We start from the raw sequence: 121896 nt of genomic DNA, 5'->3' as shown, positions 1-121896 counted from the left end.
AATAGTATCCGCAAAACACCCGTCTCAACATCAACAGTGAAGAGGCGACTCCAGGATGCTGTCCTTCTAGGCAGAGTTGCAAAGAAAAAGCCATATCTCAGACTGGCCAATAAAAATAAAATATTAAGTTGGGCAAAAGAACACAGACACTGGACATACCGGGGACCCCTCGATGTCCAGAGGGGGCTGAGGGACCTCCGGCACCTCACCTTCTTGTAGGGGACCAGCTACCACCGGCCTGAGGAGAGACACATGAAACAAGGGGTTAATATGATAGTAAGAGGGGAGTTGTAATCTGTAACATACCTCGTTTATCCTCCTCAGGACTTTAAATGGCCCCACACACTGCGGCCCCAGCTTCCGGCAGGGCAGGCGGAGGGGCAGGTTTCGGGTCGAGAGCCAGACCCTGTCCCCTGGTGCGAACACAGGGGCCTCACTGCGGTGGCGGTCAGCGCTCTTCTTCTGCCGTCCACCAGCCAGGGCTCCTTAGAGAGCTGCACCCACTCCTCCACCGCAGGAGCTTCGGTGTGACTCTGATGCCACGGAGCCAGGACCGGCTGGTAGCCCAGCACGCATTGGAATGGCGACATGTTCGTGGAGGAGGGACGGAGTGAGTTCTGTGCCACCTCTGCCCATGGGACTTACCTCGCCCATTCTCCTGGCCGGTCCTGGCAATACGACCGCAGAAACCTACCCACTTCCTGGTTCACTCTCTCCACCTGCCCATTACTCTCGGGGTGATAACCAGAGGTCAGGCTGACCGAGACCCCAGATGTTCCATAAACGCCCTCCAAACTCAGGACGTGAACTGGGGACTCCGATCAGATACAATGTCCTCCGGCACCCTGTAGTGCCGGAAGACGTGGGTAAATTGAGCCTCCGCAGTCTGTAGGGCCGTAGGGAGACCAGGCAATGGGAGGAGATGGCAGGACTTAGAGAACCGATCCACAACGACCAGAATTGTTACGGTTTTTTTGCGGTGAAGGAGGGGAGGACCAAAATGCAGGGTGGTAATTTTGATACATGTTTAATAAATGAATAAACACGAACAATACAAAACAAGAAACGTAATGTGAAAACAGCCTATCTTTAAAAAAAATTTTTTAATAAAAAATAATTTATTACCTTCAATACCATTCATTCTTTACACCTCATACTTTTCATACATACTCCAATAATGGTATTTTAATTTTAACAAAACAAAAACCCAAAACCTCACAAAACCTCAGGGGAGCATCTTCCCTCCCCATCACCCTACAAAATACCTTTCCCTATCTCCCTGTCCCTAATCTATCCCCTTACAAATCTAAATGACACCCAGCCCTAAACCCCCCTTCCACCTCTCCCAAGCAGCATGCTGCCCCCACTTTACATTTACATTTAAGTCATTTAGCAGACGCTCTTATCCAGAGCGACTTACAAATTGGTGAATTCACCTTCTGACATCCAGTGGAACAGCCACTTTACAATAGTTTATCTAAATCATTTAAGGGGGGGGGGTGAGAAGGATTACTTATCCTCTCCTAGGTATTCCTTGAAGAGGTGGGGTTTCAGGTGTCTCCGGAAGGTGGTGATTGACTCCGCTGTCCTGGCGTCGTGAGGGAGTTTGTTCCATCATTGGGGGGCCAGAGCAGCGAACAGTTTTGACTGGGCTGAGCGGGAACTGTACTTCCTCAGTGGTAGGGAGGCGAGCAGGCCAGAGGTGGATGAACGCAGTGCCCTTGTTTGGGTGTAGGGCCTGATCAGAGCCTGGAGGTACTGCGGTGCCGTTCCCCTCACAGCTCCGTAGGCAAGCACCATGGTCTTGTAGCGGATGCGAGCTTCAACTGGAAGCCAGTGGAGAGAGCGGAGGAGCGGGGTGACGTGAGAGAACTTGGGAAGGTTGAACACCAGACGGGCTGCGGCGTTCTGGATGAGTTGTAGGGGTTTAATGGCACAGGCAGGGAGCCCAGCCAACAGCGAGTTGCAGTAATCCAGACGGGAGATGACAAGTGCCTGGATTAGGACCTGCGCCGCTTCCTGTGTGAGGCAGGGTCGTACTCTGCGGATGTTGTAGAGCATGAACCTACAGGAACGGGCCACCGCCATGATGTTAGTTGAACGACAGGGTGTTGTCCAGGATCACGCCAAGGTTCTTAGCGCTCTGGGAGGAGGACACAATGGAGTTGTCAACCGTGATGGCGAGATCATGGAACGGGCAGTCCTTCCCCGGGAGGAAGAGCAGCTCCGTCTTGCCGAGGTTCAGCTTGAGGTGGTGATCCGTCATCCACACTGATATGTCTGCCAGACATGCAGAGATGCGATTCGCCACCTGGTCATCAGAAGGGGAAAGGAGAAGATTAATTGTGTGTCGTCTGCATAGCAATGATAGGAGAGACCATGTGAGGTTATGACAGAGCCAAGTGACTTGGTGTATAGCGAGAATAGGAGAGGGCCTAGAACAGAGCCCTGGGGGACCCCAGTGGTGAGAGCGCGTGGCGAGGAGACAGATTCTCGCCACGCCACCTGGTAGGAGCGACCTGTCAGGTAGGACGCAATCCAAGCGTGGGCCGCGCCGGAGATGCCCAACTCGGAGAGGGTGGAGAGGAGGATCTGATGGTTCACAGTATCGAAGGCAGCCGATAGGTCTAGAAGGATGAGAGCAGAGGAGAGAGAGTTAGCTTTAGCAGTGCGGAGCGCCTCCGTGATACAGAGAAGAGCAGTCTCAGTTGAATGACTAGTCTTGAAACCTGACTGATTTGGATCAAGAAGGTCATTCTGAGAGAGATAGCGGGAGAGCTGGCCAAGGACGGCACGTTCAAGAGTTTTGGAGAGAAAAGAAAGAAGGGATACTGGTCTGTAGTTGTTGACATCGGAGGGATCGAGTGTAGGTTTTTTCAGAAGGGGTGCAACTCTCGCTCTCTTGAAGACGGAAGGGACGTAGCCAGCGGTCAGGGATGAGTTGATGAGCGAGGTGAGGTAAGGGAGAAGGTCTCCGGAAATGGTCTGGAGAAGAGAGGAGGGGATAGGGTCAAGCGGGCAGGTTGTTGGGCGGCCGGCCGTCACAAGAAGCGAGATTTCATCTGGAGAGAGAGGGGAGAAAGAGGTCAGAGCACAGGGTAGGGCAGTGTGAGCAGAACCAGCGGTGTCGTTTGACTTAGCAAACGAGGATCGGATGTCGTCGACCTTCTTTTCAAAATGGTTGACGAAGTCATCTGCAGAGAGGGAGGAGGGGGGGGGGGGGAGGAGGATTCAGGAGGGAGGAGAAGGTGGCAAAGAGCTTCCTAGGGTTAGAGGCAGATGCTTGGAATTTAGAGTGGTAGAAAGTGGCTTTAGCAGCAGAGACAGATGAGGAAAATGTAGAGAGGAGGGAGTGAAAGGATGCCAGGTCCGCAGGGAGGCGAGTTTTCCTCCATTTCCGCTCGGCTGCCCGGAGCTCTCTGTTCTGTGAGCTCGTAATGAGTCGTCGAGCCACGGAGCGGGAGGGGAGGACCGAGCCGGCCTGGAGGATGGGGGACATAGAGAGTCAAAGGATGCAGAAAGGGAAGAGAGGAGGGATGAGGAGGCCGAATCAGGAGATAGGTTGGAGAAGGTATGAGCAGAGGGAAGAGATGATAGGATGGAAGAGGAGAGAGTAGCGGGGGAGAGAGAGTGAAGGTTGGGACGGCGCGATACCATCCGAGTAGGGGCAGTGTGGGAAGTGTTGGATGAGAGCGAGAGGAAAAAGGATACAAGGTAGTGGTCGGAGACTTGGAGGGGAGTTGCAATGAGGTTAGTGGAAGAACAGCATCTAGTAAAGATGAGGTCGAGCGTATTGCCTGCCTTGTGAGTAGGAGGGGAAGGTGAGAGGGTGAGGTCAAAAGAGGAGAGGAGTGGAAAGAAGGAGGCAGAGAGGAATGAGTCAAAGGTAGACGTGGGGAGGTTAAAGTCGCCCAGGACTGTGAGAGGTGAGCCGTCCTCAGGAAAGGAGCTTATCAAGGCATCAAGCTCATTGATGAACTCTCCGAGGGAACCTGGAGGGCGATAAATGATAAGGATGTTAAGCTTAAAAGGGCTGGTAACTGTGACAGCATGGAATTCAAAGGAGGCGATAGACAGATGGGTAAGGGGAGAAAGAGAGAATGACCACTTGGGAGAGATGAGGATCCCGGTGCCACCACCCCGCTGACCAGAAGCTCTCGGGGTGTGCGAGAACACGTGGGCGGACGAAGAGAGAGCAGTGGGAGTAGCAGTGTTATCTGTGGTGATCCATGTTTCCGTCAGTGCCAAGAAGTCGAGGGACTGGAGGGAGGCATAGGCTGAGATGAACTCTGCCTTGTTGGCCGCAGATCGGCAGTTCCAGAGGCTACCGGAGACCTGGAACTCCACGTGGGTCGTGCGCGCTGGGACCACCAGATTAGGGTGGCCGCGGCCACGCGGTGTGGAGCGTTTGTATGGTCTGTGCAGAGAGGAGAGAACAGGGATAGATAGACACATAGTTGACAGGCTACAGAAGAGGCTACGCTAATGCAAAGGAGATTGGAATGACAAGTGGACTACACGTCTCGAATGTTCAGAAAGTTAAGCTTACGTAGCAAGAATCTTATTGACTAAAATGATTGAAATGATACAGTACTGCTGGAGTAGGCTAGCTGGCAGTGGCTGCGTTGTTGACTTTGTAGGCTAGCTGGCAGTGGCTGCGTTGTTGACACTACACTAATCAAGTCGTTCCGTCGAGTGTAATAGTTTCTACAGTGCTGCTATTCGGGGGCTAGCTGGCTAGCTAGCAGTGTTGATTGCGTTACGTTACGTTAAAAGTACGACAATAGCTGGCTAGCTAACCTAGAAAATTGCTCTAGACTACACAATTGTCTTAGATACAAAGACGGCTATGTAGCTAGCTACGATCAAACAAATCAAACCGTTGTACTGTAATGAAGTGAAATGAAAATGTGATACTACCTGTGGAGCGAAGCGGAATGTTGACCGGGTAGTTGAAGTTCTATTCGGTAGAGGTTGGCTAGCTGTTGGCTAGCTAGCTAGCAGTATCTCCTACGTTAAGGACGACAAATAGCTGGCTAGCTAACCTCGGTAAATTAAGATAATCACTCTAAGTCTACACACTCTAAACTACACAATTATCTTGGATACGAAGACAGCAAAGACAACTATGTAGCTAGCTAACACTACACTAATCGAGTCGTTCAGTTGAGTGTAATAGTTTCTACAGTGCTGGTGGACGGTGGACGTCCCACTTCCTCTCCTCCCTCTTCATCCTGCCCCTCAAATCTCCTTCCACCCTCCTCACTATCCCTTCCACCCCCCAATCTATCCCTGTCTTCACCATGTTCTGCCTGGCTTCCCACAGCCCCCGTTTAAAGAGACTCATGAGAAGCCAGAGCAGAAACCTGTCCCTATCCGTCCCTCTCGCTCTCCCTACACCTCTCTAACCTGGCCCACGTCAATACAAAATCCCCCCTTACCAAACCTAACAACACCCATGCCCTAGCCCATACTACTCCGGCAAAGGCACAGTCCCAAAAGACATGGAGCACAGTCTCCTCCCTGCCACAAGAGGATCTTGGACAGGTGGGGGATTGCACCAAACTATATCAGTACATGATGGAACGTACCCGCAAGCACTTATGGAGGCTCAACCAATTCAGGTCCTTGAGCCTGTTGTCCAGACCCCGCGCCTGCACTCCCTCCCAGACCACTTCCGAGATGCCCACTACAGGCGCCGGACTCCCTGCCTTTCTGACCTCCTCGTACAAGTGCCTGTGATCTAAACCTACTCGGGCAACTTCAACCTCAGGGTGCGCACGCAGCCACTTGGCCGCATGACCAAAGTGCCACGGCAGCTGTTCCGCCCGAGGACCCGTGTTAGACCACACCATTACGCTTCTCACCTGATACGAGAAGAACACCCGCAGGAGGTAACCGGACGGGTGTATCACTGGACGAGCAAGCTCCGTTAACAAGAAAGTAACAAAAATTGCGTCCAACTTGAGGGGGAAATGTGGTACCCCCCTACCTCCCTCCCCGATGGGACAGAGCATGCGTGCCCTGGCGACCCACTCGCACATGCCACTCCACATGAACTGAAACACAAGCCTCACTAGAGGCCTCCTCAGACAAGCCGGCAATGGGTAGATGTACGCCAAATACAAAAGAGATGGCAACACATCCACCTTTAGGACCAGGACTTTGCCCATAAAAGACAAATACCTAGCCTTCCACATTGCTAGCTTCCTCTGTACCACTGCGATACGCATGTTCCAGTTTAGCGTCGCTGAGCCGGAGGTCTCAAAATGGACCCCGAGAATCCTCAGGGCCCCCTCACAGAGAGATAACCCCCCGGGCACATCCGTTCTACCGCGCCATCTTCCGAAAAACTTGACGGAAGACTTTGCATGGTTCAGAACCGCTCCCGACGCTCGGGTGAAATCCCCAAAGATGGCAAGGGACCTTGTCAGGCACGAGTCCTTGCACAGCAGCAAGGAAGTGTCGTCGGCGTACTGCGTCATCTTAACACGCAGCCCACCACTTCCAGGGATCAACAAGCCTTCCACCCCTGTGTCTGCCCTAATGGCAGCCCCCAGAGGCTCCATGTACAGAACGAAGAGGAGAGCCGAGAGTGGGCACCCCTGCCTGACCCCAGACGAGAGGTCAAAAACATCACCCAAGTGACTATTTACACTAACTCGGCACCCCGCTCCGACATATAATGTACGAATCCATCCTATGAACTTCTCCCCAAATCCTAATCGACCTAACACTCTGAATAAAAAGGATCTATTCACGCGATCAAAGGCTTTCGCCTGATCTAGCGCTGCTACCATTAAAGGCAGTCCTCTATCTTCAACCCAAGCGATGGAGTCCCTGATTAACTGTAGGTTCCATCTAATAGAGCGGCCCTCTACCCCGCACGTCTGATCCTCATGGACGACGTAGGGAAGGGCTGTGCGCACCGGTCTGCTAAAATCTTTGCAAGTAGCTTGTAATCTACACACAGCATGGTCAACGGCCGCCAGTTGCCAAGGTCTGTTACTTCCCCCTTCTTATATAAAAGTGACAGCACACCAACAGCCATTGATCCACCCGGGACCCCCGTCTCAAGGATGGCCTTCAAGACTTCGAGGACCACTGGTCCAAGTATACCCCAAAACTTGAGATAAAACTCAGCCGGCAGCCCATCCATCCCAGGCATCTTCCCTTTTCCCATCCTCCTAAGAGCGCTCTCAACCTCTTCTAGTGAGATCTGGGCCTCCATCACTTCTCTAATGTCCTCCGGCAACCGCCTGGACAAGTGTTCTAAAAACACATTTCTCTGCTCTAAATCTATTTCCCTTTCCTTAAATAAACCTTGGAAATGATCAGTTGTCACCCTGACCATATCCTCTTGTTCTCTAACTATACTACCATTTTCTTCCCTAACACCATGCATTACCTTCCTACTCTGTCTGGCCCTAACCGACTTAAAGAACATAGCAGAACAAGTCTCATTGTGTTCTAGAAAGCCACTATGCGCACGCTCCAGGAAAGCTCGAGCCTTCCGCTCCTGCAACTCCCTGAGCTGCGCCTTTAGGGTTGCGGATCCCTCCCAGTCAAACGACCCGCCGAGGTTGCCTGCCTCGTACTCAAGTTCAATTAACCTTTGGATATGATCCACCTCCCTCCTCTCCTCCCTTTTTTTCCTCTTGCAATACCCTATTATAAAAGCCCTAATCCTCACCTAAAAGAAACCAAAAAACCTGTCAACAAAAGCCTGCTCCTCCAGCACATCCCGATCTAACTTCCAGTACCCCCTACCAAAGAGGCAGACTGGCGACCCCACCTGCAGGAGCACCCCGTCGTAATCCGAAAAGAAAACAGGCAACAGCCGCCCAGACAACTTACCCAAAGACCTGGGTACAAAAATATAGTCGAGCCTCCGCGCAACCCCCCTGGAGTTGCGCCATGTAGGACCGGCCATTTTCGGAGTAGTGTGCAGGCCACCATCAACCAGACCATGGCAAGCCATTAGCCCGTTCATGGCGCCTGCACTGCTATCTGCCCATATTCATATCACTAATTTCCTATTTGTGACACACAGGGGCACCAGACAGTCCACCATCTCCCTCCTGTCTGCCACCACCTGTGGCCCATACACCACCACTAATCTAAATTTACAATCCCTTATCGCGACATCCACCCCTATAACCCTCCCCTGCATCAACACAAAAGAACCCTCCACTTTTACCTCCCTGTGTCCACACAAAATCCCTACCCCCGATGAGTGCACCCCGTCAATACCCCAAACCGACTCCCCCTTGTCCCACTCCCTCTTAAACCTACTAACATCCCCTCCATCCCTCAGGTGAACCTCCTGTAAAAAACTAAAATCAAACCCCACACCCTCCAGATAACTAAAAACCGCCCTCCTCTTAACAAAATCCCTTAAACCCCTTACATTTAAACTAACAAAAGTAAAATTAGACCCCATGAAAGAATAAAATAAAAACATGTAATACACTCAAATACTAAACCCAGACAGAAAAAAACAAAACCAGGAGACTCACCCGATGCTCCCCTGCTCCATATCTACCAGTGATAACACCATCCGTACTCCCGATGTCTCTTCCTGCATCTCGCCAACCCAGGATGCAGGAATAGTGTTTGGCTCCGGGGTGCCCTGGGTCTACTCCCACACTCCTCCCCCTCCCCAGCGCTGCAGCTAGTTTGGAAAAAAACAAAACAAAAAACTCCCCACCTCCTCCTGTACCCAGTCCTGGGTCTTGTTAGGTGTGTCCCCACCCAACAGAAGTTGAGGGTCTGGGGAAACCAGCAGCAACCCAGAGGTTTCTCCCACCCCCATCGCTCTCTTGGCCATCCCCTCTCTCTTACTGTCGGCCAATTGCACCCTCCTCTTCACTCTCTTCTTTGGTGATGGCGGCAGTGGAGAGATACCACCCTCCCCACCGCCAGCTCCTCCACCATACCCCTCATCTTTTCCACCAGGGCACTTTCCTCCCACTCCACTTGCTCTTCCACCATCTCCTTCTCCATCACCTCTCAATCGCTTTCTTCTCTCTCATGCTCCTCCACTCGGTTGCCTTCTTCCGCCGCTTTTCCTGGTTCTCCTACTCCCGTGCCTTCCGTTTCCTTCTCTCTTTCATCCTCCGCTTCTTGCTCCTCCTCCTTCCTTGCCGCCTTCATGTACTCTGGTCATGAGGCATGCTTCCTTCCCCTCCTCTTCTTCCCCCATCCCCCACTCCTGCTCCCCTCCCAGCCGCAGATGCGTATGACCTCTGACGAGCCGGGCACCCCTGCCACAGGTGTGCTGACGAGCCACACCCGTGGCACGTCTTAGGCTCATCACAATCCTTCGCCTCGTGCTCCCCAGATCCACAAAATCTGCATTTTCTTGTGCTGCACGAGGCGAAAATGTGGCCGTAGGCCATACAGCGCCTGCAAAATGGGGGCTGACGTGCATAAAACAACGTCCCCCTGTCAGCCCCTAGGGAGAACATAGCAGGAGGATGGAGGTAGCCACCATGTCCCTTTGGGTCCTCCCTGAGGAGGGCCTGGAAGCCTCTCCTCCCATTCCAAAACCCAAGGGAGTCTTTGAGGTGCCTTGCTGAGGAGACGTTATCCATGTATCTCCCCAGAAAGGCCCTCACCTCTTCGTCCTTAACGCATGGGTTGTACATGTTGACAGTTACAACCCTAAAGTTGTTCCTCGCCAGGCTTGTTACTTCATAATGGCTCATCGGCCTCTCACCTCCCACTGCTCTTGCTCTTCTCAGGATATCATCATGTTTCTCCTCTGTATTTAGTGCCACGTCGTATGCTCCCTCCAACGAGTTGCCTTGGAAACAAAACACGTCCTTCACCATCAGCTTTAGAATCCCCATCAAGATTGTCCTTCCAAAAGTTTCCCGTCCTAAAGGCTCCAACTCCTTCTCCTTCCAAGCAAACCGAATCATGTTGGCCAGCCCAATCCCAGGGACCGACAGTGTTGGTGGATTTTGCACCATCTCCGCAAGGAGAATGGTGCACCCGGCTCACGTTCTCTTCCAAAACCAGGAAAAAAGAAAATCCAAAGTGACTGCGCCTATCTGGTGCAAACAAACACAGAGACAGGAACAATCACCCACAAAACACTCAAAGAATATGGCTGCCTAAATATGGTTCCCAATCAGAGACAACGATAAACACCTTCCTCTGATTGAGAACCACTCCAGACAGCCATAGACTATTCTAGAATAACCCCACTATACCACAATCCCAATACCTACAAAAACCCCAAGACAAAACACAACACATAATAAACCCATGTCACACCCTGGCCTGACCAAAATAATAAAGAAAACACAAAATACTAAGACCAGGGGGTGACAAGAATGGAAGTGTTTCCCTGAGAGGGGGAAGATCGGTAAGGAAGTCCACCGACAGATGAGACCAGGGCTATTGTGGAACAGGGAGGGGCTGTAGCTTCTCTCTAGGCAGGTGCCTAGGAGCCTTACTCTGGGCGCACACCGAACAGGAGGAGACATAGAGCCTCACGTCCTTAGCTAAGGTGGGCCACCAGTATTTCCCCCTAAGACCCGCACTGTCCTCGCAATATCTGGATGTCCTGAAGAGGGTAGTGTGTGAGCCCACAGAATCAATTGATCACGGACACCAAGCGGCACGTACCTGAGACCGGTAGGATCATGTGAAGGCGCAGGTTCCAACCACAAATCCCGCTCGATATCTGCATCGACCTCCCATACCACCGGTGCCACCAGCCTAGAAGCTGGAAGGATGGGAGTAGGATCGATGGACCGGTCCTCAGTGTCATAGAGATGGGACAGCGCGTCGGCCTTAGTGTTGAGGGAACCTGGTCTATAAGAGATTGTGAATCTGAATCGGGTAAAGAACATGGCCCACCTAGCCTGACGAGGATTCAGTCTCCTTGCCGCCCGGATATACTACAGATTGCGGTGGTCAGTCCAGATGAGGAAAGGGTGCTTAGCCCCCTCAACCCAGTGTCTCCACACCTTCAGGGCTTTCACCACAGCTAACAACTCCCGGTCCCCCACATCATAGTTTTGCTCCGCCGGACCCAGCTTCTTCGAAAAGAAAGCGCAGGGGCGGAGCTTCGGCTCTCACATTCTGACCTTAGTTCCTTTGTTATGTCTTTGTTTTAGTTTGGTCAGGGCGTGAGTTGGAGTGGGTAGTCTATGTTCTTTTTTCTATGTTGTGGTTTTGTGTTTGGCCTGGTATGGTTCTGTCACGTTCTGACCTTAATTTCCTTTGTTTTGTCTTTATTTATTATGGTCAGGGCGTGAGTTGGGGTGGGCAGTCTATGTTTGTGTTTCTATCTTTTTTCTATTTCTGTGTTTGGCCCGATATGGCTCTCAATCAGAGGAGGCTGTTTATCGTTGTCCCTGATTGACAACCATATTTAGGTAGCCTGGGTTTCACTGTTGGTTTGTGGGTGTTTGTTTTACAATGACAGCCTACCCTGGCCAAACCCGAACGATGCTGGGCCAATTGTGTGCCGCCCTATAGGACTCTCAATCACAGCCGGATGTGATACAGCCTGGATTCAAACGAGGAACTGTAGATGCTGTGCCTTAGGCCACTGCGTCACTCGGGAACCCATAGGCTTCAGGAGCTAGCTGGTTATATATGATTCCACCACGGGCAACAACAACTGGCGACAAGTTCATTTTCAGACAAATATGTTCAACTCATAGTGTATCCACTGACCACCACATTTAGAAGGATAGCTAAATTACTAAAATGTTACTGGCAAACTAATTGTGATTTCATATTCTTTGATACATTTGGTTTAACTTGCTCATATCGAGTAACAGACAGTTTGTGGAAAGATAAAAATAACAATAAGTGGACTAGTATTATGAATCGGACAGGGAAACTAAAATAGATATGAAGCTAGCTGGTGAGGGTTTATTTTATTCTCCAGTTAATTAAGCTGAAGCTGGGTTTCCCGAGTTGTTCGGTACTTCTATATCTGCATTGCTTGCTGTTTGGGGTTTTAGGCTGGGTTGCTGTATAGCACTTTTTGACATTGGCTGATGTAAAAAAGGGCTTTATAAATACATTTGATTGATTGATTGACTTACTGCTCATGCTGGCAAGCAAGCTAAACAGACGGCTCTGCAGCGTATCTGTGTGATGTTTGTTAGCATCCCTATTTGTCAGACTTTTATGTAGGATTAATAACCTAGCCTACGTAATTCCAGTGGTGGAAAAGTACTCAATTGTTCAAGAAAAGATAGGAAAATGACTCAAGTAAAAGTGAAAGTCACCCAGTAAAATACTACTTGAACAAAAGTCTAAAAGTATGTGGTGGTGGAAAAGTACAATATTGTCATACTTCAGGTGAATTCAGAAAGAGCGGGACATCATATAAACTGGGACAGCTTAATCCTGACACGTTTATTTATTGGTCTGACATAAAACATCTTGTTGTTTCTAAACCACATGACCAACATTACATCCCTTCATTGGTGTGACATCATAGGGGGCCGGAAGCTCACCCGGCTCAGTGACAGCTGTTTTGATGTTAAGGTTATAAAACGGTAATAAATAATGCACTATCCCAAATTGTGATGTAAATGTGCATACTATGAACTGGTCAATCAAAACACATAAAAGAGTTGCCAATATTAGGTTTCAATTTTTTAATTCTGTTTTTTTTGTCATCCCACTTTACCATCCATAGTTAGCTAAGGTAAAAGAGCATGGAATAGCTAAAGTGGGACAGACTTACAGTATAAGCTTTTCCAGTTCACATTACATTACCCTGTACTTAGGTTAGATAGAACTTGAGTTCTTGTAGTACTATTCATGTATTTCTTGTACTGTTATTGTCACGGCTGGCTGAAGGACTGGACCGAGGTGCAGCACGGTAAGCGTACATTTGAACTTTATTTAAAAATGACCCCCCGACAAAACGAAGAACAAAAAAAACACCCGTGAAGCTTTGGGCTATGTGCCCTGAACAACTACAAAGTTAACTTCCCACAAAACAGGTGGGGGAAAAGGGTACCTAAGTATTGTTCTCAATTATAGACAACGATAGACAGCTGTCCCTGATTGAGAACCATACCAGGCCAAGACATAGAAATACAAAACATAGAAACAAGGACATAGAATGCCCACCCTAGTCACACCCTGGCCTAACCAAAATAGAGAATAAAAAGCCTCTCTATGGCCAGGGCGTGACAGTTATTTGAGTGAATTCAGAAAAAGTGGGACACTTTTTGCGTTTCTGTCTTTTGTAACTTCTTCCGACATCTAGCCAACATATTAGCCCAACACATGATAGATTTCTGAAATCGTCAGATGTTTCCTAATAACACACAATTGAATGGTCAAATCAAATCAAATTTTATTTCAAACCAGGAACTGTAGATGGTGTCCCAGTTGATCTAACCTGCTTGATCTAGTCTACCGAATGCAAACTGAAGATAGGATTTTGACTCAGTGTACACATGCCTCCTGTGAATATGATATCAACATTTACTTTGTGTGTGATTAGGAAACATCTCGAGGATTTCAGAAATGTATCACGTGTTGGGCTAATATGTTGTATAATGTCGAAGGAGGTTACAGAAGACTGAATTGCAAGAAGTGTCCCACTTATTCCGTATTTCCCCGACATTAAATTCTTTATATTAAGCAAACCAGATGGCACCATGTTATTATTTTTTAAATTACAGACAGCCAATGGCACATTCCAACACTCAGACATTATTTACAAAAGCAGTATTTGTGACTGCCAGATCAGAGGCAGTAGGAATGACAACGAGTTATATTGATACGTGTGAATTGGACCATATTACTGTCCTGCCTGAGCCTCCAGGTGTCAGGGAAAATGTATGGGAGTAAAAAGTTCATATTTTCCTAACCTCGTAGGCAAAATTGGCAAAATAGACATACCCAAAAGTAACTGCTATTCATGTGTAATTGCATGATTCTGACATGCCAAAACTTGGTATATTTGAAAAGAAGATATCTGGGAGATTATGAGAAGGTAGATATGAGTTACACAGTTCACACACAAGGTAACCGTTTTTTATTTTGAAAGTAATCTTTAATTGACAACCTATCAGTGAATTATTGATGCCCAGAGCTGGAAACACATCAGATGGCTTCCACAACATGTGAACACTATCAGGAAAGAATGGGATTGATAGAATTAACAACTAGAAATGGACAGTTGTTTTTCGTAAGTGGTGTCAGGTGTGGTCACAGGACGTTTCAAAGTGTCCCAAACCTCTCCAAATCAAATTGAATCAAATGTTATTGGTCACATACACGTATTTAAATCAAATCAAATCAAATGTATTTGTCACATACACAGGGTAAGCAGATGTTAATGCGAGTGTAGCGAAATGCTTGTGCTTCTAGTTCCGACAATGCAGTAATAACTAACGAGTAATCTGACTAACAATTCCAAAACTACGACCTTATACACACAAGTGTAAAGGGATAAAGAATATGTACATAAAGATATATGAATGAGTGATGGTACAGAGCAGCATAGGCAAGATGCAGTAGATGGTATTGAGTACAGTATATACATATGAGATGAGTATGTAAACAAAGTGGCATAGTTTAAAGTGGCTAGTGATACATTTATTACATAAAGATGCAGTAGATGATATAGAGTACAGTATATACGTATACATATGAGATTAATAATGTAGGGTATGTAAACATTATATTAAGTAGCATTGTTTAAAGTGGCTAGTGATATATTTTACATCAATTCCCATCAATTCCCATTATTAAAGTGGCTGGAGTTGAGTCAGTGTGTTGGCAGCAGCCACTCAATGTTAGTGGTGGCTGTTTAACAGTCTGATGGCTGTTAAATGTCTGATGGCTGGAAATGTTGTTATCTACCCTCACCACCTGGGGGCGGCCAGTCAGGAAGTCCAGTACCCAGTTGCACAGGGCGGGGTCGAGACCCAGGGTCTCGAGCTTGATGACGAGTTTGGAGGGTACTATGGTGTTAAATGCTGAGCTGTCGTCGATGAACAGCATTCTCACATAGGTATTCCTCTTGTCCAGATGGATTAGGGCAGTGTGCAGTGTGGTTGAGATTGCATCATCTGTGGACCTATTGGGGCGGTAAGCAAATTGAAGTGGGTCTAGGGTGTCGGGGTAGAATAGAGGTGATATGATCCTTGACTAGTCTCTCAAATCACTTCATGATGACAAAAGTGAGTGCTATGGGGCGATAGTCATTTGGTTCAGTTACCTTTGCTTTATTGGGTACAGGAATCCCCCTTATCTCAGCTCGCTGGTCACCATAGCATCACCCACCTGTAGCACACGCTCCAGCAGGTATATCTCTCTGGTCACCCCCAGGACCAATTATTTCTTTGGCCACCTCTCCTTCCAGTTCTCTGCTGCCAATGACTGGAACGAACTACAAAGATCTCTGAAACTGGAAACACTTATCTCCCTCACTAGCTTTAAGCACCAACTGTCAGAGCAGCTCACAGATTACTGCACCTGTACATAGCCCACCTACAATTTAGCCCAAACAACTACCTCTTTCCCTACTGTATTTAATTTATTTAGCTCCTTTGCACCCCATTATTTGTATTTCTACTTTGCACATTCTTCCATTGCAAATCTACCATTCCAGTGTTTTACTTGCTATATTGTATTTACTTTGCCACCATGGCCTTTTTTGCCTTTACCTCCCTTATCTCACCTCATTTGCTCACATCGTATATAGACTTGTTTATACTGTATTATTAACTGTATGTTTGTTTTACTCCATGTGTAACTCCGTGTCGTTGTATGTGTCGAACTGCTTTGCTTTATCTTGGCCAGGTCGCAATTGTAAATGAGAACTTGTTCTCAACATGCCTTTGAGGACTTCCACTATTGCTTTCACCATTTTAAAGTAGTCAAAGTAGGCCCAGTCAATTTGGTGGGGATTCCAATGGATTGTAGCCTAAATGGCACTGTGCCCATGCTGTCACAGACACTATAGATGGGTTAGCTGACAACGTCACAAAAAGGATGTGCACGCTTCAATGGGGAGTTGTTGTGATTCTGGATGGCCAGGTGGCTACCAACAATTACAAGAAACTGCCATGTGGGGAATCATAAGTGACTCGTTGGAGTTAGTTGTTCTTGATACCATGTCTTGTTTTGAGGTGTTTTGGCTGATTTCATGTCAATGCTAATATGTCTCAAATTCGCTAGCTAGTTAACCAACAACTGTAATGATGTATTTGAGAGATAAACGCTCATTGTGTACATGTATTTATGTTCTCAATAAACATTGGAGACAAAATATAATTTACATGTTGTCAACAATATATATATTTTTAAAGTATTTTTTTATTTAACCAGGTTGGCCAGTTTAGAACATGTTCTCATTTACAACTGCGACCTGGCCAAGATAAAGCAAAGCAGTGCAACACAAACAACAACACAGTTACACATGGAATAAACAAAGGTACAGTCAATAACATAATAATAATCTAAGCCAACTCTGTCTGTTTTTCCCCATAGTTGCTCACAAGTCGGTTGTGTTGCTAAACATCCAACCCGTATATAATAGAGAAATAGTAATGGCGTCTTTTTGTAGGCACTAACACCACTATGGTTCATTGAACAATCCCTATTGAGAAAATGAATGGCGTAGGGTTTTTGGATAAACACTGAAAATAAGGTCTGTGGTAGCCTAAACACTGGCTTATGAGATCTTATATGTTTTGTTCTATGAGATAATGTTAATCAGCTAACATCAGTTTTTGTTAATTTTGAAGAATGTATGTTATTTTAAAAAAAAGCACTAGGCTTCATAATTCATGGTCATGTAAACTGGCTACTATTATATCATAGAACAAAACGTATAAGATCTCCTAAGCCTGTGTTTAAATAAATACCTTATTTTCTGCGTTTATTGCAAAATCATATTCTTTCCCTATTGATTTTCCATATAGCGATAGCTGAAACAACCAGAGCTAACTATTTTCTGGGTTTTAGGACTACAAGTTGGCGAGCTCTATGGCACAGATATAAAGATGAGTCCTCTATCAATCTCTATTACGTTATCCTACTTTGTGATTGCCGTAAAGAGAAGACAAAGCCGTGAATACCAACCAGAAAAAAAGTGACGATAACAGAGAATTGAAATTCATTTAAGTCGTAAAACCCAACCCAAAGTGCGGCATTTGCAACTAACATAGCGACCGCATATATATATATGTATTGAGTTTACTTAAGAAGATATTTACATGATATCGTACTCACCATTTGCTTGAGTGAGTGAGGCGAGAAAGCAAGCGATAGCTAGACGAAGAATCGCGTTTAAGCAGTCACTGCGATGGCCTCCGATAGCATGGACAGAGAAATGATTCTTGCTGACTTTCAGGTGGGTTCGGACTTTCCTTAGGATACAAAACTATCTATCTTGTTAGTTTAATTAGGTTGAACCTTAACATTACACAATAGCCAGTGTTAACGTCAACAGCAATGTCTCGTCAGCTGACACGGCAAACACATTAGCTTACTAGCAAGCTAGCTAACACGATAGCTAGCGAACATTAGATTCGTTACTAATGAACGTTAACTAGCTAACGTTACGTCTAGACGCAGGAGCGAGTTTGCTACTAAATAATTGCATTGTTGCATAGCATTTCGTAAAGCTGTCTACCCCAAAAGTATCTGAAGTCAGCAATATAATATACCAGTATGTCTGGTAGCTATCTAACAGTACTGTTACGTCAATTTAGCGAACCAACGTTAGTTGTTAGCTAAAAAGCTAGCTAGTTAGTAAAATCTGGGATCATCGTAGCTAATTATAGAGGAATTTAAAAACGATATAGCTACCGTTAGCTTGCTTTGTCATTTCTCAGCGAAGATATATGCTGTATGAATTGTAAATGTTCTCAACTGAGTTGGTTAGCTAGCTAACTTGTGTTTGCTTAACTCTTAAACTAACGTTAGGTAGCTAACTACTTGCTTGGTCACTATTGAGTTTAGCTAGCTAGCCTACTATCAAGTGACATCACTGGCGTGCATTTCTTGTGCATGTTTCCAAGCTCTGTAAATTTAACGTTCGTGTTGAACGCTTGAGCTCTTCATCCTGACAATTTACAGGTCTTTGAATAAATAACAGGGCCACAAAAAACTGAAGAACACAGTTTTAAGCTGTCAGTGCTACATGCACTCCTTTTTAGCTCCTCGTTAATCACATTAGGCTACATGGAGGTAAATAGTAATTCTGGAAACTTTCTTTCAATGTAGCACTAATACTAGCTTGAGCATACTTGGTTGGTGCAATGTAAATACTTCTAGCCCACTGAAACATGTCGTTCTACTGATAATGACCAGTCAGTCAAACCACCCAGTGATATACTGAGTGGAGGACCAGATTAATTTGGGTGGTTGATACCAGGTAAATTACAGTATCATTCAGTGTTATGGTATTGATAATGGCAATTTATGTGAGCAGTGTACTTTCAGCTCACTGTCCATTAGGAACATTTGGAATGTGGAAGTTTTTGAAAGTCAGCTATAAACCCAATATCTTAATATCAATCAATCAAATGTATTTATAAAGCCCATTTTTACATCAGCAGATATCACAAAGTGCTATACAGAAACCAGCCTAAAACCCCAAACAGCAAGCAATGCAGATGTATGGTGGTTAGGAAAAACTCCCTAGAAAGGCAGGAACCTAGGAAGAAACCTAGAGGAACCAGGCTCTGAGGGGTGACCAGTCCTCTTCTGGCTGTGCCGGGTGGATATTATTAGAGTATATGGCCATTAAGGCCAGATTGTTCTTCAATATGTTCAAATATTCATAGATAACCAGCAGGGTCAAATAATAATCTGGTTGTAGAGGGTGCAACAGGTCAGTACCTCAGGAGAAAATGTCAGTTGGATTTTCATAGCCAAGCATTCAGAGGTCGAGACAGCAGGTGCGGTAGAAAGTTGAAAACAGCAGATAAGGTACAAGGTAGCGTGTCCGGTGGAACTGGAGAAGCAGCACGACCGGGTGGACTGGGGACAGCCAAGAGTCATCAGGCCAGGTAGTCCTGAGGCATGGTCCCAGGGGGAGAGCGAATTAGAGAGAGAATAATACAATTCACACAGGACACCAGATAAGACAGGAGAATTACACCAGATATAAGACTGACCCTAGCTCCCTGGCACATAGACTATTGCAGCATAGATACTGGAGGCTGAGACAGGGAGGTCGGGGGACATACCCCCAGACAGGACCAACCAGGCAGGATATAACCCCAACCACTTTTCCAAAGCACAGCCCCCACACCACTATAGGGATATCAACAAACCACCAACTTACTACCCTGAGACAAGACTGAGTATAGCCCACAAAGATCTCCTCCACCGCACGAGCCCAAGGGACATCAAACAAATCTGCTAAAACTCGTCAGTTTCTAAGAAGATGTCAAAGTTGGCCTTGGTTTATTTACCAGCTGCTTTTATCCAAAGTGACATAGGCTACAGAACAGGTCATAGTGACAGATTCAGTATATGTTGTAGGATGCAAGAATCCAATCTATAATGCTGGTATTTTTAGTCAGCATCATAAATGCTCAATTACACTTTCAATTGGTTCTTGTGTTTTATGTACATAACCTCTTCTGTTTTTCTCACAGGCTTGCACTGGCATTGACAACATTGCAGAGGCAATCACGCTCTTAGAACTCAATAATTGGGATTTAGTGGTAAGTTTACACATCAGTAGGTCATACGAACCTGACATTTTCTTCTTTTAAATTGAAAATATATTATATACTTATTTTGCTATTAGAATTGTTAAACAACCTGGCCACTGTAGTGACTATAGCCTTTAATTCATTGGTCCCCAATGATAGCCGTGGGCCTATTTTCTTTTTTCCCTTGAACAGATGATCGGGGGCCAGAACAGAAGCTAGTTTTCTATCCAATTGGCAAAGATTTCCATGCAAATATTCTGAAATCCGCATAAAAACAATGTTTTTTTCCAATCAGATGTTTCCTTCAAATGTACTTTTTGTGTAAAAAAGGCTGTGTGACGACACGGTGCACATAAAAATGTCTTTGGCAATTAAATTCTCATGTACCCAATTTAAAAATAAATAATAATTTTAATGTGTTTTCATTATGAACTCGGCACTAAAAGAAACATCCTCTCACTGTCAACTGCGTTTATTTTCAGAAAACTTAACGTGTAAATATTTGTATGAACATAAGAATCAACAACTGAGACATAAACTGAACACAGACATGTGACTAACAGGTGGGGGGGGGGGGGGTTCAAAAATAACATTCAGTGTCTGGTGTGGCCACCAGCTGCATTAAGTATTGCAGTGCATCTCCTCCTCATAGACTGCACCATATTTGCCAGTTCTTACTGTGAGATGTTATCCCACTCTTCCACCAAGGCACCTGCAAGTTCCCGGACGTTTCTGGGGGGGAATGGCCCTCACCCTCCAATCCAACAGGTCCCAGACGTGCTCAATGGGATTGAGATCCAGTCTCTTTGCTGGCCATGGCAGAACACTGACATTACTGTCTTGCAGGAAATCATGTACAGAAGGAGCAGTATAGCTGGTGGCATTTGTCATACTGGAGGGTCATGTCAGGATGAGCCTGCAGGAAGGGTACCACATGGAGGAGGAGGATGTCTTTGCTGTAACGCACAGCGTTGAGATTGCCTGCAATGACAACAAGCTCAGTCCGATGATGCTGTGACACACCGCGCCAGACCATGACGGACCCTCCACCTCCAAATCGATCCCGCTCCAGAGTACAGGCCTCGGTCTAACTCTCATTTCTTCAACGATAAATGGGAATTAGACCATAACCTTGGGTGAGACACAACCATGACTCATCAGTGAAGATTTTTTGCCAGTCCTGTCTGGTCCAGCGACAGTGGGTTTTTGACATTGTTGCCGGTGTCTGGTGGGGACCTGCCTTACAACAGGCCTACAAGCCCTCAGTCCAGCCTCTCTCAGCCTATTGCGGACAGTCTGAGCACCGATGGAGGGATTGTGCGTTCCTTGTGTATCTTGGGCAGTTGTTGTTGCCATCCTGTACCTGTTCTGCAGATGTGATGTTCGGATGTACCGATCCTGTGCAGGTGTTGTTACAGGTGGTCTGCCACTGCGAGGATGATCATCTGTCCGTCCTGCCTCCCTGTAGTGCTGTCTTAGGCATCTCACAGTACGGACATTGCAATTTATTGCCCTGGCCACATCTGCAGTCCTCATGCCTCCTTGCAGCATGCCTAAGGCACGTTCACACGCAGATGGCATGTGGGCTGGAGCCAACAGCTCGCAGATGCGGTGTGGGCATTGCCTACATTATGAGATTATGGTCAAAAGAGCAGGATTATTTTTATTTGTCAAACTGTAGCCAAGCATCAATCATCATGTCACCAGAGTAAGACCCTCAATTTATTGGAAAGGAGCATCAAGTGATTCACCACCCTGTGAAGTTTATCATAATTCATTTAATCTGTAACCAAATTACTGCATGCTTTCCCGAATTGTTGTTGTTTTTGGAGGACCACACAACATATCATCGCGAGACTCCAAGTTTACTATGATTTGATGGTTATTACAGTGCATTCGGAAAGTATTCAGACCCCTTGACATTTTCCACATTTTAAGTTACAACCTTATTCTAAAATTGATTTAATAAAAGAAAATCCTCATCAATCTATGCGCAATACTCATTATGACAAAGTGAAAACAGTTTGAATTTTTGCACCTTTTTATATAAAAAAACACCTTTATTTACATAAGTATTTAGATCCTTTTGCTATTGGACTCGAAATGGAGCTCAGGTGCATCCTGCTTCCATTGATCATCTTTAAGGTGCTTCTTCAACTTGATTGGAGTCCATCTGTGGTAAATTCTATTGATTGGACATGATTTGGAAAGGCACACACCTGTCTATATAAGGTCCCACAGTTGACAGTGCATGTCATCGCAAAAACCAAGCCATGAGGTCAAAGGTATTATCCTTAGAGCTCCGAGACATGATTGTGTCGCGGCACAGATCTGGGGAAGAGGAGTACCAAAACAATTCTGCAGCATTGAAGGTCCCAAAGAACACCGTGGCCTGCATCATTCTTAAATGGAAGAAGTTTAGAACCACCAAGACTCTTCCTGGATTTGGCTGCCCGGCCAAACTGAGCAATCGGGGGAGAAGGGCCTTGGTCAGGGAGGTGACCAAGAATCCGATGGTCACTGACAGAGCTTCAGAGTTCCTCTGTGGAGATGGGAGAACCTTGCAGAAATGGTTGTCCTTCTGGTACACTCCACAATCAGGCCTTTATGGTATAGTTGCCAGATAGAAGCCACTTCTCAGTAAAAGGCTTGGAGCTTGCCAAAAGGCACACAAAGGACTCTCAGACCATGAGAAACAACATTCTCTGGTGTGATGAAACCAAGATTGAACTCTTTTACCTGAGAGACGCTTGGCATATCTGGAGGAAACTTTGCACCAGCTCTATGGTGAAGTGTGGTGATGGCAGCATCATGCTGTGGGGATGTTTTTCAGCTGCAGGGACTGGGAGACTAGTCAGGATCGAGGGAAAGATGAATCCCGCAAAGTACAGAGAGATCATTGATGAACACCCCAGTCTGAGGTCCTGAGCAGGTTAAGGTTCACCTTCCAACAGGACAATGACCCTGAGCACATAGCCACTCCTGCATTGAGTTGGCTTCGGGACAAGTCTCAATGTCCTTGAGTGGCCCAGCCAGAGCCTGGACTTGAACCCTGGAGAAAATGGCTGTGCAGCTATCTCCCCATCTAACTTGGCAGAGCTTGAGAGGATCTGCAGAGAAGAATGGGAGGAACTCTCAATATACAGGTGTTCGAAGCTTGTAGTGTCATATCCAAGAAGACAAGAGGCTGTAATCGCTGCCGAAGGTGCTTCAACAAAGTACTGAGTAAAGGGTCTGAATACTTATGTAAATGTCTTTCTTTTATTAGACATTTTCGCCGCCATTTCTCGCATAATGAATGTTTGACCCCTAAAGATCCCACGTTGTCTAGTCTGTTTTTTGTTGTTGCCATTTGCAAAGTTTACAGATAAATTTGCTATTTCCATTAGGCCTGTCGTGATATTTTTGTACTTTACTCGCATAAATTGGTTGTGTGGAAAGCTAGTTAGAGTTCTAAATAAATTGTACACTGCAAATTTAATTGCAACCGTCCCAAATGGATATAATATTTGACAAAAACAGAATCAGACCTTGACTACATTGGAATACGATCACGTATGCCTCTTTATGCGTTTGAATACTTGAACAGATTTCCTAAATCAAAATCACTGAGTAGATTTCCTGGTGATATTAGTCTTATGTCCAACAACAAAAATTATACGAAACAAATTATATATTAAAATATATTTTGCTCAACTTGGGGTGCCGGACCACCCTTTACATTGTTGCACGTACTCTTGTGTAATGTGAGTTATAGATTTCCGTATGTGCTCTACGTTGAAAGTACTAAAGTTGTCGTTTCTAGAATATTATGCCTAACCATTTTTTTAGCATGTATTGTCTATTGATACTCCAATTACTGTATTCTGAGATACATTTATCAAACAAAGACCCATTTATATAAATTCAAGGCCATGGGCAGGCTGAATTCACAACTCTCTACTCCTGTCATCCACCAAGGCTTAGTCTACATGGTGAACCTGACCGAATCATACTACAGTACAACTGTGAGCACTGGTGCTTGCTAGTTACTTGAACTTGTAAGCCAATTCAAATGACCAATTAAGCAAAAAGCATAGCTGCTAAAAGCACACAGTATGTGAATTCATTACCTATTTCAGTTTGCTTCCTATTTGAACTAAAATGCTACACTTATTACTGAAATGTATCGTCACCTTGATTGTGACATTTCAATCAATAATGCACCATCATTGCCATGTGTCTCCGTTTATCAGTGAGACATCATTTGGGCTACCAACCACCCCTCTTTAATGGGCGTATAAAGAAAGTCTTGTGTCAGCTTTGATTTCAAGTTTGAGATTCAAAGGCGCGGTATGAAACGGTTTTACTTTATTTATACAATGTAACCCTTTATCATAGTGTGTGTTGGATGGGGTGGGCTATATTTAGCCGTGAGCTGTTCTTGTGCTGGCAGCTTTTCAAAGCAAGCAAGTAGAGCCTAAGCAGTGGTTAAACGCACCTGTAAATGTGATGACTTGCAGTTCCTTTTCGGTGCTGTTAGGTTGAGCAAAATGTACAAAAGAAACCTGTGTGTTGGGACAGGATAGCGAACAAAAGAAATCTGTGTTGGGACAGGACAGCGAACAAAAGAAACCTGTGTGTTGGGACAGGACAGCGAACAAAAGAAACCTGTGTGTTGGACAGGACAGCGAACAAGTGTTAAATACTCAGTGGCCCTTTCTCATGGATTTGTGGCTTCACTAGTAGACCTACATACAAACTTTTCTTAATACTTGCCAAGTTTTCACAATTACAATTTTTCTCTGGTATTTTTGCCAATTTTAAAATATTTTCTGTTCATGTACTTTTTAGTTAATGGTACATTTTGCAATGTTTGGAAACACTGCTGGACATTTTCCAGTGTTATAGAGCACTCATCTCAATAGGTCTCCTAACAATGGGCCAAAAATAAACTCATTGTGAGTATTATCCTCTCGCTGCTCTGTGTACTCAACAGTTCCCCTAAATCAGTTTCACTGTTTAAAAAACTGAGGGCAACTACGTACTTCAACCTCCTTTCTCATCAATGATCTGTTCTCGTATGAATGTCATATCATCGTTTGGGCACCAGTGCCCGCTCATTTTCTTGTATTGCGTTCCCTTTGCGTTGAGTCCAAATATTCTAAAAATTGAATTGTTTTAACAGAAGAGTAGCCCATCAATGCATGCCTATACCTAATGTGTCTGACTATCATCCTAGCTTAGTACACTAACATTTATTTCAGAATTCTAGTTGCTGTAGAGCGACTCACAGCCACTCGTATGGCTACCAAAAGTTGCCTTTGAAATTCAAATGACTAGTTCTATTGGCAGGAACTGGCAGTAGATAGTTATGGGAACGTTTACTGTTGATTATCAGTGTTTGAACATGCATGCTCTCAAGAGTGTAATACTTTGCGACACATTTTATTCCATGGTCTTTTCTCTTTTTACAGGCAGCCATCAATGGTGTGATGCCACAAGAGAATGGGATCTTGCAAAGGTAATATCCCTGAAATAACTGGTGCATCTTCAGAAGTTAATCAAGTGTTCACTGTGCATTTTCTAAACATCCCCTCAAACTAAGGTTTTGACCATATTGCAAAAATTAATGTTAACCAAAATAGAAAGCACAACTTGTACACAGGAGGTAAGCATAAGGGACAGGAAAGGGGAATACCTAGTCAGTTGTACAACTGGATGCATTCAACTGAAATGTGTCTTCCGCATTTAACCCAACCCCTCTGAATCATATGGCATAGTGTCATATGCAAAAACGCGTCACCGTCAATGTGACGTTCTACCTGCTACACTAAAACAAACCAAAATCAACTTTATTTGTCATTTCAATTCACAAGCTAGAATACAAAACTACCATAGCACATGCCCACACCTGTGCTTACATGAAGAGCAAGGCCAATAACCTTGTTTTGTTGACCTGAATATCAATAAAATGTATTTATAAAGCCCTTCTTACATCAGCTGATGTCACAAAGTGCTGTTCAGAAACACAGCCTAAAACCCCAAACGGCAAGCAATGCAGGTGTAGAAGCAGTACATCATTTTGTATGAATTTCTGCTAGAGGTTATAGAAATGTACTGTCTAGAACTCTCAGTGAAAGCACATTTTGGAGCAATGGTGGTTACTTGTTCATGCAAAATCATTTTTATTATTTTCTAAAGTGCAGCTGTGGTCTTGTCTGTGTAGACCTAGATGTTAAGAGCTAGGTTTTGTTATGTTTTAAAACGGCAATATTTTTATTTATTTTTTATTTAACCTGGAAGGGCTCATTGAGATTAAAATCTCTTTTTCAAGAGTGCCCTGGCCAATCGAATTGTAACCTTGTGGCCTGATGACGATTGCGGATTTCAGAAGATTTAGGAGACATGTAGTAATCAATGGCTACATCAGTCACTTGACCTCTTGAATATGTAGCTCTCGTTTTTGTACAAAGCCTATTGAGTAGGCACAAACTGACATGATGGAAAAAATCGTGATCATCAGTGCAGGAAATTGAGGCTTTGGATCTCATTTCCATCACAAAGCTCGGTGTCATGTAGTTATTCAGTCAAGATTTGAACACCAAATTAGGCGGAAATCAAACAACCAGATTTGTAGCCCATAGCTGGGCAATATCAAGTGAAATACTGTGGGGGTGGTTATAGTTTGAAGTGATATTCAAAGTTGTAGGTTTGATATGGCTTTGAATTACTGCATTTCAGTGGTAGGCAGAAAAATAGAACTCTGATAGTATTTGGTATGCTCTTTGTGTAGAGTATCAACAGAAACAGAAGTGTTATGTGAAAGAACATGGAGAGGAATATCTTCCCAAAACCTGGAATTAAAAGGGCTACTGAGAAAAACGCCTCTGAGGCATTGTGGCTCACGTTTTTTCTCAACGGTCAGTCCGAACTCCATGAATACACTGGGCTGAAGAACAAATGCATTGACTGGGCACATTCTGTTAAACGGTTTATTTTGCGAGTTTCTGAAGACTTTGGGCATGAGAAGATGGTTTCTTAAGGGCACACATAATTATGAATGGAGCCTGGCGGTTTGACTTGCAGTCAGCCCGTATACTGGCTGGCACCAGGCTGCTCTCGTAGGATGGCACTCCTCCTCAGTAAACGGCTCCATTGAGGTGACCGGAGCCAGCTGGAGGCCTGCTCTTAGCCCAAGCCTGCCTACTGACTAGGTGGAGAGCGACATCTAGATGTATGCCATGGAACAACCATTTGTATTATTTTTAACACTCATAATAGTCAATGATCCTCTGTATTAATGTGCCAAGTTTCAAATTGTAGCTTAGAATGCTTACAAAAACCTTCCATCACGTTGCAAGGGAAATGTATAGCCTACCGTCTAGGGTGAATTATGACTTTGCTGCTTTCATCCTGTTTAAGAAATTGTGTAGCATGTCCTCATTGTTAGACCATGTTATGGTTTCTTTGGTTGTCTACACCCCCGATGAGAGTACAACTCAAACACACCAACATCTTCTATGATGGATATGAATGACAATCAACTGTGTATAACAGTTTTGCACCAAGATACTGAAACTGAAATATCAGTGCACTCTAGTTTTCTAATTTGTGTAGGTACAGGAAGTGTTTATTTGCGGTATTGTCTGTTATTTCACTCACTGAATTTACTAGCTAATGGTGAGTTACCTCAAACTGTCAGTTTGTTTTCTGTGTATATGTAAATGCTTACTGCATAGCTGATTATGACTTGATCTAATTTTCCTAACGTCCATGCTTGTAGACTTCTTATTCTGTGGTTCATAAGAGGTCATTATGCACCTGTGCAGATCTCTGTAGGACAGGTGTTTTGTCCATGCAGACTTAGACGGTTAGACCTTTTGTATATGTCCAACAACAAGCCTCTGCTCTCCCTGAAACGTCATTTCCACCTGCCTATGACGGTAGGCCTAATTCTTGGCTGTGGGTGAATCCAAGCCTCACAAGTGGTCTCTGTGTACGGTATGTTGTTTTTATGCCATTATCATGGAACATTGATCTCTAATGATTTCCTACGTGCCCTCAGAACCCCCAACGTCTTTAACCTTTTTGGTATTGTAATCAGGTTGGATAAATGCAGCCTTTGTGCAAGACCCTGCTCTCCCTCCCAGCACGATATGTGCTGACCCACGAGGAAAAGAGAAGCGTCTTTGTCCGGGTTGGGAGAGAGAAAATATTGCCGTGTGGGACAGAGCCTCGAGGGAATTCAGGCCTTAGACATGGAGAGAGGCTGAGAAAAAAATATGTTTTGTGTCTCTTGCCTCTGCAGCAAAATAAGACTGAATTTGCTCTGTGGCAGACCATTCAGCATCTGCCCATATTATCCACTAAAGCCTGTTTACACTGACTCTGAAACTGTTTGTATTGCTGCTGAGAGGCTCTTGTTGCTGCCTCAGAAGGGAGCTGTGGGTATTTTGTGGATTTTGAATATTTCTTTTCAGTGTTGCTTGTACCATTTGTGATAGGGAAGAAGCAAAAAGCATAAAATTATTTTTTTTAAATCATTTAAGCTATTTCAAAAGTTTAGCCCAGGGTTTTCAATGAGGTTCGGAGGGCTGGGCTGAATGTGTTTATATAGTCTTCTTTTACCTAAAACGAAACCAATTTTTTTCGATGCTCTCTCACTGTCTAGCTTTCATTTCTGTGATTATTAGTTTGCTGGACACAGTCAAGAAACCTTATGAATGTAGGTCCTTTATCACTTCTGCACAGTTTCTATTTGGTTTTTAGTTTTAAAGTATGAGTTATTTTTTTGCTCAAACTACCCGTGGGCTAGATTGAACCCCTGGTTTGACACCCCTGCTTTAGCCTATTTAAGTGGACAATACTTTTTTTCCTGCAGTGGACAAAGTATTCAGAAACCCAGTAAAATCTAAATAGGCTAAATGTTTGAGTTTATTGAAATATTTTGCTTTGTTTTTGCATTTCAATGGTGTTGAGTAAAATTCCACATGTAGGGTTTAGTCTGAGAATTACATTATTTTGGTGGTAGACTTTCTACTTTTATAGACACTTAACTCTGTATACAATTCAATATGATATTGAACTGCACAACATGATGCTCCCTGTGTTGGTGTTTTCTGAACCTCTGCTTACTGTCTGAACCCACAAAAACTTCCCCAGCGAGGTGTCTCAGGCCAACATCTATGGGCCTCACAGCCAAGCAGCAACAGCAGAGGCAGCAGTGGCCCCACCAGCCACCTCATCGTCTTCCTCCTCTCCGCCATCCTCCTCCTCAGCCTTCTGCCCTGTCCTCCCCTCTCGACACATTGTGGAACGGCAGCCGCGCATGCTCAACTTCCGGGTGGAGTACCGCCAGCGCACTGTGGAAGTGGTCGTAGAGGAGGGCAGCGCAGTTGGTGAGGAGATGCGCTCACCATACACTACTCTTCATACTATGGTTCCTACACTAATATTCCACAATGGGCCTACTCATCATTAATATGTTGTAGAAATCTGTTGTGAATGTCTTGTAATTAAAAAGGGGTGGCAGGGTAGCCTAGTGGTTAGAGCATTGGATTAGAAACAAATCTGTCGTTCTGCCTCTGAACAGGCAGTTAACCCACTGTTCCTAGGCCGTCATTGAAAATAAGAATTTGTTCTTAACTGACTTGCCTAGTTAAATAAAGGTTAAAAAAAATCAAAATGTATTACTGCCTTGATTTTGCTGGACCCCAGGAAGAGTAGCTGCTGCCTTGGCAGGAACTAATGGGGATCTGCTATAAATACAATACATCACACACCCTTACTGCTTACTCAGAGAAAATGTGGGTGTTACAGATGTGGTGTTACTGAGAATCCAAAATATTGTGTGTTTCTGGTAAAAGGAGCGATGTTGGTCAATACAACACCTTGGTATAGTGCTTTCGTTTTTAGACTTTGAACCCTTTCTCAGAATCTACACACTTGTACACAGTGTTGAAACTATTTATGTTGTGAAGATAAGGTAGTGGAAGTGTGTATTACAAATGTTTTACTCAAATGTAAATTGCTTGTAAAGGTGTAAACTTTCATTAATACACAATGAATTTTGTACTTTGCTTTGAAAACACGTTTTCTCATCTATTACTGCCATCTTATGGTGGGGATATGTCCAACTGCCAGTTCATAATTCTACAACTTGTTTCTTCCTTTTCTTGTTTGTAGGGGAAATCAAACATATTCTTGAGACAGAGCTTCAGGTCCCCATATCACAAATGCAGTTAAAGGGTTGGAAAAGTGGAGACGTATCTGACGTTGTGAGTATTTCTCTTAAAACAAATGTTTTGGTTAATGTAATACCTCTTGAAATGAGCATGTTTAAAGCATCTCTTTGCCACCTTTTTTAGTTTTATCTTTTATTTTTCACATCGGATGAGGTTTCTCACAAATGTTACTCACACCCATCTAGTGGGGATGGATAAAGTACCACTTAGTATTATTTATTGGTCTGTCCCTGTGTCCTCAGACGGTTCTGCGAAGTTTACACTTGCCCAAGAACAACAGCCTGTATGTGCTCACCCCAGATATCGCCCCCACTGCCAGCACCAGCCAAAACAGGTACCCAACTTGATTCCTCTTTTGTTTCCTGTTTTGAGTCACATTATCTTCAGCAAACAATTCCCAGCAGGTAACTGACACTGTTTACCCAATACCCTCCAGGACCTCAATATGCAGCTGCATTGATTGTTACACTGATTGTTACCCACATCAAAAGGACTGGTAAATCAACAGGACTGCACCACTTTGCCAACAAAGCCATTTTCATATGGGTTCAACACTAGGTGGCACTGTACACCTAGTAATTTAAAAAATAGTTTATGGAATATATGCCATGAATATTGTACAATAGCTTCCAATTTGAATATTTACAAAGATATTTGACCCTTGTGCACAGAAGTTATTTTGACATTTGAAGTGAAATCCTACTGAAATATTCTTTGTATAATGTAAATGATGCTCTTTATTGCTGTATTTGTTGCTATTTCCAGTCTTTATTTTGTTGCTGAAAATATTATCTTCCTCTACAAATAGTAGAGCAGCCTTTTCACTTCTGTAATTTTGAGAGAAATTTGAAATTCAATGAGGAGGATCCATTAAGCCACTCTAGAAGGTCATTATACCAAGCTTTATGAATCCAATGAGGCTTTAGCCACTTCTCCTTCTAAAATGTCATAATATTCATCATTGAGCTATAATCCTGTCACGAAGGCTGGTTTTGTCACTGATCTGATATTTCATCTGTATCAGCCAGGTAAAGTTCATACTAATAAGGAAATCCCACTCACTGTAATAATTCTCTCTGGTGCATCTGCTCACCAGCATGGCAACACACCAATAAGACTTGTCAATATTTGGTACGCTGTACACATGTTCAATCTTTATCTGAGCATACTTTAGCAACATCCTTTTCAGATTTCCCTGAATGTAGAGCGAGAACGGTGTAAACGGCACTAAGGCATTGCTCCTGTAATTGTTGATGAGCTGAAGTGCTGTTGGAGTGTGTCTGTTGTCGGTTGTAACAGGAGGGGATGTGTCTGTGTAATTATCTGTGTTGATTAGGGAGGCTGTCGGGCCCAGAGGGGTTGCTGAGGAGAGACACGTGGCACTGCCATGCATTATGAAGAGTCACTCCGGTTCTACAGCAGGCGTTGTGTGTCGGACAGGAGGACAACAGTCAATACAGCTGGTCTCGTGTTTCTTCCCCCGTGTTCATCTCAGAACCCATTGAATCAAACACAGAGAAACGGACAGATACCGGCATGGGTCAAATATTGCAATGCCTTGTATGGTTAGGGTTCGATAATATGTAGGGTGTTGATTTCCAAAAAAAGAGAACGCTGCTGCTGCCGTTGGCTGTGCTGCTTTGACAACCAGTAAGTAGAGGTTTGACTGTGTGTAGCAGGCAGCTAATGGCTATTTTCTGGCTAACTATGGCCACTGCAGTGTCTCTTAGTGGTACAATTCTCTTAGTGCTACAGCTATCATTTTCAGTGTTAGGCGCTCATTATCCTCCATAAACTATTTTGGTACGGGTGTGTGGCGACCCTGTTGTGATCTTTGCTGCTGGAAGAGGGTGACAGATCACACCGCTCAGAGGAGCAGGCCTCCTACAGGGAGGGCAGGCAAGCTGTTAGCACAGCGGCATTAAAAATAACCGTTGCAGTGCATTCACAGAGCGGGAAGTCTGCTGCTGTCAGAGAGCTGCCATCCCACCGTTCTGACAAACCCTGTACTAATACCTGCTGAAACAGGGCACTACTAGCAGGGCTAGCTTGGGTACCACCTTTTTAAATCCCAGGGAACAACCAAGATGTACAGTAGCACTTCTGAGTTGTACTGAAGAGGGTGCATTCAAGCCTGCTTAACTCTAATTGAAATTAAACTTTGTAGTAGGCAGCAAGCTGAGAAGACAATGAAATCAAGTACAAGTTGGAAATAATACATAGGCCTAAATCGTAGGCCATATATGATTAGTATATGTCATTAACACTTTTTACTATTTATCTATTGCCTTCAGTTATGGAAGGCCATTATGTTTGGTGTCAATTTATTTATTCCAAAATAATCATATTGACTGCTTAATGGAATAGACCTTCAGTATTTAGTACTTCACTAGGATGTTTGTGTGTATCACTATGCAAGGAGTACTTGTGTCCATATGTAATATACTCATTTGACCTCTGCTTTAGTTCCTATTCCTTTGTAATAATTGGGAGAAGTTTCTGAACATGGGACATAACTTAACAAATAAAAGCCACAGTAGGCAATTACTTCAAAAGCACATCTCTGCACACCTAAACCAAACAGACTAATCAAATAGTTATCCATATCACCAGGCCCACTCAGTCAATCCTCTGTTTGATTTGAAATAAATTGGGAGGCTTTGGAGATTTCAGACAAGCGCTCCCTCCTCAAAAGTAGTTACCGAGATCCACTCCTGAGCCAAACAAACGTTTCCCGGTGTCTGTGTTGACTGACGGTTAATACAGGAGGGTATCTAGATGGAGCTAATCTCTTGCATAAATAATGTAGGGTGATTTTTATATTTTAATGCGACTCATCTATTTCTGTTGCTTCCAGGAAGTGTTTTATTGAAGATTTTTAACATTTGAACTCAATGTGAAATACAAATGGATTATTAGACGTTTGGTATTAATTTGCAGCGTCCCTCCCTCCCCAGTTTGGTATCCCCTCAGATACTGATGCCTCATGCTGGCTGGCAAAAGAATCTGTGGAAATTATTAACAATTAGTATGCTGATTGGTCTTGAGACAAAATTGCAGACCAAGACATACCAGATCATGGGAGATTGCGTATTTGCCTATTATGTTGCTGGTCCAGAATGTGGAGGTAGGATGGTTATGCATGTCTGCCTGTAGTTTGGCCTCTTTAGATCATACATCACAGATTAGATAGTCAATGTGTGTGGTGTTCTAACGTAAAGGGAAAAGTGTGTGTGTGTGTGTGTGTGTCTCTCTGGCAGGGCTATTTTAATAAAGTCTGTGTCTGCTCTGTGCCTGGGGACCCTCAGAGGCTTATCTCAGAATGAAACCAATCTGTCCAGACTGCTCCTCCCCTGCAAAACGTTTTTTTTGTCTATAAAGTTAATGGACATTTTACTCAGAACACCTCATGCCGTGTCAAGTACTCCTGAGAGGTCACACACGGTGCCTCCATGTATAGAGGTCGCTGGCGCAAACGCTCAGACGCAGGACAGCCTGATGGGAGTGTAGAGAGAACGTCATGAGAGGAACTGAAAGCACTTTGAGTATATAGTAGGACCCCGGAAGCAAAGATATTAATTCTCCTCTATATTTGCTTAGGTCTTTTATCTCAATACGACCAACTTGCTGGAAGCCAAATCGCTAAGTAACAGAGGAGACAAATGCCTCACAGTATGGGCCACATAGTCCGCTCACGTTCAGTCTTTACTGTGTAAAGCCATAAGTCCCCATATTATTATTATTATTATTATTATTATTATTATTGCTGTCTTCACAATGGCTTATGGTAATGCTACAACACAGCTACCCACTTTTCCCCTATGCTCTTTCGTCTGCCAGAATCAGACGGGACTGTGTCTAAAGAAATCATGCTGATATTAGCTGGCTCCCCTATGTGACTCCCCATTCCCTCTCCCCTGCCTGCATCTCCCTGCTCAACCCATTATATATGCATCCAGTCCTTCCACACCACACATTTTCAATCTTCCCGGTTAGCTACAACAAACATTACATTTACATATTGATTTCGTAGTTTTAGTCAATGTAAATATGCTGTCATTACAGTAAATTTGAGCTTCTGTTAACATAAGCTCGTCCAGATCTGCGCAGATTAAGGCGCTGATTGCATAATTAATGTGTGCTACATATTAATTCCGACTATCCTTTTCCTCCTCGCTTCGAATTGAGCTCTGATTAACTGCCTGGCTTGGACTAAGCTTCCGATTCATATTCACGAACACAGACTGAGCGTTTGCTCAAACCGCTACTTAACCTCAACGTTTATTATAAGTGAAGCGTCCAAAACTTTAATCTCTCTGTGAAGCACACAGTGTCTTCCTGTACTGTACACATCCTCAGTCATTGCTTATAGCTGCAAACTTGGGCCTAGAACTCTCCACTTGTTTGCCCTTAAAAACCACTCTGGCCCAATGTATAGGAGCAACTTTGAGAAAAATCAGTCTGACAAATCAATACATTGACTTGTCTGCCAGCCGGGCAATGTTGAGGGGTCTGTGAACAGGTTGTGTAAGTGTGTGTGATGTCACTGCTGTGGCCCTGTGTCCTGACCACCCCATGTGGTCTCAGGGAGCAGGCTAGCAGGCTGCTGAGCAGAAGAGGGCCCCGGCACCAGGCCTGTCTGGACAGAGACGGAGGAGTGGGCACGAGCCCCAGGGGAGACACAGGGAGCCATCTCACTGCAGGGATAAGTGTCTGACTAGTCTCAGCTTGTTCTCCACTTGACTCTGTTTTATTTGTTCCTCCTTCTCCAGTGTTCTTCAGGAGTCATTAAATCAGAACTTCCTGCTTGTCATCAGCCACCGTGAAGCCCAGAGAGACTACAACCTCAACTTCCCTGGCAGCAGAACCATACAGGAGGTGGGTCTCCCTCTCTCTTCACATAATGTCCTGTCAGTGCTGAAAGTTCTTCAAGATATGGCCTACTTCCAGTAGGATAGTTGTAAAGTTTGCTTACATTTACATTTAAGTCATTTAGCAGACGCTCTTATCCAGAGCGACTTACAAATTGGTGAATTCACCTTCTGACATCCAGTGGAACAGCCATATTACAGTTCTTATAAAACATAACTGCCATCACTGAGTAGGAACATTTTTAATATTTGAATTGACTATACAACTCTAATAACCGCTAACTGCAATCAAAGTTTTGCTCAGCCATGTTGCTACAATAGGAATTAATATCAATATTCTACATGAATGCTCAAATTTACACACAGCTGTGGTGCATTGTTTGCTTACTGCAGCACCTCAATAGAGTTGTAGTTATAATTTCTCTTCTCCAAGATTGCCCGTCTATCAGGTCCACACAGCCAGTGACTCTTTAAAAAAAAAAAAATGTCTCCCCAATTTCGTGGTATCCAATTGTTGTAGTAGCTACTATCTTGTCTCATCGCTACAACTCCCGTACGGGCTCGGGAGAGACGAAGGTTGAAAGTCATGCGTCCTCCGATACACAACCCAACCAAGCCGCACTGCTTCTTAACACAGCGCGCATCCAACCCAGAAGCCAGCCGCACCAATGTGTCGGAGGAAACACTGTGCACCACCTTGGTTAGCGCGCACTGCACCCGGCACGCCACAGGAGTCGCTGGTGCGCGATTAGACAAGGACAACCCTACTGACCAAGCCCTCCCTAACCCGGACTACGCTGGGCCAATTGTGTGTCGCCCCTAGGACCTCCTGGTCGTGGCCGGTTACGACAGAGCCTGGGCGCGAACCCAGGGACTGATGGCACAGCTGGCGCTGCAGTACAGCGCCCTTAACCACTGCTCCACCCGGGAGGCTGCCAGTGACTTTCTAAATGTCCGAAAAGCTGTTTGAGGACAAATTGGCAAGCAACATTGGGGAGAAATGTGTTTGTGTAGTGGTGGTTGGGAACGGGTCATGCTCATTTTCTCTATCTGAAACCAAACACTGGATTTGGTAGCAAATTTAAATATTCATACTGGGCCCACTGGCTTCCTATTTGCCCCTCTTTTTACTTGTTACAGTCTCAGCTGCAGCTCGATCTGAGGGTTGAAGGTGGTTGGGTGGGTGGACTGCCATGGAGACAACACCATAATCTATTCAGTCAGTGCATCTCAGTTCAGTGGTTTCCCTATATGCATTTAGCAGTGGTGGGCTGCCCCAGCTAAATCGTTGTTGCCCCTCAAAGATGTATACAAAAATCTCACTCTTAATAAAAAATGTTTAATTAAAGTTAACACTGAAAACAACATACACCAGATGTAAAGTATGTAGAAAACATAATGGAGCTATAATTTTTGTATACACTTATTGATTTTTTAATCACCAAAATAACTAGACAGTCGGAGAATCTAAAATTCAAATGTCATGGCATCGGGCCATTGATCTTATGTTTGAGTCACTCATAGTATAAAAGCAACGTGTATAATTGTAGGATTTTAGAAAGAAAGAAAGAAACCTCTGCAGCCAATAGAATGATAGTAAAAAGCTTTGGAGCACCTTAAATTATGTTTTGGGCCAACAGGCAAACTCTGCTCCATCATTCATTGAATCAGATGGCTCATTCATCACAAATTGCACTGATATTGTCAAGTACTTTAATTATATTTTCATTGGCAAGATTAGCCAATTTAGCTATGATATGCCAGCAACAAATGCTAACACTACACATCAAAGTATAACTGATCAAATTCTGAAAGACAAGCGTTGTTTTGAATTCCGTAAAGTGATTGTGGAAGAGGTGAAAAAATGATTGTTGTCTATCAACAATGACAAGCCACTGGGGTCTGACAACTTGGATGGAAAATTACTGAGCATAATGGCGGATGATATTGCAACTCCTATTTGCCATATCTTCAATCTAAGCCTACTAGAAGGTGTGTGCGCCCTCAGGCCTGGAGGCAAGCAAAAGTAATTCCGCTACCCAAGAATAGTAAAGCTCCCTTTACTGGCTCAAACAGCCGACCAATCAGCCTGTTACAAAATTTTGGTAAACTTTTTTTTTTTTTTTTTTGTGACCAGAAACTATGCTTTTTTACAGTAAACAAATTAACAGACATTCAGCAAGCACGGCACATATGGTCAAACAATTGTGGGAGCTGTTTTGTTCGACTTCAGTGCAGCTTTTGACATTATCGATCATAATCTGCTGCTGTAAAATGTATGTGTTATGGCTTTACATCCATCCCCTGCTATATTGTGGATAAAGAGTTACTTGTCTAACAGAACAGAGAGGGTGTTTTGAGGCGCTTCCATTAAAATATAATCCAGGTAGAATCAGGAATTCCCCAGGGCAGTTGTTTACTTTTCTCAAAGGGTGTAATCTTTACTAATGACATGCCAGTGTCTATATGTATGCGGCTGACAACACTATACACGTCAGCTACTACAGTGACTGAAATGACTGCAACACTTGACAAAGAGCTGCAGTTAGATTCAGAAAGGGTGGCAAGGAATAAGATATTTCAAAAACGAAAAGCAATGTATTTGGAAAAAAACATTCACTAAACCCTAAACCTCAACTACATCTTGTAATAAATAATGTTGAAATTGAGCAAGTTGATGTGACTAAACTGCTTGGAGGAACCCTGGATTGTAAAACTGTCGTGGTCAAATCATGATACAACAGTAGCTAAGATGAGGAGAAATCTGTCCATTAATACATCGTTACTCTGCCTTAACACTCAACAAGGCAGATCCTGCAGGCCCTAGTTTTGTCGCACCTGCATGGAAATCTCTCATGGCTCAAAGTATAGGAGAGATTGACTTCATCACTGCTTGTTTTTGTAAGAAGTGTTGACAGCTCGGTGCATTCAGCCTATTTTTTTTTAAACTACTTGCACACAGCTCGGACACCCATGCATGTCCCACAAGACATGCCATCATAGGTCTCTTCACTATCCCCAAGTCCAGAACAGACGATGGGAGGCGCGTAGTACCATGGCAACATGGAACTCTATTCCTCGTCAGGTAACTGATGCAAGCAGTAGAATCTGATAATAATACACATTATGGAACAGCAGGTACTGTGAAGAGACATGCGCACAGATACACACGTAAGACACACACTCTACCCACACATACACATGGATTTTGTATTGTAGGTAAGTTAATTCGTAAAGTATTCAGACCCCTTCCCCTTTTCCACATTTTGTTAGTCTTATTTTTTAAATTGATTAGATAATTATTTCCCTCCTTAATCTACACACAATACCCCATAATGACAAAGCGAAAACATTTTTGATGTTTTACAACTTGATTAGAGTCCCCCTGTGATAAAAGCAGTTGATTGGACATGTTTTGGAAAGGCACACACCTGTCTATATAAGGTCCCACTGTTGACAGTGCATGTCCGAGCAAAAACCAAGCCATGAAGTTGACGGAATTGTCTGTAGAGCTCCAAGACCGGATTGTGTCGAGTCTCAGATCTGGGGGAAGGGTACCAAAACATTTCTGCAGCATTGAAGGTACCCAAGAACACAGTGACCTCCATTATTCTTGAATGGAAGAAGTTTGGAACCACCAAGACTCTTCATTGAGCTGGCCTCCACAGCCAAACTGAGCAATCGAAGTAGGTCAGGGAGGTGACCAAGAACCCAATGGTCACTTGACAGAGCTCCAGAGTTCCTCTGTGGGGATGGGAGAACCTTCCAGAAGGACAACCATCTATGCAGCACTCCACAATCAGGCCTTTATGTTAGCGGCAAGACGGAAGCCACTCCTCAGTAAAAGGCACATGACAGCCCGCTTGGAGTTTGCCAAAAGGCACCTAAAGGACACTCAGACCATGAGAAACAAGATTCTCTGGTCTGATGAAACCAAGATTGAATTCTTTGGCCGGAATACCAAGCGTCACATCTGGAGGAAACCTAGCACCATCCCTACAGTGAAGCATGGTGGTGGTAGCATCATGCTGTGGGAATATTTTTCAGAGGCAGGGACTGGAAGACTAGTCAGGATTGAGGGAAATATTAATAGAGCGAAGTATAGAGATTGTTGATGAAAACCTGCTCCAGAGTGCTCAGGACTTCAGACTGGGGTGAAGGTTCACCTTCCAACAGGACAATGACCCAAAGCACACAGGCAAGACAACGCAGGAGTGGCTTCGGGACATGTCCTTGAGTCGCCCGGACTTGAACCTGATCGAACATCTCTGGAGAGACCTGAAAATAGCTTTGCAGCGAGGCTCCCCATCCAACCTGACAGTGCTTGAGAGGATCTGCAGAGAAGAATGGGAGAAACTCTCAAAAATACAGGTGTGCCAAGCTTGTAGCATCATACCCAAGAATACTCAAGGCTGTAATCGCTGCCAATGGAGGTTCAACAAAGTACTGAGTAAAGGGTCTGAACACTTATGTAAATGTGCTATTTCACTATTCAGTATTTCAGCAGTTCTTAACCTGTTTTTGCTTTGTTATTATGGGCTATTGTGTGTATATTGGGAGGGGAAATAACAATTTAATCAATTTTAGAATAAGGTTGTAACTTAACAATGTGTAAAAAGTCAAGGGGTGTGAATAATTTCCGAATGCACTGTATTGGCTAGTAGAGCAGTGGCCTGAGGGTGCACACTTTTTAAAAAATGTTTATTTTCCAATAAAAAAATAATAAATAAAAAAGACATACTAACTTTGACCTCCATTTGTACTGTTGCATGGGATGCCATATTTAGAGGCCAAAACTTAACTCAAGCATACAAAAATAATCCTATTAGGGGTTATACACTGCTCACAAAAATAAAGGGAACACTAAAATAACACATCCTAGATCTGAATGCATGAAATATTCATATTAAATACTTTTTTCTTTACATAGTTGAATGTGCTGACAAAATCACACAAATTATCAATTTAAATCAAATGTGTCAACCCATGTAGGTCTGGATTTGGAGTCACACTCCTGGAAAACCACACTACAGGCAGATCCAACTTTGATGTAATGTCCTTAAAACAAGTCAAAATGAGGCTCAGTAGTGTGTGTGGCCTCCACGTGCCTGTATGACCTCCCTACAACACCTGGGCATGCTCCTGATGAGGAAGAACCCAGGGTCAACCGCACCAGCAAATGGTCTCACAAGGGGTCTGAGGATCTCATCTCGGTACCTAATGGCAGTCATGCTACCTCTGGCGAGCACATGGAGAAATGCCACCCCACACCATGACTGACCCACCGCCAAACCGGTCATGCTGGAGGATGTTGCAGGCAGCAGAACGTTCTCCACGGCGTCTCCAGACTGTCACGTGCTCAGTGTGAACCTGCTTTCAGCTATGAAGAGCACAGGGCGCCAGTGGCAAATTTGCCAATCTTGGTGTTCTCTGGAAAATGCCAAACGTCCTGCACGGTGTTGGGCTGTAAGCACAACCCCCACTTGTGGACGTTGGGCCCTCATACCACCCTCATGGAGTTTATTTCTGACCGTTTAAGCAGACACATGCACATTTGTGGCCTGCTAGAGGTCATTTTGCCGGGCTTTTGCAGTGCTCCTCCTTGCACAAAGGCGGAGGTAGCGTTCCTGCTGCTGGGTTGTTGCCCTCCTACGGCCTCCTCCACGTCTCCTGATGTACTGGCCTGTCTCCTGGTAGAGCCTCCATGCTCTGGACACTACGCTGACAGAAATAGCAAACCTTCTTGCCACAGCTCGCATTGATGTGCCATCCAGGATGAGCTGCACTACCTGAACCACTTGTGTGGATTGTAGACTCCGTCTCATGCTGCCACTAGAGTGAAAGCACCGCCAGCATTCAAAAGTGACCAAAACATCAGCCAGGAAGTATAGGAACTGAGGAGTGGTCTGCGGTCACCACCTGCAGAACCACTCCTTTATTGGGGGTGCTTGCTAATTGCCTAGAATTTCCACCTGTTGTGTATTCCATTTGCACAACAGCATGTGAAATTTATTGTAAATCAGTGTTGCTTCCTAAGTGGACAGTTTGATTTCACAGAAGTATGATTGTCTTGGAGTTACATTGTGTTGTTTAAGTGTTCCCTTTATTTTTTTGAGCAGTGTATATTATTTGAAGGTAGCATAGTCATTACAAGCAGTGTAGCTAAGCGACATTTAAATATTGCATGGAGTACTGCACAGGGTAGCAGCAGCTCATCAACCCAGTTATGAAGCTGGACTAGACCTTTTATCCTGTATAGGCTGCCATATTTTGTATAACAGACTTCTATTGGAGGTATGGAATCTTTTCCATATTCATTACAGTACGTAAATCCTGTGACCACATTTCAAAGGTAGGGACAGTCTCCAATTTCCAAAATTGCATTATGAGTCTTTTGGCTAATAGACTTCAAAGATGGACAGCCTTCCCTTCCTTGTTATTCCCATAAACTGTACCAAACAGAGCGATCAATCGGTCTGGGGCTATAACTCTATCAAAGGCTTTAGATAAGTAATCAGAAATGAGAGCCCAGTAAACATGTGTCTTAGGATGTCCAAAATAACTGGGTCAAAGTCCCCTCCTGCTTGCTCCTCTCACACAGTGGTGAGGTATCTGGGAATATTTTATGCAGTTTCACATTTGAGTAATGTAACCTGTGTATCACCTTAAACTGAACAAGGTTGTGCCTGGCATTCACAAAATTGTTTTATATTCCTGAGAGCTTCTACCCAGTCCTCATCTAAGATTTCTGAACCATGTTTCTGCTCCCAAGCCCTTTTTAATAGTGTATGTAGATACAGTTGAAGTTGGAAGTTTACATACACTTAGGTTGGAGTCATTAAAACTCATTTTCAACCACACCACAAATTTCTTGTTATTAACAGACTATAGTTTTGGCAAGTCGGTTAGGACATCTACTTTGTGCATGACACAAGTAATTTTTCCAACAGTTGTTTACAGACAGATTATTTCACTTATAATTCACTGTCACAATTCCAGTGGGTCAGAAGTTTACATACACAACGTTGACTTCGCCTTTAAACAACTTGGAAAATTCCAGAAAAGTGTCATGGATATAGATGCTTTTGATAGGCTAATTGAAATCATTTGAGTCAATTGGAGGTGTACCTGTGGATATATTTCACGGCCTACCTTCAAACTCCGTGCCTCTGCTTGGCATCATGGGAAAATCAGCCAAGACCTCAAAAAAAAATTGTAGACCACAAGTCTGGTTCATCCTTGGGAGCAATTTCCAAACGCCTGAAGGTACCACATTCATCTGTACAAACAATAGTTTGCAAGTTATAAATACCATGGCACCACGCAGCTGTCATACCGCTCCGGAAGGAGACGCGTTCTGTCTCCTAGAGGTGAATTTACTCTGGTGCGAAAAGTGCAAATCAATTCCAGAACAGCAGCAAATGACCTTGTGAAGATGCTGGAGGAAACAGGTACAAAAGTATCTATATCCACAGTAAAATGAGTCCTATATCGACATAACCTGAATGGTTGCTCAGCAAGGAAGAAGCCACTGCTCCAAAACCGCCATTAAAAAGCCAGACTACGGTTTGCAACTGCACATGTGGACAAAATGTACTTTTTTGGAGAAATGTCCTCTGGTCTGATGAAACAAAAATTGAACTGTTTGGCCATAATGACCATCGTTATGTTTGAGGGAAAAAGGGGGAGGCTTGCAAGCAGAAGAACACCATCCCAACCATGAAGCACTGGGGTGGCAGCATCATGTTGTGGGGGTGCTTTGCTCCATCCAGGAGGGACTGGTGCATGTCACAAAATAGATGGCATCATGAAGCAGGAAAATGATGTGGATATATTGAAGCAACATCTCAAGACATCAGTCAGGAAGTTAAAGCTTGGTCACAAATGGGTCTTTTCAAATGGACAATGACCCCAAGCATACTTCCAAAGTTGTGGCAAAATGGCTTAAGGACAACTAAGTCAAGGTATTGGAGTGGCCATCACAAAGCCCTGACCACAATCCTATTGAAAATTTGTGGGCAGAGCTGAAAAAGCGTGTGCGAGCAAGGAGGCCTACAAACCTGGCTCAGTTACACCAGCTTTGTCAGTAGGAATGGGCCAAAATTCACCCAACTTATTTTGTGGGAAGCTTGTGGAAGGCTACCTGAAACGTTTGATCCAAGTTAAACAATTGAAAGGCAATGCGACCAAATACTAATTGAGCGTATGTAAACTTCTGACCCACTGGGAATGTGATGAAAGAAATAAAAGCTGAAATAATTCTCTCTCCTATTATTCTGACATTTCACATTCTTAGGATCACCACTTTATTATAACTGACACAGGGAATTTTTACTAGAATTAAATATCAGGAATTGTGAAACTGAATTTTAAATGTATTTGGCTAAGGTGTATGTGAACTTCTGACTTCAACTGTACCTTTTTTATGTGGGCCTGTAGCAAATTATAAAGTCTAGAGACTGACCCTTTTGAATGGCGTTTGATAAGGTTATCTAATGTAGGATTCTTTGGCTTAATGCCGTACTGTGGGATGTGTCCTTAAGACATTCCTGATTTGGAGGCATCTGAAAAAGTGTTGATGGCATGTTAAGCTTATTACCTTGTAATTGTTGAAATGAAGCTAAATGACCAATGTGTAAGTTACCGATTTGTTGTGAGCCCCTTCTCTCTCCACTGTGATAACACCATATTATCCAATGCATGATTCAGGCAAATCGGGCTGTCAATGTATACAGTGGGTATGTTAAGAAAATACAGAATCTGTTACCAGATCCCAAGAGTGTGACATGTCTGGGTTAGAGTCATATGCTGGGCTGTTAACAAGTGCAGGGAGTGAGGAACATTTGACCGGAGGTCTGCTTAATCAAAAGTCATGAAGGCATATCATTCTGTCAGATCCCAGTTCAACTTTCCCTCCAGAAAGACACAATGTTCAGATTTAGCAGCCCAATAATACAGTTTAAAGTGAGGAAGGCCAAAACCCCCCTGTAACTTTTACTTTCTTAAATGCTTCTTTGAAATTCTGGCTGCCTTGTTATCCCATAAGAATGGAATTATTATTGAATCCAGTTTCTTAAAATAGCTTTGGCATGAAATTGGGTAGATATTGGAAGAAAACCTAAAGAAACCTGGGTAGGACAACCATTTTGAGTGTTTATATGACCAAAAAAAGAAAGACAGGCAGAGTTCTCCAAAAATCTGTTTTTGTTTAAGCTGATCAATTTTCATATCCCAATTTGTTTTCAATAGCTGATTTTTTTTAAAGTTTGTTACTGATGCCAAGGCTTGTGAACTTAGTAGATTGCAGAAATGGCATAATCACAGGCGGTGATATTGGCATCAATTTGCTTTTTTTGCCAGTGTATCCTGTAGCCAGAGAAGGAGCCAAATGTATTCATCAAGTTAAGGGGGGAATAGAAGTTTTAGGCTTGGATAAAAACAAAATAACAGTCTGCATTGAGGGAAATTTTGTTCTGCGTGTCTTATTTTAGCAGGAGCTATATCGGCACATACACGAATGAGAGTAGCAAGGGGTTCCATGGCTATAGTGAAGAGAGCAGGCAAAATTTGGCACCCCTGTTGGTAGCCTTTGAACAGGTGGAATGACTGCAACATCTCCTGATTGGTTACCACAGATGCCATTTGGGTGTGCATAAATAATTCTTATCCAATTAATACGTTCCTTTCCAAACCCGAAATGCTACAGAACCGACATACTTCCGCTCAATCTGATCAAACGCCTTCTCTGCGTCGAGCAATTACCACTGCCTCAACTTTATGATCATGATACATTACGTTGAAACGGCATCTCAAATTGTAGTATATATGTTGACCTGGAATAAAAATCTGTCTGGTCAGGGTGTATGATGTGAAACATATTTTTTTCTATCGGTTTGCTAATATCTTAATCCACATTTTATTTTCTATGGGGAGCAACAACACGGGGCGATAAGAGAACATCTCCGTGGAATCTTTTTTCAAGATCGGTGCTATAGTAGCCTCATACAGTGTTTGTGGGAGTTTGGCATTTTCTTTGGATTGTTTAAACATTCGCAACATAACTGGAGCTAGACTTGCACAGTACTACTTATAAAATTCTATTACATATCCATCGGGCCCAAGTGCCTTGGTGTTTGGAAATTGTGCTATCGCTGTGTTAATCGCCTCTAAAGTTATCCTGGCATCAAGTGCAGCAGCTGCCCCCCTGTCTAGTTTAGGAAGTTCACATTCGGTGAGAAAGTGTTCCATAGTTTGGATCAGTAGCATCGCATTTCGATTGATATAGCTCTGAGTTAAACTGCACTAAACATTTATTAATATCCTGTTACTGTTTTATCATTGTCTCCTTTTTTATTTTATGAATAGCTCTAGATGCCTGTACATGCCTTAGCTGTCCTGCTAATAATCGATGTGGTGTTTCACCCAGTTCAAAGTAATTTTGTTGCGTTCTAGCAAGTAAAAAGCCCACCCGTTTCGAAAGGATGGTACTGTATTCGTATTTCAACTTTGTTCTTCTCAAGGACTGCATTCGAGGAATTTGTAATAAAACCTCCTGTTCCCCAAACTCTCAATTTCTTTCAGCCTCGTATTGGCGTGTTTCTTCCTCTCTGATGTATATGAAATAATGTAATCTCTAATCACAGCATTGAGAGATTCCCAAAGGGTGGAGTAGTCAACAGCCCCCGTGTCGTTAGCTTTATTCACCCTCGGAGCTATCTGCTCCTTCAAGCACTGACAAAGTATCATCTTTCAAGAAGTATGCGTCTAAGCGCCACGGTCGCAGACACATTGTCGAGTTTCAGCACCATGGACAACGGAGAGTAGTCCGTAATTACAATCGGGTGATGTGTAACCGGCGCAGCTGCTGAAATTTAGTTTGGAGTCCAACAAAAAAAAGTAAATGATGGAATATGACTTATCAACTGACGAAAAGAATGAGCCACCCAATAGATAGGCATTAGTCTCCAAATATCGACAGTGTTACGGGTTGTCATCAATGTATTTAGACTGACACTGGCATTTGATTGTTGAAGTGCCTTGATAGCTGTTTAACTGTACATTAGATCCTCTTTTAGATGAAGTCACCTCCAACAATAACACTTGTATTTGAGATATTTGGTATGGCCTTAAATATCGTTTGAAAAAATAATCGATCATCGACGTTGGGTCCATATAAATTGACCAAGGTTATTGGTATCAAATTCGGTGTACCAGCCACAATAATATACTGACCATTTAGGATCTGAAATCGAGGATGGGTAAATAAAAGGAATGTTTTTCCTTATCAGGAGCGCTACCCCTCTAGCTTTTGACTCAAAATTAGACTGGTATATCTGACCGATCCAGCTGACTCATCGTTTTGGCCTGAGCTGACCGTTTTATTGAGGTTCTTGAAGAAGCACTCTGTCAGCGCCCAGATCTTTTTAAGATGAGTAAAAACATTAGCTCTTTTCACGACATGACCTAAGCCATCACAGTTCCAACTGACTATCTTTAATCCACCAGGTCTACTCTGTGCCTGGTCACTTTGGCATTTCTTATTTTAGAGCAAATTGTTGCTGTCTTGCGAAATCCAAACGAAAAACATCCCACCGTGTGGGAACTTGTCATGCCACCTGTACTAAAGGTAAACATGAAACACAGACCACGTTCTCTTACTGAGTGACTTAACCAAACGAAGCACTCCTTGACTAACACACAAACATTAGGGTGCCTAGACAAAGCCTGAACTAACTCGGCATCTATAGGCTCTGCATATAAAAACGAATATTAGATTACACTTAACTCTCATATTGGGACTAAAACATGATAGGCTAAACAATGCTGTATAAGCAATAACATCTCATCCAACATAAGTCCCAATCTTTGATCTTCTGATCAAAAAGACCTCAGTAGGAAATTCAAACACATTCCTGGCCTCTGTTTAGCCACTTTGCTGGTTGACACAGCAGTTCTGTATCCTCAGCCAGGGAGCTTGCTTGACAAGAACAGGTCAGCCTCTCTTTCTCAAACGTACTTGTTGATCCCTCGACTGTCCCCTTAAACCAGGCTGTGAAGAGAAATCCATGTCGCATGTTGGCCGCCCTGCATTTCTTGTGCAACTCATCATACTCTTTCTGTTGGTTCCTCAACCCCTTAGTAAGATCTGGGTAGAAAGACACCCTGGCTCCTTTGTAGTTAAGGGGTAACTTTTGACTAGCCAGTTTGAGGATGAGATCCCTGGTCTAGAGAGAGTGCAGTCGTGCAATGAATGTCCTTGGTGGTGCGCCCTTGGCCGGTTTCGTTGCCTGTGATCTGTGTGCGCGGTCGATCGGGAGGGGTGTTTTGAAGATTTCACTCTCAAGCAATGCTGGTATTGGCTCAAATAAATTCAATGGGTTTCCCTTTCTCAGTGTCCTCCTGCATCCCAAATATTCGGATGTTCTGGTGTCTTGACTGCGACGCGAGCATTTCCAGTCTTGCTTTCATGGTTTTGTGAATTGTTTATGTGCACTGTTTCTCTATGTCCTGTAGCCTGGCCTCGTGATTAACTGTCTGCTCGACCTAATGCACCCTGCCCTTGGTTGCCTTCAGTTTCAGTCAAAGTCCCAATATGCTTTGAGATATCAGCCAACCTTGTGTCCACTTGGAGTAGGTTCTATTGGGAGCTAGCATCTTCAGCTAACTCCTCGTTGGTCGGCGATGATGAAAACGGTTCGTTGTCCGTCTCATCCAAATTCTTGTTTAGGGCCCCCTTTTTTTGTTGTCTTCTCCCTTATATCATATTGCCAGATAATGTTTGAAATAATAGGTGGTGAGAAATTAATATGAATTATTTCAAAATTTAGTGGAGTGGGGCCTCCCGTGTGGCGCAGTGGTCTAGGGCACTGCATTGCAGCACTAACTGTGCCACCAGAGACTCTGGGTTTGCGCCCAGGCTCTGTCGGAGCTATTTCGCCTACAAGGAGGTCCGTTGGGCGACGCACAATTGGCCTAGCGTCGTCCGGGTTAGGGAGGGTTTGGCCGGTAGGGATATCCTTGTCTCATCGCAATTTCGTGGTATCCAATTGTTTTAGTAGCTACTATCTTGTCTCATCGCTACAACTCCTGTACGGGCTCGGGAGAGACGAAGGTTGAAAGTCATGCGTCCTCCGATACCCAACCAAGCCGCACTGCTTAACACAGCGTGCATCCAACCCGGAAGCGGCCGGTTACGACAGAGCCTGGGCGCGAACCCAGAGTCTCTGGTGGCACAGCTGGCGCTGCAGTACAGCGCCCTTAACCTGTAGTGACACCCAGCCCGTGAACGGGACAGTTATCATCATCTGACACTAATTAGCATAACGCAACGGACAAATATTCCTATTCATGAGAATCACAAGTGAAATATATTGGAACACAGCTTAGCCTTTTGTTAATCACCCTGTCGTCTCAGATTTTCAAAATATGCTTTACAGCCAACGCTAGGCAAGCATTTGTGTAAGTTGATCATAGCCTAGCATAGTATTATGCCTTGCTAGCAGCAGGCAAACTTGTCACGGAAATCAGAAAAGCAATCAATTTAAATCGTTTACCTTTGATGAACTCCGGATGTTTTCACTCAGGAGACTCCCAGGTAGACAGCCAAAGTTCATTTTTTCCCAAAATATTATTTTTGTAGGCGAAATAGCTCCGTTTGGCTGAGAAATCGCCCGGAAATTGCGGTCACCACAACGCCAAAAAATATTAAAAATTAGCTCCATAATATCGACAAACATGGCAAACGTTGTTTAGAATCCATCCTCAAGGTGTTTTTCTAATATCTATTCGATATTATATCCGTTGGGACAATTCCTTTTTTCTCTTGGACCGATTGGAGTAATGGCTACCTCTGCACTTTACGCGAGAATCTCTCTCGGAGCCACCATGTGACCACTTACGCAATGTGCCCCCATACGGCTATTCTTCCACAGAAATGCGGAAAACTACGTCACAATGCTGTAGACACCTTGGGGAATACGTAGAAAACGTAAGCTCGTCGATGGTACATTCACAGCCATATCATTGAAACGCGGCACTTCCGGATTGGATTTTTCTCAGGCTTTCGCCTGCAACATCAGTTCTGTTATACTCACAGACAATATCTTTACAGTTTTGGAAACGTTCGTGTTTTCTATCCAAAGCTGTCAATTATATGCATATTCTAGCATCTTTTCCTGACAAAATATCCCGTTTAAAAATGTATTTTTTTAAATAAATAAAATTGAGCGGTGCTCTAACAAAACACGTCTTTTCCATAGCTTGCTCTCTAGCGCCCCCGAATGGGGCACTTAATGTCTTGCGAGAAGTGTTAGTTAATATTTTATGTCTCAATGTTGCTGGACCCCAGGAAGAGTAGCTTCTGCTTGTGATCCTTAATAAATACAAATAGGATGGCCACCATTGCTCCCCCCCCACTAACTTTACCGCCACTGCTGAGAAAATCCTAGGGGAAACACTGCAGTTGCTCTCTTTTCATCCATTGCAGCTTTTGCCTCTAGTGTTTCCACTTAGTTAGCTCAGAGGACTAAAAAAATTGTTATATTATAAGGACACACCTCATCCTCTTGCTCTTGTTTTAAAAGCATATGCAGAGCAATCTGAAATGGCCCCATTAATTATTCACAGCAGGTAGTCTTGTCCACATTAAGTGTATTAAGCTCCCCATGGACTGACGGTGTCGCTGAAATCCCTTTTCAATGTGAGCGATACTTTGGTATGTAACTCAATCGGGGAGTAGCCTCCATTTTGAAGTTTGAATCAAGTTTGTTGGGACCAAGTAAGAATGTTGAGTCGGCAATGACCTCTGACAGTCCCAAGGCACAACAAGTTCTGATTGATAAAAAGCAAGATTATATTCAAGTACAAATGTATCACCTTTGTAGTAAAGTTGTTTTCATTCTATTCTGTTTATGTCAAAGGCAGCATTTCCACTATTGGTGACTCTAGCAACGCCAAAGTGCCCGTGGTTATTGTTTCTGTCTCTCATAATTAGTCGGTCTGCAGACAGACCGGTGTTTTGCTGGTGCATCGGTTAGATTGGTTTCCTGGGCCCCAGCGTCCCCTGCTCTGGGTGTTGCTGCCTGTATGGCGCTGGTGACCATTACTGTAATCAGCCTACTTTACGGGTTTGTAATGGTGCTAATTGAAGAGATTAATACAGCAGCAGCGGCGTGAGGGTGTCCTCTCCCCTTCCTCAGGCAGATGGTTTTGATGAGCACCCACTGTGAACCTTAAGTGTTTCTGCTGGGATTACAAACACTGGGGAGGGGTCCCTGTTGTGAAGAGGGGGGAAAAGAAAAGAGGAAGAGGGCTGGTAGCTTGGTGGGGGAGCAGCAGAGGGGACAAAGCAGAATCAAACAGTCCTCCATGTCCTCCCACATGCTTGTCTTTAGGCATTCTGTTCCCTCAAAAGAGAATGAGGCCCAGCACCTTTACCACCGTACATTGATCTGTGGTTCACTGCGTGTTGGGCACATATTTACTGTTTGGTCATTGACAGTTTTATTTAGTATTTTATTTTTTGCACCAAAACGTGTAGAACATAATGAAAGATGCAGGTGATGTTTCATAAACAGGTGGAAAACTGCTATTTGTATCGTCAAGTGCCAGGCCTAAAGAACATCAAAGGGTTTTGGAATACTTCATAAAACTCTATGAAATTCTTAGAATAAGTAGTGTGGGGAAATATGTAGTTGGCTGTCTATTAATTGACTTGCCAAGTACAAGTTCTAATGTAAGGGATTGTATTGCGGTCATAGAGATCTGAATGATCAAATAAGAAGGCAACAAAGAAGCAACACCATACTCAAAGATGCAGCCCCCTTTCGTCAATTCTGTCCCCAACACCGCCACATAGGGAGCCCAGTGCAAACCATCTTTCTCATCCTCTTTTGTCTTAGTTGAAGACCAGCCGATGGTCTCTGCTTATGCATATCAATGGGGAGAGTCCTGTCCTCTTGTTTGTCTTTGCCAAAAGCTCTGGCTTTGCCTTGTGGCTCCCAGGGAACGGCTCCCTGCTCTCCTCGCTCACCACAGTTCGTCCTCGGGGGCTCTGATTGGCATTCACAGCCAAAATGTGGGGGTACGCTAAGCTGGAGTGCAAATGTTTGCCAGGAAAGTGGCGGGTAGAATAGTGATGGCCGATGGGTCTGGAGTGTCCGTGATCAGAAGAGTTGTCCGGGGGATTTCTCCAGCCCTTGCCGTTTCTACTCTGCAGCTGGAGAGAGGAACGGAGAACAGAAAAGAAAGGGGGGAGAGAGACTGAATGAAAGGCATCTGGTGCTGGAGAGCTTGTGACTGTTTAACGGCAACCTTTTCTTCTCTTTGATTTTGCTCCAGCCAAGGATTACTAGTACTTGGCATTTAGAATGATTTGATCATTAATGTTTCTGTGTATGTTGCCCAAGCACTGTGATATTGAGTACATGCTGGTCTCAGCCTTAACAGCAGGGAAGGGCTTTCTGTGTGTTATAAATTCTGTTAAGTTATATATTAATGTGTTATTACAGTGGATAAATCATTTTCTATCTATATCCTTGCGTAAAATGACACCGCCTCGAAGCATTTGTCACAAACTATTTCTTTCATTGTCTGTGTCTCAAACTGCTATTACCTTTTGTAGTCACAGCCCTTTTGTTAGTACTTAAACATTTACATTTTAACAGGGAAATCCCATTGAGACCAAGGCATCTTTTGCATAGGGAACCATGCATGTATACAAAATTTACAAATACAATGTAATATTAACATCCAATATTTGCAAGCAATTTAAAAGCAATCCCAATCCTCAACAAGGAGGTCCTCCATTAACTACTACCCCACTCCAGAGCATCAAGGTGCACGGAGCTCTGCAGAGAATTCTATCCACGGGTGCAAAAAAATAACCAAATGCAGATTTACCTAATTCCATAGAGATCAGCGGGACCTCTAGAATTTCTGTGGAATGTGGATTTGCACAATGCTTTTGACAGGGTTGACCATAGTATCATTCACTACAAGATAAAAGCCCTTGGTCTTAACCGCAGGACCAAATGGTGGATGTTAAAGGAAAACATTCTAATGCGAAAGGGATCAACTGTGGAGTCCCGCAGAGGAGCATCCTTGGTCCACTTCTCTTCCTACTGTACATTTAACAATAAAATCAGCCTGCTCTCGTAATTTGTTTTAATGGGTAACTGCTCTACTGGTGTCCCATAAGAACAAAGCCTCGGTCAAAGAACTCCTTAGTGCAGAGTTATCCAATATCAGTAAATGGCTTTCAGATAACAAGCTTTCTCTGCATCTTGGAAAAACAGAATCCATCTTATTTGGTTCCAGAGTAAAGCTTGCATGATCCCCTGATTTTAGTGCCAGAGGGGGCAACTCGGTGGTTACACCAAAAACTTCAGTCAGTGACATTGGGTGTGAATTGGCAAAGTACCTGACTGGTGACACTATGGCCCTAAAGGTTTTAACAAAGATTAACCAAGGCATTTAATTCCTAGCGCAGACCTCAAAATATCTTGATAGTGACAAACTAAAGACTCTGGCAGGTGCGCTAGTTCAGTGACACTTTGATTATGCGTACACATACCTTTTTAAAGAACAAGCTACAGACCAGCTACAATACAAGCTGGTGAGTTGTACTTCAACTGTCCCCTTGTACTCATCTGAAGGTCAAGCATTTTAATCAGCTAGGCTGGCTATCTGTACAGAAGTGTAATATTAATTCAATTTGGTCTGGCCCATGTAGTTTTGGATCAGACCAAGGTACCTTTTCAAGATTATTTTACTCATTAGATGTCCACCAATACAACACTAAAGCCAAAGACTATTGCCTGTTTAAAATTGTTTTTTGTTTTAATTGTTGTATCTGGTAAGAAGACCTTTTCATATGTATACTGTTTCAAGCAACAGACTACCACAGCAACTACCACAGCAACTCCAAGCCATGCCGACCAATTTAAAAAGAATCTCAAAAGCTGGCTAACGATCGAGCAAAAGAAAATGTTTGTCTGTATGTAATGCTCTATGACAACCTTGTCCTTTTTGTTTTGTGTAACCAAAGTACGCATAGTTTACCCTAGGCCTACTAAGTTTTGATGGATTACGCAATTGGCATGCTAAATGCAGGAATGTCCACTAGAGATGTTTCCAGAGAATTTAATGTTAATTTCTCTTCCATAAGCTGCCTCAAACATCGTTTTAGAGAATTTGTCATTAAGTCCAACCGGCTTCACAACCACAGACCACATGTATGGCGTTGTGTGTGCGAGCGGTTTGCTCATGTCAACATTGAACAGTGCCCCATGCTGGGGTTATGGTGTGGGCAGGCATAAGCTACGGACAACAAACACAATTGAATTTCATCTATGGTAATTTGAATGCACAGAGTTGTGTCATTCACCCGCTGCCATCACCCCATGTTTCAGCATGATAATGCATGGCCCCATGTTGGCAGGATCTGTACACAATCCCTGGAAGCTGAAAATGCCCCAGTTCTTCCATGGCCTGCGTACTCACCAGACATGTCACCCATTGAGCATGTTTGTGATACTCTGGATTTATGTGTACGACAGCGTGTTCCAGTTCCAACCAATATCCAGCCACTTCGCATAGCCATTGAAGAGGAATGCGACAACATTCCACAGGTCACAATCAACAGCCTGATCAACTCTATGAGGAAGAAATGTGTTGTGCAGCATGAGGCAAATGGTTACTAGATACTGACTCGTTTTCTGATCCACGCCCTTTTTGTTTTAAGGTATCTGTGACCAACGGATGTATATCTGTATTCCTAGTCATGATTAGGGCCTAATGAATTTATTTGACTGATTGCCTTATATGAGCTGTAACTCAGTAAAATCTTTGAAATTGTCACATGTTGGGGTTTTACATTTTTGTTCAGTATATTTATAGTTGGCTATCCATGTGATCTGGTGTGGTGACTCGTGTATCTGGAATTTAACAATGAACTAAGGTACTGCGGAGAGCAGTGTATCAATCTACGAGACTTAAGAGTGGGCCAGCCTGCTTTCTGATATAGGATGCAATTATGTATACTCAACCTGTCCCCTGTAATAAAGGGAAATGTGCTGTGGTAATCTGCATCCTAGTGGTTTCAGTGTAGTGGCAGCTGCATTCATATAAATGATGTCACTGTAGCCTAGCACTGGCAGGAAAGTTGACTGAATTATCGGTTTTCTCCTGTTCATGCAGAGGCTTAGTCTATTTCTAAAGAAGCCCATTTTTATTCAACTTAACTCATTTATCCATATGCTTTTTAAAATAACTTCATCAATCCATATGCCCAGATATTTATTTATAATATAATAATCTGAGAACTTGTACTGTTTCTTAACATGTACCATTCTAAATATTCTACATAAAGGGGATTGGGCTACATGTTAAGAAATGGTACAAGTTGTGTGTGATTTTAATGTAATGTATCTGGTGAAGTGAGACCCTAATCAAGCTGCTCTCAAAGTAAATACAGTTCTCTGGCAGACAGGGGGCAGCATTAGACAGCACTTATCAGAGTATGTGTCTAACTGGCCTTACTAGTAATGTGATGGGCTTTTTTGAAAAGTGAATTGTAATATCGCTTTCGTCAGCAGTGGTAATGGTAGGTTGCTTTGGTGAAAGCTGAGCTGGGCGATTGGCGTTATAATGAGATTTGTAATTGGAATGCCTCGCAAAAGGCTGTAGTACATAGAGATTGCATAAAAACTTCATGAATAGTAAATGCTGGTTCTATTTAGCCAGATATTGATAAAAAAGGAATCCTGGTCTTATGTTGATATTGATTTTAGGGCAACTTCAGAGAGAATTGGTCACGATGGTTGTTATAAGCAAACATAATTAGCCTAATTGCTCATTCAGTTCTTTCCAAATTAGGGATGGGCATGAGTACTTTAACGGATGTCAAATTTCCATCTTTAACCAGAAATACTGTTAACATTTTTGGTGGATGTGCGTTGTGGGTGCCCGAACAGGCAAGTGAAATTTTGTCTTGAAGACCTAGTTAATTTTCTTTGACTCTAGTGTTCAATTTGTACATGTGCATTTGTGGGTCACAAAAAAAATAAACCAAGCCAAGCATCACACAGTTCATCTCCCTAAATTACTTTTCCCCCTCAGTGTCTCATTCACTCAATTGCCTTCCAACTGCTCCCTACACACACACACACACGTACGTGTGCGGAGTGCGCCCACGAGCTCCAGTTAGGCCTACAGAAATAAATGCCTTTCAAAACACATTCTAAATGGACTGGATTTATTAAGCATAGGCCGAAGAACAGACAGAATTTTCTAAATTGAACATCTGTATATCACCCCGTTTCAAATTATCATTCTTTTTAGAGTTTAACTGGTCCAGATGTGAAATGTGCATCAACTTTTTTTCATTTGGAAAAATATTCTGTTCTTTTTGTGATTTCATTTTTTATTTTTTATTTTTTACAATAAAATAATTGTCTTGACTGTGATGAGGGCTCAGGAAATATGGGTGTCTTGTCTGCTAAATGTAACCTAATTTTGTTATGCCGTTGCACATCCATAGGCTTCTCCAAGCAAGCACCACTGATGAGGTTACTGCCTTTTTGAAGATTACGTTGCACCATCTTATTTAACCAGTTTATATTACTGTTTCAATAAATTAATTTTATGGCACTTTTTTTTATCGACTGACGTGTATACTTTTGGTCATGTAGTGTATGTGGACACCTGCTCATCTAACATCTCATTTAAATATCATGGGCATAAATATGGAGTTGGTACCCCATTTGCTGCTATAACAGCCTCCACTCTTCTGTGAAGACTTTCCACTAGATGTTGGAACATTGCTGCGGGGATTTGCTTCCATTCAGCCACGAGCATTAGTGAGGTCGGGGTTCCAATTTTCGAAATCAGCGTGTAAGAACTTGACTGGCCTGCACAGCCAATACTTCAACCCATCGAACACCTTTTAGGATGTTAAACGAGCAGGTTTCCACGTACCTTTGGTCATGTTGTGCATCTTACTTTTAGAAACTGTTCTCACAGTTCTGTCAACTTTCTTGTTGGTTTTGAGGCTCGCCTTCCTGTTCTGTCTGTTATGCACGTGTTAGAGGATGTGGATACGTTGTGGTAGGGAAAACCTTCATTAAAGCAGGAGATTGTAATGCGTCTCGTAAAATCTGAGCTAATAAACGTATCGCTGCTCTGATAGAATAGGTTTGCTGTTTCCAACTTGCAGCCACCAGGACCTCCTTTATGGGCATTAGTTTGTTTCTCTAAGGCTGCCTTAACCTTTGACTGGAGACGCTTAATTACAGCTGGGCGCTAGTGTTTATGCCTGCCTGTCGGTCAGCGTGAGGAGGAGAAATCCCTGTAGCCCTCTGGTCAAACACAGATATTACACTCTGTAATAACACTGGCCACCCGGCCTGACCCCAGTCCACTTCATAAAGAAAGGCACTGTGCATGTGTGTGTTTGGGACTGGCGAGAGAATGAGGTTTGAATATCGTGATCCCATGTCAGCCACGCATTGTCTAAACTTTTACCAAGGCATTTTCAGGCCAGTCTGCTTCTTACCAAGTCACACAGACCTCAACATAGACACTGGTCTATGTTGAGGTCTGTAGACTTTTATTCAACATAAAGCACTCCATCTGTGGGCACGAGACCGCCGTCTCGGCAAGGATACATCTCTCCCTCTGAGTGTTGGAGGATTTGGCTGTGTGTGGAGGGAGCTTTCCACCACAATGGCCAGTTTGCTCAGCATCAGTATCTACCACTACAGGGTAGTGCATTCTGCAGGGGTAATGCGCTAGAATCCAGCACTCAGGCGACACTAGCTTTGATCACCCTCGCCTTGCGCACATTAGGCTGGCATTGTGCTTTAAACCATCAGGGCAGGGATGGCGGGAGCTTGGTGCTCATGGGACACTGCTAACGGTTTAAAAGCACAGAATGTTAAGTGCAGATACACTTAAAAGAATGGGAGAGAAATACTGTTCATTTGAGTGTTTCTGTGCATTAAGCAAGGTATCTGTGGAATGCAGATGACACAGCTTTTTCTCTCTGTCCAATGCCCTGTGCCCTACCTCCATCTTTGTTGTTCCTTTCCACACCTCCATGGGAGACAATCAAAGCTATGCCGACACACCAATGTTGTTGTCTCTCTCATGATGTGTTTACTGTCATAGTTCGGTATAGGCTACTTACTGATATTCAAAGTTATTTTCTTCAGGATTTCCATTAAAAGTATTCATGTTTTAATCTGAAATGATAGATTTAATCATTATTTGCCGTTGTTTTTCTTTCCAGGTGAAAAGGAATGTTTCAGACCTGACAAACATCCCAGTTCGACACCAACAATGGGAGGGTTGGCCTGCTGCGGCATCTGACGATTCGGTAAGGAACAAAAACACATGTCTCTCAGGCTTGGACTTGGGAACACCACTCCATTTCCATGTTGTCTTTGGACCTTATAGCTGCTGTTCACCAGCAGTCTTACATAAATTAGGAAAATATGTTACCCATGTTTTCATTTACTGAATATATTTTGATTTAAGAAGGTTAAAGACCCGGGTTAAAGTTTATTCCATGAAGGCTTTATAAAAGCCTATTTTACATGTAGTGAATGTCGGTTTGAGAGAAACTGTTAAATGTTTTCAGTGCTGAAACCATCTGTCCAGTCTAAAAGTAAGAGGTAGAAACTAATTAAAATGTCAGGACAGTCTGCAGGGGTTTGCAGGGTCCTTCTATCTGTGGACATTAAAGCTCACGTCATTGAGTGTCACTGACCTCTCCCGCCTGGGGGTCACCGTTCAGCCATTCAGCTAATTTCAGTCAAAGTGATCAGACGCGGTCCTCACACGGAGCCCTGAGGAACTCCCCCCCTGCTTCTTTGACAACTTGTATGTTCCCATCCCATGCTAATTTTATGGATGATTGTGGGTTGTTGGGTTGTTCCATACACATTCCATACACATTCTGTTGGCTCTTCAACTTTTATATTTGCTGTTGTTTTAAAGTATTACCTTTTATTACATTATCTTGTGGCATCCTCTTTACTACCCTGAACTGGGTTTTCTTGCTCTGATCATGATTAAAATCTACAATGACATGTCTATTTTAGATGGAGTACAGGGTGTGGTCACCTGGTGAGAACCTGTTCTCTAAATGTTGTGGTTCTTATGGCAACCCTCTCTTTTCCCATCTACCATCTACATTCAAATATTCACTTTGGCAAATTGAATTAACAATCCCTGCATCTTTTGTTGTTTTGTTTTTAAGTGGAGCTTTTATGTCTCATTTGGTTGCTCTCTTGTCAAAGCAAATACGTACATTGCAACCGTTTATTTTCCTGAAAGGCTGAGACAAAAGGTTATATTTATTTTTTGTTCTAAATTGTTTGCTCTTTGTGTGCCTTAATGTAAAGCTCAGTGGCCAAAGGCAGCCTCTCAAACCACAAACCCTATACAGCACTGATATGGATCTATTTAATTGTTATCTATCTCTTTCCTTAGACAGGCAATCTAGCCAAGATATCAAGTCCAACCTGAAACCACAGTAAAGTGTACATTATCACTTCTCACCCACAGCCCTTTGGAACCTACAATAGTCCGGAATATGAGGTGGGCTGCTTGTCAATGAGTCTTGGCTCGACCAAAGCTCTAAGGTGGCTTGGGGTTGAATAGAACGTGGCTTTAGGTCGTAGCCAGGCACATTGCTAAGGCGGCTCACTGCTCCCATGTTTCTTGGGAGGAGATATTAAAAGCATTGACTGCAATATTAGGCCTCTCCAGCCCAAACCCTTATTGAAATGTCTCTGAGCATTACAGAGAAAGCCCTTGCATGCCAGCCTGGCTCTTCCATTGCATATCTCATTAACCCCGCCTCATCTCTGGGGATTTGTACCAATAAACATGGCAGCTCGGGTTTAAAATTACATTTTCAAGGAGTCAGAATCGGTGACTACTTTCTCATTATTTTTCAGCCTTTTTTCATTCAATGCACTCACTTAATATTTAGTGGGGGGAAAGTCAGAATTATTTTTTAGTGTAATCATTTGTTGTTCAATTTAAGGATCAATATTGTTCAAACTTAGAGGTTTTATTGTCACCAGGCTGTTTTATAATTAAATACCCAATTTAAGTCACGTCAGAAATGATTGTCTACGTTCAAGTGAATGGGGAAAAAAAAAAAATTCATACAGATAAACAACACAAACATGCATACTGTTAGATAACAGGCCTTTATATTTGTGGTGCACAGTTTTGTACACTGCTGGAGCATCTCTGGAGTTAAAGATCAGTTCACAAGCTCAGCTGGGCACCACTTCTGCCAGCCACTCAAACACCCACTGCCTTTTGACAACCAATTACCCAGACTAATTTTTATTTAAAGCCTTGCAGAGGTTGAAAATACAGTTTTCACATCCAAGGCTTAGATTTGTCTAATTAAACATGAGCTTATTGATTAACTTATTTACCTACTGCTTATTTTATAACTGTGCTTTACACTCAGAAATTGTCATCTTCAAAGATTGTTAGGTTGTTTTAGTTTTTTTGTACAAGAAGCCAAATGTGGTAGGAGCGTACCTGTGGAGAAACAAGTGATTGGTTTTGGTTCTTCACCTCCCTGATTCCGTGCCTTTGTGTATTGATCTACAAAGTGTTAGCCTACATCAAATTTAAATTGGAGCAGGAAGAAACACCTCTTGTTTTGGTTGGCAATATGATTCAGTGAGGTAATTTGATACTAAAAATTAAAAGGATGTGAAATATAAAAGGTGATGAAGGGAACTGCAAGCAACCTGGCCACAGAAGCAAGAGGGTAATGCTCATTTGGCAGTGTTAGCCTATATCCATGGTGCCTTAGATTATGATGAAGCTGACGCTTTAAAGTCCCCATGCAGTCTTGAAATGATTGTTTTTAAATCACTGTCATGTGTATTGAAAATAAGAACTTTTTGTAATGTATTTCCCTGAGCCTCCTTTTGCCATTTGAAATGTTAAATAAAGGTTAAACTAGGTAAGTCCGTTAACAATTTCTTATTTACAATGACGGCCTACCCCGTCCAAACCCGAACGACTCTGGGCCAATTGTGTGACGCCTCCGCCCTATGAGACTCCCACTCACGGCTGGTTGTGATACAGCCTGGAATCGAACCAGGGTCTGTTGTGACACTTTTAGCACTGAGATGCAGTGCCTTAGACCGCTGTGCCACACATGTTTACATTAACAACCCTGAGTGGCGGATAGGATTGTCTAGAATCTAGAGCAGGGCTCTCCAACCCTGTTCCTGGAGAGCTACTGTCCTGTAGGTTTTCACTCCAACCCTAATCTTCCACACCTGATATGGAGACCCCTGCTCTAGAGCTTACCCCTTGAAAGTTGGAGGGTACATATGGAAATAAAAGATGACTGACCATTGGTCTAAATCAGATTTTGATGATCTGGGCCAAAAACATCTCACCTGAACAGACTGAAATTCCTGTATTAAAAAATAAAAATAATAATAATACATTTTAAAAAATTCAAATGACTCTTACACAAAAAGGGCATTATCATAATTTCACAATTTGAGTTTTTTTCTGACCTCTGTGGAAATATCATTAAAGAGGGGCAGTGCAGTCAAAAGTTTGGGGTTAGCTGAGTTGAAAAAACCAAAGGCACTTTGTGGAGAAACAGTTGTTTCTTGAGGTAATGGGCCATTGTCTGACTCCCTTGGTGTGATAGATGATTGATCTGTTGTGGGACTTTATTATTACCACCACTTTTGCCTAGTCCTTTGAGGAAACAAGCCGAGCCAAGCGGCAAGTATTCTGGCCATTCTGATTGACAGAGCGGTCCTGCACCTGTGGGAGTGATTGACAGACAGTGAGACATCCTTATTAGACTCTGCTTTTTTCTCTTCCGCCATAATTGCTGACATTTATCCAGTGTTTCATGGTGTTTGCTAATGTATTAATGCAGTCACTCTGAGGGCTCTGAGCCCGGCTCCTCTCCTCCCGGCTTTTAATGGATTCTCTGGTTGACAGCCCCGTGCAGGCTTATTGGGGCCTGCTGGTTGCCGTAGCGACAGGGCTCAGTGATAAGCCGAGAAAGAGCCCCCTGTGATTGCTGTCTTCAGGTAACAGTCAGTGGGGCCAGACTCAGTGAGAAGGACATGCGCTGCATGGAAGAGAGACTATGTAGGCTCAGCCTCTATCCATCTCCCTCTGACCAAATGCATTTGCTACTTTGAGGGCTTTAATGCATAAGTCCCCCCCATCTCCAGAATGTTCCTCATTCGTTTGGTCACTTCTTGGATCCCCTGCTCTTTGAGCATAGTAGTGAAATGCCCCGCTGTTGATTTCAGCAACCTTTTCCTTCAACACTATGACTTTCTGTGGAGAAGCTGGTGATCACAGTTGCCTGTGTGAACCTCAAACACTTGGTGCAGGACCCCTGATCTTAATCAGGAATGACATACTGTAAACAGGCAAGGAGGAACCTATAAGAGACCAACAGGTGTTTAGGGTGGGGCTTCTTTTCTTCTGTCTTTATTTTCTCAGGCTCTGTTGTCCCCATTTATCAAAGAGTTGTTGAACAAGGTGGTATTGGGGCTCTGGGTACTGTCAGTGCAGCTGTCAGTGATAATTATCTCACACTCACAGCCAGAGACTTAATCCAAACACTGCCCAGACAAAAAAGAAACAGAAAGAGATTGAGGGAGAGCGGGAAAGAGGCGGCAAGGGGGGCAGAGAGAGAATTCTTTCCTGGCATCGCTCCCCAATGCTTAGAAGCTTCAGTGCAAGTGTTAATTAAAAGAATCCAAAAAAGAGGAGCTTGTTCTTTGTGTTGGGATGGAGGAGAAGGTCAGTGGGGGGGGGATAACCTCTCCCCTGTGCCCCGCAGCGTTCCGCCACAGAGCTGGGAAGCTGCACTTATCCTGCAGCATCAGTGGAAGGCACAGGGTCAAAGCTTGGCTTGGATGACCGCTCAACTTTATTTTTCTGATTTTCAGCACATGTCGTCCCACCCCTCAATGTCCCCCATTGACAAGAGAAGTGATAAACTTTATTTATGCACATATTAGGGCCTTGGAGGAAACCTTTTATTGTCGAGGGGGTCCACTTAGCCGCCATTAAGATTCTCACGTTTGATTGCCACTCGATTGGAGAGGCAAGAGAAAAGAGCAAGACATTCCTTCACATCTCAAAGCCCTTGTCTCTGTCCTGCTCAAGGGGTCAGCCTCTCAAACCACTGTGTCGATAATTTTTTATCAGCACTTGGATTTCTATGGAGCACTGTTTAGAAATGTTCTTTCAAACCAACAAAGTGTGGCAACCAGACTCAATTTACAGTCGAGGATATTTCCATCCAATTCCATTTGATTTAATAAGATCAACTTGGCTAATGAGAAAATAGGAATTGTACCGTCATACAATAATACTTAACCCGCTAAAGAATTAGTGTGGGAGTAATTTTGTTACATGAACCATGTCAGGCAATTCTGCTAAGTGTTCTTACTAGCTGTTCCAGTGTTATTCAGTGTAAGTGTTAATGCTTTTAATTAACACTTGCACTCAGCTGTCCCAGCCATGGCAGCCTAGTCCTGCCTCTTTATTAATATGTTTTATTTTAAAGTACATTTGCTTTAAGTTAGTTGTGGAAGACAAACACAATCTGTCGTGTGTGTGGGCAGCGGAACTGATGAGGCCAAATGGGAAGACCATGACGAGAAGATGGCCACATGACTTTACGGACTCTGCATCTTGGACTTTCCTGCATCTTCCCCTGGCACTGTGCTGCACAGCAGGGAAATGGCTATGGGCCACAGCAGGATATTGCTCATGCTTTATTTGTCCAGGGAATACTGTTTTTCTGCTGTTTTTCCTGTTGAGCAAGTGGGAATTTGACTTATTTCTTGCGCCAATAGTAATTTAACAGTGGATTCAAATGAGAATGATGGCTCTCTATATTTGGATATGTTCTGTTGTTATCATCCAGCAAATCATGTGCCCAACGAGGACTAGTGGTTACTCTATTCTCTGGCAGAATTACTTTAAAAGAGACGTGGAAAACTCCAGCAGTCACTCTGCTTTTGAAACTCAATTGCCGTTACATGTAATCGGGTCCTGATTCAACAATTACCAACTGGTTTTGTTGGCTAGAGGACCTGACAATAGCAACGATTGCCACCCCCTGCTGTTGACGGCCAGGGACTTTCCCTTTTGTCTGTCCGTGACAATCACGGCTTTAGGGTTAAACCTCCAGTTAATGCCACTATAACACTTGTTTGCAATTAACATAAGGTTGTTTTCTCAAACGATGAACCAGTAGGTAAATACATTTTTACTTTATTTGAACTGTAGTGGATGAGTTGGCTTGCTAACGTTGATTATGAACAGACTAAAATACTGTATTAAGTAGAGATTATTTCTGCTAGGTTTTGACAATGGTTTTATTAATTTTCCGCTTGGCTTCAGTGGGCCATGTAGGATGTTGTGGTCAGGTTCAGATCATCTGCCCCATACTTGAAATGAAAGCCTTTTAAGACTTGCATTATCGATTTAACACTGATAATCCCTTACTCTCTCAGGGAGAGCAGGTTAGTGAGTAGCTTAGTTAGAAAGATGGGTGCTGGGGCCCCATCACTTTCCATGGCACCTGCCTCTATCTTTACCCTATCCCATTGGGTTCAGCCATATAGACCGTCTTTAATGAGTCCCTCCAGTGCTGCGGTTGGTGAAATTTCCAGTCTTTAATTAGATTGTCCATAAACCATGCCTGTACATTTTTATTCTGGGCTTCCTCATAACAGTCTGGATAAATGTTTTGTTCTAATCCTAACAGAAAGTCTGAATGGTTTATCTGTGAATGTGGAACTTGGATCTCTTTCTGCCTTTACGCCTCCTTATAGAAGGTTAATGCATTGTTCAGATTTTATTGTAAAAAAAATATGTTTCTGTCCTCAGATGACACTAGCTGCCTCTGGAATCAGCTACCCCTGCCATCACCTCAGTGTGTGTCGAAGGTCCTCACCAGCCAACAACCAGGAGCCCACAGAAGAGGTAGAGCAACACACACAGTACATTTGGCTTTGTTTCACATTTTTCATTGTGTTTGATAGGTCAACAATACTGAAGCGAATATGTTTGAACAGTGCGCAGATGTCCACATGGTAAGCGACAGCGAGGGGGATGACTTTGAGGATGCGTCTGAATTTGGAGTGGACGAATCAGAGATGTTCGGTATGGGGTCTTCTACAGGCTGTCGGAAAGCTGCCTTGAGTACGTACCTCACTTAGCATGATGCTACCACTCGATTCAAAAAGTTTGATTTGGTATTTAATCGTTATCAAGCTAATGTGTTTTTCTCTGCAGTGCCAGAGAATAGTGAGAATGAAAGTGATGCCTTACTGCACTTTACTGCTGAATTTTCAACAAGGTACGTATTTAGTATTGTTTTAAGGGGCCTGTGCTTCTCAAACGATGTGGAAGATCCATGCATTCTTTTTACGGGTCAATCTCCTATGTGTGTGTTGCAGGTACGGAGAATGTCATCCAGTGTTCTTCATTGGTACTTTGGAGGCAGCATCTCAAGAGGCCTTCTATGGCAAAGCCAGAGATGTAAGTAACAGTAGAGGAGCTGGTCTCAGTAGTATAATTTACAGGTTAACAGGACATGATATTAGTGCCTTCAGAAAGTGTTCATACCCCTTGACTTAATGCACATTTTGTTACAGCCTGAATTCAAAATGTATTAACCGCTTACTGCTACCCCCCTACTTTTCTCAATTTCTGCCTGAAGACATCTAACTGCCTGTAGCTCAGGCACAGAACCAAGGATATGCATATTATTGGTTTCATTTGAAAGAAAACACTGAAGTTTGTGTGAATGTGAATTGAATGTAGGGGAATATAACACAATAGATCTGGTTTAGATAATACAATGAAAAAAACATATGTATTTTTATTGTTGTATCATATTTAAAATGAACAAGACAAAACAAACATTCAGATAGGATGATGGGGACAATTTCAGTGAAAAACATAAGAGGGCAACAGTACTTGTGCAAAGTTTCAGAATGATAACTTCTAAAATGAGTGTGCTACATGACATTTATCATGAAGTCACCCAGGTGTCCCACACAAGTAGCCCAAATGTACCCAAGTGGCCAAATTGGTGAAGTTATACATTTTGAAGGGAATAACTATAACCCCCCCCCCCCCCCCAGTCTTTGGAAGACCCTCAGTCCTCTACACAATATTGTGCTGCTAATGCCATGTGCAAAAGTGGTCTCTTTCTGCTGTAAAGCAGAGGGTCATCAAGCATGTGGTGCAGGTGATGGGGGGACTTCATTTTTTAAAAGAACAGTGACGCCTCCATGCTGTGCCCTTTTGGCCCTGAGGCACATCCATGCCTGCAGAAATGAATTTGGGCAGATGAACACCACTTGTGGCAGGAGCAGAAGGGACAGAGGTAGAGGGGCCAGAACGTGGTGCTGTAGCCAGCAAGCTCCTTGTTGAGCAGCTCTCTGAAGGCTAGCTGTGAGATGGGGGGCTTTCCACAGCTCTTAACCATTTCCTTGTGTAGGATGAATGCATTCACCACAGCAATGTCGATGAAATGATAGAAGGTCTTGTGTCATTTCATCATCTTATGGAGAACATTGTAATAGCCAATCAGCGCATCTGACAGGTCCACAACTCCCATGCTCTTGTTGTAGTCCTTTATTGCAGTTGGAAGGGGGACATTTTTTGTGGTCCATGCCCCAGTAACGCTGAGACAACAGGTGTCCGGCTGGATGAACCGGCTTCAGTGGGGGATGGACACATTGGCACGTGTGTGTGTGTGTGTGTGTGTGTGTATATACACACACAAACCTAGGCTATGGGTCATACACATGCATACAAACACCCCCACCCACAATGTATAGCCAACGTGTACTTTACACATTTCATAACATTTGTCTATATTGCCACTAAATTTTAAAAAATCACAAATAATATTGTTTATTATTAATTTCAAACAACGGCATTGGCATGAAAAGAACTTACCGGTCAAACGATGTCCCCTCCGTTAAAAAAATATTCCTCCATTTGGGAATCAAAGATATGTTAGCTAAATGAATCGTCCTCCAACAATCTGTCTCACTTTCCTGATCAATTTCTTCTAAAGTTGTGTGTACATCTGTATATATCTAGACTCAGATTTAGCTTTCCCTGACTTAGTCGCCATACTGATTTGATATACACTGCTCAAAAAAATAAAGGGAACACTTAAACAACACAATGTAACTCCAAGTCAATCATACTTCTGTGAAATCAAACTGTCCACTTAGGAAGCAACACTGATTGACAATAAATTTCACATGCTGTTGTGCAAATGGAATAGACAACAGGAGGAAATTATAGGCAATTAGCAAGACACCCCCAATAAAGGAGTGGTTCTGCAGGTGGTGACCACAGACCACTTCTCAGTTCCTATACTTCCTGGCTGATGTTTTGGTCACTTTTGAATGATGGCGGTGCTTTCACTCTAGTGGTAGCATGACACGGAGTCTACAACCCACAAGTGGCTCAGGTAGTGCAGCTCATCCAGGATGGGACATCAATGCGAGCTGTGGCAAGGTTTGCTGTGTCTGTCAGCGTAGTGTCCAGAGCATGGAGGCGCTACCAGGAGACAGGCCAGTACATCAGGAGACGTGGAGAAGGCCGTAGGAGGGCAACAACCCAGCAGCAGGACCGCTACCTCCGCCTTTGTGCAAGGAGGAGCAGGAGGAGCACTGCCAGAGCCCTGCAAAATGACCTCCAGCAGGACACAAATGTGCATGTGTCTGCTCAAACGGTCAGAAACAGACACCATGAGGATGGTATGAGGGCCCGACGTCCACAGGTGGGGGTCGTGCTTACAGCCCAACACCGTGCAGGACGTTTGGCATTTGCCAGAGAACACCAAGATTGGCAAATTCGCCACTGGCGCCCTGTGCTCTTCACAGATGAAAGCAGGTTCACGCTGAGCACATGTGACAGTCTGGAGACGCCGTGGAGAACATTCTGCTGCCTGCAACATCCTCCAGCATGACCGGTTTGGCGGTGGGTCAGTCATGGTGTGGGGTGGCATTTCTTTGGGGGGCCGCACAGCCCTCCATGTGCTCGCCATAGGTAGCCTGACTGCCATTAGGTATCGAGATGAGATCCTCAGACCCCTTGTGAGACCATATGCTGGTGCGGTTGACCCTGGGTTCCTCCTCATCAGGAGCAGGCCCAGGTGTTGTAGGGAGGTCATACAGGCACGTGGAGGCCACACACAATATTGAGCCTCATTTTGACTTGTTTTAAGGACATTACATCAAAGTTGGATCAGCCTGTAGTGTGGTTTTCCACTTTAATTTTGAGTGTGACTCCAAATCCAGACCTCCATGGGTTGATAAATTTGATTTCCATTGATAATTTTTGTGATTTTGTTGTCAGCACATTCAACTATGTAAAGAAAAAAGTATTTAATAAGAATATTTCATTCATTCAGATCTAGGATGTGTTATTTTAGTGTTCCCTTTATTTTTTTTGAGCAGTGTATAAACAGCTGAAGATGCGCTTTACCAAAAAAAGTGCTGTGTGTAACATGCGCTCCTTCCAGTATGAATCTTCAATGGCGAATGACCCTCTTTACGCCGGAGTCTACTACATGGGTTGGTCTTCCAACACATAACCATTACATATTGCCTTTTACCTCAGCTCATTGGCTATCTACCCAACTAGAATTCAAGACGATCAGTGGTCTTTGGGTTCAAATACAGTCAATCAACGAAACAGCGGTCATATCATTGGTACACAATGATGTCATTACTTGTTGTCTTCAAATCGTTTTTTTTTTTTTTTCAGTTAATACGTCCTGCGAAATGACCCATCAAGTTTGGTTGTGTTACCAACAAACCAGTTGATTGCAATGAAACCAAACATGACTGGAAAAGTCACGTTTAGTGAGTGTATTTACATCGAATGTATTGTCGAAAATTGAATGAGACGGAATTCACGACACAAGCGGTTCACAAAATGTTTTGTGTTAGGCTATAAAAATGGATTTTATCAAACAAGACCATTCATTGTGTAACAATGAGCATTGGGATTGCAAACCGAGGAATATCGTCAAAAATAAACAATTTATTTTTTTGCAATTTGTGATTTTGTTACACCTGTGCTGGTTGAAATAGTTTCTTTTTATGGGGCACTGTCCTCAGGTAATCGCATCGTATTCTTTCGCAGTAAATCCTTTTTTAAATCTGACAACGCAGTTGGATTAGCAAGATTCTAGGCTTTCGAAATGTGAGACACTTGTATTGTCATGATTGTTTAATCAGGGTGGCAGGGTAGCCTAGTGGTTAGAGCGTTGGACTAGTAACCGGAAGGTTGCAAGTTCAAACACCCGAGCTGACAAGGTGCCCCTGAACAGACAGTTAACCCACTGTTCCTAGGCTGTCATTGAAAATAAGAATTTGTTCTTTAACTGACTTGCCTAGTAAAATAAAAAAAATATGACTATTTATGTAGCGATCACCGTATGTTGACGAATTTAATCCTTCTAACGGGTTCAGTGCGCAGAGGTTAAAACATGTATCACCCATCTACACACAATACCCCATAATAAAAGTGAAAACATGTTTTTAGACAATTTTGCGAATTTATTGAAAATTAAATGCTGAAATATTGCATTTACATAAATATTCACACCGAGTCAGTACTTTTGGTGGCATTTAGTTGTTTTAACTTTTTTTCTCACCAATTTTGTGATATCCAATTGGTAGTTAGTCTTGTCCCATCGCTGCAACTCCCATACGGGCTAGTAGAGGAGAAGGTCAAGAGCCATGCGACCTCCGAAACACGATCTTGCCAAGCCGCACTGCTCGCTTAGCCCCGAAGCCAGTTGAACCAGTATGTCAGAGGCGACCGACGTCGGTGTGCTGCGCCTGGCCTGCCACGAGATGCTAGAGCGCGATGGGACAAGGACATCCTGGCCGGCCGAACCCTCCCCTAACCTGGATGATGCTGGGCCAATTGTGTGCCACCTCATGGGTCTCCCGGTCACGGCCAGCTGCGAGACAGCCTGGGATCGAACTTGGGTCTGTAGTGACGCCTCGAGCACTGCGGTGCAGTGCCTTAGACCGCTGCGCCATTCGGGAGGCTGAGATTGCAGCTTTGGTCTTTAGTGTTTCTGAATCAGCTTTGCACGTCTGGATTTGAGGATTTTCTCCCATTCTTCCTTGCAGATTTTCTCAAGCTCTGTTAAGTTAGATGGTGAGTGCCAGTGAACAGCAATATTCAAGTCTTTCCACAGATTTTCAATGGTATTTAAGTCTGGGCTTTGTCTGGGACACACATGGACCTTCACATCCTTGTTCTGAAGGCATTCCAGCATTGCTTTGGCTGTATGCATTGTCCTGTTGTCTCCCCAGTCTAAGGTTGTTTGCACTCTGAAGCAGGTTCTCATCAAGGATTTGCCTGTATTTGGCTCCATTGATTGTTCCCTCTATCCTTACCTCTCTGCCGGTGAAAAGCATCCTCATAGCATGATGCTGCCACCACCGTGCTTTACGGTAGGGATGTTGTTAAACGGGTGATGAGCTGTGCCTGATTTTCTCCAGACAGCGCTTTGTGTTCAGGCAAGAGTTCAGTTTGTCTTATCAGACCACAAAATCTTTTTCATACTGATCTGAGTCTTTCACATGCATTTTTGCAAACGGCAGATGTGCTGTCATGTGCCTTTTTTTCAGCAGTGGCTTCCATCTTGGTCACCTCCCTGACCAAGGTCCTTCTTGCCCAGTTGCTCAGTTTGGTTGCACGGCCAGCTCTAGGCAGAGTCTGGATAGTTCCATATTTTGTAAGTTTATTTCACAATGGTGGGGGCCACTTTCAACACTCTAGTAATTGTTTTCTACCCTTCCCCAGATATACAGTACCAGTCAAAAGTTTGGACACACCTGCTCCTGTTTTTCTTTATTTTTATTATTTTCTAAATTGTAGAATAATAGTGACGACATCAAAACTATGAAATAACACACATGGAATCATGTAGTAACCACAAAAGTGTTGAACAAATCAAAATATATTTTATATTTGAGGTTCTTCAAAGTAGCCACCCTTTGCCTTGACAGCTTTGCACACTCTTGGCATTCTCTCAACAAGCTTCATGAGGTAGTCACCTGGAATGCATTTAAATTAACAGGTGTGCCTTGTTAAAAGTTCATTTGTGGAATTGATTTCCTTAATGCATTTCAGCCAATCAGTTGTTGTGACAAGGTCGGGGTGGTATACAGAAGATGGCCCTATTTGGTAAAAGACCAAGTCCATATTCTGGCAAGAATAGCTCAAATAAGCAAAGAGAAACGAAGGTTCATTACTTTAAGACATGTAGGTCAGTCAGTCGTGATAATTTCAATGGCTACATTTCCAACGCATAAGACACACCCTCGCCTTATGCCCTTGGGGGAATCCCCGCGGCCATATTTGTCGTCGGTCCAAATGATTAGCCAAGCAAGGGAAGTTTAAAACGTGAGCCCCTCAGCCCTCTTTTTAATGGTGTTTGCGAGTGTACAATTTGTGAACTTCAGGGCCTGAAACTCCCCATAATTCAATTTGCGATGATTGTACATGCGCTAAGAAAAGTTTGCCAAAACTGAAACCCTCAATATGGAGCCAACATACAAGTGTAAGTAAAACGAATGTAAATAAGTTCGAAATTGTGCTACTAATGCACAAACACGTCTCTTAAAAGTAATGTTTTTGTTTGATTGGCTTTTGGAAATTGTAGAAATAAAACATTTTCCTTCAGTTGTAGCTAGGCAGGCCAAGTCAGTTAACTAATTCATTTGCTATCTATCACACAGTAGGGGTATAATAATAATTATATAGTTAGTAGACATGCAATCATAATTGACTGTATTGCATATAAATAGCACTCACAAGCTACCAGTGGCTGAAAACACAATTGTTGCGGGATGATCGAGTGACGAATTTCTGTGCAAGAGCGGTCCATTTTTAAAAATGAATTCCTTCCTCCCTCGCCCTGCATGTGTAAACTCGGGTCATGGTGTGTCATCAAGTGTCTGGTGGGCTGAGGGGAGAGGGTGTGTCTTAAGTGTTTCGACTTGAATAAACTTTCAAAGTTATTGGCTGCATTCCAGTCATAAAATCCATCAAGCGCTATGATGAAACTGGCTCTCATGAGGACCACCACAGGAAAGGAAGACCCAGAACTCTGTTGCAGAGCTAACACTTTCTTAGTTACCAGCCTCAGAAATTGGAGCCCAAATAAATGCTTCACATCTTTGGTCAGATGAGTCCAAATTGTAGATTTTTTGTTGTTGTTCCAACTGCCGTGTCTTTGTGAGATGCAGAGTAGGTGAAAGGATGATCCCCGCTTGTGTGGTTTCCACTGTGAAGCATGGTGGTGTAACGGTGTGGGGGTGCTTTGCTCGTGACACTGTCTGTGAATTATTTAGAATTCAAGGCACACTTAACCAGCATAACTACCACAGCATTCTGCAGTGATACGCCATCCAATCTGGTTTGGGCATCATGCCTCCAGGCTGTGAAAGGGCTATTTAACAGAGGATGAGATGGAGTGCTGCATCAGATGACCTGGTCGCCACAATCACCCAACCTCAACCAATTAAGATGGTTTGGGATGAGTTGGACCGCAGAGTGAAGGAAAAGCAGCCAAGAACTACTCAGCATATGTGGGAACTCCTTCATGATGGTTGGAAAAGCTGGTTGAGAGAATGCGAAGTGTGCAAAGCTGTCATCAAGGCAAAGGGTGGCTACTTTTAAACATATTTTTGATTTAACACTCTTTTTTTGGGTACTACATGATTCCATGTGTTATTTCATAGTTTTGATGTCTTCACTATTATTCTACAATGTAGAAAATAGTAAAAATAAAGAAAAACACTTAAATGAGTAGGTGTGTCAACTTTTGACTTGTACTGTATGCCTAATCATAATTATATATCTGAGATCTACAGACATACTTGGACTTCATGGTATAGTTTCTGCTCTGAAATGTACTGTCAAATGTGGGACCTTACATAGACAGGTGTTTCTTTTTTAAAATCATGTCCAAACAATTGAATTGGCCACAGGTGAACTGAACTCCATTCAAGTTGTAGTGACATCTCAAGAATGATCAAGGAAATTGGATGCACAATTTGGAGTATCATAGCAAACCGGTATGAATACTTCTGTAAATGATGTATTTGTTTCATTTTCAATAAATTTACTAACATTTATAAAAACATTTTTTCACTTCGTCATTATGGGGTATTGTGTCTTCGAGCTGCATCACAGCAAAGTGGAATACGGAGTGTGAACACTTTTTGAAGGCACTGTAAATGACCATTTTCTTTTCTTTTACATCTAAAGGTGGGAGTGCTTGTTCAAAAAGAGCCACCATTTGATTCCTCTCATAAACCTCATTACATTTTCATCATGACAGATGTCACTTTTTTATTTTTAGCCCACAATTTTTCTGCTTTTTTCTGCTTTGTCCTTCTTAAGGAGGGTTGTATCAACTGACAGCTTGTGTGGATTACTGTCTTATTAGAATGGGAGAACACAGCAAGATGTTTGGGGGGTTTTAGACCGTGAGGCAGAGGCTCGGCTTGCCTCCCAGCTGATATCCTCTTCCCTAAGCCAGCTCAGTATGGCCCCCTCTCCGTTGAGCTCTCTGTGGTGCAGCCGGAGACTGTACATTGTGTCAATGAAAATAAACCAATATGAAGGGACACATGCAGCTGACCCCCTACTCTCTCTCTGTAGCCTTAGAGGAGATGAAACGGGAGAAACACACATCTGACTCACTGTGACCATTGGGTGTCAACTCCCCAACCAGCACCACCTCCCTCTTCCCTCTTGAAGAAATTGGTCTAAATCTCTCCTCTCGTCATCGCAACTAGCTGTTAATTTAGTGGATATTGGCGCCAGCTGTGCCATCAGAGACTCTGGGATCGCGCCCAGGCTCTGTCGTAACCGGCCACGACCGGGAGATCCGTGGGGCGACGCACAATTGGCCTAGCGTCGTCAGGGTTAGGGAGGGTTTGGCCGGTAGGGATATCTTTGTCTCATCGCGCACCAGCGACTCCTGTGGCGGGCCGGGCGCAGTGTGGGCTAACCAAGGTTGCCAGGTGCACGGTGTTTCCTCCAACATATTGGTGCGGCTGGCTTCCGGGTTGGATGCGCGCTGTGTTAAGAAGCAGTGCGGCTTGGTTGGGTTGTGTATCGGAGGACGCATGACTTTCAATCTTCGTCTCTCCCGAGCCCGTACATGAGTTGTAGCGATGAGACAAGATAGTAGCTACTAAAACAATTGGATACCACGAAAAAGGGGTAAAATTTAATACATTTTTTTGTAGTGGATATTGATATGATGTAGGTTTCAGGGGAAGGAGGGACCAGGGAGAGATTTTGCAGAGGAATCTGTCACACTCGGTGTCTGATGGGCTAATCACTAAGTAAAACACTACATTTGATGAAGCGTTTCTGGAGGGAGAGATGCGCCTCAATCCAGCCTTAATGAAAATGCTTTGGGCCCCTGAGCCCTCCAGAGGATCAGCAGTAAGGCCCTTCAGACAGGCCACCCATCACTGCCAAGGCTCCCTTCAAATCCCCTTAACGGTGCGGTTAATCGGAGTAACCCTGCTCTCTCACTCACACAAAGACACACATCAAAATTCATAGCAGTGCCGGGGTGAGGGTTTTATCACACTCGAGTATCCGCTTAAATCCCCCGTAGTTTAGCAAAAGAGCAGTGAGAGGGAGAGAGGAGAAATCGATACCATGGGTAGGGAATGGATAAACACATTTTCATCCATCTCTCCCTGCTCAGGTGAAAGTGATCTCATTTTAACGTTTTTATTTGTTTCTACTAGAACACTTCCAGTCAGATGAACTGATGCCCAGCTGAATATTTTGACTATTATAGTTTCATGTGTATAAAGACTGAGGTTTATTATGTTAAGGTGCAATATGTATAAATCTTTCTGCCATTACCTGGTTGCAAAAAATTGAATAGTTCGCCTAATTTCAGCTTATGTGACAAAACAATGTATAATGTTGAGATTGTTGTACCATCTAAACCACTGTCAAATATATTTTCAATAACCCAACATATTTTATTTTCAGCTGTTTTTGAAGCTGATGTCCAAAAGTTAAAGATGCAAGAACAGGGAGCATAGAATAGTGTACCTAGAGAAGATCTACCGCTTCTTAGACTCACAGGTCTATAACTCACATTTATATGAACATTTGGTTAGGTCGCCCACAAAGTTACATATTGCAGCTTTACATTCAATTTGACAATTGTGTGCTATTTTGTCTTCACTAAAATTTGACAAGTTTATGGCACCTCAAAAAAATGAAATCAGAACTGGTTACTACTAATACAAAATGTGCTTTTCAGTCATGTACCTACCATCTGTTAAATCATTGATCCGAACGTGTGTTCTCAGTGTGTGTGTGTGGCAGGGGAGCAGTAATTTGAGGTCTTCATTTTGAAGTGTTTGTTTTTCTTTGGGCTACCTTGGATGATCATTTTCCCCCGGCTTCTTTGCTCCCCAATACTGGCTATAATTAAAAATGTTCCCCCACAACACAAATGCATAAACTGAATGAGACTAATGAAAATGGATGGCTGGCACAAATTACATACGGTAGTGTATTTATCAGGGGCCATGGTTATCAAGCAGGTCTATTTTCACAAACTTTTTGTCGAACAAAACAAATGCTTGTATTTTTCACTGGAGTCGTGCTGCATTATCACAACCTGTGTCTAAGTGGTGTGGTTAAAGATGAGATGAGTTCAACATTTCACAAACTTTGCGAGTCGTTTTATTCTGACTGGTCTACTGCATCTTTCGGTTGTCATTCTATTCATCCCCCCCAGTGGCACACCTGTGTAGAATTCCTGCTCATGTTGCAGATAATCATACGGTCCAGGCAGGACACAAAGACCATCCGGATGTGAGCTGAGCCCATTCTGCTCCCCCAGCTCCTGGCCAACGGATACCTGTTTCACATGGCTCTAGTCTACACTAGGAGAGGGACAGACGGAGTGACTGAGAAGTGAACACTGACAGGGGTGCTGTGTGAAAATCACTACAGTCTGGCTCACAGAACAGATCGGTTTTCTCTAGTTTCTTTACTCTCTCCTCCCCTCTGTATGGTGAACAGGTGAGAGGATTCACACCAGAAAGAGGGCCTTTTGGGTCACTTTCTAGCCCAGGTTGAACCTAGTAAATTGGTTTTAAGGGATTTGTCTTTGCTAAGGAAAGCATTAGGAAAGAAGATGGGGAACAGTTGGAGAAGAGAGGGAAAGACAGTTTAAGTAAAGTGAGGGAGTTGGTGATTGGGTGTTATTATAGGAGAGGGGTTGTTCCCTCTTTACAAAATGTATGTTTTTGAGCCTACTGTTTGTAAAAATGCCCTTTTGGAGACTTAAAACAAGTTGCAGAGGAACGAATGTGTGTGCGTCTGTATGTATGTATGTATAAGATAATGAGTGCAAGGGTGTGTGCGTGTGTCTTATTTCATCTTTTTTGAGAAGGGGGGGGCACTCAATGCTGCATTTGCTTGTCTTCTCAGCATGAGTGTTTAATCTTTTCAGGGCGTTCAATTGGGCCACTGAATGAGCCCCAAGCTCCTTCCCGCTAGGAACCGGGGAGCTTATTCTAAACCTCTAATCGCTGAGCAAACACAGCAGTGCTCACCCACTCCTTTTCGACACAGGCCACAATATAGCACAACTTTCTTTTAACTTTCCCTCACTTTTCTGCCTGTGCTTATTTTGCTTTTGGTATGTAGCTACAGCTCCTGAGAAATCATCCCCTTGAGTTTTGCAAGGAACGTAGGGGGTCAGAAAGAAATTTGTGAGTTATGTAATTTAGAGGGCTTTATTTCCTACACCATCCAAGAGAACCTTTTCTGTTTGTAGGTGTTTGTTTTTTAAAAATGTATTAGTTGTCAGTGAGTCCTGAGAATCTGTCGATCATATGATGGTGTCGATATCCTTGGATTTTAGAGCTTCGTCGATATTTCCCACCCCTGCTGCTAACCTGAGAAGGCCAGTGGCATTTGGTGTAAAATAAATTAAGTGATTTGTCTGTTTTTGTTTTCTCATCGGCCCCCTCAAAGGAAGTTTTATTTACTCCCTGTTCATTTGATTTTGTGTGTTTGCTTTTCATTGGTTTGGCCTTGCTGTCGGTGAAAGCAACCACTTTACTCACGGTCTCCTGTTGAGCGATGTGTGAAAGCTGTATAAAACCTCTCCCTTCAATGATTGAATTCTGAGCTAGGACCAGACTCTGCGCAAGGACACTTTTCTCACCCTGTGTTTCAGGGTCTGGTTGGTCATTCGCTTCTCAATCCGCACACACCTCTGCTAATGAAAACCTCTCTGATGTCCATTTCCACAGAGAAAACTGCTGGCCATCTACCTCCACAATGACGAGAGTGTGCTCAGCAACGTCTTCTGCTCCCAGATGATGTGTGCAGACTCCATAGTGGCCTATCTGAGCCAGAACTTCATCACATGGGCATGGGATGTCACTAAAGAAGCTAACAAAGCCAGGTATGTATGAGTACTCTGCCCTCATCACAACTCAGGAATCCACCGCTGTCGCCCTGAAAACAAAATGAATATCAGAGATTGTCTGACAAGTGGATGCCATCTTAATAGCTGAGAATCATCCCCTGCTCCGCACCACTCTTTCTCTTTAACTCAAGCCCCTCTTCATCGGTGAGGGGAGGGGGTTGTGTGCTAACAAAAGCAGTTGTGTTTGCAGTATGAGGCCCCAATTGGGCAATCTTCACTAATCTGCCTCAATGTTAGAAATGAAGGTCCCATGAAGTCTGCATTGACTGGGAGAACATCTATTTCCCCAAGGCTGAGGGCACTCATGACATGGTAGCCTTATCAACCCAACTTCATCTTTCCTCCATAGCAATTCACAACCCAATTCCATTATTTCCACCAATGTCCTGCCTGTCTCAGTATGTGACTCCCTGCACTAGCAATACTCAACAATATTCTCAAGCCTTCAACTCCTGACCCCAAAGCCAGGCTTGATCCTCCCTGGCCATGCTCTACTCCCCTAGCCAAGGGCAAGAATCGGGCAGCATCCCAGGTGTGATGTGGGGAATGGTAGAGAGGGCCGGTAACCAGGTGGAGGTTTGATTGGGGCCCAGCAGCAACCTCTTGCTCCGGGGCAGGCCCTAGCTTTTCCTTCCACTAGACTTCAGGGCTAAGCCCACCCCCTGGTAGGAGGCGTTTAAGAAAGACGGGGGAAAGGCTCAGACACTGACCTTCCCTCATTCCGCACCCTTTCTCCCTTTTGGTTCTTGCTTTTTGCCCCAGCTGAGCCTTTTTATTGCAGATTAAAGGCAGGCAACATCTGGAGCTTTTCATAATGTGCACTGCTACTTGCTCTAACGTATGTACGTACACACACGTTTTTCCCACATTCTCACGCTCGTAGGTTGATCCTGAGTGACTGGTGATTGGCATGAGTCACAGTGGCTATAAAGAAGGTATTCTAACTCATAGGGCCTCAAAGCGTATCCTTTATTTAAGTGAAAAATGATGCATAAAACCAGACCTGTCGAATACGTGCCAATGTAATTGTTGCCTATGGCAAAATGTCTCTGAAATACCAGACACTGCCTCATGCACAGCTAGTATTGAACTGAATTATGTATAAATATACTCAAAACACTACATCTTTCAGATAGTTGTTAGCTTTTGATTCCATGCTTTTTGCGTTTGACTGCATACTTTCATACCACATCTCATCTATTTTAATTTATCATACGGTGCTGTACCGATCAATAATGGTATTGAACTCCTCGTAATTGAGCACATTACCAGTATCATGCACTCATACCAGTGTCATGCACTCACTAAAAGTGTCATGCACTCATCTGACTTGTTCAGAAGCACTGTATTCAAAACGTGAGAATCGCCTGAGAAGTGCTATTTTCGATTCAAAACATGTCTGCGCAGAGTATCTGTGTTTTCTGTGTAGCATCCGGTTCCTGTTCCACGTGATTGACTAAAGCACACCTGAGAGTTTGTTGTATGCTCACTGGAGTGTATGTAAAGTTGCAGCAGTCTCTCAACATCTCATGCATGACTTTGATGTAAAATAAGTGAACCTGACAGTCCAGGGAAACATTAACACGTTGACATGTGGAGAGGAAGAGAGTGAGCAGAATTAGAAGCTTGTCACTCTCATTACCAAACCAACCATGACCTGATATTCAAGGACCAGGTGTTTCCAGTAGTTAGAAAAAAATAACTCCCTTAAGGATTTTGTGAGAAGCAAAGCTATACATTCTTTAAGATATGTTATGGCTGAAAGAGACTGCAGTGAACCGCTCACCTTATTGACCTTATTCCTTAGTTTCATTTCTACTTCCTGCGCTTCAGACACGATTTTCACCCTTCATTTGTGATGCTGTGTCAGTACTTGTTATTGTGCACCATATACAGGTTGATGTTTATTGTCATGAATCTTGCCCTGGAGGCAGAACTGAGTGATTTCCGCAAGATGGCCCAGATGCAATGTCAAAATTGTCTATCGTAAAAATGTGTGCAAATTAAAGGTTAGTGTTAGGCATTAGGGTTACTGTAGCAATGTGGTTAGGTTTAAAACCAGATTGACTGACTTTGTAGCTGTGCCAGCTAGTGACCACTATGCAGAGCAGCCTCCAGTATGAGTCATCCCAATAAATGCCGTCCTGCGAAACATTTATAGAAACATTTCTGCTCTTTAGGGTTACTCCGGAGTTAGTCAAAAGATTAAGCAGCAGTACACTATGTATGGTAGTTGTAAGAGAAAGGTGTTGGGTTGACTCCTAAGGTGTTTGATTGGAACCAAAGGAGGTTGTGTTTAATATGGGAATTAAGATTGGGTTTCTCTGAAGGCTGTGGCGATTGTTCCCAAGACCTTGGTGACAGGTTAGAATTACCTCTCTCCATTGTTTTGGCCTGGCTGTGTTGAGGCCTTTTCAGGGCCCCCGAGAGCAGGGACAAGGACGGGGCTTGGACATCCTCATTGTGTCATGGGGAGAACCCCTCCTTAACCACAGCTGGATGGTCAAAAGACTGGTCAGCCACATTGTCAGAACCCATGATCAACTACAGTTGAGTTCAAAAGTTTACATACACTTAGGTTTGAATCATTAAAACTCGTTTTTCATCCACTCCACAAATTTCTTGTTAACAAACTATAGTTTTGGCAAGTCGGTTAGGACATCTACTTTGTGCATGACACAGATTATTTAATTTATAATTCACTGTATCACAATTCCAGTGGGTCAGAAGTTTACATACACTAAGTTGACTGTGCCTTTAAACAGCTTGGAAAATTCCAGAAAATGATGGCATGGCTTTAGAGGCTTCTGATAGGCTAATTGACATCATTTGAGTCAATTGAAGGTGTATCTGTGGATGTATTTCAAGGCCTACCTTCAAACTCAGTGCCTCTGCTTGACATCATGAGAAAATCGCAAAAAAAATCAGCCAAGACCTCAGAAAAAAATTGTAGACCTCCAAAAGTCTTGTTCATCCTTGAGAAACGCCTGAAGGTACCACGTTCATCTATACAAACAATAGTACGCAAGTATAAACACCATGGTACCACACAGCCGTCATACCGGGGGGGGGGGTGCTTTGCTGCAGGAGGGACTTGTGCACTTCACAAAATAGATGGCATCATGAGGCAGGAAAATTGTGGATATATTGAAGCAACATCTCAAGACATCAGTCAAAGTTAAAACTTGGTCGCAAATGGTCTTCCAAATGGACAATGACACCAAGCATACTTCCAAAGTTGTGGCAAAATGGCTTTAGGACAACAAAGTCGAGGTATCAGAGTGGCCCCCACAAAGCCCTGACCTCAATTCTTTACAAAATTTGTGGGCAGAGCTGAAAAAGTGTGTGCGATCAAGGAGGCCTACAAACCCGCCTCAGTGACACCAGCTCTGTCAGGAGGAATGGGCCAAAATTCACCCAACTTATTGTGCTTGTGGAAGGCTACCTGAAACGTTTGATCCAAGTTAAACAATTTAAAAGCAATGCTACCAAATAGTAATTGAGTGCATGTAAACTTCTGACCCACTGGGAATGTGTTGAAAGAAATAAAAGCTGAAATCATTATCTTTACTATTATTCTGACATAAAGTGGTGATCCTAACTGACCTATGACAGGGAGTCTTTACTAGGATTAAATGTCAGGAATTGTGAAAAACTGAGTTTAAATGTATTTGGCTAAGGTGTATGTAAACTTCCGACTTCAACTGTACATGAGCTATTTGGTGTAGATTTAGCGTAAGAGTTTATTTAAGCATCAGCTGTCAGAACAGCTTACCGATCACTGTACCTATACACAGCCGATCTGTAAATAGCACACCCCCAACTACCTCATCCCCATATTATTATATATTTGTTTTCTCTTTTGCACCCCTGTATCTCTACTTGCACATCATCTGTACATCTATCACTCTTTGTTAATGCTAAATTGTAATTATTTTGCCTCTGGCCTATTTATTGCCTTACCTCCCTAATCTTACTACATTTGCAAACACTGTACATAGACTTTTTCCATTGTATTATTGACTGTACGTTTGTTTAGCCCTTGTGTAACACTTTTTTTTTTGCACTGCTTTGGTTTATTGTGGCCAGGTCGTAGTTCTAAATGAGTACCGTAATTGCTGGACTATTAAGCGCACCTGAATATAAACCGCACCCACTGAATTATTAAAAAATATGTATTTTGTACATAAATAAGCCACACATGTTTATAAGCCACAGGTGCCTACCGGTACATTGAAACAAATGAACTTTACACAGCCTTTAAACGAAACACGGCTTGTAACAAAAATAAATAGGCTTTAACGAAACACGGCTTGTTACACAAATTAAACAGTAACCTACCAAGAAAGTCATTGGTCACTATCTTCCTCCTCCTGTGCACTGAAGTCATCTCTTTCGGTGTCGGAGTTGAATAGCCTCAGAATTGCTTCATCCGATGTTGGATCGCTGCCCTTTTCAACACACAGCAGTCCAGCCTTTCGAAACCCGTTGATGATAGTGGATTTTTTGACAATGCTCCACGCTGTCAGCAGCTCTATTTCCTTTTCCAACATCCAGATCGATCGCCTTCAACTTGAAAGCTGCATCATATGCATTTCTCCGTGTCTTTGCCATGATGAGGGTGACAAAATGACTACCGTAATCAGAATGATGGGAAGTTTGAGCGCGCTCGATTTACGTCACATTATGTGACGGTGCTCAGTTTTTTGGCGGCATGAATCTTGTGAAAGCGGGAAAAATCCATAAATTAGCCGCGTCATTGTATAAACCGCGAGGTTCAACGCGTGGGGAAAAAGTAGCGGCTTATAGTCCGGAAATGATGGTACTTGTTCTCAACTGGCCTACCTGGTGAAATAAAAGAGTAATGTTGTGGTTGAAATGACCTTGTTTCTCCTGGAATGCTGATTGAAGATTGGTGCTAATGCTTCCCATGGTTAAGTGTTGAGTTGATGCTGTTCCATCTCAAAGTTTGAAAAGTAATGCAACCTACACTCTCAACTTTGAATTCATGATTAATGAGTAGCACCCCCGACCAGACCAATCACTCCATCCCTCTGACCTCATCCTCCACCCATTTCATTACTCCTGTATTTTACCAGCCAGTTATTAAAGTGGATCTTATTAAAAGGCAGGCAAAAATATATAATCTGTATTTGCATTCACTCTATAGCAATTCATTAATATTATGACATTTACAGTGAGCGCCAAGGGCCTGCCTGCTACCCTTTTCCTTCTCGTGAAATGTTAATTTAAAGTTCTGTCTTTGTAATGGAATAAGAAATCCTCTCTGCCCTATCAGTTCATCACCACTGGTGGGGAATACTAATTTGTCTACTAGGCCTACTTAGACAGGGACGTCTCCTGAAAGAAAAGGCAGAATTGGTTTTAAAGTCCTTAATGGTATGAGCCGTGTACCTCTCAAGTGCTGTTCATGTGAAAAATGTCCGTCCTGTCTTTTCCTTTCCTAGACTACTCACCATTTGCACGAGGCATTTTGGCAGTGTGGTGGCACAGACTATTCGGACATACAAGACCGATCAGTTCCCCCTGCTCCTTATTGTCATGGGAAAGAGGACATCAAATGAAGTTTTAAATGTTATTCAAGGTAATTAATGTCAACAATATTTGTTATGTTCTGTATAAAAGGAGGGGTTTATGAAGCTATACTTAACTATAGCTATAATTTAGCAATTTACTCTGATCCTTCTGTAATGATAAAATAGTAAGTATTTGTGCGAATGAGGAAAAAAATGTTTGTTTTTTAATGCCTTGTTTTTTATTATTATTTTGAAGGCAATACAACAGTGGATGAGTTGATGATGAGGCTAATGGGTGCAATGGAAATCTTCTCAGCTCAGCAGCAAGAGGACATCAAGGATGAGGTACAGATGAGAGGATCTCTGAAAGCACACAGAAGAACAGAGTCTTTAAGGGGGAGTAGATGTTTGAAATGTAAGCCATGATTAGGCCATGATCACTGAAATATACCATGATTTGTTTAATCAAAGGAGGCCAAGAGGGAGACAATTATTGTGCCATTTGAGCCGTTCTCATAGAATTATGCCATAGTTTGTCTCAGAGCTAAATGGGGACGTTCAGAGACAAATCGGAATGCATTGTGACTGCCACCAGCTCCACTTAGGGCCAAGGCTAGGAACACACATCTGAGAGGCCCTTTGTCTGGGGCAGGGGGGCGAAGCACAATTAATTTCCCTCCCATTTGGTTTTAGTTAACTGTGCCTAAGGTCTTCACAATGGGAGCAGGATACAAACTGTTCTTTTTCACCATTCTCTGTCCATTGCCGTTTTAATCCAATAGAAACTCGACAAACAAATTCCAAGCTCCACTCTGAGAAGAAAGCAGCGAAACAGAAGCGGTATTCTTTCATGTGAGGACAGGAATCTTGGGACAGTATGGCTGGGGTCCCTCTGTCAGACATTTACCTGACCTCATGAATGCTGTCTTTTATGTGTCGAAATGGATGGATTTAATCATTCTCCCGCTCTAGCAGATATTTACTCAACATCAAATAAACAAAGAACGGCATTCTAGTTTTGTCTGACCCTTTAAACAGGTAGTTCCCCTCAGCTGACTACACCAGACCATGTTGTCTTTGGCATACAGTTCTTGTTGTTAGTACAGATGACTCAATGCCCTGTTTCTTTGTACTGTTTAAACCTCTCATTAATCAGCAGTCTGGAAGAGATGAAGTGGGAAGACGTGCCATCAGGCTCAGACCAATGTGCTCAATACTTAGCGTCAACTTGTCAGTGGGAGATGACTGACTACCAGTACACATTCTCTCTCACCGACATATCTTTAGACCTTTCACTCTTGTTGATGGGATAGAGGTTTAAAGAAAGAAATGGTCACAAAGTGGTTACTGTCTCTGAGATGAAAGGCATCTGCAGCAGCGTGTTGTAGTAGATTAAAACCTGAGATTGTCTCATGTTCCTCAGCACTAGGCCTGGCTGGTTGCCTGTCTGTCTTAGTCACATCATATGAGGAATGTGTTCGACTCCCACTGTGTTTACTTAACAATACTAGTTTAGTGACCTTTCAGTGTTTGATTAGTTTAGTTACAGCATATCGTCCTGGGAATTGTGAGACAGTTGTTTTGCGCACAGCCGGAGGGGTAACTGTAGGTGAGCCAATGAGTGTCTGCAACTGGGGTTCCCATTAGGTTCTTATTGGATGCCTACCCTTTCAGAAAAAATCATTAAGACCAATAAGCAACAAGAAGTGTGTACACTGTGCACATGTCACTAAGCTGTATGTCGTGTGTGTGACCAGGCTGGATGACACAGCACCAAGCTGTGTGACCAGGCTGGATGATACAGCACCGTTTAGAAAAGTTGAAGGACAGGTTTTCATGGGTAGAAGCTTGGGTGGTTGCGTTGCTGTTGTCTTCATAGATGCCAAGCTTTTGATGTCAACAGAAATACTGTTATTCACTTAACATACCATGCAATTTGGTTCTTAATGACTTTTCAATTTGACATATTTAGAATGTTTATATGAGTATATTATTTTCTGGCACATTGACAAGCGATCTGGCTCCATAAAGGTCACTGGTTGTGTTAATTACACAGGCCTGTTGGGATTGATGGAAATGTGAAGTGATAATGTCACAAATCAGGAGAACAAAAGATCATGGGTGGGTAATGTACCAGAGTGATTAATAACCGCAGGAATCTGGAACCACATCCTGTAAATGCCAGACCATATACATCTTCGCTGTGAAGTGAACTTGTCACTCCTTGAGCTCGCCTACCGCCTTTCAATCATTGGAAAGAGTTATCATATTAGCTAAATCTCCTCACTACGTTTACAGTCATAGATATTTTAAATACAATTGTTTGGCCCCTTGGCCCCCTTATCAGTTGAATGCCTTGGGTTAGATTTATGTACAGCATGTCAGTAATCAGTCATCATTTGGACTTGAGAGTTCAAGCAGAGGACTCCTAAGGCTAGGGGTGTTGGTGTACTTTGAGTCACCCTTCAGTACAGGTCACTCAGAAGAATTCAGGTTCACCCCAGGAAGACTAGCTGTCGCCATTGGCGTCGGCTAATGAGGATCCCCCCCAAAAAATCTAAACCTCAGTCCCTATATTTCGACCTGATGTTCTCCCATTGCCACAGCCCCCGCTATCCCAGACTGCTCTGAGCTCACACCTACTCACTGTCTGAGGCTGTCCTGCTCTGCTGGCCCATTCCTCTGAGGACAGACCCAGACATCTGCCAACATCACACTCGCATTCCTCACTAACTGACTGACATGCCTGGGAGGTGGACAGACTGCAGCAGAGCCAAAAAGTTACTTTCACATAGATTTGAACGAACTTGACTTCACCAAACACACCTGGATTGTCTGTTTAGTTAGTTATGGACTGTGCATCAACAGCAGGAAATACCTGGCTGTTAGAATCTGTTCCATACTTTTTTGTTTATTCCTTTAATCTATTTTAATACCAGATAAAGGCTACATAAGTAGTTGGAAACTGTATTGTGTAGTATCACTTCAATACCCAGTAAATGAAGAAAGGTACCTGTCCATAATGTGTGTTATGGGTAGTAAAGGCAACGTTTGTTTGTTTGTTTCATGATATTTTATTAAAGGGAATGAACACAATATGGAACATTATACTTTACAGTAACTGTTATTGCGTGACTGCTGGACAAATGCACTTACGATAAGTAACCCTTTATTCTTTTGTCCTCAACCATGCTATTACAATGTCTATTCAGCAACCAATATCATTTAGGACAACAGAAAAATGTATCCTTTTCATTCTCAGGCTTGCCAGAATTGACCACTCCCCCTGCCATGTGCACAAACCCCACAAATCACAATAGCTTAACTTTTTCACGTCATTGGCACAAAGTCCAGGGTTCAGAAAAGAAAAGGTAGTCTCCCAGGCTCCAAAACAAATGCCATTGCTGACACAATGGAAACAGTTCTTTCTCCCTGCTTTAGAAAGCCTCTTACACACAGCCTGTAGAAAGGCAGTCGTCTGCCTCTGTACAAACAGGAACTCTGAGGGAAAAGAAAAGAGCCCTCAGGTCTGTTAAGGAAGTCAAGGCCCGGATGGATTCCCTTCTCCCACATGATACTCTTTCAAGCCTTGTCTGGCTAAACCACACAAAGCATTCAGTTCTCTCATTCTACTTCCTGCTGCTCAGCTGCCAGGTATCACAGCTATTCAACACAGAACAATATAACATGTGGCAGAGGAAGAAAGCTACTTTGTTTTTACTTTAACTACTTCTGTAATTGGTTACCTCATAACTTGAGGGTATTTGACTTCTCTTCTAACGTAGTCTCTTTCTCTATCCAGGATGAACGTGAAGCCAGGGAAATGGTGAAGAGGGAGCAGGATGAGGCCTACCAACTGTCATTAGAGGCTGACCGTAAAAAGGTTGGGCATCAACTCCAACACAATGGCATGGATCCATTCTCATCAGATTAATGTTAGAGGGTTTTTAGCATGCATTTTAGCATTAAACTCAAGTGAAACATTATACAGAGCACAACTTTAAAGTGGATACCCTTCTATAATCATGTTATGATTGTGGCCATTACTATGTGTCGTAAATGGTTATTGTGAAACCACCTAGTAAACCTGTTAACAGTCGCATGGTTGATTGTTTGATCACTATTCGTAATGGTTTGATGTCGGATGGATTAATAAATATATATTTCTGTTTCAGAGAGAAGCACAGGAAAAAGAGCAGGCAGAACAGCTTCGCCTGCAACAGATCCAGAAAGAAGCAGATGATGAGAAAGAGGTGAGAACATTAACCATAATGTTTAGAGTTAAACAATAATTTCCTACTTAGATAACTGAAAACACATGGTCACTTTGTTAGATAAAAAAATATATACATGATTTATACAGTACATGACCAAAGGTATGTGGACAGATACTCGTCAAACATCTCATTCCAAAATCATGAGCATTAATATGGAGTTGGTTCCATCTTTGTTGCTATAACAGCCTCCACATGACTGGGAAGGCTTTCCATGAGTTGTTGGAACATTGCTGCGGGTACTTGCTTCCATTCAGCCACGAGCATTAGGGAGGTGTGGCGCTGATGTTGGGTGAATAGGCCTGGCTCACAGTTGGTGTTCCAATTCATCCCAAAGGTGTTGAATGGGGTTGAGGTCAGGGCTCTGAGCTGGCCAGTCAAGTTCGTCCACACCGATCTCAGCAAACCATTTCTGTATGGACCTTTCTTTGTGTACGGGGCATTGTCATGCTGAAACAGGAAAGGGCCTTCCCCAAACTGTTGCCACGAAGTTGGAAGCACAGAATCTTCTTGAATGTCATTGTAGGCTGTAGCATTAAGATTTCCCTTCACTGGAACTAAGGGGCCGAGCCCGAACCATGAAAAACAGCCCCAGACCATTATTCCTCCTCCACCAAACTTTACTGTTGGCTGTATGCATTGGGGCAGGTAGCGTTCTCCTGGCATCTGCCGAACCCAGATTAATCCGTCAGACTACCAGATGGTGAAGCGTGATTCATCACTCCAGAGAACGCGTTTCTACTGCTCCAGAGTCCAATGGCGGCCAGCTTTACACCACTCCAGCAGACACCTGGCATTGCGCATGGTGATCTTAGGCTTGTGTGCGGCTGCTCGGCCATGGAAACCTATTTCATGAAGCTCCCAACGAACAGTTCTTGTGCTGACGTTGCTTCCAGAGGCAGTTGGTAGTGAGTGTTGCAACCGAGGACAGGGTTGTTTTACACGTTAAAGCACTTGGCGGTCCCGTTCTGTGAGTTTGTGTGGCTACCACTTCGCAGCTGAGCAGTTGTTGCTCCTTGGCGTTTCCACTTCAAAATAACAGCACTTACAATGGACCAGGGCAGCTCTAGCAGGGCAGAAGTTTGATGAACTGACCTATGGCGGTGCCACGTTGAAAGTCACTAAGCTCATTAAGGCCATTCTACTGCCAATGTTTGTCTATGGAGATTGCAAGGCTATGTGCTCAATTTTATACACCTGTCAGCAATGGGTGTGGCTGAAATAGCCGAATCCACTCATTTGAAGGGGTATCCACATACTCTTGTATAGTATTTGAGTCTGTTTCGTGCTGCATGTCCATATATGTTGTTTGCGGAGTGTATGCTAACATGTGATCCCCATGGTGGAGGCAGAGCGAGAGGGACATGTACTAATCTCTTGTGTGTACAGTAAGCCCTATCCCTGTTAAGCTTGTCATACAGAGATGTTATTGTCCTGTTTGAATTCCCTACAACACACAAGCTCATATTGAAACCAAGTGAACAAAAGGTGCAACACAAAGCACGGTGGGACAAAGAAAAACAATTATGGCAGTGGGAACGCAGTGGTGGATGCTGTAGATATAGCTCCTTTTAGCCAGCTGATTGGCTATTTACTCAGCAGCAAACTCCACAGACAGCAGGGATCAGGTGAACCAGCTAGCTGAGATAATTTGTCACATTAGTTAAACAGCCCCGAACAAAAGCCCTTTCCGTCCAGTCTTAATTATATCACTGTAGTCCTCTAGCCCGTTGCCATGGTTTCCTCTCCACCAACCGACCCTGCTTGTATGCAACAGTGTAGATATTCAGAAACATGATACCCAACAATGGCCCCTCTGTTGTTTACATGCAGTCTATACCACATCCTTTACCTCAGACAGGCTTACCTTATTGTGGCCCTAAAGTCTAAAGCAGGGGAAAACACAATCTAGTCATTGACCTGACCTGTGTGTGACTGTATCAGGTGTATTTTCACCTGTCTGGTTGTGTGTCTGCCTGGTCAAGTGTGAGGCAGGCAGGAGGGCATGTGGTGTGTTTTTAGTAGGGTTTCACATTTTGGGGAATATTCTCTGTGGGAATTAACAGGGAATATATATGAGAATTAATGGAAATACTTGCATATTAATACCATTTAAATGTATGTTTTTTTGCATTGGATATATTTACCTTATATGGAGACAGATACATAAACATTTTACCTTATCTTAAGTAAACATAATTGCAAATGATTAAATCCTTCCAATACAAATTTAAAAAACAATTTAGTTACAAATTTAACTTAAATGAGTTGACTCTTCACATGGAATGATTACACTGAACAACAAAAGGGAATATTGAATGATCCCCAATGATCCATCGCATCTTCCAAAACTCAAATTTGCCAAGGCGGCCACCAATTTTTCAACCCTTGTATTAGTCAGTCTGTTGCGTGTGTGTTCCCAAACAATGATCAGTTGCGCTCTGAGGCGGCTGATGTTGGTGGAATTTGTAGGATGAGGGGAAAGAGCCTCAGATCCACAAAGTCCCTTCCACCAAGTGACTGATGCAATATGGCAGTCGTGCCAGCATATCTCATCTCCATCCCAAAGCCCTTGCTTGGAAGTGTACTTCGCCAGACTGCCAAGAACCTTGCCCTCATCCAGGCCAAGATGGTGAGACACGGTAGTGATGACACCATAGGTCTTGTTGATCTCTGCACCAGGCAGGATGATCTTGCTAGCATACTTGGGGTCCAACATGAACGCTGCGTCGTGTATGGGCTTCAGGCAGAAGCCATACTTTTTGATGTATTTCAGATCTGCAGTTTCCTCTGCTTGGAGCAACAGAGAAGTGGGCAGGGCAGTACGGACTTCTTCTCTTACATCTGCAAGCAGAGTCTGAACATCAGACAGGATGGCATTGTCTCCCTCAATCTGTGCAATGGCTACTGCTATAGGTTTCAGGAGTTTCAGGCTGCTTACCACTCTCTCCCAAAATACATCATCCAGGAGGATCCTCTTAATGGGGCTGTCCATATCGGCAGACTGTGATATGGCCATTTCTTGGAGAGACTGCTTCCCCTCAAACATGATGACAACGCCACCCCAATGGGTGTTGCTGGGCAGCTTCAATGTGGTGCTCTTATTCTTCTCACTTTGCTTGGTGAGGTAGATTGCTGCTATAACTTGATGACCCTTCACATACCTAACCATTTCCTTGGCTCTCTTGTAGAGTGTATCCATTTCAGTGCCATGATGTCCTTGAGAAGACTCGATGCATGAGCAGCACAGCCAATGGGTGTGATGTGAGGCTAGGACTCCTCCACTTTAGACCAAGAAGACTTCATGTTTGCAGCATTGTCTGTCACCAATGTAAATACTTTCTGTGGTCTTAGGTCATTGATGACTGCCTTCAGCTCATCTGCAATGTAGAGACCGGTGTGTCTGTCCTCTTGTAGAATACTGGTTAAGGTGTGGGGATATAGTCAATTATTCCTTGCCCACGAACATTCGACCACCCATCAGAGATGATTGCAATAGTCTGCTTTCTGTATGATTTGCTAGATAGATTTGCTAGACAGATAAATAGTTAAGCAGTTAGATTAAACTCCTTTGTAAGATAAATGTTTTAAAATGAAACATGTATGGAAACAGGTGAATTAACACTCCTCAGTTAGCAGCCTTAAAACCTCTTGGTGTTAGGGGGCAGTATTTTCATTTTTGGAAAAAAAATGTTCCTGTTTTAAACGGGATATTTTGTCAGGAAAATATGCTAGAATATGCATATAATGGACAGCTTTGGATAGAAAACACTAACGTTTCCAAAACTGTAAAGATATTGTCTGTGAGTATAACAGAACTGATGTTGCAGGCGAAAGCCTGAGAAAAATCCAATCCGGAAGTGCCCCAGGTTTTGAAAGCGCTGCGTTCCAATGACTCCATATATGGCTGTGAATGTACAATCATCGAGCTTACGCTGTCTACGTATTCCCCAAGGTGTCTAGAGCATTGTGACGTAGTTTTACGCATTTCTGTTGAAGAATAGCCGTATGGGGACACATTGCGTAAGTGGCTACATGGTGGCTCCGAGAGAGATTCTTGCGTAAAGTGCAGAGGTAGCCATTACTCCAATCGGTCCTAGAGAAAAAGGAATTGTCCCGACGGATATATTATCAAATAGATATTAGAAAAACACCTTGAGGATGGATTCTAAACTACGTTTGCCATGTTTCTGTCGATATTATGGAGCGAATTTGGAATATTTTTTGGCGTTGTGACCGCAATTTCCGGGCGATTTTTCAGCCAAACGTGAAGAACAAACGGAGCTATTTCGCCTACAAAAATAATATTTTGGGAAAAAATGAACTTGAATGGCTGTCTACCTGGGAGTCTCTCGAGTGAAAACATCCGAAGTTCATCAAAGGTAAACGATTTAATTTGATTGGTTTTCTGATTTCCGTGACAAGTTTGCCTGCTGCTAGCAAGGCATAATGCTATGATAAACTTACACAAATGCTTATCTAGCGTTGGCTGTTAAGCATATTTTGAAAATCTGAGATGTCAGGGTGATTAACAAAAGGCTAAGCTGTGTTCCAATATATTTCACTTGTGATTTTCATGAATAGGAAGATTTTCTAGGAAGATTTATGTCAGTTGCGTTATGCTAATTAGTGTCAGATGATGATAACGGTCCCGTTCACGGGCTGGGCGTCACTACAGGTTAAGCAAGCTAAACCCCAAATGGTAGCAGAAACTGTTAACAAGTTAGAAATTATTTAAACACACTTTGCTGGAGGCTACTATTTACTAGTTAACAATAAATAATTTGTCATATAAAATATATTCACCCCACCCAGTATTGTAATCAAAACTTACCAGAAAGCATCTCATTAGTGTGCAAGATCTTGAATTAGCTGTACATGTGATGGAAGGATGCACTGCATGCGGAGGGTCGCAATTCCATTGAATTGTTGACAGTTTAACCAAAATATTCCACAAGACCTAGAATTGCCTTGTGTGTATCCTACAAAAAAGGTTCACTGTTATAAGCTTACTTTTTTGATGAATTGAAGCAAAATTCCTGAGCTTAACTTCCCATGGAAAATATTCGAGAACATGTTGGAAATTTACTGGAAAGTTTCCAACCCTAGTATTTAAAGATGAGAGTGGAGACTGAGACACACTGTTGGATTCAGTAATGAAGCCCCAAGGACACTCCCCACAACAGGAGAGTAACACAAACAACCTGGAGGAAGACCACTAGCTATAAGCCACAGACACACATCAACACATATCATTCAACAACCATAATCATGTGCAGGGATGAGGTAAAGGGAGTTCTTTGTTTGTATGCCATTATTGTGTATGACAGGCTTTCACAGGTGGTACATCTTCATAGATTACGTCTAGATTTACATCAAGTATTTGACATTCATTTTGTACCTATATCTGAACTTAATGACTCATCACACCACCGTAACTGGCACTGTAACCTCAGATGTACAGGTGAAGTCGGGAGGACTCCACTTAGGTTGGAGTTTTTCAACCACTCCACACATTTCTTGTTAACAAACTATAGTTTTGGCAAGTCGGTTAGGACATCTACTTTGTGTATGACACAAGTCATTTTTCCAACAATTGTTTACAGACAGATTATTTCAAGTATACTTCACTGTATCACAATTCCAGTGGGTCAGAAGTTTACATACACTAAGTTGACTGTGCCTTTAAACAGCTTGGAAAATTCCAGAAAATTATGTCATGGCTTTAGAAGCTTCTGATAGGCTAATTGACATCATTTGAGTCAATTGGAGGTGTATCTGTGGATGTATTTCAAGGCCTACCTTCAAACTCAGTGCCTCTTTGCTTGACATCATGAGAAAATCGCAAGAAATCCTCAGACCTCAGAAAAACAATTGTACACCTCCACAAGTCTGGTTCATCCTTGAGAGCAATTTCCAAATGCCTGAAGGTACCATGTTCATCTGTACAAACAATAGTACGCAAGTATAAACACCATGAGACCAGGCAGCCGTCATAACGCTCAGGAAGGAGACGCGTTCTGTCTCCTAGAGATGAACGTACTTTGGTTGAAAAGTGCAAATCAATCCCAGAACAACAGCAAATGACCTTGTTAAGGTGCTGGAGGAAAAGGGTACAAAAGTATCTATATCCACAGTAAAACGAGTCCTATATCGACATAACCTGAAAGGCCGCTCGTCAAGAAGAAGCCACTGCTCCAAATCTGCCATTAAAAAAGCCAGACTATGGTTTGTACTTTTTGGAAAAATTTCCTCTGGACTGATGAAACAAAAATAGAACTGTTTGGCCATAATGGCCATCGTTATGTTTGGAGGAAAAAGGGGGACGCTTGCAAGCAGAAGAACCCCATCTCAACCGTGAAGCACGGGGGTTGCTGCATCATGTTGTGGGGGTACTTTGCTGCAGGAGGGACTGGTGCGCTTCACAAAATAGATGGCGTCATGAGGCAGGAAAGTTATGTTGCTTCAATATATCCACATCTCAAGACATCAGTCAGGAAGTCGAAGCTTGGTCGCAAATGGGTCTTCCATATGGACATAGACTAGAAGCATACTTCCAAAGTTGTGGCAAAATGGCTTAAGGACAACAAAGTCAAGGTATTGGAGTGGCCATCACAAAGCCCTGACCTCAATCCTATAGAAAATGTGTGGGCAGAACTGAAAAAGTGTGCGAGCAAGGAGGCCTACAAACCTTACTCTGTTACACCAGCTCTGTCAGTAGGATTGGGCCAAAATTCACCGAACTTACTGAGGAAGCTTGTGGAAGGCTACCCAAAATGTTTGACCCAAATTAAACAATTTTAAAGGAAATGCTACCAAATACTAATTGAGTGTATGTCAACTTCTGACCCACTGGAAATGTGATGAAAGAAATAAAAGCTGAAGTAAATAATTCTCTCTACTATTATTCTGACAATTCACATTCTTAAAATGAAGTGGTGATCCTAACTGACCTAAGACGGAATTTGTACTAGGATTAAATGTCAGGAATTGTGAAAAACGGTGTTTAAATGTATTTGGCTAAGGTGTATGCAAACTTCTGACTTCAACTGTATTTAAACAAGGCTCGAGTTCTAACCACAGACCTAGTTCCAGATTGTTTCACTCGATCACCCACTACTACTGTTGTCGGTCATCAGGTAGAAGGTTGGGAGATAATAAGCGGAGCCAGTGTGTCTGTATAGTGTGTGGAGGAAGGACAACAGCTGTCCCAACCATTCAGAGTTGTGCTACTTATCCCTGGCTGCTCCAATGCCTAATTTCTCTGACATTGTGTGTGAGTAAACAAGGCAGCATGATGTCCCACACCTGGAGCCCAGCCAAATACCCACCCACTCAGCCGCCCGGGACTACACACTGTCTATACCCACAGACCAGACCTCAAGTCTGCCCTGCACCACCCGTCACAATGCCCCGCAGGGTAACAAACCGCTCAGTAGACCCATGAGTACAAGGGGAAATGCTTTCTGTGATTTTGTCTTTGTGTGGAGAGGGAGATGAAAGGATGAGAGGCGGGGGGGGGGGGGTGGTGATGTCATTATTTACTGGTACCAGTGGCCTCATGGTGCTCCTGTCAGGTGCGCACACTTCCCCCTCCCACCCCTCCTGTGGTGGTGGTTGTTTTTTGCGTTGAGTGGTTATGCTCCTGTGTGTTCTTTGTGAGGAGCAGGCCCTAAGTGAGGCGTGTGCTCTGTGGCTTTACAGACGCCACAGTTCAGTGTGCTGCTGGGGGGCCCTTTACCAGGCATCTACCTGGGGAGTGCCTCTGACACGCTCCCACTCAAAGCCTGGAGCTGCTAATGAGCTACTGTTGTACACTTTTATGAAATATAATTGCATTATGGTTGGTAAATAAAGCTGCTGTGTGTTGTCACAGCATATGCTACCCACTGTCAAAACAGGAACAACAAGCTGGAGGGAAAGAGCCCCGCGGGAGCAGCAGGTCCTGCTCTGTGACACTGGAGACCTGATTAATTTCCCTGCTGTTGATGAGGCGATCCTATTTGTTCTGGGCAGTTATCTAATCTACCCCGGCATGAGTTAGCGTTGTTCTGCATGTCTTTATTAATGAGACGCACCGACTAGCCTACACATTTTGGAAGAAGAGGCCAGAGGATTTGATGCCTTGTGGATTCAGTGTAATTTATATGTTGCCTCATAAATAGTCGTTTTAAAGTTCCCCTTTCTACCACAGTTTGTTCCATGAAACAAAGTGAATCTGTAAGCAAATTAATCACACTTAAGTCATTGTCCAACTGTGAATAATCACCCCCTTCCCTACCTAACTTTATGATCGCTTTGTCCCTCCCCTTTGTTCAGGCCATCCGTCTGTCATTGGAACATGCCCTGCCGCCAGAGCCGGTGGAGGAAGGAGGAGAGCCAATTAGCAAGCTGCGTATACGAACTCCCAGTGGTGAGTTTCTGGTGCGGCGCTTCCTGGGCAGCACCAAGTTGCAGGTCCTCTTTGACTTTGTGGCCTCCAAGGGCTACCCCTGGGATGACTTCAAACTGCTCACCACCTTCCCCCGCAGAAACGTGAGTATTTACATTTTTAGTCATACATTTTCATACTTTTTTCGTACTGGTCTCCCGGTGGGAATCTTTCCCACAACCCTGGCATTGTAAGCGCCATGCTCTACCAACTGAGCCACACGGCACCACAGTGTGTTTATATTAGGAATGTAGCGATTCACCAATGCGTATCGGTCCCCAATACAAATATTCAAGATACAAGTGCATGTAGCATGCGTCGATCAGAAAATATTTTATTTTATGTTCTTTCTAACTTCCAAAAAAATAACTCCTATTGTGACAACTGATGCATCCTCTCGTTGAGTGTGGAACTACATGTAGGCTTAACTGTGTTGAGTCATTGATCTACAAGTCATTTTGCATGCAGAACAACTCCAGGCAATGTCAGTAGCCTAGTCAAACTGAGCTCTGTGCCCAGCTTCGTGCACTGACCAACGCGAGGTAGGCGGTCTGTTCCTGATCTTGCTCATCTGCGCGGCACCTTCAGCATTCAAATGCTTAAATGGCTTGCGTGATATTAGGCTTTTTTAGTTGAGTAACAACCGAGCAAATTACATAGGTTATCTATGTGCTGTTGAAAAAAGTGTTTTACGGGAATAAAAGTAAGATACTGGCGACAAAAAAACAGGCTCCATTAAACACCCCTAATCTGATAGTGGTAGTGGGGTGGTAGAAGCCTGGTCTCCCTAATAATTGTTATTATTAGGCGAGTGCTTACATTTGTCCTATTTCACACTTTAGTGTGTATTATACAAGTGTGAATTAGTCATGTTATTTTTTTGCATATCCCACTCTCCCTGAGACACCCTCGGAGAGTGGGGCCAGGGATCAGCCATTGACGGTGACCCTGGAGCAATTAGGCTTAAGTGCCTTGCTGAAGGGTACATTGACTGACTTTTTTTCACCTAGTCGGCTCGGGGATTCGAACCAGCGACCTATTGGTTACTGGCCCAACGCTATTATGGCTCAACTCAGGTGCCTACACGTAGTCCATATGCCATAGACCTTCACGGATTATACAAAACATTAACACCTGTTCTGTCCATGACCTAGACTGACAAGGTGAATCCAGATGAAAGCTATGATCTCTTGAAGATGTCACCTGTTAAATCCACTTCAATCAGTGTAGATGAAGGGGGAAGACATTTTTAGGCTTTGAGACATGGATTGTGTACATGTGCCATTGAGAGGGTCAATGGGCAAAACAAAAGATTGAAGTGCTTTTGGACGGGTATGGTAGTAGGTGCCAGGCTCACCGGTTTGTCAAGAACTGCAGCGCTTCTGGGTTTTTCAAGCTCTGTTTCCCATGTGTATCAAGAATAGTCCACCACTCAAAGGACATCAACCAACTTGGCAACTGTGGGAAGCATTGGAGTTGACATGTGGAAATGTTTTGACACCTTCTAGAGTCATACCCCAACGTTTTGAGGCTGTTCTGTGAGCAAAAAGGGGTGGGGGGGTTGTGCGCAACTCAATATTAGGAAGGAGTTCCTAATGTTTGGTATACTCGGTGTACAATCATTTACACACCAAACACAGAAGTCAGCTCAGACAGATCAAGCTCAGAGGCCTAGGTCATGAGCTCGAACAGCAACAACAAATGTTAGTGCATCGGATTGAGTTGAACCGAATCGCATCGATTTGTTCTCTATCCGCACCAAATCATTTAACTAAAACGTATCGTTCTTGTATCGATTAGTCTTGAACACATCCCTACTTTTAACAATGTGGAACTGAAGTGTAACTAATGACCATTATTTAACTCTACAGTATGTTTATCTTTATTTGCTCAGTACCTTTGGCTGGCTAACTACAGGTACTAAGCAGTGATCAACACAGCAGCCTGTAATGTAACATCTCTGCAGGAGAAGTCCACAGTCATAATTGGCTCACCCCTGCATGTGGCTCCAGTTTGTTGCTCATCTCAATCCCTAGAGTCCAGAGAGTGTGACTGTTCAGATAGTTAGAGGATTTCTGTATAATTAAAAGCCATGGTGGGCTAATGAGAAATGTGTTTTTTCGTGTGCTTGTGTGAGTGTGTGTGACTTCTATCCACAAGTGCATTTATAATGTGGTGAATATTAATTAGCCAGTACGTATACACAGAAGAGCGCTGGCTACTTAGGATACAGTCAACAGTATTCTCCTCGGTTGGTTCCTCTGCATCCGCGGTGCACGGCGCCGCACCGACTGAAGTTCTCCTCCCAGTAATTAGAGCTGTTGGCCACGCTCTGCTCTGTGCTGTGGCAGGTAGCTAATGAGCACCATTTTAACTCCCTGCTTAATTGGAGTGGTGGAAACAAAATGGGATTTCCATTAATCAAGGGGAGTGTGTGTGTGCAGGCCTGCCCAGACAGCCTGCCATCCACGTCTGTAGGGAACATGGGGGTACAAACACTTCACTCTAGCTAACTCACACCACACGCACACACGCATGCACACACTTATACACATGCGCACACTAGACTCACAGAACACAAACATTGGCGCACATACAAATGCTCACACACTCAGGTGTGCACACATGCCTTCATCTATTCAAGCATATCCATGCCTTATTCACATCTTCTTAAATACACTTTAAAATCCATGTGTTTTAGGCCAAGATAAAAATGTCTTAATCTCCAATGAAGTTCTAGTAGAGATGTGGTGCAGAGGACAGGAGAAAGAGAGAGCAGAGTTTATGGGTATGTCCAAAATGGTACCCTGTTCTCTATATGGTGCACTACCCTGCGGGCCCTGGTCAAAAGTAGTGCATTACCCTGTGGGCCCTGGTCAAAAGTAGTGCACTACCCTGTGGGCCCTGGTCAAAAGTAGTGCACTACCCTGTGGGCCCTGGTCAAAAGTAGTGCACTACCCTGTGGGCCCTGGTCAAAAGTAGTGCACTACCCTGTGGGCCCTGGTCAAAAGTAGTGCACTACCCTGTGGGCCCTGGTCAAAAGTAGTGCACTACCCTGTGGGCCCTGGTCAAATGTAGTGCACTACCCTGTGGGCCCTGGTCAAATGTAGTGCACTACCCTGTGGGCCCTGGTCAAAAGTAGTGCACTACCCTGTGGGCCCTGGTCAAAAGTAGTGCACTACATAGAAAACAGAGTGCCATTGTGGACATCACCAAGCAGTGTGTGCCAGAGTGTTTGTGCATCTGAACAGTGCCCAGTCCGTCTAATCCTGCAGCTCTCCTCTCTAATTAAAAGGAGCCTCAATCTCCTCCAGACGCTTCCACTGTTGCTCTGCTCGGATTAGCGGATGTACCACTATTGCATTTGTAATACACCGCAAATGTTTAAACTTCTTCTTCTCTCCTTCCCCTGCATGACAACTCAAGATAATTGCCAGCAATAAGAAAGCAATTAAGTGGAAGATGATTAAACAGAAAAATCAAATGCATCGCTGACTTTATACTTTTGTTTCTTTGACTGCTTGTTAGTTATTGGAGGAAGTTTCATGTTTTGCTCTTTGGGTCAACATGTTTCTTCACACTCAACAGAACCCGTATGTACTGTGTATGTGGTCTAGATACTTAGTAGTTCCAGTCGTGAGTTAACTTAGCTAGTCTAGGTTTTAGACCCCCAAACATTCTTCACAGGATATGTTTCTTCACGTTGTGATACTGTACTTTGTGCTGAGTTTAACCTTACCCTAATTGTTGTTTCAGGTTTCTGAAAATGAAATGTTTGAACAGTACCAATGTGTAGAATGATTTAGACAAAACTCTAGATTTAGGAAAAATAAACAGTGCTATGAAATGATCCTCGTGTCCAACTGAACTAGACATCACATCTGCACAACTTGGTTCATTTCAAGGAAGAACAATTGCAGTTTGTTGATTTAGTCCCAAAATTCATACTCCTTCCCCAAAAGTATTTCCACAATATCCTCTCCCACATGTATGTCTGCATGTGGGATAAAGCTCCATGTAGGTTATAGCTCTGATTCCAGTCGCTCTTCTCCAGAGCGACTTACAGGCACAATTAGGGTTTAGTGCCTTGCTCAAGGACACATCAACAGATTTTTCACCTAGTCGGCTTGCTCCCCATAGTCCTGTACATGCACACTGTACTCAGTCTCACACTTTATACACTGTGTGTGTGGGACTGGTGTTTGTGTTGGCTCCGCTCTAGACAGCATATAGCGGACTTCTGAGAGCAGATTGCTTCCCTGTTCCAGAGAAGTTAAAAGCTCAGGGCCTGTTCCCCTGGGGAACGGCAGCCCCCCTTTTCACCCTCCTCCCTCTCTCCAGGCCGCGCGGCGGCCCACTTTGAAGTGTGTTGTTCACGCCCTGGCTCTACGTGTTGTCATCGTTCCTGGAAGCACATAATGATCTCCCACTGCTTTTGTAATTGGCCAAATAAACACTTGACAACACAAGTTTTTAAAACAGACAAGCTATATGGTTTGAATTAACATAGAACCTAAATGGCTTCATAAAAAAATGTTATTTCAGCTGCACGTTTGATTGTTAGAAACTGACATCTTGAGACGGGTGTTTATTTTTTCACTCGTCTCAAGTTATCAAATGTTTTATTCATACTAATGAAGTGATTTGCAATATTTATTTTTACTTCAACTTAAGTGTTAATTATGTTAAGCACGATAATCATAACACTGAAGACAATGACATGGAGTTAATCCATTATTTTGTGAGATGTGATGGCAGATCCTCAAACGGATATAAAGAAATCTTCCTACTAGTCCTTTACTAGAGATTAAAGGTAAAGATCCAACCTTCTCTCAAATAAAATCTAGAAATTCTACTTAGTGGGACATCTGAGGGTAGGCATTTCTTGTGCGTTATTTTCTTGATACAACCCACATTGATGTTCACACACTGAAACCTCCATAGTCCTTGGGTAACTTGCATAAGTAGTGTACGTGAATGAGCCTGTTTTAGACCAACATTTGCCATTAGTTTTAATTTGATGGAAAACTGTTTTATATGACATCTTCAGAGGAATTAGACTATTTTGGCAGTAGTAGTGGGTCTCTCAAGGAAGGTGGCATCTTGTTCTGCTCCGTTTGTTTGGCCACTGTGAGGCCTGTCAGGATGAGTGTGTGATCGAGTTTGATGATTATCCACCAACATTGTCAAGCACTTGAGAAAACACCGCTGCTACGGATTAAACCGCAACCTTCAAAACACTTAAAATGGCCCTCCACAGACTGATGCTAGACTTTCATGTTGTGTGCCAGACATCTAGTTGGTTTATCTACTACACTAAAATGTAATTACAAGTCATACAGTACAGTTTAAATGCTTGTGTATTGCCTTTATCATAGAGCTGTTCGTTGATAAGATTGCTTTGTTGGCCATATCATGAATAATGTAGGCCTGTGTATGTTTGTGTCAGGCTCTGCCCGGCTGCTGTATGTGTCAGTCAGGGGAGAAGAGAATTCATCGGATATTGGGAGAGCCAGACAGTGAAAATATAGAGGGTATCGCAACGCAGAGTGGAGAGAAAAACAACAGCTTTGTTTGTTGACAGATGCCTCAATGCTTATGGTCTCTTAATTGGATAACAATGTAAACAATCACTGATGGCGCTTGTCTCCTGTGTCAGTGTGGCATCTTGTTTCTCGACTTTCTTTTTAGTCAGATGCTCTCCCCTCCCCCCGTCAACACACACACAGCCGCACCTGCTCCTCCCTAAACCCTAATTTACTCATACCTGATGCTGTGGTGTCATAACAGCCTGTCAGGTTCATTAGCATAGCTGGCATTTGTGAAATACTGAGCAAAAGGTGGGGGGAAAAGGTGTTCAGTTCACCCGTTGGGATGTAATCTTTTAGCAGCACACCATCTTGCTTTCCCCTGGCTGCGGTGCGTTGTGTAGGTTGACGTGACACCCCTCCCTGTGCTGCCTTATGAGCTCAGGTCATGCTGGGGAGCGAGGAGCACTAATGACAGGAGAAATGAGTATGAGAACGTGATGTCAAAGAGCCTCCATTGGTGTGACATTTCCCTTTTCCTCTGGGAATAGCTGTGTTTGCTGATGAATTCTTGCTCCTCTTTGACCTCCCGGCATCATACCGTTGAAATTATGTAGCTCTATTGAAGGTTAGGTTTTGATGACTCAATGATCATTGGAAATATGACTCATTAGGAAAGACTACTCTTTATTTATATTGAGGGAAGATTAGTTTATTACCATATGTGTGTGGTAGAACAGAAGAACATGTCATATCAGGGAGTAGGATCAGCCTGTTGGCGGCATAACAGGCACAACACATCCAAATTCAAGGTTGAACCGGGCAGGACAACTGACAACTGCAGGGATTACTTCCCCAGCCAGAGCAGAGGTTGAGAGAGAGAGAGATCTGTCAGGATAGTTACAGAACAAACTCTGACTCCATGGTGAAAGGAGAGTTGAGGTGGGTGTTTAACTTGGTTTCAGCCTCAAAGGTCTTCCAGCTTTCACATCATCCAGCAGTGTTTCTCCACCTAATGTCGTTGTGAGGATGGTCTCATCAGTGTGAGGTGAACTCGGACCTTCTTGCGCTGGTTGTCTGATGCCTGCTAGTTAATTACCACCCCAGTGATCATAACAGGAGGTCTAATCAGAGGCTGTCACCACAGGCAACAGATAAGCCCTGGCCTGGCCCCCACGTCACAGTAGACAGAGGGCCCAGGTGTGGGGAAGGGGATGACGGGGGCCTATGTAACAGGAGACTCCCGGTGATTAACCCTCATAAGCTAGCAGGCTGGGTTGTCTCATGTTAAACAGCATAGGTTACCCGTGTGTCAACATGGCTGACGAAATTGGCTGCATTATGGGTGGCAATGCATTATTACCATCTTGCTCTGCCGATGCCCTCAACCTGGATTTGAATGATGAATATTTTGACACTTATTGATACTGTATGTCCTTTTTAATATTAGCATCTACCTTACATCTTTTTGTTTGGTCATTCATTCAGTAGGTTAAAGGTGATTAGTTTAAGGTCGTAACACACATCGTTCAAGGCCGGTCCTTGTAGAAACCACAGCTGTTTAGTTTGGATGGAAGCCTTAGAAAACAGAAATGATCAATCTCTCTGGGGAAACGCAACGCTGGCCACCAAAACAGAGATGATCAGATTACTGTCTCACCGTCAACGGCTTTTCCACTTGATGATGTAGCTTAGAGACATACCCCAAGCAGAGGCCAAGTTAACACATTTTCAGTACGTCTGTTTGCATGGTGTACAGAAAAGTGTTCAATGATAAAAAGATTAAGAGTTGGACTAGTTGATAGTTTGTACTTTTTACCAGGCACATTGCAACTTAACACTTTCCATGTATACACATGTGGTTAAATGCCACTTCCAACTGGAGCTAGAACAAGGACTTGTGTAATGACTGTCATGTATCCTGTATGAATGTGTCCTCTTCTCATGCTTCTCTTGTTCTCTTTCTCTGCAGATCACCCAGCTAGACCCAGCCTCGTCTTTACTGGAGGCCAAGCTTTTCCCGCAGGAGACCCTGTTCCTGGAAGCTAAAGAGTAGGACAGCCTGGCCATGTGGTGGTGGTGGGACTGGCTGGAAGAGTAGTGAAGAGTTCTAGCATGGTTTTAGTGGGTCTACAGAGACAGACCACCCTCTCACATGGAGGTGAACTCTCAAACACACACAATACACAACATATACAGTACACTATTCACAAACCCCCCCACACACGCGCGTAAGCATCCCTGCTCTCGGCCTGTGCATCGTACATGAATGCCTAGTGTACACGTATGCACAGAGAAGCTACCACAAGCACACAGCCAAACACACTCGCCCCTCACTTAATTGCAGTGTCATGGTTTTCTCTGTCCACACTTACAGTATGATAAAGGATATTAATAAGAAACTTTTGAGTAGAAGAACAGCATCACGGACAAGGACTTCCCACTACAGTACGGCTGCTTTTTTTAAGTCATGTTTTGTTTGAATAAAATAAGCAAGGAGACATTTCATGGAGAACGCTGGACTATCTAATCTCCACCTGCAATTGGCCGTACCCCCATTGCTCCCACCTGCCCCTCCATGCACCCAACCAGGGATGGACCCCCTCCTGCCCCCTTCCCACCCGCAGCCAGAGAGGCTCAATGTTCCTGATCTGCACCCCTCCTGCTCTGCTCTGACCAATCTGGTTTTAATTTCAAAATGCTCCACAACCAACTCTTACTACTTTATTTTTCTTGATCCTTTTTAAGTTTGATGCTGTATTAGTTTTAGTTTGATATACATTATATAAAATATATATGAACATGCATCCGTCTGAGCCAGCACTCTCTTGAAACGCGCACACACACATACACGTCATATGAATTTTGTATTATTGTGGCCTTTTGTGATTATTTTTTATCCCCCACCCCCTAATTTAAGTGGTATCGTTAATACAGATTTGACCGTGAGTGTTTTGAGCTGTAGTGGAGAGATGGGTAGGCTATTCATTTTGTAAATCTGACTTGGAACATTTAGTATTTTAAGTGGCTATTAGGTTTTATTTAAATTTGGTTTATTCCTTGTCACCTTCTGAGTCATTATTTCAGCGTTTCTGTCATTGAGACCTCAGCAAACTTTCTACAAAACATTAAAGCTATTATATTATTTAAACCATTTATTGTCTATTTGGCCATCAGGCTATGGGCTATCCTTGTATGAAGGATCTGAATAGGAGTTTTTGTGTTTGACTCTGAAGTGTGTACGTCGGCATGTCAAGCCAGGCATGGGGAAAATACACCACATCTGGTCAGCGATTGGCTCTCTGGAGTAGCTGTGAAGACTACATGTCGATATGCAGTCTGAGTTTGCTTTAGACATTTGAGACATTTCTAAAAGCAATACGTTTGGATGAAATTCAGTGTACTGAGTGACTGAATTCCTGATGGACAATCAGTTCTATTATCTAATATAAAAAATGTAACTAGTGATGGGTATCAGTGTATGATCATGCGGCAGTATTTTCTATTCAGTAACAATATACACTATACATACAAATGTATGTGGACTTCATAGGAACAGCAGTTAAAGTTGAAGTCGAAGTTTCCATACACTTAGGTTGGAGTCATTAAAACTCGTTTTTCAACCACTCCACACATTTCTTGTTGCCAAACTAGTTTTGGCAAGTCAGTCAGGACTTCTACCGTGTTCATGACACAAGTAATTTTTCCAACAATTGTTTAGATGATTTCACTTTTATAGTACACTGTCACAGTACTAGTGGGTCAGAAGTTTACATACACTAAGTTGATTGTGCCTTTAAACAGCTTGGAATCTCTGAAAATTATGTCATGGCTTTAGAAGCAACTGATAGGCTAATTGACATCATTTGAGTCAATTGGAGGTGTACCTGTGGATGTATTTCAAGGCCTACCTTAAAACTCAGTGCCTGTGCTTGACATCATGGGAAAATCGCAAGAAATCAGCCAAGACCTCAGAAAGAAAATTGTGGACCTCAAAGTTTGGTTCATCCTTGGGAGCAATTTCCAAATGCCTGAAGGTACCATGTTCATCTGTACAAACAATAGTATGCATGTATAAACACCATGGGACTACGCAGCTGTCATACTGCTCAGGAAGGAGACGTGTTCCGTCTCCTAGAGATTAACGTACTTCGGTGTGAAAAGTGCATATCAATCCCAGAACAAAGGACCTTGTGAAGATGCTGGAGGAAACGGGTACAGAAGTATCTATATCCACAGTAAAACAAATCCTATATCGACATAACCCGAAAGGTCGCTCAGCAAGGACGAAGCCACAGCTCCAAAACCACCATTAAAAAATACAGACTATGGTTTGCAACTGAACATGGGGAAAAATATGGACATTTTTGGAGAAATGTCCTCTGGTCTGATGACACAAAAATAGAACTGTTTGGCCATAATGACCATCGTTATGTTTGGATCAAAAAGGGGGAGGCTTGCAAGCCGAAGAACACTATCTCAACCGTGAAGCACGGGGGTGGCAGCATCATGTTGTGGGGGTGCTTTGCTGCCGGATGGACTGGTACACTTCACAAAATAGATGGCGTCATGAGGAAGGGAAATTATGTAGCGTCAATATATTCACATCTCAAGACATCAGTCAGGAAGTCTACATACACTATATATGCACAAGTATGTGGGTACCCCTTCAAATTAGTGGATTCGGCTATTTCAGCCACACCCGTTGCTGACTGGTGTATAAAAGCACATAGCCATGCAATCTCCAAAGACAAACATTGACAGTAGAATGTCCTTGCCCAGTGACTTTCTACTTGGCATCATCATAGGATGTCACATTTCCAACAAGTCATTTTGTCCAATTTCTGCCCTGCTAGAGCTGTCCTGATCAACAACTGTAAGTGCTGTTATTGTGAGGTGGAAAGGTCTCGGCGCAACAATGGCTCAGCCACGAAGTGGTGGGCCACACAAGCTCAAAGAATGGGACAGCCGAGTGCTGAAGCATGGAGCAGGTAAAAATCGTCTGTCCTCAGCTGCAACAGTCACTACCAAGTTCCAAAGTGCCCCTGGAAGCAAAGTCAGCACAAGAACTGTTCGTCGGGGGCTTCGTGAAATGGGTTTCCATGGCCGAGCAGCCGCACACAAGCCTAAGATCACCATGAGCAATGCCAGGTGTCGGCTGGAGTGGTGTTAAGCTCACCGCAATTGGACTCTGAAGCAGTGGAAACGTGTTTTTCTGGAGTGATGAATCACGCTTCACCATCTGATAGCCGACGGACAAGTCTGTTTGGCGGATGCCAGGAGAACGCTACCTTGCCCAAATGCATAGTGGCAACTAAAGTTTATTGGAGGAGGAATAATGGTCTGGGGCTGTTTTTCATGGTTCGGGCTAGGCCCCTTAGTTCCAGTGAACATTCTAGACGTTTCTGTGCTTCCAACTTTGTGGCAACAGTTTTGGGAAGTCCCTTTCCTGGTTTCAGCATGACAATACCACCTTGCACATAGTGAGGTCCATACAGAAATGGTTTGTCGAGATGTATGTGGAAGGACTGCACAGAGCCTTGACCTCCTTTGAGATGAATTTGAATGCTGACTGTGAGCCAGGCTTAATCGCCCAACATCAGTGCCTGACCTCACGAATGCTCTTGTGGCTGAATGGAACCAAGTCCCTGCAGCAATGTTCCAACATCTAGAGGAAAGAGTGGAGGCTGTTATATCAGCAAAGGGGGGACTAACTCCATATTAATGGCCATGATTTTGGAATGAGATGTTCGACAAGTAGGTGTCCAAATACTCTTGGTCATGTCGTGTATCATGGTAGAGACAAGCTTGCTTTTCCTAAAAAAAGTAATTTGCATTATTTTCTTGGTTTAGAACAATATTTTCCAGACATCTCCTGGTATTATCTGCCACAAAGGCTAAAAAAAATCTCACTTCCACGACAAGCTTATAAGCTTATCTCTCCATCTGAAATGGCATTCTTTTAACAGCAAAAAGCAACGTTTGAGCCGGCACAGTGGGCCCAACAGTAGAGCCCTCCTGTTCACTAAGGACTTTTCCTTTTATCAAAGAGGCAGGTTTGGGGAATCAGGATTAGTGCTCTCAATGCATGCCTCTAATGAAATGACCAGAATAGATTTAGTTATTTCTGGCATTCTTATTTATTCTTTGGGTGGAGGGTCAGTCATTAAGTTGGAACAGGAGCTCATGCAGTGCGTTTCAGAGCAGGAGTCTGACGTTCATTGGGTCATTGGTTAAAACAGGTGGTGAGCAAATAAGAAAATCTAGAAATTCTTAATCTTCTTGTCAGATTGTATTCATATGACCTCTGTTTAAGTGGAGAGGAAAGAATCTCTCCATCCTTGAGGCGAATTCATCCCTCTGCAACATACCCACCGCTTTCTTGGTTCTCACGCAAGGAATTTGAATGTTTGTGTTCATTCAGTCAGACTTCCCCAGGCTGCTGTGTGTGTGCCTGGTGAGACCGAGCAGAGCATGCGTCAGTCGGTCCCCTTCACAACCTGACATGACACACCATGTCAGTAACATACTGCTCACAGCATTTAAATCCTCATTTGAATTATCCAGGATTATACGTAGATAGGAAAACTGTTTCTGATGCCCTGGCGAAACAAAATAACTGTCAGTGACAAACTTCCCTCATGCTTTCCCATTTTAAGCTCCCACAACTCTGACTTGTTTAAATAGGTAAGATTATGATTTTAAATGTAAGGAGCTTGCTGCACGTCCAGTTACAGAGCTACCTGTTTTGGCCCAGAGTTGACATCATGGTTGTAAAAATAAGGAATCCTGAAAAGAGCTTAAGGCAGAGGAGAGGTCACTGGAAGGTCAGGATTTCATTGAACATATACTAGGTGCACTTAATCAAGAGACAGGTGCATAATCCTTGTCAGGCCTTCTTCCCCAGGGAACTATGGATTGTGCAACTCCTGGTGTGTGATATTACTGTTTCAATCATTGAATGGTTCACTAATGCACTTGGGCATCTCTTTTGTACAGCTGCAACTAATGATGATGATTCAGTCAGAAATGCCTATTGGATATTATGATATTTCTCTCAACTTGATCCAACTTGTCACCTGATTTTTTTTTTTTATATATATTTTTTAAGGCCAGTATATGTTAACTGTGCCATGCTAAAACAACATTTTACTGTACTAGAATTGCAATTTGTCCTGTTAAAGATTTCTCTTCCAGAGAATTGGTTGGGTATTGATGTCTACACGGTTATTCAAAACCACTATCGCTAAATCATTTGTCCGTAAAGGCCTGTTTTTACAATATTGTTGAAGTTTGTAGGAGTCCTCATATTCCCCAGGAAAACCATTCTCAGGCATAATGTTGCAGTAAACAGTGGGTGAGGTGAGTCTCAATTACTTGATCATTCAGAATTGTAAAACTTGCTTTCTTCCAAAAATATTCGACTTCACTGTCCCACTTCCATGTATGGATATGATGCTTAGTATAAATATTGTTTTATGTTGTTGACTGTGAGATTTTCCACCATCTCTCTTAGACTGGACCGTACCATAATTATAACAAGGTAAGTGTTGTGTAGGCCCATGCTCATATGGATATTAGAATGCAGATAGCTGTTATTATGCATGTACAAATCAAGTCAATATGGATTGACTATTTGGTGATGTCAGCTTGAACTCCCAGGACACCTATTTTGTTGGTGGTTCTTGGTCAACCTTTGGATGTCAGTGTCTTAAATACGGTGGCTGTCACTCAGGTTCTGATCTTGTAATGCCACCACCGTTAAATCCCACAATTTGAGAATGTGGCGGTGTGACAATGGACTTATTCTCTGGCTTCCTATGGCACAGATTCACTGGTGGCAACATCAGGTGGTGACTTTCTTCCCTAACAAAAGGGAAGTATTCAATAATGTTTAAACAGTCTTCCAGGGTGAAGAATGTTGGCCCCTGGTGAGGGAACAGAATTCCTGATGCAAGTCATCTCTCCTTTTGAAGTAAGATGTGATCCCACAGCATCCTGCTTTTTAAATCCACTCACCAAGTGATGGAGGGATCCCAGACTAAACTAACCTGGAGGGTCACTCTAAGTTTACTTTCTCAGACGTTGGCACTCAATGAGTGCCAAAGAAACAAAATCTATGCAGCTTAAACTGTTGGGCACAAAAGGGGGCTCATTTCTCTCTGGGTTTCTTGTTCAATAAGAGGGAGTGTGGTGGTGGGGGTAGAGCAAGCGAGAGTCTGGATGTGTGCATGGTCGATGGACAGTGAGTAGGGGAGGTGGAAGAGTCAAACGTTCATCTGAAGCCACAACTTTTTCCAAATGAATGCATATTAATTGTACCTCCCTTCACAACAGCATCAGAAGATATGATTCATTAGTTTTAACAGTCTTATGATGAGCCTTATCATTATTGCCTAATACCCCACCCCTAAAGTCAATTTAGCTTTGGATGATGCAAATATAAAGGTTGTGATAGTAAAAGTATTATTTAGTAGAAATAAACGTGTAGAAACACACTATAGGTAAAGTAGCTATTTGGAACACTAATCAGTAACCTGCATATGTTATATGGTGTAAATCTATAAGCTTACATGTATACTGTACATTGGACCGTTAAATACTGATTACAGTGAGTCCCCCTAGTAATAAAACTCAACTGTTTTCGATTGAAATTAGGACGTATGGCATATGAAAAATGTATCATTTCTGTTTTTAGGTCTTTCTCACATTATTGTTGGTCTGTCTTTTATTCAATTTGTAGAAGTAAATCAAGTTCAGAACTTAATTAAACCTCTTGAAGCCTACAAAAATAAATGCATTTTTATAGAATTGTATCCTTTATGTAAATTCAAACGGAATAAGAACTGTTTAGGATAACGCAGACCATTTTATACTATTTTTAATGCAATTGGCCACAAACATTGGCACAGCTACAGTACGTTTAAAATAATGTTTGTTTCATGTAGTTTATAGGGACTGTAGGCCATTTAAAAAATATATATTATTATTATTTCACCATTATTTAACCAGGTAGGCCAGTTGAGAACAAGTTCTCATTTACAACTGCGACTTGGCCAAGATGAAGCAAAGCAGTGCGACAAACACAACACCGAGTTACACATGGCGTAAACAAACGTACAGTCCAGTAACACAATAGAAACAAAAACGTATCAATATGTTCCATTTTTAGGCCGTTTTATTTTTGATAGAATATAATAATTACAGCCTCCGTAGGCCTACACTTATAAATGTATGTATGTAAATGTATTGTGAACAGCATTTTAATCAACAGCTATTATGAGGCTAATCGGGGCAAAAGCGATGCAGTTACGTTTCGCTGCGTGCTTAGAGGATCAATTAGCATACAAAAAAATGTTTTTTCATTTATGAAATTGTTTAACTTTCCCTCATTCGTTGCCCTACTGAGTTGTAGCTTTTACGATGTATTATTTTTCCGTTTTTTTTATTCCTCACTAAAAACATGAGATAGTGAGTTGATATGCGGAGTGCGATTTTTATAAACCTATTTCTGACTGCATGAATAGTCAACCACCAAAATAAACTAAAGGCGCAAAAAAAAACAAGCCAATAGGTTTGTTTCCCGACCCTCATGTAAATTGCATGACAATCTAAATGCCGTGTGACATAGCTGTTCAGTTATTACAAGATCTGAAATACTGACAACTGTGAACTCGTCAGTAATTTCAGCTCTTGTAAAAACACAAGGAAGAAATATTATCAATGCCATCATGCCAATTGGTGATGTTTACTGTTTTGTAATTCTCGTAAATTGGTAATCGATTAAACTCAAATTGACGCTTAATTGACTAGTTATGTTTTTATTATGGGCCTAACATCCGGCTAAACTTTAGGCCTGAGCGAAAAGCTATAATTCAGCAGGCTGGTATTGCAAAGACATGGAACATTAATTTATTTAACGAGTCCCAAATCAATTTATATGCAACAAAAATATATACGCCAAATAAATTAAATCTGTTGCTTTCGGATTATCATGCCCTGGAATAAAGCATTAAGCATAGCTAAAGGGAGTTGAATGGGAGCAGTGGCGTGCGAAGTTGAAGCAGAGTAGGCTAATTATTGCTTCATAATTGTGTTATTTTTCTTTTTGAGCACGGTCTTGAGGCGAGCATTCAGGCGGTGACATTTAGGAGGCAAGCCTTTGTACTGAACACTTCAAGTTTAAAAAACAAGGTCAATTGAAGCGGCAGAGCTCAAAGCCCAGCCCATTGTAGGACAACACATTGAGTTTTGATTGGGGACAATGGTGTTTCTCAAATTTCGAGCAAAAACCCATACTCCATCTGTGATCTCAATGAACGCCCATTCATGGGCTACCTTTTCTGTGCCATTCGTTTGGAAAGGAGGCAGATGTGGAAGGATAACGTCTGCATTTTAATTGGCTGTGCGGACGTAAGTAACACACACACACACATTTAGGCTACTCTAAAACTGTTTAACATTTTAGAATTGGAGGCGTGGAATGGCTGTATATTAATAGTTTGATTACTTTTGTTGACGTAGTTATATGCACACTGTTGTCATTATTGTATGGGTGGGTCTAAGGCTAAGTAGCCTAATACAGTATGTATGACATTATCAAATTAATCTCCTTATGGATAAATTAATTTTAACCCCCACTATGTAAAGTGAGGGATGATACCTCTGCCGCACTGCCTCTTGGGCAGAAGAAACCGCCGGCTTCAAAGAGTGTGCGTGCGTGGTGCGTGTACTGCCACTGAAAGGTGGGGAAAAGGTTGGTCAAAAAGACTCATAAAATGTGATGTCGGGGTTATCCCTCATTTAGAAATGCGTGTTCCATCGGTCAAGAGCGGGGAAGAAGGGCTCAAGTGTTGTTGTTTTTGAGGGACTGTGACCTTCCACGTATTCTCAGAGAAATATACAGCAATGCCAGTGTCTCGCCTTGAGCCTATGGGACTCATTATTTGAAGAGTAATCCATGAATTATGGGTAGAGTAAATTAGGCCTACTAAATACGACCGAGCGTAGTCAATTTTTACTGGGGTGGCCTGTGAGGTTCAATACAGCTCAACTAGTTCATGGCCTAATATTGAGGGTCACAGCAACAAATGGGTATTTTTATGCAGTTATTTTAAGGTTTAGATCTAAAATGTATTTCGGGAAATGCCACCATTCGCTTAAACTCAACATCGCCAGAGCCTCATTTGAACTAGAGGTTAGCAACCTAATGAGCACTTGGTGAACAGATGAAGCGTGTAAATGCGCAGTGGTTTTTCCACCAAACCCGGTGCCGCTTACACTTTGTATAACTGCTACTCTCACCTCGGTCTCGTTTAATAAACTATGCTAGTTCAGCGGAAGACCCCGGGAGGCAATCCTGGTTCAGCCGTGCTCAGGCAGGGCGGCAGCAGCGAAAGAGTTCGCTCCAATACTTTACCAGGGTGCTGCGGCAGCAGAAACATGCTGCTCCATATGTTGTGTCAATCATTCCTTTTGTGGCTGTCTAAAAAAGTGTAAACTCAGTCACCTAGCCTTCTCGTAAAAAAATGAAAGCCTCACATGTTTTTTTATGCATAGGCTTCATAGTTCATAGAATGTTGAATTTTTTTAAGTGCCCACAGTCACTTAACTGCGCTGGGGCATTTCATTGGAAACCATGAGAGAACCCAGATAAGAATGTTGTATGGTGCTAGGCCTATTGAATTCTTATTGAACTACTATTTTAAATGAAAATGCCACCCCAAAATTATCTTTTGGTATTTCTTTCATTAGTCCATTGTTGATATAGTCCCAAAAACATGTTGCATGTCAGCAATCACGTTTTAAAGATGTATAACTTTAAAATGACAGAGATACAGCCAGTGATGCATCATACCGTCTGTATTTTGTAAGTTATATCTTTAAAACTTCATTGCTGACATGCAAAACAATTTGGGACTATATCAACAATGGACTAATGAAACAGCAAAATATAGTTTCTGGGTGGACTCTGTCAAGGCTATTATATTTTCAACTTTAACCGATAGTTAGATGAATGCTTAGTGCCACACAGCCCTCAACGGATTTGTGTGCTTGTGTTTAATTAGCATGTTGATGTTTATCGTCAAAATATTAATCAACATATTTGTTCAACATTTACTACAGGTTAAAAAACTACACCTTTTTAAAATAAAATATCACATATTAACCCAGACCGTGATTTATAGTGAACGCAATGAACCCCTCTTTTTTCCATGCGTGTGAGATCACTGCCGACATTACTTGAATGTAAAAATAAATAAAAATATGTATTTAATATCTTCTATTAGGTAGGCTAATTAAAGGTGCAGATGACAGCTGCATGGAAAACAGGTGTCATTTGCTTACTGTGATTCTGTAGGTAATCAATGAGTGGCAGTTCCGCGTGCTGGGATACGCAGCGCGCGGAACAGTGGGGCATACGCCTCCAGTGGAGGAGCCCAGAAAAGCCCTACACCAAATGTGGAAAGGTGCTCAGGGTTATAGAGGTACAGATTATGATGTTTTGGTTTGCTTTTGTGAAGTTAGTCATGCAGCCCTATCCAGTCAATATAGCCTAAACCCACATTCATTAGAATACAATTATTGCAGTGTCCCATGTAGGCCTACAAGTGAAATGTTTAGCCGACCTGTATTACTAAAGGTTACTGGAGAGGGGACATGGGTAATGTTGGGTTTTCTGCGGTCCATCAATATCACTGTGAAATTACAGAATTGCAGGCCCTGTGTTTGTTACGTTTTTACTTGCACCAAATGAACTAACACTCAACATTGCATGATCCACCAGGATCGAAACACGAAGGCCTACAGACCCATTTGCTCTTGATATTTGCGTTTGTTTACTGGTAGTAATTGTGCCATTTTAAAATGGTTATTGGAGTCGATTAAATTAATCCAAATATTCTTATTGAATTGATCCACTCGAATTGACATTTCTCACCCGTTTATATTTTATAATAGATCATTATCGTTAATTATTTCCCTCATTATTTAAATGGTTTGTACAAAGTGAAAATTTAAGGTTTACGGTTGATGAAAATTGACCCAGTAGAGCATCGGCGAAGTTTCATACAATTTATCAACCATACCCACGTCGTTTACAATTTGATTGTAGGCATAGGTCATCGAGGGCAGGGATCCAAGGCACCATCAGGATCCCAAGTTCATCCTGGAGTGACATGAACGATTGCAACATCATCCCCTGGTGTCCATGGCGGGCCAGCAACCTTCAAGTTAGTATCACCTGCAATCTGGTCGTCCAAAAGTACAAATTTAAATATCTTGGTATGTTGTGATTTTTTTTTAAACAATGCAATGTACACTTAGGCTGCAAGTTGAATAATGGTTCATATACAGGCTAAGTTGGAATATATTTGTCATAATTCAATATGAAACTTTCAACATTTGCTAGTAATATGATTGTTAATTTGTGTAAATAATTACTTACTGATTCTCACGTTGGCAGTCAATGCCTTTTTAAATGATTGTCTTAAAAGATTAAATAAATTAAGCTAAACCATCAAAACACTTATGAACATCGATTTATTAATAGAAAATAATACAATTATAAACTTAATTGTAGGAAAATGTAGACGTCTATGGAGTAATTTAAGAATTTCGCCTGTTGTTTTTTTCTTGGGGTGCTGCATACAGGCTTTGACTACTGTTTGCACTTGACTTGAGGTATTGCCTACTGACAAAAGCCAACGTGACAAGCAGCAATTATTTCAAGATGGTTATTCTCAAAAATAATTCCACGCAAAAGACCAGTCTGTCAAGTACGAGGTTGTTTGATTTTATATTTTCTCACGACCTCAAATGCTGTTTACTGTAATTGCAAAACATGCGGTCTTTAAATTTCCGGCTCACTCACAGTAAATTATTTGTTTAGGCTATAGCCTATGAACTCATAAGGTTACTCGTTTTTTTTACCATTTGATTCATGCATGTTGAAGGTATTTGGTAGCTATGTGCTTGAATTGAAATATTGTACCCCAAAAAATTGAATGGAAGGATAGTTGTTGGCTCACTGTTTGCTGACGACGTAAATAATATGTAGGCTACTTTTCGATATGCCAATTCTATTCCTAAACTTAACCGCACTGAAACTTTTATTATTATTGTCAGTGCACAATAGGCTACTTATCTTACGTAGGCTATGTATCAAAGGGTCCGGCTTGGCTCAATCGAATCGCATAATGAATGTCCATGAGTAGCATTAAAATCGTGTAATAATGGTGCTATCATTGTACAATAAAAACACGTAAATTACTATTATGACAAAAAGTTGTATTTTTATTTATCTTAAGACATGTTTTTCCCAACTCCATGCACAACATTCTACCAGCTCTTGTACTGCATAGGCTAGTCTATTTGAATCAATATGTAAATGTACTTACCTTGTGATTTGACGGAATTAAAGGACAGTGACGTCAGTGAGCCTTTAAACATTGTCTTAAAAAAAAGCGTAAATGAAAGGATCAATAAAGGCGTTTTATACAGGAAAGACACGTGACGATACATCAAGCAATATAATTAAGTAAAGCAATACAGATCAACTTACGAAATCGAATTATTGCCTGAATGTCTAATTGCATTTAATATGAGCTTTGGAATCTTTCCATAATATTTATTTATTTTTATAAATATTACTTGATTTGATATGTAGTTTTCTTTTTGCTTTTGAATTGAAGTTGAAAATTGTGTATTTTAGCTCTTCAGGATCCCCTTCAGATTCTAAACACTTGTTATTTGAGAAAGAACTCAGGTGGACACAGTTGAAAAAGTGACAGGCCAATCAGATTGCACCTTCCCCCTTTGGCCAATGACAGGCGCCACATTGTTGTCAAATTTGTCTAATGAAAATGTAGGAGTAACAATGGAGAGAGGAGGATCTGTATCTAGTGGCAATCTCTTGAGTAAATTAGTGTCTCACGCTGGTGCGAGTATAGCAACCTCGGCTCCTTTTAGGTGATATTCAGTTGAAACAGGGCACTAATTTCTGCAAGTCTCTTGGATTTCTCCTCGTACATAACACGTTAAAAGTTAGTTTTTCAGTACAGATTGTTGCAGAGTTAATCAACTCTTGACAGGTTGCATGGCGTTTTTATACATTACTCGCGCAAGTTGACAATCGGTATTTTATCTGGTTGCAGCTACGTATCGTTATCTTCAATGGACAGATCACCAGTAGATTAACCTACTTTAGAAGTTGTGCAGGGATGTTGACAACTGTTCGACTGGTGTGAACAATTTACTCCTCAGCATCAATACAAACTACGCTGCATCATCACGTTACTTTTTCCGATTGATAGTAGATATTGATCAGCAATAGGACATGGATCTGAGACCAGAGCTCTCCACCGCACCGTCAGGATCCCAGGTCCACCCTGGAGCCGGAGCGTCTGTCAACATCCCGGTCTCCATGGCCAGTAGCCTCCTGCGGGGTCCAATGCTATATCGCGCAACGGAGAAGTATCCTCGCACCCCGAAGTGTGCCCGCTGCAGGAATCATGGCGTGGTATCTGCGCTGAAGGGCCATAAACGCTATTGCCGCTGGAAGGACTGTATGTGCGCCAAATGCACCCTAATCGCTGAGAGACAACGCGTAATGGCCGCACAAGTGGCTCTCCGTCGACAGCAAGCTCAGGAGGAGAACGAAGCCCGGGAGCTGCAGCTCCTGTACGGGACAGCAGAAGGGCTAGCTCTGGCGGCCGCCAACGGCATCATACCACCTCGTCAGAGTTATGAGGTCTTCGGTTCTGTCAACAACGAAAGTAACTCCGGTAAGTGGATTTATATATTATCCTGCTCAGTGTAGCCTGCTCATAAACACTGATAGGCCGACGTAATGATATTGGCACAATGTAGGTCAGATTGTTTTGTGCGTAAGCGTGTTTTCCGCATTGTTTTTCGTAACTTTGAAGAGTAACGTAAAGGACCCTGATGGAGAAATTTGAGGTGACGCATATTTCAAGATGACAAGTTGACATTTTAATTGACCAAACTGTCAAGTGACAGTGAACATCTTGGTAAAACAATCAAACGGAGCGTATTGGGCGTCTTTGTTATTTAACTGACATCTCATCGTTTTTTTAATGTATCTATTTCACAGATTCAAGCATGCAGAAGTTTGAATTGTTTCCGAAGTCCCAAATGTCAGTATCAGTGACCAAGCAGCAGACTGTGGGCAAATCGGTTTCCACTGACAGCGAACCTGGAATCTCATCCCCAGACGGGCGTCATGGCTCGGGCTCCGAGAATGGAGACGGAGAGTCGTTCATTAGCTCTCCTGTCTCCAAGGCAATGAAAGACGGAGAGGACACCCCGGGTTCGATAAGCCCCTTAGGATCTGACTCGGGTTCGGAGACCGACAAAGATGATCAAGAACCATCGGCCGCCTCCAGGCAAATGAACCCCATCGACATATTGACCAGAGTGTTCCCCAGCCACAAGCGAAGTGTTCTCGAACTGGTTCTACAGGGCTGCGGGAAAGACGTGGTGCAGGCCATCGAGCAAATTCTCAACAACAGTGGACAAGCCAAGGCCCCGGAGCAGGTGTGGACAGCAGAACGCATGCTCCAGAGCGCACAGCCGCACCTTTCTTCCACTCCAAGGCCCATGTTACCGGGAGCAATAACACTGAGCAACCGCTCCGCCTTCTCCCCTCTGCAGCCAAATGCGCCACACTTTGGCGCGGATCCCAGCACCTACCCCCTGAGCACCCATCTGGGCCTAAACCCATTGCGACTGGCCTACTCGGCCCACAGCAGAGGGCTCACCTTCATGACACCCTACTCCACCACGGGGTTGATGCCAACTCTGGGCTTCAGGCCACCAATGGACTACTCATTCAGTGACCTCATACGGGACAGGACACTCTTGCACAAAGACCAAGGGTACACCAATGGCCTGTACGGGCCCCTCGTCAACAATAACCCAGACAAACCGTGAGACTGAGAATGTGCAATGTTTCATTAACTCAGTCGTGTTGGGGCTAGGATTCAAGTGGACACATTCAGAGAGGATCAGTGTATTTGTAGCCACAAGTGTTGAATGTTATGAAGAAATCAGTAATGTTTGATACTCCACTGCTGTACATAATGCTTTGTTTTTAGTCCCATGCGAACCCAAGCTCACTTATATAACTTTGTTTTCTTAGAGAGAGCCTATTATTCCATGGGCATATACACAATTGTTGCTTTAAGTCCCCCGCCAATCATAGTGTGTCACCTGAAAATATCTCGCCAATGAAAGTATTTTGTCTGAAACATTACTAAAGGGGTTGCAATTCCAGAAAAACGGACAGACAAATTATTCATCACACCATAATGTATGCAGTAGCATAATACCGAAGTACATATACGAAGCACATCCAAATTATAACTTCGATATGGTTCCTGTAAATTGTAGGGTTTTGTGAGATTGAAAAAAAGTGGTGCAACCCAATTTCACTTTTTGAAATTTTTGGGTTGTTGTGTTTGGTGAACCTGGTGCAATTGTTACTTTTTATTTTTAGTACAAAAAAAAAAGAAATCTGGAGAAGACATCCAACCTTAGTTACTAAGGAATTATTGTTCACTTTTTTTTATTTTATTTTATTTTTTAGGACAGCCAAGCTTTAAAAAAAAAAACGTTCAAGTGGGATAAAGTTATTTCCATAACGTTTAGGTTACTGACGTTGAACATTACAATCGAAAGTTTAATTGTTAAAACGAATGATGTATTGGCATTATTTTTCTGACTTTCTATCCAACAGTACATTGTATATTGCATTTGATTATATAAGATTGATTATATTATAATTGACTTTACCTGTGTACTTTATCCAGCATTTTATCAACTACACTACAACACTTCTCTGTTTTTTGAAATTGCATTTGTTTGCAAGTCTATTGCTCCTCTGTCACAAGCTGTAGTGTCACGTGAAATTACTGGAAATAAATGTTATTTTATACAAAATGGTTGCCAATTATTTCTAGACACCACACAAACAATTTACTGATATTATTTTTATTATTCTTAAGGCTATTTGCAGTAATTATCATATAGTGCTTATACAAATATTATGTAACCTTTGCTAACTTTTATGTTTCAGAAATGTGTCTTATCTCGTCATGCACCCCCCAAATCTGATGGGGCACAAAGTATGTGAGGGTGGTCCGGAGGGGGTAATTTTTCTAACACCTGAAAACGCCTTTTCCTGCAATCTACAGCCATAATCATTATGCTTCATTCTATGTAAAAAATGTGTTTTTCTGCATTTCTAAAAATACGTCTTGAGATGTCTGTATACTCTTGACTGTTGGTTCTTTTAAAAAATGTTAAAGAAACGAAATATACATCTCTGCTAAAATCGGGGTAAAGAAATTAGTCTTATTCAGTACATTTAGTTAGTGGTTGTTTTTCTTAAGTCTACCAACCTTGCCAGCAGGGCATGCCAGCTAAGATAGTTTCACAAGCCACCTACTCGAACTTGATTTCTAGTCTGAAATGGCTTCTTGATAGCTAGTTATGAAGTTGGGAGATTGGGAACCTAGCTGGGCTAGCTAAAGCCAACTTCATGAAATTGTTAGGTGGCTAGTAATATTACAGGCAAACAAGATTTATATATACACACACACAGTACCAGTCAAAAGTTTGGACACATCTACTTATTCAAGGGTTTTTCTTTTATTTGTACTATTTCCTACATTGTAGTCTAATAGTAAAGACATCAGAACTGTGAAATAACACATGGAATCATGTAGTAACCAAAACAGTGTGAAACAAATCAAAATGTATTTTACATTATTCAAAGTAGCCACCCTTTGCCTTGATGACAGCTTTGCAAATGCTTGTCATTATCTTAACCAGCTTCACCTGGAATGCTTTTCCAACAGTCTTGAAGGAATTCCAGATATGCTGAGCAATTGTTTGCTCCTTTTCCTTCACTCTGCGGTCCAACTCATCCCAAACCATCTTAATTATGGAGGCCAGGTCATCTGATGCAACACTCCATCTCTTTGGTCAATTAGCCCTTACACAGCCTGGAAGTGTTTTGTCATTACCCTGTTGAAAAACAAATGCGCAAACCAGATGGCATGGTGTATCACTGCAGAATGCTGTGGTAGCCATGGTGGTTAAGTGTGCCTTGAATTCTAAATAAATCACAGATGGTGTTACCAGCAAAACAACCCCACACCATCACACCACCACCTCCATGCTTCACGGTGGGAACCACAAGTGAGATCATTCGTTCACCTACTCTGTGTCTCACAAAGACATGGCGATCGGAACCAACAATCTCAAATTTGCACTCATCAGACCAAAGGACAGATTCCCACTGGTCTAATGTCCATTGCTGGTGTTTTTTGGCCCAAGCAAGTATCTTCTTATTATTGGGGTGCTTTAGTAGTGAAGCTGGTTGAGAGAATGCCAAGAGTGTGCAAAGCTGTCATCAAGGCAAAGGGAGGCTACTTCAAAGAATCTCAAATATAAAATATATTTGGATTTGTTTAATACTTTTCTGGTTACTACATGATTCCATATGTGTTATTTCGTAGTTTTGTTGTCTTCACTATTATTCTACATTGTAGAAAAAGTTAAAATAAAGAAAAGCCATGGAATGAGTAGGTGTCAACTTTGGACTGGTACTGTGTAAATATTTTTTATAGGACAAATCTGAAGGGGCGCGTGCCCGTGTGGGCATGACGCCTCTGTCTCATGACAATATTTGTATTCCTTTGTCTGCATTTTTTAAACTTATAGTAATCTTATAGACTTTCCAGCTATAGACCTGGTTGCATACCTTTTGAGAGGGAAAACAGAAACACACTGGGGAAGTGGCAAAGAGCACATTCATTTCAGAATTCAAATTTCACTACTCTTGAAATATGCCATGGAAACCTCATCTCTCTTGCTCAGCGGAATTGAAGTGTTCACTCTCACCTTCCAAAAAGCAATGTAAACAAAGTCATTGACAGGGTGCCTTCATAATGACAAACGGAAAACGAAACCCAACACTTACTGAGAGGCCCATTATTACACATTTCATAAAGTGTATTTGTTGTAATAACTTCAGAGTCTTACATTAAATGACCTGCCACAAGGAATGATAATAAATCTGGTTTTCGAATATCGGATTGAGCAATCCTTGTAGTATCTGGACATTCAAACCCTGCGGTATAATCGTCTCTTTTAAACTATGATTGTCCTTTAGACCAAGTAATTGTCAGTCAGTCGCATACATCACATGTTCTTAGTAAGGTGATATTCGATAGGAATGGGATAGAGATCATTTAATGGCTTTAATTTAAGTGGAAATACATGTTCTCTGTTATTCGATTCATATCTTTAAATTATTATTTGTAAAATAAAATGTATAAATTGTTTTTTATTAGTTTTTCCACATCACAAACGCAACACAAAAACCAAACACCCACTATACAACACCTTCCCCGGTGATCAAAAATAAAATAACATTTTATTTGTCACATAATACAGAATACAACCGGTGTAGACCTTACAGTGAAATGCTTACTTACAAGCCCTTAACCAACAATGCAGTTTTAAGAAAAATACATATGGTTTCCAAATTTGGTCAAACACCTCCGGTTTTTGTTTACCTTTTATATACAAAGTAAGCTAGATAGTTTGAGGGTGAAAATGAGGCTTTCCAACTGATGGCTATTGGCTCTCTAGAACCAATATTTACATTTCCCAACAGACATAATCGTGGAGATGGATGGGTATAAATTCCTATACACAATGAAATTATAGCACATACATTATCCCAAAACGGTATCAGTTTACTACAGGACCACAGCATATGTAATAGGGTTCCAACAGAGATCTGATATTTCTGAGTGCATTGCATGTATTCTGGTAGGAGTGCAACCTGGTCAGAGCATTTTGGATCATTCTGTACATAAATCTGAGACTCCATTTAGTATGATACATGTTAAATTTCGTATGGTATTTATTGATTTGTGGATGTCCATCATCCATTTTGTATGACATGTTACGAAATACAATTCGTATTATACGTTACACATTTGCAAAACGTACAATATGTTACGAATGAGCTAAATGTATATGTTGCAAATTCTAGCTAACGTTAGCTAGCTTAGGGGTTAGGGTTAAGTTTAGGAGTTGGGTTAAGGTTAGGGGAAGGGTTAGTGAAAAGGGTTTAGGGTTAGCTAACATGCCAAGTAGTTGCAAAGTAGGAAATAGTTGAAATGTTGCGAATTAGTTAAATTGCTGAAGTTATTCATGATGGAATTTGAACTCGCAACCTTTGGGTTGCTTTATGTTCAGGTTATACACCCACACATCCACCCTTCAACCATTTAAGCCTAAAGTAACCATCTGTCTTATGTAACCATACCAAACATAACACAACATACTAAATGGAGTGTCTCGGATTTAGTATATAGTAATATGAAATGCTCTGAGACCAGGTTGAGGAGTGTAGTAACTCCTATGAATCATCTTAAATTACAGCAGTTTGTCTTAGATTTTAGGAGCAAGTATGAACATTTTTACATATCTGTGATCAATGGTTCTCCTCAATTTCTTCCTTTAGATCTGTTTCCCATTTTTCCCTTATACAGTGGCTTGCGAAAGTATTCATCCCCCCTTGGCATTTTACCTATTTTGTTGCCTTACAACCTGGAATTAATATATATACATATTTTTTGTATTATTTGATTTACACAACATGCCTACCACTTCGAAGATGCAAAATCATTTTTATTGTGAAACAAACAAG

The 121896-nt window shown here is 42.8% G+C and overlaps 2 protein-coding genes and 1 long non-coding RNA gene across 3 annotated transcripts; 2 read left to right on the top strand and 1 right to left on the bottom strand.

Moving 5' to 3' along the window:
* Positions 1-13308: 13308 nt before the first annotated feature.
* LOC135512897 (uncharacterized) lies at positions 13309-17969 on the bottom strand. The gene is made up of 3 exons (XR_010451471.1): positions 17818-17969; positions 15221-17389; positions 13309-15079 (listed from the first exon to the last, which is right to left on the bottom strand). It is a non-coding gene; the product is annotated as an uncharacterized LOC135512897 (long non-coding RNA).
* On the top strand, positions 17270-103296 carry LOC135512896 (FAS-associated factor 1-like). Its single transcript, XM_064935383.1, has 19 exons — positions 17270-17359; positions 19617-19685; positions 25133-25179; positions 28821-29056; positions 29844-29935; positions 30145-30236; positions 34675-34780; positions 57062-57148; positions 63706-63801; positions 63894-64020; positions 64114-64177; positions 64278-64359; positions 76197-76351; positions 81844-81980; positions 82169-82257; positions 85715-85795; positions 86088-86165; positions 94506-94721; positions 102118-103296. Exons 1-19 carry the CDS (start codon positions 17312-17314, stop codon positions 102199-102201), a joined length of 1986 nt encoding a protein of 661 aa, XP_064791455.1. The 5' UTR covers positions 17270-17311; the 3' UTR covers positions 102202-103296.
* Positions 103297-115482: 12186 nt separating this feature from the next.
* Positions 115483-118106, top strand: dmrta2 (DMRT-like family A2). Its single transcript, XM_064933207.1, has 2 exons — positions 115483-115934; positions 116267-118106. The coding sequence occupies exons 1-2, from the start codon at positions 115483-115485 to the stop codon at positions 117096-117098; spliced, it is 1284 nt and encodes a 427-aa protein (XP_064789279.1). The 3' UTR covers positions 117099-118106.
* Positions 118107-121896: the final 3790 nt, after the last annotated feature.

This window comes from Oncorhynchus masou, chromosome 24 (assembly GCF_036934945.1).
Source record: "Oncorhynchus masou masou isolate Uvic2021 chromosome 24, UVic_Omas_1.1, whole genome shotgun sequence".
Lineage (NCBI taxonomy): Eukaryota > Metazoa > Chordata > Actinopteri > Salmoniformes > Salmonidae > Oncorhynchus > Oncorhynchus masou.
The sequence above is the reverse complement of the archived record's forward strand: the minus strand, read 5'-3'. Positions and strand labels throughout refer to the sequence as shown.

Excerpts from the sequence above, each read along its gene's own strand:
- LOC135512896 (XM_064935383.1), top strand. The coding sequence starts at position 17,312 with ATGGCCTCCGATAGCATGGACAGAGAAATGATTCTTGCTGACTTTCAG. Across the intron at positions 25,180-28,820 it reads GAGAATGGGATCTTGCAAAG|CGAGGTGTCTCAGGCCAACA; the intron begins GTAATATCCCTG and ends AAACTTCCCCAG. Across the intron at positions 86,166-94,505 it reads AAGCAGATGATGAGAAAGAG|GCCATCCGTCTGTCATTGGA; the intron begins GTGAGAACATTA and ends CCCTTTGTTCAG.
- dmrta2 (XM_064933207.1), top strand. The coding sequence starts at position 115,483 with ATGGATCTGAGACCAGAGCTCTCCACCGCACCGTCAGGATCCCAGGTC. Across the intron at positions 115,935-116,266 it reads AACGAAAGTAACTCCGGTAA|CATGCAGAAGTTTGAATTGT; the intron begins GTGGATTTATAT and ends CACAGATTCAAG.